Source organism: Neoarius graeffei, chromosome 13 (assembly GCF_027579695.1).
Source record: "Neoarius graeffei isolate fNeoGra1 chromosome 13, fNeoGra1.pri, whole genome shotgun sequence".
Classification (NCBI taxonomy): Eukaryota; Metazoa; Chordata; class Actinopteri; order Siluriformes; family Ariidae; genus Neoarius; species Neoarius graeffei.
The window spans coordinates 43,950,781-44,072,676 of NC_083581.1; the positions used below are offsets into that span (position 1 = coordinate 43,950,781).

The window sequence follows — 121,896 nt, forward strand, 5'->3', positions numbered from 1 at the left end:
ATTGCATTGTTGTTATTTCAAAAGTCTTATTAAAATCATATTATCAGTCCCTTAAAGGGCCCCATGGCAGTGCTGGGCCCCTAGAATTGTTCTAACCTTTCCCCCCCTGGTGGCGCCCATGCTTTGGACTGTGGGAGGAAACCCATGCAGACACAGGAAGGCCCCTGTCGGCCAATGGGTTCAAACCTAGAACCTTCTTGCTGTGAGGCAACAGTGCTAACCACAACACCACTGTGCTGCCCCTTCTTGCAACATTAAAACTCAGTTTTCTCATACCTGACCTCACCATACCTTTGTTGATTTGTGCTGTTTATTTGGTTATTGACCCATTTTATACTTTGATTACTGCTTATTGTCTTTGCCTTTGATATCCTGTTTGTGCCACACCTAACCATGGCCTATTTAATGACTCTGCTTTTGATTACTGATTTGGAATTGTCTGCCAGCTTTGCTGCAATAAACTCTCTACTGCTGTTACATCTGTATGTCACCTGCATACCTGACAACTGGAGCTCGCTCACAATTCGATTCTGCAAGACTTCTAGAAGAATTTGTATCCATTTCACGTGCAGTGATAATCAGTGATAATCTAACAAGAGACTCACAAAAAATGGACTTGACAAGATTGAAATGATGTGTTTTCTACTTCCAAAGTAAAGTTTTAACTGGTATTTGTGGATGTAACTCCATATTGTGGTGCTTGATAAAGGTTTGCCAAAGTAATCCCAAGCCCATGTGGTTATATCAGCGACAGATTGATGCAGTTCTGTCTGAGAGATCAGAGATCATGGGTGTTCAGCTTAGGCTTGTGCCCTTGCCCTTTATGTACCGAAATTCCTCCAGATTCCTTGAATCATTTAATGATATTATGCACCATAGAGGGTGAAATATCCAAATCCCTTGCTATTTTTCTTTGTATAACATTGTGTTTAAACAGTTCAATAATTTTCTTATGCATTTGTTGACAAACTGGAGATCTTTGGCCCATCTTTGCTCCTCAAAGACAAGGCCTTTCCTGGATACTGATTTTGTACCTAATCATGATTACAATCACCTGCTGCCATCACCTGTTTCAAATCATATCATTAGTTAATTGTTTTACCTCATTACTAGCCCTAAAATGCCCCGTCCCAACTTTTTTTTGGAATGTGTTGCAGGGCTGAAATGCAGGAATGGATGTACAATACCAGTCAAAAGTTTGGACACACCTGCTCATTCACAGTTTTTTCCTGTATTTTGACTATTTTCTACATTGTAGAACAACACTGAAGACATCAAAACTATGAAATAACATATGGAACATATATGGAATTATGTGGAAAACAAAAAAAGTGGGTGGCAGTGGTTAGCGCTGTCGCCTCACAGCAAGAAGGTCCGGGTTCAAGCCCCGTGGCCAGTGAGGGCCTTTCTGTGCGGAGTTTGCATGTTCTCCCCGTGTCCGCGTGGGTTTCCTCCGGGTGCTCCGGTTTCCCCCACAGTCCAAAGACATGCAGGTTAGGTTAACTGGTGACTCTAAATTGACCGTAGGTGTGAATGTGAGTGTGAATGGTTGTCTGTGTCTATGTGTCAGCCCTGTGATGACCTGGCCACTTGTCCAGGGTGTACCCCGCCTTTCGCCCGTAGTCAGCTGGGATAGGCTCCAGCTTGCCTGCGACCCTGTAGAACAGGATAAGCGGCTAGAGATAATGAGATGAGATGAGACAAAAAAGTGTTAAATAAACAAAATGTGTTTCATATTTTAGATTCTTCAAAGTATCCAGCGTTTACCTTGATGATGAGTTACACACTATTGGCATTATCTTAACCAGCTTCATCAGGTAGTCACCTTGAATGCTTTTCAGTTTACAGGTATGCCTCGTCAAAAGTTAATTAGTGCAATTTCTTGCCTTCTTAATGCGTGTGAGATCAAACGGTAAATAGTAAATAATAAAAATACAGTAAATAGCCCTATTCCATAACTGTAGTAATCCATATTATGTCAAGAACCGCTCAACTCAGTAAAGAGAAACAATATTCATCATTAGTTTAAGACATGAAGTGACTTTGAATTTATAAAAATAAAGAAAAACCATTGAATTACAAGGTGTGTCCAAACTTTTGACTGGCACTGTATATTAACAAATGAAATGAAGTTAACCAGATAAAACATGAAATATCTTGGGTTCATACTGTCTACAATGAAATACAAGTCAAAGTAAATTTAGAAATCACTGCTTCCTTTTTTGTTTTCATTTTTCATAGTTTTCATTAGCCAGTCGCCCTGGCTAAGGATGTCTGCCAAATGCCATAAATGTAAATTGTCACTGCCTCCTTGGGTCTGTTTGCTTTACTGGACGTCAATGTGCAATGGGGCTACTATATGTAGGTATTATAGTAAAAAAATTAAATAAAATAAATACAGACACTGGTGTATGTATTAAAAAAAAGTACAACAAGAAAACAAGTAAAGTACATATACTGGGAATAAGGCTCTGGATGGTGAGAGTGTATGAACCATATTAAACACTAACCCACTCATAAGTAAAGTGAACACACTCAAGGAGGCAGTGACGATTTCATTGGTCAGCATCATATCTTGCATTCTATTGGTTTTGAAAAGGTTGTTTCAGCAAAATCTGAGAGAGAGAGAGAGAGAGAGAGAGAGAGAGAGAGAGTGCAGAAATTTGTGAGCAGAAGATTTGCAAGCATACAAAAGCAGTTTGGTGAGCAGGTGGTATTTGAGAGAAAGGGCAGTTTTTTGAGCAGGACTAAAGCAAATTTGCATATGAGCTATTTGAGAAAGGAGGTAAATATTGCAAAATCTGAACATGAAATGGATAAATACTGCTCGCAAATTGAAAGACCTCACTCTTGATTAAAGATCGGGGGAAAAAAAACCCTCTAGACATATCTTGTTTTTAGGCTCATTTATAACAGAAACAGATCTCAGAATTGTGTTTATCGTCGTTGTTACTCAGCAACGGCCCTCGTTGCCCATCACTGCTGTGTACGAGAGCTTTGGATAATTTAGCCAGTGCAGTGACTCAGCACTTTTAATCAATTATGGATTCAGACTGCAGCCCGGGCAGAAAGGACCACTCGGAAAAACATTCGGTTATAGAAAAACATTCACCTTCGAGGTTACATTGACCTTTACTTCCATAAAGAGAAATACCTTCATTCAACTGATCGTGTATAACTAAAATTTTCCATTAAACACAGAACAGAAAGACCACCCTCTAGATCAGAAAAAACAATTTCCTGTTGCTCAAGTTGTGCTCAGCTATGTTAGAAAATAATAATAATAATAATAATAATAATAATAATAATAATAATAATTAGGTCTGCTTTATCACTGTGAATAATGAAAAGAGCAGAGCTAGTGAACATCTCATCTCATCTCATTATCTCTAGCCGCTTTATCCTGTTCTATCTACAGGGTCGCAGGCAAGCTGGAGCCTATCCCAGCTGACTACGGGCGAGAGGTGGGGTACACCCTGGACAAGTCGCCAGGTCATCACAGGGCTGACACATAGACACAGACAACCATTCACTCTCACATTCACACCTACGGTCAATTTAGAGTCACCAGTGAACCTAACCTGCATGTCTTTGGACTGTGGGGGAAACCGGAGCACCCGGAGGAAACCCACGCAGACACAGGGAGAACATGCAAACTCCACACAGAAAGGCCCTCGCCGGCCACGGGGCTCGAACCCGGACCTTCTTGCTGTAAGGTGACAGCGCTAACCACTACACCACCATGCCGCCCAGACACAGCTCCAATCCTAAATTAAACATACACTGCCTGGCCAAAAAAAGTCGTTTGGATTTAAATAAGCAAATACTTAAGAGCCTTTGACTGGATAATTACTGCAGTGATTAATAAGTTTCATCTGGCAACAATTTTTTAACCCTAACTGATGCAGTGAGTAGCTTCTATTCATGTTGGAAGACATATCCCATGGTGGTGGAAAAAAATGTCATGTTTCAGAAGGGTCAAATTATCAGCCTGCAAAAAGCAAAAAAAAAAAAAACCTAAGGAAATTGCTGAAATTCCTGGAATTAGGCCAAGAACTGTGCAATGCATCTGGATGGATAGTGATGAACTGTTAACTTCACAGACGAAATGTTGTCAGAAAAAATCTTAACAGGCCTTGATTGGAAATCATTTGAACACTTGAAGTCAAATCACAAATAATTGACAGTAGAACTCACAGCTATGCTTAATAGTGAAGGTAAGAGCATTTCCTCAGACAGAATGTGACAAGAACTCAAAGGATTGGGACTAAACAGCTATGTACCATAAGAAAACCACTTGTTAGTGAGACTAATCGGGGAAAAAAAGGCTTCAATTTGATAGGGAGTATAAAGATTTGACTCTGGAGCAAAGGAAAAAAGTCATGTGGTCTGATGAGCCCAGATCTACCCTATTCCTGAGTGATGGGTGCATCAAGGTAAGAAGGGAAACGCATGAAGTGATGCACCCATCATGCATAGTGCAGTGTTATGATTTTGAGCTATTTCAGTTGATCAGGTTGAGGCTCATGTGGCAATTAAATGAAGTCAGCTGAATACCTGAATGTACTGAATGACCAGGTTTTCCCATCAGTGGATGTTTTCTTCCCTGACGGCATGGGCATATTCCAGAATGACAATGCTAGGATTCACTGGGCTCAACTTGTGAAAAAGTGGTTCAGGAAGCATGAGGAATCATTTTCACACGTGAATCAGCCACCACAGAGTCCTGGCTTAAACTATATTGTAAGTCTTTGGGATGTACTAGAGAAGACTTTATGGATTGGTTCGTCTCTCCCGTCATCAATACAAGATCTCTGTGAAAAAATTCTCCAACTCAGGATACAAATAAATATTGTGATTTTGCATTAGGTTGTTGAAACAATGTCACAGTGAATGTGTGTTGTAAAGAAAGCTAAAGTGTGTGAGATTTTCTTTTTTAAGCGTGTGAGCCTTTTTTTTTGGCGAGGCAGTATATAAAACATATTACTGGAATAGACATGTAGGTTACCACAGAATAAATAATGTACAATAGCAAATATCATGCATATAAATAATGCATGGTGTAAAAAAATTGGCTTTTAGTTGTAGCAACAAAACTGCAAGTACTGTATGACAAAATGTTGCTGCAATTTTCAGCATGGACAGGAAATTTTCAGCACGGACATGCTTTACAAACGGTGCCCCATAGTCAGGAAAGTAATGTAATATCGTACACAGTATAAAATAACACAATCCAGTACATTTGCTCATTTGGTTGATCCTTTAAAAAATAAAAATATAACTGAGCTGAAGATTTAGGATCATGCCCTAAGACCCAACCATGTCTGCTTGAGGCTTTAAACACACAGCCTTCTGATCTGTAACTCGAAGCCTTAACCACTGAGCTGCCATTACTAACTCAACTGATATAGCCACCTCTATGTTACTGGGTCTGAAGTGTACAGGGAAGTTGTGTTTGTAGAAGATCCTCCTGAGTTTCTCAGATAGTCCAGAAATGTAGGGAATGACAATGTTCTTGTGTTTGTTGCTGTTTTCTTCCCTGTCCATTATGTTTCTTTTTCTGGTCTTGATGAAGGCCCAGTTGGGATACCTGTACTTCTTTTTTTTTTTTTAAAGATATTTTTTGGGCTTTTTTCACCTCTATTGGATACGACAGTACAGAGACAGGAAACGAGCGGGAGAGAGAGATGGGGAGGGACCGGGAAACGACCTCGGGTCGGAATCGAACCCGGGTCCCCGGATTCATGGCACGGCGCCCCCACCCGACCCATGACGCCCCCGGGATACCTGTACTTCTGAAGTGCTTCCTTGATGTGTTTTTGCTGCTCCTCTTTTCCCTCTACCATTGTAGAAATGTTCTGAGCCCTGTGCTGTAAGGTCCTAATGACCCCCAATTTGTATTCCAATGGGTGGTGAGAGTCAGGCCCTGTTTACATTATTTCGAATCAGCGGATCATCAGATTAACGTTTTTAAAACGATTCACGTACACACAGCAACGCCAATACACGATTCGCGTGCACACAGCAACGCCAATACACGGATACGCTAATCACATGACTAATTAGACAGCACGTCACATGATCCCAGTGTATATCGGGCATGCGCAAGTCACTCACCACTTGCAAGTGGAAGGATGGCAAGCGAACACCTTCTCCAGCAGATAAACACACCTGGCTGTGATGTTCATGTTTTCACTGAGTTTAAGCGCCTGAAGGAGGTTGAAATGTGTAAATAAACCTCAGTGCAGCTCAGCGCTTCCTCCTGCGCTCCAAATCACTCCGCCCTGAACAGCGAGTGCCCTCTGGAGGGTGCGCACTCCGGCCCTGCGCAGCTCACAGAGCGCGCAAGTGAAGCACACGAGCAGTGATTCGGGACTGAGCCGCTGTGTGTGTGATCCCAACGCCAGCGAATCAGGAAGGTGGATGTCACAGTGACGTTGTCCAATGACGATGTCAGCTAGAGCTCAGCACAGCGTATCCGCGTATTCTCAATGTTTACACAGCACCGGACCAGACACGATCTGGATTGAATACGTGGACCCTGGCGGATTCCCGTTTCCCAGCGTTTCCAGGCATTTTAATGTAAACGGACAGTGCATCCGCGAAGAAAACAAGACAGATACGGTCTAATGTAAACTTGGCCTCAGTGGTGAGAGTCAGACCCAGTAATACTCTGAGGCAGAAATTGGTCCACCCTAAGGACAGGATACTCAGACACAAACAGGATGTCTCGTCTCATCTCATCTCATCTCATCTCATCTCATCTCATCTCATCTCATCTCATTATCTGTAGCCGCTTTATCCTGTTCTACAGGGTTGCAGGCAAGCTGGAGCCTATCCCAGCTGACTACGGGTGAAAGGTGGGGTACACCCTGGACAAGTCGCCAGGTCATCACAGGGCTACAAGACAACATAGTGTATGCAATTCAATGCAGTGAGGAATGCACAGACTTATACATTGGGGAAACAAAACAACTGCTTCACAAGCACATGGCTCAACACAGGAGAGCCAGTTCCTCAGTCTATCTTCATCTCAATAAGAAAGGGCACTCGTTTCAGGACTGCAATGTACGCATTTTAGCCAGAGGCTACATCCACACAACAATGGCAACGAGATGTTATTTAAAAATATATCGCGTCCAAATGGGCAACGATCAGTAAAATATCAGGTCCCTATGGCAACGCAACGCTTGCTGAAAACGATGCAATACACATGCCACACCTCTATGGGTGCTGTAAGACGGTCCCTTCGGAGACACCAGAACAATAGAAGAAGTAAGGACGCATGCGCATAAACTATTATGCGCGAGACTTCATATTAGCCACAAAGTCAGGAAAACCTGTTCGTAAAATTACATTATAATGACCAAATACAATAAAGTATTTTTCCAGTCTCACCTGTGAAAGGTAATCCCATGTGATCTCGTTTGGACGGCAAACCTGTTGGTACAGTTAAACGCAGCTAATCTTTATTCTCCACTTTGACCTATCCAATATGGCGGCGAGGATGACGTATGATTCTACGCGGAAGGCGGCGTCTTTAATGGTCCGGAATAAATTGAATGCTACACGTTGATGGATTAATTTGTTGTTTCTCACCTGTGAAAGGTAATCCCATGTGATCTCGTTTGGACGGTAAACCTGTTGGTACAGTTAAACGCAGCACATGAATCTTTATTCTCCGCTTTGACCTATCCAATATGGTGGCGAGGATGACGTATGATTCTACGCGGAAGGCGGCGTCTTTAATGGTCCGGAATAAATTGAATGCTACACGTTGATGGATTAATTTGTTCTTCTACGCCCTTTTTGAGGAATGTATTGTAGGACTTAAACCAACATATGAAGAGGTGAGATCGCTCCTTTTTTTCCCTATTTTTGCTGGCGGGATTGACTCTGCCCTAAGGGCAGAGTCTCTCTCTCTCTCTCACTTTGCACCATTACACAATAAATATTCACAGTGAAAATATTTTGTAAGCGCGTTTCATGAACCAAGTTATAGGATTTGTTGACAACTCGCATCGAGTTCGTTACACTTCTACCTGGCGTGAAGCACTCACAGTCATGTGGTTGTGACATCATCATAAACAAATCCATTCTACTCATCCAGACGACTTCGCAACGGCAACGTTGCCAGATCTTTCCACTCTGGAACCCGTTCTCAAAAAGATTGCTTTTTGGGCACCCAAAACACCGGTGCCGTGTGGACGCCAGGCCTAAATGATAAGCAATTGTATCGGAGTCACCTGAATCCGTTGCCGTGTGGACAGGGCCAGAGAAGACCGGTGGTTTGAAAGAGGAGTAAAAGAAGCCATCTTCCTCAACCTGGAACAACCATCACTGAACAGAGGAGATGGTCTGAGACACCACTTATCAGCCACCTCCAATGCAGTCCTTGGCACACGTCCCAGAAAACTGAATACACATCCACACCAAGACTCAGCTGACTTCAATGACTCACATGATGGCAGAGAGACCCAATGACCCACAGATCATCCTAACAACTCTCTAGGCTGCTAACACTGCTCACACCTGGGCTCCAGTGACCCTAACACCTACAGGATGACTGAGAAGGTCAACGACCCATGTGACCTCAACAACTCTCCTTAGGGTTGCTTTTGGTCCACTAGAGGATAAATACCTGAAACTAGTCAGACAAAACTGAAGAAGGCTTTTGGATGAGAGGTGAAACATCTTCAAGGATTTCAAGCAAGTCCAGTTGCCTTCTTTTGCACCTACGGTTCACTACAAGGAGCTTGATCATAAGTGCAAGGCAATATATCTCATAAACACTTGACCACCAGACAACAAAATTTATATCTTTATTTACATAAGATAGATGGGTTTTATCCAATAGATATTTTTAAATTGCTTTTTAAAAAATTACATGGGATGATTTACTAACACATTTTATGGATAATATTCATGACAGTTTCATATAAAATTAGTTGAAACAGTTTTATTAGTCCACTAGCTTGTTGGACAGTTGACAGTTTCTGTCATGTAAGGGTGATAGACGGATGAAAGTGAAGAGTTTTAGGAAGAGTTTTATTGAAAGCATGCTAGCCTTCCAAGTAGTGTTCGGGAATCAGACACAGTCTCAGTGTTTAAGTCTAGGCTGAAAACATATCTGTTTAGTCAAGCCTTTTATTAATGGTGTTTATGAGGTAAAGGTGTAGATCTGGAGAGTCCTCAGACATAGAGTGTTTTGGTAAACTGGGATGTATGGATGCTGTTAGTCCCCACTTGCTTGCTCACTCGAGTTTGTTGATGGTGTAGTGGCTGCTGCTTTATGTCCCGGGGCTCCCTCATGCCTGTGTTACCTTCTGGCTCTCCCCTTTTAGTTATGCTGTCATAGTTAGTTGCCGGAGTCCCTGCTTGTACTCGGTGCAATATGTATACTGTTCCTACTTATTCAGGTGACATTGGGCATACCTAACAACCTGTGTTTTCTCTCTCTCTCTCTCCCCCTCCCCCCAAATCTGTCCCTCTGAGTTACATGTTGGTCCTGGGATCGAGATGCTGACGGCTTCTGCTCCTCGGACCTGCTTGATCCATCCTGGTGCCCTGTGTCTGGTTGGAGTCTCATTGCATCGCTCCTGTGGAGGACGGCCCCATGAGGACAGTTGAAAGTCACACTAGGAGGATGCTCTGGATTCTTACAGTAATGCTTTTATGGCTGAGGACTACAGTTGACTTGCTAACTTTAGGACTGCAGTTGTCATGAACAGTTTTGCACTCAAGTTTCCATCAAGGAAGAGTTTATAATATCAACGAAACTGACTTCATGTTAAAACTGTTAATATTATAGTCATGCTGTCTGTTGTTGCCCAAATGAGGATGGGTTCCCTTTTGAGTCTGGTTCTTCTCGAGGTTTCTTCCTCGTGTCGTCTGAGGGAGTTTTTCCTTGCCACCGTCGCCACAGGCTTGCTCATTGGGGATAGATTAGGGATAAAATTAGCTCATGTTTTAAAGGTCCCATGGCATGGTGGTTTGTTGATGCTTTAAACGGGCTCGTGGAGGTTTCCGGATGTTATATCCGCAGCCTTTCTCGAAATCAACCCTCGGCACGTAGATATAGCCTCCTGGGAGAAAGCCCCATTTCAGCGCTTTTCCCAGTGCGTCGTTTTGCTAATGAGAAGCAGGAGGCGGGAAAGGGTAGAGGGTGGGGGCGGGTCTTATCATTAATATTCATGACGTAAACGTGTTACCTCTGATTGGCTAACAGCACTGTGACTCTACCTCCAGTGGGTCAGAACAAGCGGATGTGGGTGTCTTACTATGGCGAGAGAGAAGGAACAAACCGCGAAGGGAAAAATACCGCGCGTTGACGTCATTAAGGTGCGACACGAGGAAATAAAATAAATTCAACAAATGTTTGGGTTTTTACTGAACAAACAAACAAATAAAATGAATGAGTGACTTTAAAAAAAGAACGTGGGTGTCTTTGTAAAAACTGTTTTGATTGGCTATTATAACAGAGCATGCTGCATGCTTTTTGGTTTTGTAGCGCAGATTACCTGGCGGGCGGCACGGTGGTGTAGTGGTTAGCGCTGTCGCCTCACAGCAAGAAGGTCCTGGGTTTGAGCCCCGGGGCTGGCGAGGGCCTTTCTGTGTGGAGTTTGCATGTTCTCCCCGTGTCCGCGTGGGTTTTCTCCGGGTGCTTCGGTTTCCCCCACAGTCCAAAGACATGCAGGTTAGGTTAACTGGTGACTCTAAATTGGCCGTAGGTGTGAATGTGAGTGTGAATGGTTGTCTGTGTCTATGTGTCAGCCCTGTGATGACCTGGCGACTTGTCCAGGGTGTACCCCGCCTCTCGCCCATAGTCAGCTGGGATAGGCTCCAGCTTGCCTGCGACCCTGTAGAAGGATAAAGCGGCTAGAGATAATGAGATGAGATGAGATGAGATTACCTGGCTAACTGCAGGAAGCGGTTAGCTGCACAGCTAATGTAGCCATTGCAAGGCTAACGTGGCACCGATTTTAAAACACGGCAAAACATAAGCTCATAAGTTACAGTCAATTTCCAGACTAAACTCAGTTTAACAGAGCATGCTGCATGCTTTTTGGTTTTGTAGCGCAGAGTACCTGGCTAACTGCAGGAAGTGGTTAGCTGCACAGCTAATGTAGCCATTGCAAGGCTAACGTGGCACCGATTTTAAAACACGGCAAAACGACTTAACAGTTATACACTTACTTGTTCTGTGTTTGTGGCTGATGCGGCAGGGATGCTTGGTACGGACCCAGGCTTCAGTGACAGTTGATGTGCAAAACCTGCCCTGGACTGTCCCAAGTTGTGGAAACATTCATCAGGAAAATGCTTCCGACAAACATACACCGTCTTAGGTAGACTCGACGGCGTATTATTGGAGTAAATAAAATTAAGCCACTGCGTCTTCAGGGGCTCTCCCGTCGGCAGTAAAAACAGACTCCTTTCTGTGTTGTCACATCCATGTACAGCGCAACTTCCATGTTTGGTGGCAACTTTTAAGCTGGGCGGGCAATCCATACAGTGGGTGGGAATCCAGAGGGGGGCGTGAGGATCATCTTCCTTGCTGACGTAGGCAAGGGAAGAGTTTATCAACGTGCTGTTTTGATGCGCCATTCTCAAATGTTGGGCATAGTTTGGTTTACACATTATGAAATTTCTAGCCACTGGGGTGACTTAAGAAGGTCAGAGGAACTCATTTTAACGTTAAAAAACCTCAGAAAGTGAAAATTTCATGCCATGGGACCTTTAAGTCATTCAAATTCTGTAAAGCTGCTTTGCAACAATGTTTATTGTTAAAAGCGCTATACAAATAAACTTGACTTGACTTGGCTAGCAAACAGATCCAAAACAGAGACAAAGGCAGAGTTGAAAACAGGCAGCTAGTGATCCAGTGAGGCAGAGATAGGATATCAGAGGGAATACAATACTCACAGTCCAAAAACACAAACAAGGTCAAAGCCAGAAAAGCGATCCAAAATACAAGGCTTTCGCAAAGTCTCTGTGTTGCTGAGAGTCCTTATATGTATGTGCTGTGAGTGAGCTCTAATCAGGAACAGCTGCATGGTAATTAGTCCTAATGATGTGTGTGTGCTTTGCAGTCTGCAGCTGTGCATTCTGATTGCCAAAAAGTGTGTGGAAGTGACAGATGTAACCAGACAACTGTTTGACATATCAAATTTGACATTCGATCGTAACTATATAGTAATGATGTAAAGTGAAAGTGCTGGTTCACTGCTGTTCACCAGGCACCCAGCAGAGTCACACCATAATAAATGTCGTGATGTTGTTTCCGGCACATCAAAAAAAGGAATAAATATGTGTTCGTAACTGCAATGCATATCTCATTGTTTCACTGTCACAAGACAATGCAGCAATTTACTGATGTGAAATGCACTACAACACACAATTTCATGGTTTATATGTTATAATATTATTATTCTACTCAGGTTGATTTTGTGCCCTTGCAAATATTTTGTTCATACACTCATCAGGAGCTCTGCTTTTAGGCAGTGCCTCAATATATATATATATATATATATATATATATATATATATATATATATATATATATATATATATATATATATATATTATTATATTATTATATTTCACATTCTCATGTGAAACTTTCCCACATGCATCCATACTACTGAAAACTCTCTCTCACACACACACACACTCTCTCTCTCTCTCTCTCTCTCTCTATCACACACACACACACACACACACACACACACACACATATATATATATACAGTGGTGCTTGAAAGTTTGTGAACCCTTTAGAATTTTCTATATTTCTGCATAAATATGACCTAAAACATCATCAGTTTTTCACACAAGTCCTAAAAGTAGATAAAGAGAACCCAGTTAAACAAATGAGACAAAAATATTATACTTGGTCATTTATTTATTAAATGAAAATGATCCAATATTACATATCCATGAGTGGCAAAAGTATGTAAACCTTGCTTTCAGTATCTGATGTGACCCGCTTGTGCAGCAATAACTGCAACTAAACATTTCCAGTAACTGTTGATCAGTCCTGCACACCGGCTTGGAGGAATTTTAACCCATTCCTCCGTACAGAACAGCTTCAACTCTGGGATGTTGGTAGGTTTCCTCTCATGAACTGCTCGCTTCAGGTCCTTCCACAACATTTTGATTGGATTAAGGTCAGGACTTTGACTTGGTCATTCCAAAACATTAACTTTATTCTTCTTTAACCATTCTTTGGTAGAACGACTTGTGTGCTTAGGGTCATTGTCTTGCTGCATGACCCACCTTCTCTTGAGATTCACTTCATGGACAGATGTCTTGACATATTCCTTTAGAATTCACTGGTATAATTCAGAATTCATTGTTCGATCAATGATGGCAAGCTGTCCTGGCACAGATGCAGCAAAACAGGCCCAAACAATGATCCTATCATCACCATGTTTCACAGATGGGATAAGGTTCTTATGCTGGAATGCAGTGTTTTTCTTTTTCCAAACATAACGTTTCTTATTTAAACCAAAAAGTTCTATTTTGGTCTCACCCATCCACAAAACATTTTTCCAATAGCCTTCTGGCTTGTCCACGTGATCTTTAGCAAACTGTAGATGGGCAGCAATGTTCTTTTTGAAGAGCAGTGGCTTTCTCCTTGCAACCCTGCCATGCACACCATTGTTGTTCAGTGTTCTCCTGATGGTGGACTCATGAACATTAACATTAGCCAATGTGAGAGAGGCCTTCAGTTGCTTAGAAGTTACCCTGGGGTCTTTTGTGACTTCGCCAACTATTACACGCCTTGCTCTTGAAGTGATCTTTGTTGGTCGACCACTCCTGGGGAGGGTAACAATGGTCTTGAATTTCCTCCATTTGTACACAATCTGTCTGACTGTGGATTGGTGGAGTCCAAACTCTTCAGAGATGGTTTTGTAACCTTTTCCAGCCTGATAATTAACTGCTAATCCTAGAGGTTCACATACTTTTGCCACTCACAGATATGTAATATTGGATCATTTTCCTCAATAAATAAATGACCAAGTATGATATTTTTGTCTCATTTGTTTAACTGGGTTTTCTTTATCTACCATTAGGACTTGTGTGAAAATCTGATGATGTTTTAGGACATATTTATGCAGAAATATAGAAAATTCTAAAGGGTTCACAAACTTTCAAGCACCACTGTATATGTTTAGTTCCTTGTGTCTAACTTTACTCAGCCTTTGTTATTAAGTTGCTGATTCTGTTTTTTGACTTTGTGTTTTTAGACTTTGCCTTTTGATATTCCTCTGACATCCTGTTTGTGCCTCGCCTGACCATTTCCTGTTTTTTTATTCTGATGTCTGCCTCGCGATTTGGATTTGTCTGCCAGTTTGCCTGAATAAACTCTCTTTCAGCTTTTACAGTGATGCTTGAAAGTCTGTGAACCCTTTAGAATTTTCTATATTTCTGCATAAATATGACCTAAAACATCATCAGATTTTCACACAAATCCTAAAAGTAGGTAAAGAGAACTCAGTTAAACAAATGAGACAAAAATATTATACTTGCTCATTTATTTATTGAGGAAAATGATCCAATATTACATATTTGTGAGTGGCAAAAGTATGTGAACTTTTGCTTTCAGTATCTGGTGTGACCCCCTTGTGCAGCAATAACTGCAACTAAATGTTTCCAGTAACTGTTGATCAGTCCTGCACACTGGCTTGGAGGAATTTTAGCCCATTCCTCCATACAGAACAGCTTCAACTCTGGGATGTTGGTGGGTTTCCTCACATGAACTGCTCGCTTCAGGCCCTTCTACAACATTTCCATTGGATTAAGGTCAGGACTTTGACTTGGCCATTCCAAAACATTAACTTTATTTTTCTTTCACCATTCTTTGGTAGAATGACTTGTGTGCTTAGGGTCATTGTCTTGCTGCATGACCCACCTTCTCTTGAGATTCAGTTCATGGACAGATGTCCTGACATTTTCCTTTAGAATTCGCTGGTATAATTCAGAATTCATTGTTTCATCAATGATGGCAAGCTGTCCTGGCCCAGATGCAGCAAAACAGGCCCAAACCATGATACTCCCACCACCATGTTTCACAGATGGGATAAGGTTCTTATGCTGGAATGCAGTGTTTTCCTTTCGCCAAACATAACACTTCTCACTTCTCACTTCTCCTTGCAACCCTGCCATGCATACCAATGTTATTCAATGTTCTCCTGATGGTGGACTCATAAACATTAACATTAGCCAATGTGAGAGAGGCCTTTAGTTGCTAAGAAGTTACCCTGGGTTCCTTTGTGACCTTGCCGACTATTACACGCCTTGCTCTTGGAGTGATCTTTGTTGGTCGACCACTCCTCGGGAGGGTAACAATGGTCTTGAATTCCCTCCATTTGTACACAATCTGTCTGACTGTGGATTGGTGGAGTCCAAACTCTTTAGAGATGGTTCTGTAACCTTTTCCAGCCTGATGAGCATCAACAATGCTTTTTCTGAGGTCATCAGAAATCTTCTTTGTTTGTGTCATGATACACTTCCACAAACATGTGTTGAGAAGATCAGACTTTGATAGATCCCTGTTCTTTAAATATAACAGGGTGCCCACTCACACCTGATTGTCATCCCATTGATTGAAAACACCTGACTCTAATTTCACCTTCAAATTAACTGCTAATCCTAGAGGTTCACATACTTTTGCTACTCACAGATATGTAATATTGGATCATTTTCCTCAATAAATAAATGACCGAGTATAATATTTTTCTCATTTGCTTAACTGGGTTCTCTTTATCTACTTTGAGGACTTGTGTGAAAATCTGATAATGTTTGAGGCCATATTTATGCAGAAATATAGAAAATTCTAAAGTGTTCACAAACTTTCAAGCACCACTGTATGTGGAAAGCTCACATGTGAAACACACATTTGCATACACATACTTATGAAATGTTCAAACATGTATATATGAAACAGGCATATAGACTTTTATGAAACACACACACACGAAATGTTCATATAGATGCAGGTGGAATGGGTTCACACATACATGAAATGCTCAAACAGACGCATGCGAAACAGATTGTTTTTTAACACTGCACACTCAAATACATGCTTCAACATGAAACTTTGTGTGTGAAAAATTCTTATAGGATGAGTAAAGCTTTTCACACATACAGTATATTGATGTGAGAATGTTTCTTTATATCCACAAAGCACTTCAATTCAAATTCAGTTCCTGTGCACTTTTCACAGCACATCATGGAGGATTTGAACCGGGATTGTGTGATGACTGAGGCTGTCATTTTGAAGCTGTCAAACAAGTCTTAAGGTGTACAATATACAGGGTAGCGGTTGTCATATTTTTCATTTCAAAATCCACCACACATTCTCTACTGGGAACAGAGGGGACCAGCATCCTCTTGTATTGCAGCTATGCCTTTGTAGCGTGTGCAGAATATAGTTTTGCATTGTGTTGTTGAAATATCCCTAGAAAAGTTGTCTCTTGAAGGCAGCATATATTACTCCAAAATCTCAATGTACTTTTTTGCATTGAAAATTGTTTTTTTGAAAAATAGATGCTCATTTTGAATTTAATGCCAGCAACATGTTTTAAAAAAAAAGTTGGGACAGTTGCAACAAAAGACTGGAAAAGTTGTGTAATGTTAACAAAAACAATCTAAATAGATTAATTGACAACAGGTCAGTAACATGATTGGGAATAAAAAGAGAATCCTATGAGAAGTAAAGATGGGGATGGGTTCACCACTCTGTGAAAGACTGTGTGAGCAAATTTAACAATTTAAGAATTACGTTCTTCAATGTAAATTTTTAAAGAATTTGTGGATCACATCATCTATGGTACATAATATCATTACCCCATACGCACAGGTTACATAGCCGACCGCGATATAACTGTTCCTGATCATCCCAGAAGTGCGAACAGCATGTCTGAGCGCTTCTCTGGCAGTTGCACAGTGGTCACTGAGTGCTATACAAGTGTTATGCGAGTAGCACTGGACTGATAATCACACATCTCATAAATGATGTAGTAAACGACACATTTCCTGATTATTTAGCATTATTTGCATGAGTTTCAAGCCTCCAACTTATTTTTTTTATTATTCCTATTTTTTGCAATTATTCATACATATTAGAATCCTATTTAACTGTTATATTTCTGAATTATGAAAGCGCTTATATCACTGTATTTACAGTGGTGCTTGAAAGTTTGTGAACTCTTTAGAATTTTCTATATTTTTGCATAAACAGGACCTAAAACATCATCAGATTTTCACACAAGTACAAAAAGTAGATAAAGAGAAGCCAGTTAAACAAATGAGACAAAAAATATTATATTGGCTCATTTATTTATTGAGGAAAATGATCCAATATTACATATCTGTGAGTGGCAAAAGTATGTGAACCTTTGCTTTCAGTATCTGGTGTGACCCCCTTGTGCAGCAATAACTGCAACTAAACATTTCCGGTAACTGTTGATCAGTCCTGCACACCGGCTTGGAGGAATTTTAGCCCATTGCTCTGTACAGGACAGCTTCAACTCTGGGATGTTGGTGGGTTTCCTCACATGAACTGTTCACTTCAGCTCCTTCCACAACATTTCAATTGGATTAAGGTCAGGACTTTGACTTGGCCATTCCAAAACATTAACTATATTCTTCTTTAATCATTCTTTGGTAGAACCACTTGTGTGCTTAGGGTCATTGTCTTGCTGCATGACCCACCTTCTCTTGAGATTCAGTTCATGGACAGATGTCCTGACATTTTCCTTTAGAATTTGCTGGTATAATTCAGATTTCATTGTTCCATCAATGATGGCAAGCTGTCCTGGCTCAGATGCAGCAAAACAGGCCCAAACCATGATACCACCACCATGTTTCACAGGTGGGATAATGTTCTTATGCTGAAATGCAGTGTTTTCCTTTCTCCAAACATAATGCTTCTCATTTAAACCAAAAAGTTCTATTTTTGTCTCATCTGTCCACAAAACATTTTTCCAATAGCCTTCTGGCTTGTCCACATGATGTTTAGCAAATTGTAGATGAGCAGCAATGTTCTTTTTGAAGAGCAGTGGCTTTCTCCTTGCAACCCTGCCATGCACACCATTGTTGTTCAGTGTTCTCCTGATGGTAGACCCATGAACATTAACATTAGCCAATGTGATAGAGGCCTTCAGTTGCTTAGAAGTTACCCTGGGGTCCTTTGTGACCTCGCTGACTATTGCACGCCTTGCTCTTGGAGTGATCTTTGTTGGTCGACCACTCCTGGGGAGGGTAACAATGGTCTTGAATTTCCCCCATTTGTATAAAATCTGTCTGACTGTGGATTGGTGGGGTCCAAACTCTTTAGAGATGGTTTTGTAACCTTTTCCAGCCTGATGAGCATCAACAACGCTTTTTCTGAGGTCCTCAGAAATCTCCTTTGTTCGTGCCACGATACACTTCCACAAACATGTGTTGTGAAGATCAGACTTTGATAGATCCCTGTTCTTTAAATAAAACAGGGTGCCCACTCACACCTGATTGTCATCCCATTGATTGAAAACACCTGACTCTAATTTCACCTTCAAATTAACTGCTAATCCTAGAGGTTCACATACTTTTGCCACTCACAGATATGTAATATTGGATCATTTTCCTCAATAAATAAATGACCAAGTATAATATTTTTGTCTCATTTGTTTAACTGGGTTCTCTTTATCTACTTTTAGGACTTTTGTGAAAATCTGATGATGTTTTCAGTCATATTTATGCAGAAATATAGAAAATTCTAAAGGGTTCACAAACTTTCAAGCACCACTGTAAATGCATTGTGAAACTGCTTCTGATATAGCACTTGTATAGCACTATATCAGACTTTTTTTTTACTATTTTATTACGTGCAATTTAAAGACCTAATTGTGCATTCATTCTTTTGATATTATCCTACAAAATATTTTTGACCTCAAATATACAATTATTGATTTTCAGTGCAAAATTTACATGAAAATAAAGCGCTCTCATAGCGATTTATAAAAGCACTATCTTAGTGCTATGCCCATGGTATTGACCTCCAACATTTACTTTTCTAAATGTAGCCTATAGGCCTACAAAATACTAATTTACTTGTATGCATGCCTCTACAAATATAACAGTGAGCTTTTATCAGATTCTATATGTGTTGCTCCTTTATAAATATCCACAGTAAGTATAAAACTGCATCCAGAAAGTGCTCAGGAAGTGCTTATGCCAGGCGCTAACTTGTTCCTGGATGCGCTATTGTTCTGCATTTGCATAGCACTTTTACAACTATTTTTGGTAAAGGTAACTTGCGGAGTTATTTCCTTAAAACTGGTGCCCTCATGTCATGAAAATATGCTCGACAAATATTCACCTGACTGAAGCGACTCACTATATTGTGTCCCGGGGTGTTAACAGTACTTAAGAACCGCCTCCTTGTTTAAAGTCATTCATGCCATAAACGTATGTGTGACATGTCGGCGGGCGTGTTGAGTCATTCATCGAGCCATGCCATCCACCCCCGGGGGGAGGGGTTAACCGCGGGGGATTAACGATTCGGCCGATTACACCCAGCCTCATCCTTGAACTCACCATTCATGTTGGTGTTCTTGCATGGTGCAGCAGTGTTCTTGTAGAGCAGCAAAGTGTTCTTGCAGTTGGATGGATTGCCACATAGGGCCAAGCCTAAGCTGAAAACCATCGTTAGGCCTAGGGCCTACACTTCTTGAGGTAAGTAGGCCCATTTACATCCATTTTAATTATTGCAAAGCAGATTAAAGTGAAATCCTCATCCTTAGGTCCTTAGAGGAATAGGTCAGGTGTTAATATCAGTTTGAATTAATTAATGATTTTTAAAAATTAATATCACTTTGAGTTACATCAGGGTTATGCCTTTGGCTTTGCTTTGAAGCATTTGCAAATATGACACTAGGTGGCCGAAATCAGTGATGACCAAGGACTAATGGACGAGATAGTCGATTTAATGTGCAACAAGTCTGGACAAGCTTTTTTTTCTTTTTCCAGAACATCCTAATATCTATTACTTTATTTTCATTATGGCATAAGTGATATGGTTATGGGACAGAAACAGCTGGGCCCATGAGCCAAATTTATTGGCAGTGCTGCCACCTTATGGCGTAATATCATGAGAGGCCAGAGAATGGAGGCATAGGTTCATATTTATTTTATTTAGCTATTATAATCAAATTAAATTTCATGCAAGTCTAAGGAAAACCAGATTCATACAAAAGTCAATGTGTTATAGATTTTGTTCTGTGGCCGTTTAAGGCGCTAATGACTCCAGAAATGCATCCAATCAGAGAGGAGCTTGCTAGCTTGTCCGGATTGAAAACAAAATGGTGATGGCATGCACGTGTCACGTGTGTTATTCTCGGTGGTATTTCAAGGATTTTACATACTTAACAATGAGGCAATGATCGGCAACTAACCAAAATAAAGGTAATACAGATCTTAGAATAGTCCTAGAATTTGAGATGGGAAAACGTAAGGTTGCATCAGCCTGTTAAATTTTTCGTTTTGGGGTAAATCCATTACCTAATGAAGACTTAGTGATTTAACTTTGATAATACAGGTGAGTGTAAAAAAAAAAGATCATACATCACTGTTTAATGTTATCAGACCTTATTTTTCATATTCCTGGAATATGATTTGATGACTTTTTATATGTGTTAAATATTATAAGATGGCAATATTAATCATGGGCACTACTTTTCAGAAGCAGTTAAATTGGCCTTCCCGACGGAGCGGGCCAATTTAGATAAAGTCGTCCACACGGCCATCGTGGACACACTACGTTCAGCTGGAGCAAAAGTGAAGAGGCTCAAGGCGGTGGTTCCTCAGAATGCAACTGCAAAGGCTGATGGCCACATAGAGACAATAAATGATGATGATGATGATGATCAATGACACTGAAGTTTCCTTTTCGGCCATACCACTCAGCCTTTGGAGGATACCTACATACTTGATATTTATTTTGGAAACTGATGTGTTTATCCCAAGGTATTCAGTGTAAACCCCCAAAACTGACGATGCTGTTTTATGAATGGAATGAAAGTTTGGTATGTTTTCTGTTTTGTTGTTAAGAAATAAAGCATTTATAAACTTATTCCATGCCTTTGAGCTCTATTTTATTAAAAGCAGGTGCAATGAAGTATGTATAAATACCATATACAATAGTATGTAAGTGCTACATAAGCGAGATGAGTTATATAAGTGCTATAAAATAGCTACGTAAGCACAATAGAAACACTATAGAAGTGCTACAGAAGTGCTATATTTACTGTGATGAAAGCGCTATATCTGACTGCTACAAAAGCACTACACAATTGCAATGTTTGAGTGCTGAAAGTGGTTACACCTGTAGCTATTCTATAGCGCTATAAAAGCGCTCATGAAAAGCGCTTTTATCTTGAGTTGTAAGTGCTGTTGTGCACATAGGGTAAAAGATTCAGAGAATCTGGAAAAATTTCTATATGCAAGGGACAAGTCCGAAAACCAACACTGGATGCCTGTGATCTTGAGGCCCTCAGGGGACACAGCATTAAAAGCAGACATGTGTCTGTAGTGGAAATCACAGTCTCAGGAACACTTCAGAAAACCATCATCTGTGAAAACAGTTCATTATTGCATCCACAAATGCAAGTTAAAACCAGATATAAACAATATCCAGAAACACTGCCGTCTTCTCTAGGCCTGAGCTCTTTTAGAATGGACTGAAGTGAAGTGGAAAATTGTCCCGAGGTCTGACGAATCACAATTTGAAATTATTTTTTGGAAATCATAGACAGCACGTCCTCTAGGCTAAAGAGGAGAGGGACCATCCGGCTTGTTATCAGCATACAGTTCAAAAGCCAGCATCTGTGATGGTATGAGGGTCCATTAGTGGACATGGCATTGGTAGCTTGCACATCTGGGAAGGTGTTATTAATGCTGGACGATATAAAGTCTACAGGTTTTGGAGCAATATGCTGCCATCCAAATGACATCATTTAAGTGAAGGCTTTGCTTATTTCAGCAAGACAATGTCAAATTGCATTTTGTACGTATTACAAATGTATGGCTCTGTAGTAAAAGAGTCCGGGTGTTAAACTGGCCTGCAGTCCAGACCTGTCTCCCATTGAAACCATTTGGTGTATTATGAAGTGCAAAATATGACAAAGGAGACCCCGAACTGTTGAGCAACTGAAATTGTATATCAGGTAAGAATGGGACATCATTTCACTTTCAAAGCTACAGCAACTGGTCTCCTCAGTTCCCAAAGATTTACAGAGTTTTATTAAAAGTAATGGTGATGCAACACAGTGGTAAACATGCCCCTGTCCCAACTTTTTTGAAATGTGTTGTTGCCATTAAAATCAAAATGAGCATATATTTTCGAAAAACCCAATACATTTCTCACTTTCAATATTTGATACGTTGTCTTTCTACAACCCTGATTCCAAAACACCGCCACCTTCTCTGGGCCCAGGCTCATTGACGATGGACTGAGGCAAAGTGGAAAACTGTCCTATGATCTGACAAATTGAAATTTGAAATTCCTTTTGTAAAATATAAATAAAAACAGAATGTGATGATTTGCAAATCATGGAAACCCTATATTTCACTGAAAATCACAGCTGAGCAATCTTAGCAGAATGAAAGCATGGAGATGTAAGTACACTTTGGTACAGAAAACACAGGGAGAGTGCTGGTCTGATGATAATCTGAGCTAAGAATAGGTTTGTGGGCATTATCAGAAAAATGGAGCCTGTTATGTTTGTGTTTCCAGTAGAATGTTGTTTTATAAGTTGTGCTGTTAGAATTAAATAAGCAGCAATTGTGGCAGTAATGACAATAATAACAGCAGCAAAGGTAGTAGCAATGGCAGTAATATAGGCTGTAGTGCCAATAGTAGTGAAAGAAGTACAGGAAGTAATAATGTCAGTAACAGCAGCAGTATCACTGGATGTAGTAGTTATTGTAATAGTAATCACAGTAGTATTGTCGGGCGGCACGGTGGTGTAGTGGTTAGCACTGTCACCTCACAGCAAGAAGGTCCGGGTTCGAGCCCCGTGGCCGGCGAGGGCCTTTCTGTGCAGAGTTTGCATGTTCTCCCCGTGTCCACGTGGGTTTCCTCCGGGTGCTCCGGTTTCCCCCACAGTCCAAAGACATGCAGGTTAGGTTAACTGGTGACTCTAAATTGACCGTAGGTGTGAATGTGAGTGTGAATGGTTGTCTGTGTCTATGTGTCAGCCCTGTGATGACCTGGCAACTTGTCCAGGGTGTACCCCGCCTTTCGCCCGTAGTCATCTGGGATAGGCTCCAGCTTGCCTGCGACCCTGTAGAACAGAATAAAGCGGCTAGAGATAATGAGATGAGATGAGTAGTATTGTCAATAGAAAAGGAAGTAGTGTTGGAGAATTACTGGATGTAGTGACAGTAGTAGTGGCAGTATTTCTGAATGTAGTGGTAATTGTAATGGCATTTTTAATGGAATTAATGTCAGCAGGAACAGTGGCATCTGCGTTATCACTAGCAGCAGTAGTAATGCCTTATGACCAGATTTAAGCCTCATGGCTCAGCTGTAGTCAGCCTCTTTAATTCTAAAAAACATGGAGAGAAACGCACACTAATCTGCTCCTGACCCAAAAACATCCAGCTGACCTAAAAACATTCAAGTCTGCTACGGTTACATGCACGCAATCTCACAACAACACTTTCACATGCAGACTCTGTTTCATCATCTTTCAGGTATGATCACTGAAATAAAAAATGTTTTTATTTTTCTGTTGCTGAGGAATACGTTCTTCTGTGGAACGATAATAGATAATCCAGGACCGAGCTTTTGTATTCTTTGTGCTGGATACCTTTGACACCTCAACGTCATGTTCTGCAACAAGAAACTGTTTTGTTCATTGACAAGGCAGCTAGTTATCTTGCTAACAAGTTTTAAAGTACACAGTGGGTACATCACAAAGAAAATCACTTCACCCACATTATTCTTGCTGTGAAGGTCAAGTCCACGTTCTTCTCTTTGATCTGTAAGTGGACGTTCAGTATAAAATAAATTATCCAAGCATCTAAGCCATTAGATAAATTCAGTGAATGTGGTGCTGAAACCAGTATCAATGCTTATAAACCCTGACCCAGAAGATTGCTTCCGCCATTTGTTGTCATCGCTGACATCACATTCTACCCCCTCCCAGTCTCTGCGCTCCTTAATCCTGCATTTTTGCAGTGTTTCTTCTCAATCTGGTCTCATCAGGCACAGATTATCAGAGATTAGATGAGCCGCTCATAGCCTGCATGCATGCAGTTAATTCATTAACATTATTAATGTCCAGGTTGATTGAGCTACATATTAGTCCTAAAGCACGTGGCCTAAATATGGCAGCTAGAAGTCAGAAAAGAAAACCATGAGAAATTATGGCATAGAGGTAGAGGGTCATTTTCTTCTGATGAGAAAAGCTTCAATCAAAGTATGGGGTTTTTAGAGCACCAAACCCCAGCATATATGGCATGAATTACAAATCAAATTACAAATTGCAAATTGAATTTAGTTTGAAGTAAGTCAAGATGTAGTGAACTTAAAATCTTGAAGGCATTCCTCAGATGAGTGGAGATTGCTGTGAATGATTTGAGACCTTCATGGTCATGTTCTTCCTGCAATTTTTGACGTGTCTTGCAACTGCAATAGCATCCTGTCATTGATTTTTTTTTTTTTTAGTGATCATATCTTCTTCTATTAAAAAAAAACACGAGGCAGCATGAAAAGTGCCATATTGCACATTACCATCACAAAGTGAGTTGAGTGTTGTTTTTCATCTATTTGCCTCTGACATTTCTACATTATACATTACCCACAATCCCCTCATCCAAAGAGCCTTTCTGGATAATACATGCATCAATTTATAATAATACAACTCTAATAGGATTAATCCAGTCCCCAGCAGCTGTTCTTGTGCTCCTATTGGACAGAGCAAAGTGCCTAGGTATCTATGAGGGTGGTGTGAAGGGGACAGTTGGAAAGAGGGAGGAGCTTTTTAGTTTAACATCACATCAAGGAGTGAGAGAGGACAGAATATTGAGAGAGAAAAATAAGAGATCAACTGGTATTAGACAGAGTGCAGGGAAAGATCTCAGAAACACTGGTACTGGACTGGAGTGTGAGCATTCTGTTTTGTATGGAGGAGTGAATCTCACTGTGGGATGGGGTTATAGTTAGTGTGTTAAGTCAGAGGTGCAGCGATGGCGGTGGCATTGGATGCAGTGTGTGTGCGGGTGAAGGGTGTCTGCAAGCAGAATGGGCTGCTCATCCTCTCTGTGCTGGCCGTCATCATCGGCTGCCTGCTGGGCTTCTTCCTGCGTACTAAACAGCTCTCTGAGCAGGTTAGTGTTAATCTACTGTGCCTGAACACAACCCCAAAAACAACTGTATTAATCCCAACACAGCCATACCTACCCCATCACTCTGTTACCTCCCTAAAGTCTTACTTGCCACTGAAAACTTATTCATCCAAATACCGTCTTAATTTCCCAGTGCAGTCATAGTTTCCCCAACAGTCCTACTTTCCCCAATACAGTTCTGTTTTCCACAACATAGTCCTATGTCCCCCACACAGTCCTACTTTCCCAAACACAGTCCTATTTCCCCTAACACAGACTTTTCTACTCCAGCACAATCCTACTTTCCCCAACAAAGTTCTGTTTTCTCCATCACAATTCTACTTTTCCCAGCACAGTCTTATTTACTCCAAAAGACTCCAACTTTCCACAATCACAGTCCTACTTTTCCCAACACAGTAATATTTTCCACAACACAGTCCTAGGGCGGCACGGTGGTGTAGTGGTTAGCACTGTTGCCTCACAGCAAGAAGGTTCTGGATTTGAGCCCAGTGGCCGACGGGGGCCTTTCTGTGTGGAGTTTGCATGTTGTCCCTGTGTCTGCGTAGGTTTCCTCTGGGTGCTCTGGTTTCCCCCACAGTCCAAAGACATGCAGGTTATGCTAATTGATGGCTCTAAACTGACTGTAAGTGTGAATGGTTGTTTGTCTCTATGTGTCAGCCCTGCGATGATCTGGTGACTTGTCCAGGGTGTACCCCGCCTCTCGCCCATAGTCAGCTGGGATAGGCTCCAACTTGCCCGCGACCCTGCACAGGATAAGCGGTTACGGATAATGGATGGATGAACGGATAACACAGTCCTATTTTCCCCCAAAACAATCTTATCTACTCCAACAGTCCTACTTTCCCCAACACATTCCTTGTTTCCCCAACACAGTCTTACTTTCCCCAAAACCTCTTATCTATAGCAACACAGCCCTAATTTCCTCAGCACAGTCCTACTTCCCCAAACACATTCTTATTTACCCCACCACAGTCTTACTTTCCCCGAATACAGTCTTATCTAATCCAACACAGTCATACTTTCCTCAGCACAGTCTTACTTTCTCAACACAGTTTTACCTACTCAACACAGTCTAACTTTCACCCACAGCCCTACATTCCCCAACAGTCTTATTCCCCTCCAAAGTCAATATGGTCCTACACTTCCCAGCACAGTTCTGTTTTTCTCAACACAGTCCTGCTTTCCCAGACACAATCTTACTTTCCCAACACATTCCTATTTTCCCCAACACAATTTTACTTTCCCAACATAGTCCGATTTTTCCAACACAGGTCAGCTTCTCCCACACAGTCAAACTTTCCCCGAACAGTCTTACTTTCCCCAACACAGTCCTACTTTCAAAAGTGCAATATGGGTTAGAGCAGTTTACAGACAAATGGAAGTATAACAAAAATGAATAGAAATTAGTAAATGACATAGTATATATTCAGCATTGTGGTATGTGGTATAAGTTGGAAAAATCGGACTATGTTGGGAAAGTAAAATTGTCTTATTTCTGCAGCATGGACCACAGTAGAATTTTGTTACGGCCCTAATTGTTATTATTCATGTTTAGTCATTTTTCCCATTTTCTATCATGCACACTCCATGTATTTCTAAATGACCATCTAAGTGCAGCATTAAAAATTTGGTCATTTAGTGCCAGCAAACAAAAGAACAGATAATAATGCAGTCCAGCTCTCAGCATCAGCAGCACAAATAAAGCATGGTGGCTTTCTGTCAAATATGGCACATTAAACTAACTTTATTCTTCTGGCATTTGTCTGAAAAGAAAAAAAAAACATTTTGCACTGGCACTCAAAGATTATGATCTAATCATACAAATGCTTTTATGCATTAAGCAAGAGAGGTGCTTAGCTTCAGGCATGCTAAACACCACATGAGAGGCTGTGTGTCATTTCGGTGAGACTGAAGCACACAGTTAAATTGGAAATCTATTTTTTTAAAGGGTTATGAGATGGCAGTCCAATTCCTGAGTGAACTCAGCAAGGAGGTTTTGGTGTGTAATTGGAAAGTTCTTATCCTCTATTCAGTATTCAGTAGTGATAATAACAAGAACACTCTTTATAGATTGTTATGGACATTACTGCATATAATAGATGTACAAAATAAATATAGTGTGGAATTTTAATTTGCTGATTATTAAACAGGGAATAGTATACCACAACACTTGGAAACCTGTGCAGTGCTCTGATAGACTGGATTATGATTTGAGTGTGCTTTTCTAGGTTGTGTCCTATTTCTTCACAAGCCTCTTCTTCTTTTGCCAGGTCTGATTTAAAAACCATTATTAGAAAAGGAAATAGCTTTCACAAAGACATGATTTCCTTTTCATCAAGGCCAAAAAGTAAACTCTGAATATGGAACTTGGAGAAAGTTCCTTGAGACAGAGAAATGATTAGGAGTTCCATTTAACTAGAACCCTCCTGCTCAGTGTGGTTCTTTAGGCAGGTGAGAACACAGATTTGACTCTGAATCAACTCGACTGCGGGAAATGAATCAAACGTGGTATGTGTTTTGGGTTGCAGCTTTTTTTTTTTTTAATTGTAAAATGCTAAGATGATCCAATGGACAGAGCTGTAGGTAATGTGTTCTGAAGTTTCTGAACTGAAAGTCAAGCAAAAAAAAAAGAAAAGAAATGTAGTTATTAATATAACTATAGAATTGTTATACTGTCATCGTCAATCATCAGTTGTTATATTGATCTCCAACAACATGTCCTCCATGCTTAGTTGACTTTCAATTCAAAGGTTCATTTAATTTTTTCAATCACCATATTTCTGACCTAGGTTATACAAAAATGTTTTCAGTCCTTCACATGCCTCAGACAACCTTATTTTGTTTTGTAGTTTGTTTATTTTCTTGCAGTGTGAAACCAAACTGAACCAAGTATCAGAAGAATCAAGTTCCCTCTGATTCAGACTCATAGGCATGAAAGCAGCGTAAGACCCAAGTATTTTTTTGGTGCTTTCCTTTCTTTTTGTGTTTAATTAATTAGTGCAATTATAATATGGCTATATCAGAGAAGGGGCGGCATGGTGGTGTAGTAGTTAGCACTGTTGCCTCACAGCAAGAAGGTTCTGGGTTTGAGCCCAGTGTCCAACAGGGGCCTTTCTGTGTGGAGTTTGCATGTTCTCCCCGTGTCCGCGTGGGTTTCTTCTGGGTGCTCTGGTTTTCCCAACAGTCCAAAGACATGCAGGTTAGGCTAATTGGTGGCTCTAAATTGACCATAGGTGTGAGTGTGAATGGTTGTTTGTCTCCATGTGTCAGCCCTGCGAGGATCTGGTGACTTGTCCAGGGTGTACCCCGCCTCTCACCCATAGTCAGCTGGGATAGGCTCCAACTTGCCCGCGACCCTGCACAGGATAAGTGGTTATGGATAATGGATGTATGGATGATGTCAGAGAAACTAGGAAGAAAATGCCTGCTTTGTGGTTGTGTTATACTGTCAATAACTTGCTTAATGAAACAACTTGCTGTTTTAACTCATCTATGCTAACACACTTACTAGTTTGTACCAGCTCTGATGATGGTTACCCCAGTTGTTCTTATTACAACTTCCACACAGTTATTTGTTTTTTATTGAAAGTTTTTACCCATTTGAGTTGAATGGGTCACGACACCTGCTGCTATAGTCTTTGTTCATGCTTAGGATGTGTTCATTTTTATGCCATAAACAGAGTGCAGAGATGCCAACACTGACGAATGAAAAAGAGTAGCATCTCTGAGCGCAGCAAGTTTAAGATGAGCAAAGTGAGGCTTCCTATTAGGCTGGGGGTCTGCCGAGGACCCCAGAAACCAAACTTCAGGGAAGCTCAGAGATGCAATCCAGGCCATTTTGAGCTACTTTTTGAGGAAAATAAATGCAGGATTTACTATACAGTATAAGCTCAATTATCTAAACTCTCTGGGGAAAAAGTTTGGCTAACTAAGAGGATGTTCAGATAAAAAAGGGGTTTCGATAACTGAGCTTGTACTGTAATACAGTGTTTCAGTAGTTTCATCATGATAAACAACAAAAGCCAGAGTAAAAGACAAAAGGTTTATGTCTAGGTCTTTCAAGAATAACAAAATTAATACTGTATTTACTTCCTGAACTGTGCACCATTCTAATATTGGACTTAACTTCATAAAGTCAATACCAATGCCCAACAACAAAATTAATTCTGTATTTACTTCCTGAACTGTTAACTTAATAAAGTCAATCCTGAAAGATGACCATCCATACAACATTGAATTAAACTGAGCAGGCTGAAGTTACTTAGAGAATTTGTTGTATGTAGCTGACTTTCTGGTAACCATGAGAGTTTGACTCCCCACTCACATCTGTATTGCTGCATGCCTTGCCAGATGGCAGTAGGCACCATTTTTATGATGGTCTTTGGTATGACCCAACTGTGAGTAGAGCTCCCAATCTCCCGATTGAGAGGCAGATACCCTAACCACTAGGCCACTTGCCAAAGTGGTTACCAGAGGACTAGCCCCCCACTGTAACCCTAGCTATGTCATATACAGTTAGGTCCATAAATATTTGGACAGAGACAACATTTTTCTAATTTTGGTTCTGTACATTACCACAATGAATTTTGAACAAAACAATTCAGATGCAGTTGAAGTTCAGACTTTCAGCTTTAATTCAGTGGGTTGAACAAAATGATTGCATAAAAATGTGAGGAACTAAAGCATTTTTTAAACACAATCCCTTCATTTCAGGGGCTCAGAAGTAATTGGACAAATTAAATAATTGTAAATAAAATGTTCATTTCTGGGCAGCACGGTGGTGTAGTGGTTAGCGCTGTCGCCTCACAGCAAGAAGGTCCGGGTTCGAGCCCCATGGCCGGCGAGGGCCTTTCTGTGCGGAGTTTGCATGTTCTCCGCGTGGGTTTCCTCTGGGTGCTCCAGTTTCCCCCACAGTCCAAAGACATGCAGGTTAGGTTAACTGGTGACTCTAAATTGACCGTAGGTGTGAATGTGAGTGTGAATGGTTGTCTGTGTCTATGTGTCAGCCCTGTGATGACCTGGTGACTTGTCCAGGGTGTACCCCGCCTTTCGCCCATAGTCAGCTGGGATAGGCTCCAGCTTGCCTGCGACCCTGTAGATAGAACAGGATAAAGCGGCTAGAGATAATGAGATGAGATGTTCATTTCTAATACTTGGTTGAAAACCCTTTGTTGGCAATGACTGCCTGAAGTCTTGAACTCATGGACATCACCAGACGCTGTGTTTCCTCCTTTTTAATGCTCTGCCAGGCCTTTACTGCACCGGTTTTCAGTTGTTGTTTGTTTGTGGGCCTTTCTGTCTGAAGTTTTGTCTTTAACAAGTGAAATGCATGCTCAATTGGGTTGAGATCAGGTGACTGACTTGGCCATTCAAGAATATTCCACTTCTTTGCTTTAATAAACTCCTGGGTTGCTTTGGCTTTATGCTTTGGGTCATTGTCCATCTGTATTATGAAACGCCGACCAATCAGTTTGGCTGCATTTGGCTGGATTTGAGCACACAGTATGTCTCTGAATACCTCACAATTCATCCGGCTGCTTCTGTCCTGTGTCACATCATCAATAAACACTAGTGACCCAGTGCCACTAGCAGCCATGCATGCCCAAGCCATCACACTGCCTCCGCCGTGTTTTACAGATGATGTGGTATGCTTTGGATCATGAGCTGTACCACGCCTTCGTCATACTTTTTTCTTTCCATCATTCTGGTAGAGGTTGATCTTGGTTTCATCTGTCCAAAGAATGTTCTTCCAGAACTGTGCTGACTTTTTTAGATGTTTTTTAGCAAAGTCCAATCTAGCCTTTTTATTCTTGAGTCTTATGAGTGGCTTGCACTGTGCAGTGAACCCTCTGTATTTACTTTCATGCAGTCTTCTCTTTATGGTAGATTTGGATATTGATACACCTACCTCCTGGAGAGTGTTGTTCACTTAGTTGGCTGTTGTGAAGGGGTTTCTCTTCACCATGGAAATTATTCTGCGATCATCCACTACTGTTGTCTTCTGTGAGTGTCCAGGTCTTTTTGCATTGATGAGTTCACCAGTGCTTTCTTTCTTTCTCAGGATGTACCAAACTGTAGATTTTGCCACTCCTAATATTGTAGCAATTTCTCGGATGGGTTTTTTCTGTTTTTGCAGCTTAAGGATGGCTTGTTTCACCTGCATGGAGAGCTCCTTTGACCACATGTTTTCTTCACAGCAAAATCTTCCAAATGCAAGCACCACACCTCAAATCAACTCCAGGCCTTTTATCTGCTTAATTGAGAATGACATAACGAAGGAATTGCCCACACCTGCCCATGAAATAGCCTTTGAGTCAATTGTCCAATTACTTTTGGTCCCTTTAAAAACAGGGTGGCACATGTTAAGGAGCTGAAACTCCTAAACCCTTCATCCAATTTTAATGTGGATACCCTCAAATGAAAGCTGAAAGTCTGGACTTTATGTCCATGTCCATTATATAATTATAACTTGAATATGTTTCAGTAAACAGGTAAAAAAACAAAATTTGTGTCAGTGTCCAAATATATATGGACCTAACTGTAGGCGAGAGGCCAAGGGCTACGAAACAGAGATCAGCACCGCCAAACATGCCATGAATGGTACGGGAAGGACTTTGACTTTGAGCTGACTTTGCTTTCTCCAGTGTACTTCTGTTGTATGACTGGGAGTGGTGGCACACTGAACCTTTGGCTGTCATGAATTGCTTGTATGTTACCCAGCTGCTCACTTGGCCGTGTATTCAGCTAGAAATTGCTGTTCACATAGCCTCCTCTTTTTAGCTGGAGACTCCATCATTCACAATCCATGGTTTGTCTTCGCTTCATACCTGACACTAGTTTGTGAGAGTAATCAAAAGTTTCAGTTCTGGAACATGAACAGTGAAGACAGTTTGCTTCCAGGAAGACGACTACGCATCACTACTGCGCGTTTCTGAGCACTGCATTTAACACGCGCTGTGATTGGCCAAGAGCATGAATCAGGTCACCTCTTAGCTATTCACAGCACCGCTAACATAAGGATATGGAAATTCCCAGAATTATCTGAATCCGTGTAAACAATGACACGCAGAACAGTCTGATTGCCAAAAATATGTTTATTCAATCGATACACAGGCAAAACCTCTTGAAAAATTTATTATTTTCAGGTCTATACATAGCACCGTAATTGTGCTTCAAGTCCGTAGCTGCTACACCCAAATCGTGTATGTTGGCATCTCTGGGAATGAACGACCTTGCTGAAGTTATGAGTGAAGAGATCTGAAACACAGATCCCTAGTGAGCAAGCCGGATGTAAAAACTCCCTGAGATGACAAGAAGGAGAACCCTCGATAGGAACCAGACTCAAAAAGAGAACCTATTGTCTTCTGGATGATGCAAAATAGTACAATTATAAATCATTACAGTGTACAAGTTAGATTAACAGCTGAAGTCTTGGTCATGCCATCTGCCTTCCAAAATGCTGGATCCAGTCTCAAGGGGTGATGTAGAATATAAGTCCTTCTGAACCTACACTGATTCTTTGTGAAAGTGGTTTATCAGGTCAGTGCAGCTGACACTAGCTCATACGAGAGCAATAAAGCTTTTCAGTCTATACCATGAGGACATTTGGGGACTTACTTCCATCCTGATCAAGCATAAGTAGACACTTTTTCCTGGCTTTGCTGAAGTTGTTTCACTGAGGTTTTGTAGGCATTTTAATGAATGGATGCAAGATAATGGATTGTTGAGGAAACATGATGGGAAGCAAAGGTGAGCATAGTACTCAAATGAGGAAAGGAAGCAGCTGAAGGAGAAATATTGAGGAGTACAATGAGGTACAGTGAAAGTAGAGAGGGCGAGAACTACAGTGCAATATGAGCTGAAGAGATTATGTGGATTGGAATGGAGGTTGCATAAGACACAGAGAGGAAAGTGGCCTTAGAGTCAGGAATGAAGATTGCGTGCTTATGAAGATCACATATCAAAGCTTACATGAAGTGAACCTCTGGGCTTTGGAGGAGTCCATTATCAAAATGGTGCTTTACACTCAGCGTCTGTCTATGAGATATACTTATCATTTGGTTGAACTTTCAGAGAAATTTGTTTACCCAAAGTGCAGAAATATTCTCTCGTTTAATTTTTTGTTTCTTCCTGATGGCCACTGTATAAATATGAGGACATGATGAAGCATGTCCATGACAAAAGACAGACAACAACAGATTTATACCGAGAGTAGTTTGGTGAAGAACTTCCAGAATGGTCTCATTTTACTTCAATTTTATCTCCTTTTTGGGCCTGAATCATGTCAGTCGTCTTATCACCATCATAAATAAAAACAATAATCTCTGATTGACTGCAGCTCTCATCATCCAGACAATATGCAGTGTTAATTAGAGTAGTTGTTCCACTAGGTGGTGAAATGGTTAGAGGTCTTGAGGAGAAAAAACAATGAACAACAAAGAGAAGTTTTACTCTGACTATACATGCTGATTTCGAAAGCTTGTTGAATTATTTTGAGGCGTATTTGTGATGACTCCCTACAATGTACATGATTTCTTTGTGAGGAAAACTTTCCCATCACGTGTTATCTAGTTGCCAGCATTATTGAATTCTGGATTGGTCAGAAGGTGTTGATTAATTTTCTATAACAGTAGTTCTGACAGTAATGCAGCTGCAAATCACAGGTTTATATTACTACACTTGTTTCTTTTATTGTTATTACAGCAACAGCTCATTCACAGGGACTTGAACGGTAGATGCTCACTATAACTGGATTAAAAATAGGTGTAATCATTGACGTGATGAAATTTCCTGTCATTTATTTCACATGTATGGAAGGAGTATCCAGTGTCAGTGCTTTATAATAGTTAGAGGTAAAGCTGTAACTTTATATTTTCCAACATCTTCAGGACAAAGGAGTTTACACAAAAGCACCTTTTACCCAGATATTCCACAATACTGCCATAAAGAAGACGCCTCATTATGCCGTATTTAGTTGTTTGCACTAAATGGCATCTAGGGTGCCATATAACATACTATGCATCGCAAATATGAATACCCTGAGCATACTGCCGTTGCTTTCAAAACAATAACGGTGGGTGAACTGAGTGTTGAGGTGCTTTTGCTAGACATACCACTCTGGGAAGTAATTTGAGGCAGAAAAACATGCTGAGCTAAGATGCTTTGAATTTGCGCAGGTCTTGGAAAGAAGAATGTCAATGACAGAAACTTCACACAATGCACAACCTTTTAGTGATTCTGGCTGTTACTGTGAATTTTTCCGGCTCAGAGATGGAACAAAATGATTCCCCATTCCACATTCAGACCTTTTACACAGAAAGGCTATGCGGACAAAATGCATAAACTTCCCGCCTTGAACAGAATGTGTAAAAGGGGCTTGAGATGACAAGAGAGGCTGGTGAGGGACTGGCTGTTTATAGCTGCTATAACAAGCAAGAACAGGAAGTAACTTGTTTCACAGAATTAAATATAATTGTAAAGGGATACAAAGTATGATATTGCTATTTAATAAATAAGTCATAATCATTAGTAAATTGCTGTGGTGTAAGAGAAATAAAACACTCAGGGATGTGCAGTTATAGGAAAATAGTCAATTTCAGGATCTTAACAGTAACTCCACTTCATTACACCCCCCTGTTGTTGATTATTTTCCTATAACAGCATACAATGGCCATCGTAGAGATGAGGAATTAGCTGATGCAGAAGCTGAAAATGTTGACGGGGACCTTTTTTTAATCATCACTTTCAAACTGATTCATGTACAAGTTGAGCTCTTGTATAACAAATATAATATAAAAACTGAACAAATGTTGAATAGAAGGATGACAAACATCACTGCTGCTCCCAATTTTTTTTTTCACATGAAAGTGAAAATTAGCGTTGCTGTTATTTTACAAATGTTTCATGCTTTTATGATATTTAATTGCATCAGGTTTGGTGGGAATGGATTTGTTGAGAATCTACTCAAAGAAAAACAGCTCACTTGACAAGTGAATGGTGCTTCACTTTTTCATACAATATGTGCTAAGAGATAAGAGCTGTAATTCAGCACAAATTATTCAGGATTCATTCAAAAATGGCATCTAAAGTGATTCATTAAAACTTCACTCCCAAATATCAGTGCCAAAGTAAACACAAGAGGAAGAATTAGTACAGGAAAAACTCAAAAGGTACACAAAGCCGGAAAAAAAACAACCTTGAATGTAGGATAACACATTTTGCTTAAAACTGTTAAAACTTTTTTTTTCTGAATTGTTTCTTTTTAATTTCTTATATCCTTATATGTATTGTTTATTGTTTTATTCCAGACTACAGTTCCCAACAGCCAACACGATCTCTGTCACATTCGGTCATCGTACTGAACACACACACCTGGACTTAATTCATTACACACTCACAGTATACCATATAAGGACGCAAGCTTCCACAATCAAGTTGTGAAGTGTACGCTCTGTGTGTTTAACTGCATATTATTAACAAGCCTTGTTGTTGTTAGAGCTCATCTGGTTTTTGATCTAGTTCTCTTTTCACATTTGTGCCTTATCCTTGCCTAGTTTATCTTTTTTTGTTGACTGCCTGACCTCTGCCTGAACATTTACCTTGATTCTATTCCACAATTTAGATTTGTCTGGCTGATTTAAATAAACTTTATTTTATTTTAACCGCAGTTGCAGCCAGAGCATCTGCTCAGATATTTTATGTAAAGCACTTTGAGATCTGCATTTATTATTATTATTATCATTATTATAGTGGGCGGCGCGGTGGTGTAGTGGTTAGCGCTGTCACCTCACAGCAAGAAGGTCCGGGTTCGAGCCCCGTGGCTGACGAGGGCCTTTCTGTGTGGAGTTTGCATGTTCTCCCCGTGTCCGCGTGGGTTTCCTCCGGGTGCTCCGGTTTCCCCTGCAGTCCAAAGACATGCAGGTTAGGTTAACTAGTGACTCTAAATTAGGTGTGAATGTGAGTGTGAATTGTTATCTGTATCTATGTGTCAGCCCTGTGATGACCTGGCGACTTGTCCAGGGTGTACCCCGCCTTTCGCCCGTAGTCAGCTGGGATAGGTTCCAGCTTGCCTGCGACCCTGTAGAACAGGATAAAGTGGCTACTGATAATGAGATGAGATGAGATGAGATTATTATAGCTTTGCATTGAAGCTAGGAAGCTCCTGTTGCTAACAAGTAATGAACTTTATCTCATTGAAATTCATCTCTACAAATTTATCTCTTCTAACTCACTGAAATTCTTTTTTTTTTCCTTATTAACCTCAAAAGAAAGTGTTTATAATGAGCTCTGATAATGTTAGTGATAACTTGTTTTGTGTAATTAGAAATGGATAAAGAGTATAATGTGTCATTCTTTAATAAATATGAAAATTCTAATTGTTGGCAAGTGTGTTGTAGTATAAGAGGAAATTTATATATAAAAGGAAAATAAAAAGACAGTTATTTCTCACGTATTACATCATAGCAATATAAAAACTACCTCAACTTGCACTTTTCACCTCCATATTAAAACCTGTAATATACTGTATGTAATTTCTTTACACAGTATTAAATGTTAAATATTCAATTATTCACATTCACACACTCTCAGGGTATAAAGATCACCTTACAAGCATCCACCATGTCCTTCAACAGGTAATAATTGAATCATTCAGTGAATGACTGCATGTACAGTACTCAGCGAAAATGAGTACACCCCCTTTGAAAATTTTAAACAATATCTCAATGAACACAAACAGTTTCCAAAATGTTGACAAAGTTTAATATAACACATGTTTAACTTATAATGTGAAAGTAAGGTTAAGGTTAAAGTAAGGTTTCAGTTTTACTCAAATTAGGGTGGTGCAAAAATGAGTACACCCCACAACAAAAACTACTACATCTAGTACTTTGTATGGCCTCCATGATTTTTAATGACAGCACCAAGTCTTCTAGGCATGGAATGAACAAGTTGGTGACATTTTGCAGCATCAATCTTTTCCCATTCTTCAACAATGACCTCTTTTAGTGACTGGATGCTGGATGGAGAGTGATGCTCAACTTGTCTCTTCAGAATTCCTCAAAGAAAATAATTTCTTTACACCACAAAGGTGAAGGCTACAAGAAGATCAGCAAAGCTTTACTTATCAGTCAGAATACTGTAGCAAAAGTGGTACAAAAAATTTAAGAAAGATGGAACTGCAACCATCTCACAGAGACATCCAGGTCATCTACGGAAGTTAACACCTCGACCGGAGCGTCTTCTGATGAGAAGGGTTGAAGAAAATCGACATGCAAGTTCACTGCAGTTATCTAAAGAAGTAGAAAGCCAAACTGGGGTGACTATTTCCCATGACACAATACGGCGTACACTGCAGAGGAATAGCATGCATGGATGCCGTCCACGAAAGAAGCCTTTCCTAAAGCCCAGGCACAAAAAAGCCTGCCTAGAGTTTGCCAGGGCCCATGCTGACAAAGATGAAAACTACTGGGACTCTATACTCTGGAGTGATGAGACCAAGATAAATGTTTTTGGAACTGATGGCTTCAAAACTGTATGGCATCGCAAAGGTGAGGAATACAAAGAAAAATGCATGGTGCCTACAGTGAAACATGGTGGTGGCAGTGTGCTTATGTGGGGCTGCATGAGTGCTGCTGGTGTCGGGGAGCTGCATTTCACTGATGGCATCATGAATTCACAGATGTATTGTTCTATACCAAAAGAGAAGATGCTACCATCACTCTCTGCCCTTGGTCATCGTGCACTTTTCCAACATGACTAAACACACATCTAAGGCCACTGTTAGATTTCTGAAGAAGAACAGGGTGAAAGTGATTCAATGGCCAAGTATGTCTCCTGATCTGAACCCAGTCAAACACCTATGGGGAATTCTGAAGAGACAAGTTGAGCATCACTCTTCATCCAGCATCCAGTCACTAAAAGAGGTCATTGTTGAAGAATGGGAAAAGATTGATGCTGCAAAATGTCACCAACTTGTTCATTCCATGTCTAGAAGACTTGGTGCTGTCATTAAAAATCATGGAGGCCATACAAAGTACTAGATGTAGTAGTTTTTGTTGTGGGGTGTACTCATTTTTGCACCACCCTAATTTGAGTAAAACTGAAAAACGTGTGATCTAAGTTTATATTATTAACCTTACTTTCCCGTTATAAGTTAAACAGATGTTATATTAAACTTTGTCTTGTCAACATTTTGGAAACTGTTTGTGTTCATTGAGATATTGTTTAAAATGTTACTTTTCAAAGGGGGTGCACTCATTTACACTGAGCACTGTATGTGAATATGAAGCACGTCCACTGAATTACCGACACATTCAGTACGCACACACACTGAAACATCAGTCTCAATATTTTCTGCTGGGCTTTATTCCCCACAGAACATCATAACAGTTCGCCTTCAACAAAATTTACACACATTTACACACCTCATTAGTAGTAAGGAACTGAGTAAGTTTTGAAACCAACCTGTTGCACATCCATGACAAAAGTTGCTCCACCACCTTGGAGCAGCAGCAGATTTCCCATCAGATACAGTCACTTCCATGCTCAAGCTTACCAGACGTCTATTTACACACACTCTTGTTCATGATCACACACATATGCCAGGTGAACTCTTGATTTCAAGCCTTTGTTCCTTGTTTATTTTTTTTCAGGAAGTGAAGTATTTCCAGTTTCCAGGAGAGCTCCTTATGAGGATGCTGAAGATGTTAATTCTGCCTCTTGTTGTTTCCAGGTAAAAGTATTCATCCTAATTCTTCCACAATTATTTCCACATGAAATTATGTCCAAAAGTCAAAGCATGGTCATTATTATTACAGGTTATTTCTGTTTTGTTTGTGAAACATTTTTAATTTTTATGATAATCTCCATGTTTATCAAAGTCATTGATGCACAAGGGTTCTCAAGGTCGGTGTAGAATATAAGTCCTTCTGAATCACTGATCCATTGTGGATATAGTTTATTATGCCCATACAGTTGATACTAGCTCATACAAGAGCTAAATAAGCTTTTCGATCTGTACCATGAGGACATTATGGGGATTTACTTCTATCCTGATTAAACATAAGTGGACACTTTTTTTCCAGGCTTTCTTGGTGTTGTTGCACTGAAGTTTCGTAGGCACATTAATGAAAAGATGCTAGAGGATAGATTATCAAGGACCATGGAAGCGGGGACGAGTGTAGCACTTGAGTGAGGAAAGGAAGCAGCTGAAGGAGGATATTGAAGGGTACAGTGAAGTACTGTGAAAGATTGGAATGAAGGTTGCTTAAAACACAGAGAGAAAAAGACCATAGAGCCAGAAATGAAGACAGTGTGCTAATAAAGAACATATGTCAAAGCTATGGTTTAAATGAAATAGACCTTGGGATTTCGTGGGAGTCCATTATCCAAATGGCACTTCACACTCCGCATCAACCTACGGCGATATGTTCATTTCCGTCTATGAGAAATGCTTACCATCTGGTGCAACCTTCAAAGGAATATTTTATGTGAAGTGCAGAAATGTTCTCTCATTTCATTTTTTTGCTTTGTATGAATTTATTCTCTTTATATTATTATAGTTTTGCAGTGAAGGTAGGTATGTATATTCTATTATTCACATTTCACACACTCAGAGTAAAAGATCACTTTACAAGCATTTTATTTATTTAAAACCATTTTAATTAGTTTCATGGTCAATCTCCATATTTAATAAAGTCATCAAGGCACAAAGACAAAGCCTCATGATAGAGAAATCATTCTAAGTACTGCGACACATACGAGTCCTTCTGAACTTAAAACAGTAAACAAATAAAAGCTACAGGAGAGTTGAACATCCACATCTCTATAGTTACCCTTTTCATCACATCCAAGATTTTTCCCTGCTGTATAATTAATCTGAAAGCAAGCCCACTCAGGGAGTTTCAGATTTTACACCGATATGCTGGATTGTTACATAGGGAGCCTCTTGAAAATGCTTTGGGCCTGAATTCAGACTGATTAGAGTTCATAAGATGGAAGCAATTTGATATGAAAGGGATAAAATGCTTCATTATGGAAAAATCAAATCAACACCTTCTGACCAATCAGAATTCAACATGAACAAACTTCAGCAATAAATCTTATGAGCACAGTAACAATGTAAGATAGTTATTAATGTTTGTTTATGTTTACAATATTTAACATTTATTCCAATCAGGATCAGTAGAATCGCACCATGTTACTAAATCGTAATCAGCTTAGCAAGTAAAAACACTGAGATTTTTCTTTTTCCAATAAATTGAACTTTTAGGAGTTCATAAATGTACTTACTCCAGTACATTTATTATTTAAAAATGTACTTATACTCAGTTGTATTAGATTACACACTTCTCACTGCTTTTATTAATTTATTAAATAATTTTTAGTTACACATGCACAACTTCTACGATGTCGTCTGCTTTGATACATGTTTATGTGACTATGTTTGGCTCACTGTTTTTACTTAAAGCACACTTCTCCACAACTCCTTTTCACAAGATAGCTAAATAATTGGCTCGGAGTCAGATGCAGCAGCAGTAGACCTACATCCCTGGCTTTACAATCAGACACTATTCTCTTTCCAGACCACTAAGACTAATAGTTACATCATGCACTACCTGTATTGTCAGACAAAAAAGTTGGAAATTTCAGTGTTCTGGAACAACACATTCAACCAACAACAACAAAAAAAAACCCACATGTGGCGACGTGCATCCGTCTTGTAATGACAAAAAGCTACTATTAAAAAAAAAAAAAACCTATAAAAAGCTAATTAATGTTATCGATGAACGAGGGAGGATCTCTTTGTTAGTCTGCAGGTCTTCTATTCACTGATCATGACTTGAATGGAAAAACCTTTAGAATCAGCTAATTTTAGAGCACAGTCGTCACTTTACTGAGTGATTTTCTAAGAAGGGACCAATATTCACCTCCACCACACACACAGTGTCAGGCACACACAAATGAACAAACCAAAATAAAGACCAAGGCAGTGATAAGTTTTAAGAAATTAAAAAAAGTGTTGTGACTTTGGTGTTGGTTTCAAAAGATTTATGTTAAGTAAAATAGATGTTGTTCCCTTTAAGCTAGTTTGGAAGATTTATGAAACTAAAATTGACTTAAATTACATAATTTAGTAAATATGCAATTTATTATTTTTATTGTTTTATTAATAATATGATTCAGTTCTTGAATGAGCAGATACCCGTATGTTGTTTTTATTAGACAAGCAATTTATTTTTTATTTGGGGATGATTAATATTCTGATACATTTGAATGTCTCATCTTCCGCTTATCCGGGGCTGGGTTGCAGAGGCAGCAGTCTGAGCATGGAAGCCCAAACTTCCCTTTCCCCAGACACCTCGGCCAGAACAGCGAGGCGTTCCCAGGCCAGCCGAAAGACATAGTCCCTCCAGTGTGTCCTGGGTCTTCCCTGGGGCCTCCTCCCAGGGGGACATGCCTGGAACACCTCCCCAAGGAGGCATCCGAAAGAGATGCCTGAACCACCTCAGCTGATTCCTCTCGATGTGGAGGAGCAGCGGCTCTACTCCGAGCTCCTCCCGAGTGACTGTGCTTCTCACCCTCTCTCTAAGGAAGGTCCTGGTTTGAAGAAGCCAACAGGACATCATCTGCAAAAAGCAGAGATGAAATCCTGTGGCTCCCTGCCTTAGACTGCTGCCCAATCCACACTGCACTGGCTACCTCTGTGGGTGGTTAGGGTTTTAACCCACAGGAGGTCGGGCCCACGTCACTGCTTTGGGCTGAGCCCAGCCGGGCCCCGTGGGCAAAGGCTTGGCCACCAAGTGCTCACATACAAGCCCCAACCCCAGGCCTGGCTCCAGGGTGGGGCCCTGGCTGTACCATACCGGGCGACGTCATGGTCCTTGATTGAGGGAGTGTTATCCATAAGAGGTTTTGGTGAACTGCCCTTGGTCTGGCCCATCACCTAGGACCTGTCTGCCTTGGGAAACCCTAACAGGGGCGTAATGTCCCCGACAACATAACTCCTAGGATTATTCAAGCACACAAACTCCTCCACCACAATAAGGTGGCAGTTCTAGGAGGGGACATTTGAATGTAATACATTATCAAGAAGAAGAAACCTTTGTCACATGCACACTTCAAGCACAGTGAAATTCATCCTCTGCATTTAACCCATCTGAAGCAGTGAACACACGCACTCAGGGCAGTGGGCAGCCACACCAGATTGCAGTCAGGGGTCAGGTACCTTGCTCAAGGGCACCTCAGCCCAAGGCTGCCCCACGTCAACTTAACTGCATGTCTTTGGATTGTGGGGGAAACCGGAGCACCCGGAGGAAACCCGTGCAGATACGGGGAGAACATGCAAACTCCACACGGAAAGGCCCTTGCCGGCCGCTGGGTTCAAACCCGGAACTTTCTTGCCGTGAGGCGACCATGCTAATCACAACACCACTGTGCCGCCCACATAAATATAATCTTCATATGAAGTTAATCACTACTTGAGTAGTCATTTTATAAGCTTCTATTTAGTCATACTCAAGTCATTATTTTGATGAGTACTTTTACTTGAGTCATTACTGCTATAAAGTAACAATACTTTTGCTTGAGTACAGTTTTTGCTTACTCACCTCTGCTTGAGAGGTGATGGCTCCACCTGAACAGTACTAGAGGATTGGAGAGAGAATGGTGCAGTGCATGGTGTGATAAGTGCTTTGAGTTAGATGGGTGATGGTCCATTTTTTACTTTGTAGGTAGTAGTAATAAACAACAACAATGAAAAACTTTAATATGTAGCATTCTGAGTATATTGATGTCAGAGTGCAGGCACTTACAGATGTAAACGCAGAGGAGAGTGGGGAAGCAGACTGTCAACAAAGCCAAAATGATGACACTAATCAAGGTCAGGAAAAAAAAAAAGTGTGGGTCAGTCAATCAGCAAACAATGTGAAGGAGATGAGACAATAGGCGTAAGCGAAGGAAGGCTAGCAAAGGTCAGAAACTGGAGAGGCAGAAAGAGAAATGCAAGGCTTGGTATGAACTGGAAGGATTCAGAACGATACTTCACATTGGATTGGAGAGTGGTTTATTTTGGAGAGGTATTCGGAGCCCCCCCTGAGGCGCTCCCTCTGGGAGCTGAATTCTTCCAAGGGCACCCTCTACTTCATGGTGCTGGTTTGTGTGAATGTTGAGCATGAAATTCTTGCTTAAGAAGAGGGTGTAGGATGTCCTTGGCAGAAACCCAGCTTTGTTCCTCAGGTCCATAGCCCTTCCAATCTACCAGGTACTCGACACGTTCTCTTCTGTGTCTGGAGTCGAGAATCTTATTTACCTGGTAGATGGGTTCTCCCTCTAGAAGGTGTTCTGGATGTTCCTGGACTGGAGTGTTTTTTTTTCTTTGGATAGGACAGTGTAGAGAGACAGGAAATGAGCGGAAGAGAGAGACGGGGAGGGATCGGGAAATGACCTCGGGTCGGAATCAAACCTGGGTCCCCGGATTTATGGTATGGTGCCTTAGCCATCTGAGCCACGACACCCCCCACTGGAGTGCTTTTGGCCAGGGGACCCAGGACCCGCTGGTTTGAGGTTGGACATGTGAAACATGGAAGATAGTCTACTGTGGGGGGGGGGGGGGGGAGTTCCAGGCAGTAGGTGACTTTGTTAATGCGTTGCAAAATCTTGACTGGCCCAGTGTATCATGGCTGAAGTTTTTTGCAGGTGTTAGGCTCCCTCAGATTCTTCGTGGCCACCCATACTCTGTTGCCTAGAGGAGAAAACCCAGATTTCTCCATATGTCTGTCTGCATATTCCTTATACTTTGTGGTGATTCTTTCGAGGCGCTGGTGGACTTCCTCCCATATTGTTTGTGTGTGAACCATTCATCTACTGCCTGTACTTGACTTGGTGCATCGTCCCAGGGGAACAAGGGTGGTTGGTAGCACAGTATGCACTGAAATGGTGTTAGCTGTGTAGCGGAGTGTCTGAGGGTGTTCTGTGAATACTCAGCCCATGGGAGAAAGCATGCCCAGCCCCCCTGTTTGTGCATGGAGAAAATTCTCAGGAAGCAGCCTATCTCCAGGTTGTCTCTCTCAACTTGGCCATTGGACTGAGGGTGGTAGCCTGATGTGAGACTTCCTGCCACCACAACCTCTCCATAAAGCAGGTCCAGAAACGAGAAATGAATTGTGATCCTCTGTCACAGACTATCTTCTGGGATACCATAGTACCTGAACAAGTACTGAAAGAGGAGTCCAGCTGTCTGGGATGCTGTCAAGATGCCTGGTAATGAGATGAGCTTAAGAGCCTTTGAGAAGCGGTCCACAGTCACCATGAAGGTGGTGTTCTCCTCAGAGGGCAGGAAGTCCATGATGAAGTCAATGGCTATATGGGACCAGGATCTCTGAGGAACAGGGAGGGGGCACAATTTGCCAGCAGGAGGGGCTCGAGGAACTTTGGCCTGAGCACAAGTGAACTGGTTCTCTGTTAGCATGTTCTCCCACCAATTCTTATCCTTTAACATAAGGTGAGTGTGGTGGCTACCAGGATGCCCTGTGGCGGGTGATGCATGGGCCCATGTGATGAGTCACCCTCAAAACTGCTTGGGCACATAAAGTAGACCTGGAGGGATGTTATGGGGAAGATTTTGTGGTTGAGCCCTTCTTATTTCTCTGTCCAAGTCCCAGGTGATGGATTGCATGAAACACTGAGTTGGGAGAATAGGATGGGTTACTGGATCTTGGTGCATCGACCCAAAGCTGCGAGATAGGGCATCCGCTTTGGTGTTTTTGGAACTGGGGCGGAATGAAATGGTGAAATTAAACCTGGTGAAAAATAAGGCCCACCTGGCTTGATGAGGGTTTAGGCTCTTGGCTTTCTTGAGATTCCAGGTTCTTATGGTCTGTTAGGATGGCACAAGGGTGAGCGGAACCCTCCAACCAATGCCGCCATTCTTCGAGGGCTAGCTTAATGGCCAGTAGTTCCCTGTTGCCAACATTGTAGTTCCTTTCTGCGAAAAATTTTCTTCAAGAAGGCTATCGGATGTAATTTTTTTGTTTCTCTCCAAACCACTGGGATAGGATGGCCCCTACACCTGTTTCTGAGGCATCACCCTCTACCATAAGTGGTTTGGTGGGGTCTGGATGTTGGAGGATTGGAGCAGATGTGAAGGCTTGCTTGAGACACTGAAAGGCTTCTTTGGCCTCGGAGTTCCACTGGAGGCATTTTGGACCTTTCTTTATTAACGTTGTTAAGGGGTTAGCAACAGTGCTGAAACCCCTGATGAAGTTAGCGAACCCCAAAAAATGTTGAAGTTCTTTCACAGAAATGGGTGTGGGCCAGGAAGTAACTGCGGTGACCTTGGAGGAGTCACCAATAGGCCGTGATAGGCTGAACACCTTCCTGGATGGAAGGGCGGTGAGTCAACAGATGGTCGAGCCGGATGGCCAAATTGATCGAGTCCAGCACGAGTTGTTCATCTCGGCATTCTAGCTCACTGAGAATGGCAGGATGTAGACCCTGACAGAAGGCAGCTCTTCAAAGCAGGCTTGTTCCATCCACTAGCTGCTGCCAGGGTTAGGAAATCGAGAACGTATTCCGCCACACTTCGAGAATCTTGTGAGATGGTAAGCAAACTTTCACCAATTTCAATACCCTCTGGTTCATAGTCAAATACCCTCTTGAACATGGCGAGAAACTGCTCGTATGTTGTGGTTTGTTCTTGGTCTTTACTCCATACTGCACTTGCCCAGCAGAGTGCTTTGCCAGAGAGAGAGAGGAAAAAAAAAAAAAAGGAGTTTAGCGATTTTATGTTTGTTTTATGGTGGCGAAATACATGGAACATTGAAGCAAGAAACTCTTACAAGTGAGGGCGTCTCCAGCAAACTTCTCAGGTGCAGGAAGTTGCAGTGTGGGGTGAGGAAGAGACTCAGGATGTGGTAGGAGGGCCTATGACATCACGGTGGTCAGCTGCATTAAGCGGGTGTTGAGGTCTGCTAGCATCTGTTGATGTTCTTCCAGCAGACAACCCTGCAAAGCAGTCCGCTTCACTTTTTCCATTACATCCATGGAGGCAAGGTATCCTGTCAGAGCACAGGCACTTACGGATGTAAATGCAGAGGACAGCAGGGAAGCAAACTGTCAACGAAGCCTAAACTATAGACAATAATTGAGGTCAGGAAACAAGCGAGGGTCAGTCCATCAGCAAACAACATGAAGGAGACGAGATCTCGTCTCGTCTCGTCTTCTTCCGCTTTATCCGGGACCGGGTCGCGGAGGCAGCAGTCTAAGCAGGGAAGCCCAAACTTCCCTTTCCCCAGACACCTCGGCCAGCTCCTCGGGAAGAACACCGAGGCGTTCCCAGGCCAGCCGAGAGACATAGTCCCTCCAGCGTGTCCTGGGTCTTCCCCGGGGCCTCCTCCCGGGGGGACATGCCTGGAACACCTCCCCAGGGAGGCGTCCAGGAGGCATCCGAAAAAGATGCCCGAGCCACCTCAGCTGATTCCTCTCGATGTGGAGCAGCAGCGGCTCTACTCCGAGCTCCTCCCGAGTGACTGTGCTTCTCACCCTATCTCTAAGGGAGCGCCCAGCCACCCTGCGAAGGAAACTCATTTCGGCCGCTTGTATCCGCGATCTTGTCCTTTCGGTCATTACCCAAAGCTCATGACCATAGGTGAGAGTCGGAACGTAGATCGACCGGTAAATTGAGAGCTTCGCCTTTTGGCTCAGCTCCTTCTTCACCACAACGGACCGGTAAAGCGACCGCATCACTGTGGAGGCTGCACCGATCCGCCTGTCGATCTCACGCTCCATCCTTCCCTCACTCGTGAACAAGATCCCGAGATACTTAAACTCCTCCACTTGAGGCAGAACTTCTCCACCAACCTGGAGAGGGCAAGCCACCCTTTTCCGGTCGAGAACCATGGCCTCGGACTTGGAGGTGCTGATTCTCATCAAAGCCGCTTCACACTCGACTGCAAACCGCCCCAGTGCATGCTGAAGGTCCTGGTTTGAAGAAGCCAACAGGACAACATCATCTGCAAAAAGCAGAGATGAAATCCTGTGGTTCCCAAACAGGATTCCTTCTGGCCCCTGGCTGCGCCTAGAAATTCTGTCCATAAAAATTATGAACAGAACCGGTGACAAAGGGCAGCCCTGCCGGAGTCCAACATGCACTGGGAACAGGTCTGACTTACTGCCGGCAATGCGAACCAGACTCCTGCTCCGTTCGTACAGGGACCGGACAGCCCTTAGCAAAGAGCCCCGAACCCCATACTCCCGAAGCACCCCCCACAGAATACTATGGGGGACACGGTCGAATGCCTTCTCCAGATCCACAAAGCACATGTGGACTGGTTGGGCAAACTCCCATGAACCCTCGAGCACCCTATGAAGGGTATAGAGCTGGTCCAGTGTTCCGCGACCAGGACGAAAACCGCATTGTTCCTCCTGGATCCGAGGTTCGACTATTGGTCGAATTCTCCTCTCCAGTACCCTGGAGTAAACCTTCCCTGGGAGGCTGAGAAGTGTGATTCCCCTATAATTGGGGCACACTCTCCGGTCCCCTTTCTTAAAAAGAGGGACCACCACCCCAGTCTGCCACTCCAGAGGCACTGTCCCTGACCGCCACGCGATGTTGCAGAGGCGTGTCAACCAAGACAGCCCCACAACATCCAGAGACTTGAGATACTCAGGGCGGATCTCATCCACCCCCGGTGCCTTGCCACCGAGGAGCTTGCAAACCACCTCAGTGACTTCGGCTTGGGTAATGGACGAGTCCACCTCTGAGTCATCAGCCTCAGTCTCCTCAGTGGAAGACATGACGGTGGGATTGAGGAGATCCTCAAAGTATTCCTTCCACCGCCCGACAATGTCCCCGGTCGAGGTCAACAGCTCCCCACCCGCACTGTAAACAGTGTTGGCAGAGTACTGCTTCCCCCTCCTGAGGCGTCGGATGGTTTGCCAGAATTTCTTCGAGGCCGACCGATAGTCCTTCTCCATGGCCTCCCCGAACTCCTCCCAGTTCCGAGTTTTTGCCTCCGCAACTGCCCGAGCTGCAGCACGCCTGGCCTGCCGATACCCGTCAGCTGCCTCGGGAGTCCTGGAGGTTAACATGGCCCGATAGGACTCCTTCTTCAGCTTGACGGCATCCCTTACTTCCGGTGTCCACCACCGGGTTCGGGGATTGCCGCCACGACAGGCACCGGAGACCTTGCGGCCACAGCTCTGAACAGCTGCGTCCACAATGGAGGTAGAGAACATGGTCCACTCAGACTCAATGTCCCCCGCCTCCCTCGGAAGCTGGGAAAAGCTCTCCCGGAGGTGGGAGTTAAAGACCTCCCCGACAGAGTGCTCGGCCAGACGTTCCCAGCAGACCCTCACCATACGTTTGGGCCTGCCAGGTCTGTCCAGCTTCCTCCTCCGCCAGCGGATCCAACTCACCACCAGGTGGTGATCAGTTGACAGCTCAGCCCCTCTCTTCACCCGAGTGTCCAAGACATAGGGCCGGAGATCAGATGAAACGACTACAAAGTCTATCATTGACCTCCGACCTAAGGTGTCCTGGTGCCACGTGCACTTATGGACACCCCTATGCTCGAACATGGTGTTCGTTATGGACAAACTGTGACTAGCACAGAAGTCCAATAACAAAACACCACTCGGGTTCAGATCAGGGAGGCCGTTCCTCCCAACCACGCCCCTCCAGGTGTCACTGTCATCTCCCACGTGAGCATTGAAGTCCCCCAGGAACACAATGGAGTCCCCAGTCTGAGCACTCCTCAGTACCTCTCCCAGGGACTCCAAGAAGGCCGGATACTCTATACTGCTATTTGGGCCATAGGCACAAACAACAGCAAGAGCCCTCTCCCCAATCCGAAGGCGCAGCGAGGCGACCCTCTCGTTCACTGGGGTAAACTCCAACACATGGCGGCTGAGCTGGGGAGCTATAAGCAAGCCCACACCAGCCCACCGCCGCTCACCACGGGCGACTCCAGAGAAGTGGAGAGTCCAGCCCCTCTCGAGGAGCTGGGTTCCAGAGCCCAAGCTGTGCGTGGAGGTGAGCCCGACTATCTCTAGCCGGTACCTCTCAACCTCCCGCACAAGCTCAGGCTCTTTCCCCCCCAGCGAAGTGACATTCCATGTCCCAACAGCCAGCCGCTGTGTCCGGGGATCAGGTCGTCGAGGCCCCTGCCTTCGACTGCCACCCAATCCACATTGCACCAGTCCCCTACTGCTACCTCTGTGGGTGGTGAACCCACAGGAGGTCGGGCCCACGTCAGCTCTTCGGGCTGAGCCCGGCCGGGCCCCATGGGCAAAGGCCCGGCCACCAAGCGCTCGCATACGAGCCCCAACCCCGGGCCTGGCTCCAGGGTGGGGCCCCGGCTGCGTCATCCCGGGCGATGTCACGGTCCTCGGATTTTTCTCCATAGGGGTTTTGGTGAACTGCTCTTAGTCTGGCCTGTCACCTAGGACCTGTCTGCCTTGGGAAACCCTGACAGGGGCATAATGCCCCCGACAACATAGCTCCTAGGATCATTCAAGCACACAAACCCCTCCACCACAATAAGGTGGCAGTTCAAGGAGGGGAAGGAGACGAGATAATAGGCATAAATGAAGGAAGGCTAGCAAAGGTCAGAAACTGCAGAGGCAGAAAGAGAAATGCAAGGCTTGGTATGAACTAGGAGAATTCAGAACAATACTTCATGTTGGAGTGGAGAATGAGAGTGGTTTATATAGGAAAGGGGCTAATGAGGAAATGAGTGTCAGCTGTAGTTAATACTCGGGCGACAGAGGGCGCTGTGGGTCTTGGGAATTGTAGTCTTGAGTGTCCATGTTTGTAGTTTGGGTGTCGACAGCAGGGTTACTGACAACTGATAAGTGTAATTATTTGACTCCAAGCTTAAATTAAATCCAGTAGCTTCTAAAAACTTGAGGGTGTTTTACTTAATGTAAAGTAGTATGTGGAATGCAGAAGTGTAATTATTTTCTGAACTCAGAGAAATATGTTGAATGAAATAATAATTTGGGCAGTTTTTTCCATTTCCAGTCAAATTCAAGTTCATCCCATTTATTTTTCATGTCCAGTATCATTGTTTTGCTTCCAAGCTAGAAAGCTGAAAAATCGCTCTATATCTGCGATATGTTTTCCACACCAGTCATGAGAATGGTTTTAGCAGTTGATAATAGAGCAAGTATTCACCATTCTGTCATGGTTTTGAGTTGGATATAATAACCACCACAATGCTTCCTCCATTACTGTTACTACTTGGTCTCTACCATAGCATCCGTGTCCTAAAATCCCCAAATGGCTTGCGTTTCTCACTTCAGCTGACGTCACAATCCTCTATTATCAACCTGCACGCTCTAAAAAACAAGCACTGTGTGCTTGTTTTTTACAGAGAGAGAGAGAGAGAGAGAGAGAGAGAGAGAAAAGTGGTCTAGTAATCACATACTAGCCTACTGCAAGCATTTAGGATAGCTTGTAACACAAAGCTTATTACACACAATGTTTCTGTACGTTGTTTATAACTTATGTGACCATACACTAGAAGACTTTGAAAAGACCCTGAAAAGACTTTTAAAAGACTGAAGTCTGACACCGTCTCACATCTGAAGACAGTCAGTACGTTTACATGCACGTCCAAATCGAGCTGCTGTCGGTAATCGAGCAAAGGGTCCCAGCAGGGGGGCCAGAGAAATCCAATCCTACATGCACAAGTGAAATCGGGCTATTGTGCAAGGTGCATTGTGCACCCGAGCCACACGTGGCGCTACACGCCCCATCGTGTTGGTACACTTCCGGTTGTCGTCATGAAGAAGAGCTTATAGTGTTGCCAGATACTGCTGACGTTTTCCAGCCCAAAAAGTGTTCAATTCCGCTAAAATGCACTTAAAACCCCCAATCTGGCAACACTAGCAGTTCCGTGTTCAAGCTGTTAGGCTTTTTTTTTTTAGACTATGGCTACAAACTGTCCGGCGCAGACCACTGTTTTGTAAGACAACTTATTTTGCACAATAATATTTTTCTAAAGTCCATTTTTTGCTTACAAAAAAATATTTTTTTTTTGCTTACAATTTAACTTATGTCTTAATAAACACACAAAAAGTTCAATTGTTTTGTTTTTATTGACATTCTTCAGATGTTGGACATATAAACACACACAAATACAATGACTTGTTTATGTACACAATTCACAGCTATGCAACAGCTGTACAGATGTATTTGGTGATACAGTAAGTGAGCTAAATTTTAACAGTGCAAACAATGCCACAAAAAGAAAAGATTCATGCCGTTGTCATGATTCGTTGTCATGCCGACCGAGGCTGTTGTGTTTCCTGCTTGTGGTCTCGTCACTCGTCACTTCCGGAAGTAGCTCGACAAGTAGCTCGATAGGGTATACATGCACAAACTAGCTCGGCAGAAATCGCATAAACTAGGTCGTGTAGCTCGATTCCGAGAAATCAAGTTCGGTTCAATTTCAGCCGAATTAAGGTGTATACATGGCATTTTGAACTTCGATTTCAGTCGAGCAACGGCAGAAATTCGATTCTCTCTATGTGCATGTAAACGTAGTGACTGTCATTAGTCACAGAGATATGCAGGCCTTACACTAAACAACTTTTCAAATGATTATCTCAGATTTTGCAAAGACTGGGGAGCTTGCAGTGTCACTATTTGCATGAGGGAAGACTAAAGATAATATTAAACACTGTTGATTTTATCAGAATGTCAAGATTAGAGAAAGACTGGCTTAAGACAGCTATCCTGACCACCTTACACCAGACTATTGAGGTCAGTGGTTAAACTGGCTTTTGTAAGGAGGGGGAGCCCTTCTTCACTCACAGTGGTCAATATCTCTCAAAACAGTTTTATTTATCGCACCATCGGTTTAATACATATTTTGTCAATTTATGGCCTACTTATTTATATCTCACATCAATGCACATATTGGTAACTTATTAAGCCTACGTTTCACCATCAATCTACACTGTAATTTGTAAAACTTATTCACAGTATACACCACCAATTCACATATTAGCAATAGTTATTCACATATCAATCTACACTATTATTTGCATTACTTGTTTACATCTCACACCATCAATTCACATATTAACAATAGTTCTTTACATCTCACACCATAAATCTACATCAATCAAATCAACTGTTTGCTAAACTTACTTACATGTCACAACATCAAACCACATATCAGCAATAGCCAGTCATTACAATTTAATTTACAACTTTCCAAATAGGACTTAGATCAAGTTTCTCCTGCCTTTCCTGTCTCTGTTTACATGCTATATGTAGACAGGTCTGCCGACCTCCGGGTCATAACCCACTTCTTAGCATGTTTGGTTGAATTCCACATGTCTGGACTGATGCTCCAATCTCTCTCTCCCTCGCTCCCCCCGGCTCAGCGTCACTCACTCGCGCTGCCTCTGCCGTTGTTATGGCGGTTTCTCCCACTCGCAAGTGAAATTTGCGAGTGGGAGATGGTGAGATGGGGGGAGAGAGAGAGTGTGAGATCAGTCCCGTGTAGTATTTTTGCAGACGTATACCTTAACAGACGACCTCTATCTCTCTCATCATCAAATAATTTCATCTTTAAAATGATAGCTTCTTTAGCGCGAATGAAAAACAAACGACTTAGGGGAAATGTTATATCACTCGCGGGTGCGCGAGGGCCACTGTCTAAATACGGGAGATTCCCAGAGTGTCCGGGAGACTAGGGATGTCTGAATCATTTAATTGTGTTATTTAGTCTAGTCTTAGTACCCCTCAGCAGCCTCATCACTTTGGCCGACCAAAGCAGCATTGGTTTGGGAGTAGAGCGCGCGAGCCAATGGAAAAGTCCAGGCTGCCAGTTCTCACTATCACGAGGGAGGTTTGCCAGCATTCCATGCGCAAAGACAGGTTAGCAGGCATCCATTAAATTAGCTAACTCAATTTTCCAATATTTACCTAAAAGCTAAAAACACAGAAAACAGCTACAACTTAGTAAATGAAGATAAAGCATGACAGAACTACAGACAAAAAGATCTGAACTTCAGCAAATGGAGGTGTGAATTTTTCGACTAGCATCCTGTCTGTCAGTGTTAGCTAATGTTACTGCTGTCATCTGCTGCGCTAGTATATTTTGCCTGAGAAAATTTCTCAATTAAAGACAAAATAAACAAAAGAACCATGACTTATCGCTGTCTACTTTACTAAAGCATCGTGTTTAGCAGATAGTTACAACTTCGTACGACATAAATCCTCATAAAATATAAAGTATGACGGACTGATAGAAAACAGTGGCGCCAATTTCTCGAGCTGAAGTCCATTAACGTTAACATTAAACGTATGATGATGCTGTGTGATGTCATGCATTCTTGCAGCGCATGCGCATTCAATGATAATTCCACTGAACATGTTTTTTTTTAAAAGGATTGGTGTAATTCACTTTAGCTTATTTTTTTTGTTGTCTAAATCATTATTGATGAACTCTCATATTGATGGTGTTTTTAGAATAGATGAAAATGAATAAAAGCATTATATTATTATAAACACTGAAGCAAAGGGAGCTCAGCTCCTGCTGGCTGTACTGCCGAGGCAAGGAGGCGGAGCTGAGCTCCGGAGGGCTCCGGCCCAATTTAATCTCTGATTGAGGTGATGGGAGTGAGATACAACTCTAGAAAAACTCTCATGATTTTATTCCAACACTGGAAATTTGAAATCGCTTGAAAAGTCTTTTGGTGTAAGGCCATTAGAATGTTGCTATGAATTGCTCTGAGGCTACAGCCAGCTGCTTGACTCAGCCATCAGCTCCCAGCCAGCAAAACCCTTTCATGATTATTTTAAAATATTCAAATGTTATTAGGCAAACATTCTACAATGTGTGAATACACATATTCAAAGAGAGAGAGAACTGCTTGACTACCCACACACAGGATTTGATTATAGTGGTGAAGGCTTGTGTAGGACCAACCACACTTTTTGGAAAGGCTGATAAGAGATAATGGTGCAAAACTGCCACAAATCATCTGAACAGCCCCCCTCAGGCTTGCATAAGTGACAAGGGAGTCAGAATACCCAAAGATATCCCTCTTGAGACGAGGCTTGCATATCACTCCTGTGGTATCCATCGCACTGGGTGGTTGTGCCCTTCCGTTGACTGTGAAGTTCTTCCGCAAGGCCACAATGTTAGGAGGCCATGAAATCATTATGTCGACCAATGCCACTCCAAAACTACTGTTACCCATAGAATAACAGGATTTATTATCGAGGTTAACTCCTCTAGCTCCATTGTGTTCAGCCGCAGGTCCAACCTGCATTACCAGTGTCACCTCGAGGAGGATGTGGCTATTCACCAAACACAACAAGCTTGGCTATGGAGAGGCTAAGTGGTCAGCTCATGAGTGACCATGAGGTACACAGTGCCGAAGCATTGCGAACCACTTACATCACATAGCCCTGGGGCGCATGAGAACCAGTCTAGGAGAGGCACTACCAGTTTGCACCACCTCAACACCATATACAGAGGTGCTTGAAAGTTTGTGAACCCTTTAGAATTTTCTATATTTTTGCATAAACATCATCAGATTTTCACACAAGTCCTAAAAGTAGATAAAGAGAACCCAGTTAAACAAATGAGACAAAAATATTATACTTGGTCGTTTATTTATTGAGGAAAATGATCCAATATTACAGATCTCTGAGTGGCAAAAGTATGTGAATCTCTAGGATTAACAGTTAATTTGAAGGTGAAATTAGAGTCAGGTGTTTTCAATCAATGGGATGACAATCAGGTGTGAGTGGGCACCCTGTTTTATTTAAAGAACAGGGATTTATCAAAGTCTGATCTTCACAACACGTGTTTGAGGAAGTGTATCATGGCACGAACAAAGGAGATTTCTGAGGAGCTCAGAAAAAGTGTTGTTGATGCTCATCAGGCTGGAAAAGGTTACAAAACCATCTCTAAAGAGTTTGGACTCCACCAATCCACAGTCAGACAGATTGTGTACAAATGGAGGAAATTCAAGGCCATTGTTACCCTCCCCAGGAGTGGTCGACCAACAAAGATCACTCCAAGAGCAAGGTGTGTAATAGTCGGAGAGGTCACAAAGGACCCCAGGGTAACTTCTAAGCAACTGAAGGCCTCTCTCACATTGGCTAATGTTAATGGTCATGAATCCACCATCAGGAGAACACTGAACAACAATGGTGTGCATGGCAGGGTTGCAAGGAGAAAGCCACTGCTCTCCAAAAAGAACATTGCTGCTTGTCTGCAGTTTGCTAAAGATCATGTGGACAAGCCAGAAGGCTATTGGAAAAATGTTTTGTGGATGGATGAGACCAAAATAGAACTTTTTGGTTTAAATGAGAAGCATTATGTTTGGAGAAAGGAAAGCACTGCATTCCAGCATAAGAACCTTATCCCATCTGTGAAACATGGTGGTGGTAGTATCATGGTTTGGGCCTGTTTTGCTGCATCTGGGCCAGGACAGCTTGCCATCATTGATGGAACAATGAATCCTGAATTATACCAGCGAATTCTAAAGGAAAATGTCAGGACATCTGTCCATGAACTGAATCACAAGAGAAGGTGGGTCATGCAGCAAGACAACGACCCTAAGCACACAAGTCGTTCTACCAAAGAATGGTTAAAGAAGAATAAAGTTAATGTTTTGGAATGGCCAAGTCAAAGTCCTCATCTTAATCCAATGGAAATGTTGTGGAAGGACCTGAAGCGAGCAGTTCATGTGAGGAAACCCACCAACATCCCAGAGTTGAAGCTGTTCTGTACGGAGGAATGGGCTAAAATTCCTCCAAGCCGGTGTGCAGGACTGATCAACAGTTAACGGAAATGTTTAGTTGCAGTTATTGCTGCACAAGGGGGTCACACCAGATACTGAAAGCAAAGGTTCACATACTTTTGCCACTCACAGATATGTAATCTCATCTCATTATCTCTAGCCGCTTTATCCTGTTCTACAGGGTCGCAGGCAAGCTGGAGCCTATCCCAGCTGACTACGGGCAAAAGGCGGGGTACACCCTGGACAAGTCGCCAGGTCATCACAGGGCTGACACATAGACACAGACAACCATTCACACTCACATTCACACCTACGGTCAATTTAGAGTCACCAGTTAACCTAACCTGCATGTCTTTGGACTGTGGGGGAAACCGGAGCACCCGGAGGAAACCCACGCGGACATGGGGAGAACATGCAAACTCCACACAGAAAGGCCCTCGCCGGCCACGGGGCTCGAACCCGGACCTTCTTGCTGTGAGGTGACAGCGCTAACCACTACACCACCATGCCGCCCCAGATATGTAATATTGGATAATTTTCCTCAATAAATAAATGACCAAGTATAATATTTTTGTCTCATTTGTTTAACTGGGTTCTCTTTATCTACTTTTAGGACTTGTGTGAAAATCTGATGATGTTTTAGGTCATATTTATGAGAAAATTCTAAAGGGTTCACAAACTTTCAGCCACCACTGTATTTGAATATGTGTCTTATTTGAATATATATATATATATATATATATATATATATATATATATATATATATATATATATATACCATCACTTTTTTTCTTGCCTTTTCTTTAGTTTATTACTGTTTATGTCTCTTTATATCTTTTTCAAAAGAAGGCATTAAAGAATGCTTTAAAAAAAATCCATGGACACAGAGGAACCTCAGTGTGTGAAGAAAATTAGAAAGTATGCAAATTCCTGGTGGATGTTTAATGGACAGGAACAGCACAGCACAACCCATTTTAGACCATAATATGCCCATCCATTTTGTTCTGTTTCTAGAAAAAAAAATTTTCTGCACACGGCAAAGTGGAATAAAAAGAGAAAATAAAAAGTCTCCTTTATTTTTAGTTTATTGAGCGTGCTACAGCAGCACTCATCTGTACACACTCTACTCAGGACATTTAGCACTAGACGGGCACTCGGTAGAGTGCATACCTCTGCCAAGATACATATTCATTTTTGCATCAAAATCATATCAGTTGTTCCTCAAAACTCACTACTTTTTGAGTTACAGTGGTGCTTGAAAGTTTGTGAACCCTTTAGAATTTTCTATATTTCTGCATAAATATGACCTAAAACATCATCAGATTTTCACACAAGTCCTAAAAGTAGATAAAGAGAACCCATTTAAACAAATGAGACAAAAATATTATACTTGGTCATTTATTTATTGAGGAAAATGATCCAATATTACATATGTGTGAGTGGCAAAAGTATGTGAACCTCTAGGATTAGCAGTTAATTTGAAGGTGAAATTAGAGTCAGGTGTTTTCAATCAATGGGATGACAATCAGGTGTGAGTGGGCACCCTGTTTTATTTAAAGAACAGGGATCTATCAAAGTCTGATCTTCACAACATGTGTTTGTGGAAGTGTATCATGGCACAAACAAAGGAGATTTCTGAGGACCTCAGAAAAAGCATTGTTGATGCTCATCAGGCTGGAAAAGGTTACAAAACCATCTCTAAAGAGTTTGGACTCCACCAATCCACAGTCAGACATATTGTGTACAAATGGAGGAAATTCAAGACCATTGTTACCCTCCCCAGGAGTGGTCGACCAACAAAGATCACTCCAAGAGCAAGGCGTGTAATAGTCGTCGAGGTCACAAAGGACCCCAGGGTAACTTCTAAGCAACTGAAGGCCTCTCTCACATTGGCTAATGTTAATGTTCATGAGTCCACCATCAGGAGAACACTGAACAACAATGGTGTGCATGGCAGGGTTGCAAGGAGAAAGCCACTGCTCTCCAAAAAGAACATTGCTGCTCATCTGCAGTTTGCTAAAGATCATGTGGACAAGCCAGAAGGCTATTGGAAAAATGTTTTGTGGATGGATGAGACCAAAATAGAACTTTTTGGTTTAAATGAGAAGTGTTATGTTTGGAGAAAGGAAAACACTGCATTCCAGCATAAGGATCTTATCCCATCTGTGAAACATGGTGGTGGTAGTATCATGGTTTGGGCCTGTTTTGCAGCATCTGGGCCAGGACGGCTTGCCATCATTGATGAAACAATGAATTCTGAATTATACCAGTGAATTCTAAAGGAAAATGTCAGGACATCTGTCCATGAACTGAGTCTCAAGAGAAGGTGGGTCATGCAGCAAGACAACAATCCTAAGCACACAAGTCGTTCTACCAAAGAATGGTTAAAGAAGAATAAAGTTAATGTTTTGGAATGGCCAAGCCAAAGTCCTGACCTTAATCCAATGGAAATGTTGTGGAAGGACCTGAAGTGAGCAGTTCATGTGAGGAAACCCACCAACATCCCAGAGTGGAAGTTGTTCTGTACGGAGGAATGGGCTAAAATTCCTCCAAGCCGGTGTGCAGGACTGATCAACAGTTACCACAAACGTTTAGTTGCAGTTATTGCTCCACAAGGGGGTCACACCAGATACTGAAAGCAAAGGTTCACATACTTTTGCCACTCACAGATATGTAATATTGGATCATTTTCCTCAATAAATAAATGACCAAGTATAATATTTTTGTCTCATTTGTTTAACTGGGTTCTGTTTATCTACTTCTAGGACTTATGTGAAAATCTGATGATGTTTTAGGTCATATTTATGCAGAAATATAGAAAATTCTAAAGGGTTCACAAACTTTCAAGCACCACTGTATGTGGGAACAGCCAAAAAAAAAAAATCCTGGATCTGCATACATATACAGATTTGCATCAAAATCTAATCAATAGTTCCTTGGCCATGACCCACCTTTCTTCAAAATTTCATCAAAATCTGTTCACTACTTTTGGGGTTACGTTGGGAAAAATCAAACAAACAGAAGTGAAAACATAACCTCCTCCAACAAAGTTGGCTGAGGTAATAAGTACTCCTTTTATTTTCTACAACTCATATCATCTCTAGCTGCTTTATCCTATTCTACAGGGTTGCAGGCAAGCTGGAGCCTATCCCAGCTGACTACGGGTGAAAGGCGGGGTACACCCTGGACGAGTCGCCAGGTCATCACAGGGCCTTTCTACAACTCACTCAATTAAAATATCCTAACTATCAGAGGAAGTTTAAATTGTTTACAGTCTTTGAGGAAGTCTATGCAGAAGTTTACTTTCATACAGAAGAATTATTTCTGTTGCCTTGGAACTCATCAGTGATGTGGAGAAGTATGCTCTCCTTCCTGAACTATATATTCCACTTTATACAAATAAAATGTAATTATTAATTAGTAAATGTCCTTATTAAATGCGCACCACCTTTACACATCTCTGAGTGTCTGATAAACTGTGCATGTTAAAAATTAATGAGTATTAGCTCAAGGACCATTTGTTTTTTCAACAGCATAGTTTTTTTTTCTCCTCCCCGATTATGATATTTGTGTCATACACACAAATTCACATGTTTATTTGGGATTAATTAATTAAATTCTCATCATCACTATTATCACATTATCAACCAGTATTCATTAGGCACACTCACAGCATAAAAGGATACCATTTTACCATTTACCCAGGTTTTTGTACTACCTTTGTCCAATTATATAATTCCACAATTCTTGGACTTTCATTGTGTTCTTGGACACATTTTGATTATATAGTATTATTAATACAACCCCGATTCCAAAAAAGTTGGGACAAAGTACAAATTGTAAAGAGAAACGGAATGCAATAATTTACAAATCTCAAAAACTGATATTGTATTCACAATAGAACATAGACAACATATCAAATGTCGAAAGTGAGACATTTTGAAATTTCATGCCAAATATTGGCTCATTTGAAATTTCATGACAGCAACACAGCTCAAAAAAGTTGGGACAGGGGCAATAAGAGGCTGGAAAAGTTAAAGGTACAAAAAAGGAACAGCTGGAGGACCAAACTGCAACTCATTAGGTCAATTGGCAATAGGTCATTAACATGACTGGGTATAAAAAGAGCATCTTGGAGTGGCAGCGACTCTCAGGCTACGTTTACATTAGACCGTATCTGTCTCATTTTCTTCGCGGATGCACTGTCCGTTTACATTAAACCGCCTGGAAACGCCGGGAAACGGGAATCCGCCAGCGTCCACGTATTCAATCCAGATCGTGTCAGCTCCGGTGCTGTGTAAACATTCAGAATACGTGGATACGCTGTGCTGAGCTCTAGCTGGCGTCTCATTGGACAACGTCACTGTGACATACACCTTCCTGATTCTCTGGCGTTGGTCATGTGACGCGACTGCTGAAAAACGGCGCGGACTTCCACCTTGTATCACCTTTCATTAAAGAGTATAAAAGTATGAAAATACTGCAAATACTGATGCAAATACTGCCCATTGTGTAGTTATGATTGTCTTTAGGCTTGCCATCCTTCCACTTGCAAGTGGTAAGTGATATGCACTGGGATCACACACACAGCGGCTCAGTCCCGAATCACTGCTTGTTCACTTTACTCGCGTGCTCTGTGAGCTGCGCAAGGCCGGAGTGCGCACCCTCCAGAGGGCACTCGCTGTTCAGGGCGGAGTGATTTGGAGCGCAGGATGCCTGCGGAGCCGAGCGTATCCGTGTATTGGCGTTGCTGTGTGCACGCAAATTGTGTATTGGTGTTGCTGTGTGCACACTAATCGTTTTAAAAACGTTAATCTGATGATCCGCTGATACGGTCTAATGTAAACATGGGCTCAGAAGTAAAGATGGGAAGAGGATCACCAATCCCCCTAATTCTGCGCCAACAAATAGTGGAGCAAGATCAGAAAGGAGTTCGACAGTGTAAAATTGCAAAGAGTTTAAACATATCATCATCTACAGTTCATAATATCATCAAAAGATTCAGAGAATCTGGAAGAATCTCTGTGCGTAAGGGTCAAGGCCGGAAAACCATACTGGGTGTCCGTGATCTTCGGGCCCTTAGACGGCACTGCATCACATACAGGCATGCTTCTGTATTGGAAATCACAAAATGGGCTCAGGAATATTTACAGAGAACATTATCTGTGAACACAATTCACCGTGCCATCCGCCATTGCCAGCTAAAACTCGATAGTTCAAAGAAGAAGCCGTGTCTAAACATGATCCAGAAGCGCAGACGTCTTCTCTGGGCCAAAGCTCATTTAAAATGGACTGTGGCAAAGTGGAAAACTGTTCTGTGGTCAGACGAATCAAAATTTGAAGTTCTTTATGGAAATCAGGGACGCCGTGTCATTCGGACTAAAGAGGAGAAGGACGACCCAAGTTGTTATCAGCGCTCAGTTCAGAAGCCTGCATCTCTGATGGTATGGGGTTGTATTAGTGCGTGTGGCATGGGCAGCTTACACATCTGGAAAGACACCATCAATGCTGAAAGGTATATCCAGGTTCTAGAGCAACATATGCTCCCATCCAGATGACGTCTCTTTCAGGGAAGACCTTGTATTTTCCAACATGACAATGCCAAACCACATACTGCATCAATTACAGCATCATGGCTGCATAGAAGAAGGGTCCGGGTACTGAACTGGCCAGCCTGCAATCCAGATCTTTCACCCATGGAAAACATTTGGTGCATCATAAAACGGAAGATACAACAAAAAAGACCTAAGACAGTTGAGCAACTAGAATCCTACATTAGACAAGAATGGGTTAACATTCCTATCCCTAAACTTGAGCAACTTGTCTCCTCAGTCCCCAGACATTTACAGACTGTTGTAAAGAGAAAAGGGGATGTCTCACAGTGGTAAACATGGCCTTGTCCCAACTTTTTTGAGATGTGTTGTTGTCATGAAATTTAAAATCACCTATTTTTTCTCTTTAAATGATACATTTCCTCAGTTTAAACATTTTATATGTCATCTATGTTCTATTCTGAATAAAATATGGAATTTTGAAACTTCCACATCATTGCATTCCATTTTTATTTACAATTTGTACTTTGTCCCAACTTTTTTGGAATCTGGGTTGTATGTATTTTTACATTTTACATTGTTATTATCTTTTTTTTTGTCTTTTTGTCTATTATACAAGCTTTCTTTCTTTGTTTCTTTCTTTCTTTCTACAATTATTTATTTTACTTTGCACTATAAAGCTGCATTATTATTATTATTATTATTATTATTATTGCACACTCAGTTGTTAGGAGAAAAATACAATGAGCGGTGTGAGTTTTTCAGCCTCTCCAATGACTAGCTTCAGCCTCAATCGTGAATTTCACCACATAACAACCACAAACAAATGGAGCCTCAGAAGGGACATAAAGAAAAACAGCACATGGGGACAAATAAGATATGGACAAAAATGTTCTTTGTAATGACTTTAATGTCAACATTCTGGTTCAGGAACAGACATTTAAGGATGATAATAATAGGTTCCACTTATATAGCGCCTTTCACAAACACAAGGACGCTTTACAGGGGGCCAAGCACTACATAACAACAGAGTTAGACAGACAGATTTATTTGTCACATAGTTCATGACAGGGGAAAATGGGAGGTTTGCGGCAGGAAGTACATCCAGCGTAAAACTATGCTCCAATTAATATAACGTGGATCAGTAGGGTCCACATGGACCCCAACCTGGCAACAGTGCTGGATAAGCAGGAAGAAGAAGAAACCGTGTCTAGCTTTTTCATCACATCCAGAGTAAAAGCATGGCAGCATGTTTCTATAGACAGGGAGGTTACAAATTTAAACCTCAGGAAATCCAGAAAATCCCCTCAACCTTTGAAGCTAAGTGTTATGTGTACTGTATTTATAGACCACAGAGTAATTGAAATTACTTTTAAAATTAGATCTTTATTTCTTTCAGCTAATACTCAGAAAGGTCACACACAGATGATATGTTTGGAAGAGACATTGGAGACTAGTTACAGTGTCTTGCAAAAGTATTCATACCTCTTGAACTTTTTCACATTTTTCCACCTTACAACCATGAACTTAAAAGTTTTTTATTGAGATTTTATGTGATAGACCAACACAGAGTAGCACATAATTGTGAAGTGAAACGAAAATGATAAATGGTCTTCAAAATTTTAAACAAATAAAAATCTGAAAAATGTGGTGTGCATTAGTATTCAGCCCCCTGTACTCTGATACCTCTAAATACAATCCAGTGCAATCAACTGCCTTCAGAAGTCATCTAATTAGTTAATAGAGTCCTACTGTGTGTAATTTACTCTCAGCATAAATACACTTGTTCTGTGAAGGCCTCAGTGGTTTGTTAGAGAACACTGAAGAACAAACAGCATCATGAAGCCCAAAGAACTCACCAGACAGGTCAGGGATAAAGTTCTGGAGAAGTTTAAAGCAGGGTTAGGTTACAAAAAAAATATCCCAAGCTCTGAACATCTCAAGAAGCACTGTTCAATCCATCATTCAAAAATGGAAAAAAGTATGGCACAACTGCAAACCTACCAAGACATGGCCGTCCACCTAAACTGACAGAACGAGCAAGGAGAGGACTGGTCAGAGAAGCAGCTAAGAGGCCCATGATCACTCTGGAGGAGCTGCAGAAATCCACAGCTCAGGTGGGAGAATCTGTGCACAGGACAACTATAAGTCGTACACTCCACAAATCTGGCCTTTTTGGAAGAGTGGCAAGAAGAAAGCCATTGTTGAAAGACAGGCATAAGAAGCCATGTAGGGGACACAGCAAACATGTGGAAGAAGGTGCTTTGGTCAGATGAGACCAAAGTTGAACTTTTTGGCCTAAATGCAAAGCGCTATGTGTGGCGGAAAACTAACATTGCTCATCACCCTGCACACACCATCCCCACTGTGAAACATGGTGGTGGCAGCATCATGCTATGGGGATGCTTTTCTTCAGCAGGGACAGGGAAGGTGGTCAGAGTTGATGGGAAGATGGATGGAGCTAAATACAGGGCAATCCTGGAAGAAAACCTGTTGGAGGCTGCAAAAGACTTGAGACTGGGAAGGAGATTCACCTTCCAGCAAGACAATGACCCTAAACGTACAGCCAGAGCTACAATGGAATGGTTTAGATCAAAGAATATTCATGTGTTAGAATGGCCCAGTCAAAGTCCAGACCTAAATCCCATTGAGCATCTGTGGCAAGACTTGAAAATTGCTGTTCACAGACGCTCTCCATCCAATCTGGCTGAGCTTGAGCTATTTTGCAAAGAAGAATGGGCAAAAATTTCAGTGTCTAGATGTGCAAAGCTGGTAGAGACATACCACAAAAGACTTGCAGCTGTAATTGCAGCAAAAGGCAGCTCTACAAAGTATTGACGCAGGGGGGCTGAATACTAATGCACATCACATTTTTCAGATTTTTATTTGTTTAAAATTTTGAAGACCATTTATCATTTTCGTTTCACTTCACAATTATGTGCTACTCTGTGTTGGTCTATCACATAAAATCTCAATAAAAAACTTTTAAGTTTGTGGTTGTAAGGTGGAAAAATGTAAAAAAGTTCAAGGGGTATGAATACTTTTGCAAGGCACTGTAATTAAATTTCTAGAGGAAAAAAAAACAATTAATGTATTTTAATAAAAGAACGTTGTAAGGAATATAGAAAAAGTGGTGTCACCCACACAGCCCCAGAAGAACATTAAGAAATCATGTTAGAAAAAATATAAAAAACTCTCTATATTAAAAGCAACACTATATTTAGTATTAGTGCTTTGTATTGTGACACCTAACGTTTAGCGTCCAGGTTAGCATTATCATCATGCTAGCGAACATTAGTGAACTACATTTAGTATGTAATTTGAAATTAAAGAAAACATATTGCGGGGGAAGTTTACTTTTCTATTTTAACTTGAGTGAAGAATATAAACTATACTCAATTTTTGCTTGGGTTTTCACTTAGATTAGGAACTGCGTTTTTATGTAAAGAATTTCAAAATTTTACAACCTACAAAATATAACTGCGTAGATGTCAGAAAGGCAGGCAACAGATAGATACACAGTGGTGCTTGAAAGTTTGTGAACCCTTTAGAATTTTCTATATTTCTGCATAAATATGACCTAAAACATCATCCAATTTTCACACAAGTCCTCAAAGTAGATAAAGAGAACCCAGTTAAACAAATGAGACAAAAATATTATACTTGGTCATTTATTTATTGAGGAAAATGATCCAATATTACATATCTGTGAGTGGTAAAAGTATGTGAACCTCTAGGATTAGCAGTTAATTTGAAGGTGAAATTAGAGTCAGGTGTTTTCAATCAATGGGATGACAATCAGGTGTGAGTGGGCACCCTGTTTTATTTAAAGAACAGGGATCTATCAAAGTCTGATCTTCACAACACATGTTTGTGGAAGTGTATCATGACACAAACAAAGAAGATTTCTGATGACCTCAGAAAAAGCGTTGTTGATGCTCATCAGGCTGGAAAAGGTTACAGAACCATCTCTAAAGAGTTTGGACTCCACCAATCCACAGTCAGACAGATTGTGTACAAATGGAGGAAATTCAAGACCATTGTTACCCTCCCCAGGAGTGGTCGACCAACAAAGATCACTCCAAGAGCAAGGCGTGTAATAGTCGGCAAGGTCACAAAGGAACCCAGGGTAACTTCTAAGCAACTGAAGGCCTCTCTCACATTGGCTAATGTTAATGTTCATGAGTCCACCATCAGGAGAACATTGAATAACATTGGTATGCATGGCAGGGTTGCAAGGAGAAGTGAGAAGTGTTATGTTTGGAGAAAGGAAAACACTGCATTCCAGCATAAGAACCTTATCCCATTTGTGAAACATGGTGGTGGGAGTATCATGGTTTGGGTCTGTTTTGCTGCATCTGGGCCAGGACAGCTTGCCATCATTGATGAAACAATGAATTCTGAATTATACCAGTGAATTCTAAAGGAAAATATTAGGACATCTGTCCATGAACTGAATCTCAAGAGAAGGTGGGTCATGCAGCAAGACAATGACCCTAAGCACACAAGTCGTTCTACCAAAGAATGGTGAAAGAAAAATAAAGTTAATGTTTTGGAATGGCCAAGTCAAAGTCCTGACCTTAATCCAATGGAAATGTTGTAGAAGGGCCTGAAGCGAGCAGTTCATGTGAGGAAACCCACCAACATCCCAGAGTTGAAGCTGTTCTGTATGGAGGAATGGGCTAAAATTCCTCCAAGCCAGTGTGCAGGACTGATCAACAGTTACTGGAAACATTTAGTTGCAGTTATTGCTGCACAAGGGAGTCACACCAGATACTGAAAGCAAAAGTTCACATACTTTTGCCACTCACAAATATGTAATATTGGATCATTTTCCTCAATAAATAAATGACCAAGTTTAATATTTTTGTCTCATTTGTTTAACTGAGTTCTCTTTACCTACTTTTAGGATTTGTGTGAAAATCTGATGATGTTTTAGGTCATATTTATGCAGAAATATAGAAAATTCTAAAGGGTTCACAGACTTTCAAGCATCACTGTAAAAGCTGAAAGAGAGTTTATTCAGGCAAACTGGCAGACAAATCCAAATCGCGAGGCAGACATCAGAATAAAAAAACAGGAAATGGTCAGGCGAGGCACAAACAGGATGTCAGAGGAATATCAAAAGGCAAAGTCTAAAAACACAAAGTCAAAAAACAGAATCAGCAACTTAATAACAAAGGCTGAGTAAAGTTAGACACAAGGAACTAAACATATACAGTGGTGCCTGAAAGTTTGTGAACCCTTTAGAATTTTCTATATTTCTGCATAAATATGGCCTAAAACATCATCAGATTTTCACACAAGTCCTAATGGTAGATAAAGAAAACCCAGTTAAACAAATGAGACAAAAATATTATACTTGGTCATTTATTTATTGAGGAAAATGATCCAATATTACATATCTGTGAGTGGCAAAAGTATGTGAACCTCTAGGATTAGCAGTTAATTATCAGGCTGGAAAAGGTTACAAAACCATCTCTGAAGAGTTTGGACTCCACCAATCCACAGTCAGACAGATTGTGTACAAATGGAGGAAATTCAAGACCATTGTTACCCTCCCCAGGAGTGGTCGACCAACAAAAATCACTCCAAGAGCAAGGCGTGTAATAGTCGGCGAGGTCACAAAGGACCCCAGGGTAACTTCTCAGCAACTGAAGGCCTCTCTCACATTGGCTAATGTTAATATTCATGAGTCTACCATCAGGAGAACACTGAAAAACAATGGTGTGCATGGTAGGGTTGCAAGGAGAAAGCCACTGCCCTCCAAGAAGAACATTGCTGCTCGTCTGCAGTTTGGGAAAGATCACGTGGACAAGCCAGAAGGCTATTGGAAAAAAGTTTTGTGGACGGAAGAGACCAAAATAGAACTTTTTGGTTTAAATGAGAAGCGTTATGTTTGGAGAAAGGAAAACACTGCATTACAGCATAAGAACCTTATCCCATCTGTGAAACATGGTGGTGGTAGTATCATGGTTTGGGCCTGTTTTGCTGCATCTGGGCCAGGACGGCTTCCCATCATTGATGGAACCATGAATTCTGAATTATACCAGCGAATTCTAAAGGCAAATCTCCGGACATCTGTCCAATGACCCTAAGCACACAAGTCGTTCTACCAAAGTATGGTTAAAGAAGAATAAAGTTAATGTTTTGGAATGGCCAAGTCAAAGTCCTGACCTTAATCCAGTCGAAATGTTGTGGAAGGGCCTGAAGCGAGCAGTTCATGTGAGGAAACCCACCAACATTCCAGAGCTGAAGCTGTTCTGTACAGAGGAATGGGCTAAAATTCCTCCAAGCCGGTGTGCAGGACTGATCAACAGTTACCGCAAACGTTTAGTTGCAGTTATTGCTGCACAAGGGGGTCACACCAGATACTGAAAGCAAATGTTCGCATACTTTTGCCACTCACAGATATGTAATATTGGATCATTTTCCTCAATAAATAAATGACCAAGTATAATAGTTTTGTCTCATTTTTTAAACTGGGTTCTCTTTATCTACTTTTAGGACTTGTGTGAAAATCTGATGATGTTTTAGGTCATTTTTATGCAGAAATATAGAAAATTCTAAAGGGTTCACAAACTTTCAAGCACCATTGTACTTTGCAAAGACTGAGCGCACCGAATGTCCTTTTCTACTGTGGCAGCAGGACTGTGACGTGATTGAGTACAGGTGTGTGTGATTAGAACTCTGGAGACTGTGAGCAGTGAGGTGTAGGATGGGTGTTGTAGTCCATGGTAGCCATATTTGAAGGCCGCTGTGAATTCTGGGACGTGGAGTCTTGAGTGCAAGTAGGTGCAAACGTGACAATAGAATTCCTTAATTTTAAGGAACAGAGACACAAATCTGAACAAACTACAGCTTCATGTACCAGTATAACAGGTGGCTATGATGAATAGAGTGGGATATAATAAAGTGCAACACTGTAGTTGGTTCCCTTTTTCAGCTGAAAACTCAACTATAGAGTTCAGTGAGTCACAGAAATTAGAAATCTGGCTGAAACATCAAATGATTTTCAGGACACACGGGGCCAAAAACTGACAAAAAAAGGTATTTTGTGTCACTAATAAAAGTGAAAGTTGAAATATCTATGGCTCATAAATGTGATCTGCAGCTACACTGTATATTTCGTGTGAATGTGTATCTAAAAACACATCCACGATGCTCAGTATACTCTAATAGCCCATGAAATCCAACATCCTTGACAACAGAAATAATTTTTCTTCAATAGCTTCCTTCCTATTTAAAGTTTATTTGAAGAATATTTCAGGTGTATACATTAGTAAGAAGAATTACTAGACTTGGTGGTATAGGTTAGTGTTGTTTAGTTATTTATTCTAGAGATAACAAAATATGTACATAATATTGCACAATGACAATAACCTCGGGCGGCATGATGGTGTAGTGGTTAGCACTGTCGCCTCACAGCAAGAAGGTCTGGGTTCGACTATGTTCTACTAAATTGACCGTAGGTGTGAATGTGAGTGTGAATGGTTGTCTGTGTCTGTGTCAGCCCTGTGATGACCTGGCGACTTGTCCAGGGTGTACCCTGCCTTTCGCCTGTAGTCAGCTGGGATAGGCTCCAGCTTGCCTGCGACCCTGTAGAACAGGATAAAGCAGCTACAGATAATGAGATGAGATGAGACAATAACCTCCATTATTTTATTCTTTCTTTTATGTACAGTTAGCAGAAGCGTGCAGCATTTGGCCTAATGGTGATGTGTTTGGACCAATCATTATAACTGTGTTACCAAGTGTTACCATGTCAGTGTTTTATACCAAATCTCTCTCTCTCTCTCTCTCTCTCTCTCTCTCTCTCTCAGTCTCATGTCAGGTCTGGCAGCACTGGAGCCGAAGTGTTCGAGCAGGTTAGGCCTCATTACCATCTCCTACTACCTCTGGACCACATTTTTGGCAGTGGTGGTCGGCATCGTCATGGTTTCGATCATCCACCCAGGGGGTGTGGCCCAGAAAGAGGACTCGGAGGACAGCAGCAAACCCATCATGAGCTCAGCCGATGCCCTGCTCGACCTCATACGGTACACAAACACACACATACACACACAGCTATAATACCATGGTTTATTCTCATTCGCTTTAATCTGCTCTCCATCTGTCACAACACAATTTCACTCTCAGTGCTAATTTAATTTTGTCTCAATTTTTCTTAATCTCAGTCGATAAAAAAGCATTCCAGTAAAATCTCATACTGTTTAATGGTCTCACAAACTCAATTGGTTTTGCTTCAGGACCCACATTTTCTTTTGGACATCAAGTCGCAACCCAACACAACACTAAAGTTGTTTATCATATGGAAGTAAAAGATGAAATGCATATTAGTTTTGTATTATAATATTATTCATACTAATAATTATCCATTGTATAGACCTAATAAAGTTGCATAATAATCAATTACTACCTCATATAACAGGAAATAAAACAGCTTATATGCTGACTTGTTAAGGTTGTACCTCATAAGTATTTACAGTGGAAAATATCAGCTTATTAAAAGCAATGCACATCTTAATCAAGTGCAAAAATAATTGTTCACATGGCATTAATATGAAAATGGTCCACTGTGTAAATGTGTACACATAATTCTGAGTAAGTGCAATTTACCTAACTGAAAAAAAACAAAGACTGAGACAAATATTAAGTCACAAATTGTACACTGATTTGAAAAATGCACAACTATTAAATATATACACCTAATAACAATTAAAAAAAAAACCATAGCTAAAATCATAGCCTGTGCAAATCAATGGAAAACCTGAGAGTGTGATTTGATAAGTGTCTCAAAATCAGGTACATTTTTAAATGATCAGTTTGATCAATTTGATATTTTCTTATGTGAAAAGGGGTAAATAATGATTTAATATTTTACATTCTTTAATGTTGTAATAACATCATTGCCATATGTTGCTATGGGTAAGAGCATCTGCTAAATGCCATTTAATGTAACTTTTTTTAACTTCCTCATCTTTATTGCCAATAATGCAGATAAAAGCCAAATAAATATTTAAAACTAGTGTGCTTTTGGAATTTTTTGCACAGTTGCTCTCTGATCTTAAACCATTCTTTTGGTTCATTCGAAACACACTTTATTTCATAACTTTTCATTCTAAGCAGCACTGGGCATATATTTAGCAGAGAGAAATTTAATTAATTAACCAACACTACACTTTTCATTCAGAAAGAAGCAATTGATCAAAGAGGACTGAAAGAGAATTATTTTAAAGTCCACATACAGGAAGTATGGTTAAACTTGAGGCTCCCATTACAGTGAATGGAATCCTATAATTCTCTACAGCCAATGGACCATTTTCACAAAATTACATAAATGCTGAGTGTGGCAGCGGGGGCATGGTCAAGCGCCGGTCTGTGACAGGAGGGCGGAGTCAGGGAAGGTAAGTGGCAGAATCACTACACCTGACGGCAATTAACTTGTGTTTGTGTGTCTCCCCAGTGACCGCGCCCTATTTAAGGAGAGAGCGCGAGAGCAGAGGGAGCTCTCTCCACAACCAGATGACTGGAATGTGTGTGCGTGAGTGCATGTGTGGCTGAGAGAGAAAGATATTTCCACTGAAAAGTGAAAATAAAAGAGTTTTGAGAACTCAGTCTCTGTCCTGCCGTCCTCTGTGCTCCACCCACACCTAGTGAACCTTACAGTGGTGCCAAAACCCGGGATTCAGAGTGGAGCACCAGCCGATCAGCCCCATGGAGTCCTCCCCGTTCGCCGACCTGGTCCACGCCCTCGCCATGGCCCAGCAAAGCCAGCACCAGGCGCTTGTCACCCTCCGGAAGGAACAGGAGCTCCGCTTCGAAGCCCTGGTGCTGGCCCAGCAGGAAGACCGCGAGGCGTTCCGGCACCTCCTCGCGTTGGCGGGGTCCACCAGCACTCCGGCCGCGGGCCCGTCTCCCCTCACCGTTACCAAGATGGGTCCGCAGGACGACCCCGAGGCTTTCATCACGCTATTCAAACAAGTCGCAGAAGCCTCGGGGTGGCTGATGGAGCAGCGCGCGGCGAGCCTTCTCCCCCTCCTAACGGGAGAGGCGCAGCTGGCCGCGCTACAGCTCCCCGCCGACCGCCGGCTGGCCTATGCGGACCTCCGCTGGGCCGTCCTCCAGCCCGTGGGGTGCATGCCAGAGCAACAGCACCAGCGCTTCTGCGCTTTGCGCTTGGAGGAAGTTGGCCGGCCGTTCGCGTTTGGCCAGCAGCTCCAGGACGCCTGCTGGCGGTGGTTGAGGGCCGACAACCGCGACGCCGAGGGGATCATCGACCAGGTGGTGCTGGAACAATTCGTTGCTCACTTACCAGCAGGAACCGCGGAGTGGGTCCGGTGCCACCACCCGGCGTCGCTGGATCAGGCAGTCGAGCTGGCGGAGGATCATTTGGTGGCTGTTCCGGCGGCAGGACAGCAGACGGTGTCTTCTCTTCTCTCCTCTTCTCTCTCTCTCTCTCCCCCTCCTTCTGTGTCCCATCCCCGCCCCATTCCCCCACCGTGGAGACGGGGGCCGGCGCCACCCCAGCTGGCCCGCCGCACCCACGGTGCCCTCCTGTTTCTCCCTTCTGTGTCTGTCTCTCCCCCACCTCAGGTGAGTGAGCCCCAGAACACCGGTGCAGAGGGAAAGCCCGGGCCGGTTTGCTGGCGCTGCGGGGAGCCAGGCCATCTTCAACAGCAGTGCACGGCAATGGAAGTGGGCGCGGTGGTTCCGATCCCCGACGCACCAGAGGCCGCCCTCGATCGGGCCGGAGCGTATCGCATACTGGTGAGTATCCAAGGGGCTACATATCAGGCGTTGGTGGATTCTGGTTGTAATCAGACCTCAATTTGCCAAAGCCTGGTTCAAAACGAGGCATTGGGGGGAGCACAGGGGGTGAAGGTGTTGTGTGTGCATGGGGATGTTCACAGCTACCCTTTGGTGTCGGTCCACATTTTTTTCAGAGGGGAAAAAGCCATAGTGAAGGCGGCGGTTAATCCTCGCCTTACCCACTCTTTAATTTTGGTGACTGATTGGCTGGGATTTCGGGATTTAATGACACATTTAATAAAGAGTGGGTCCTGCCATTTGACAGGGGGAGGTCCCGGTGTCGCTTTGGCGGGAGCAGCTGTCACAGAGCCGTCTACGTCATCTCCGCGTCAGAGTGAGGAGCCGCTGGCTCCTCCTCTCTCTATTGGGGAATCCCTCACAGATTTCCCATTGGAACAGTCACGAGACGAGACTCTGCGGCATGCGTTTGGCCAAATGAGAGTAATCGATTGTCAAACGCTCCCGCCGAACGCCACCCCGTCCTTCCCCTACTTCGCGATTATGAAGGATAGGTTATACCGAGTGACGCAGGACACTCAAACTAAAGAGCGAGTCATGCAGCTTTTAATTCCGAAGAGCCGCCGGGAATTGGTATTCCAGGCGGCTCACTTTAATCCCATGGCTGGACACTTAGGGCAGGATAAAACACTAGCCCGAATAATGGCCCGGTTCTATTGGCCGGGGATTCGCGGCGATGTCCGTAGGTGGTGTACGGCATGCCGCGAATGCCAGTTAGTAAATCCAGCGGCCATTCCAAAAGCACCTTTGCGCCCTCTACCGTTAATCGAGACCCCGTTCGAAAGAATTGGGATGGATCTTGTCGGGCCATTAGATCGGTCAACACAAGGGTACCGCTTTATATTAGTTCTGGTGGACTGTGCAACGCGATACCCGGAAGCAGTGCCTCTTCGCAATATCTCAGCACGCAGTATTGCGGAGGCGCTCTTCCGCGTTATCTCCCAAGTTGGAATCCCGAAAGAGATTCTGACTGACCAAGGCACCTCGTTTATGTCACGTACACTGAACGAACTGTATGGGTTATTGGGTATTAAGCCGATCCGCACCAGCGTGTATCACCCACAAACGGACGGTTTAGTTGAACGGTTCAACCGCACCTTCAAGAACATAATTAAAAAATTCGTAAGTGAGGACGCACGTAATTGGGATAAATGGCTCGAACCCTTGCTCTTTGCAGTGCGAGAGGTCCCCCAAGCCTCCACGGGGTTCTCCCCGTTCGAATTGTTATACGGGCGTAAGCCGCGCGGCATCCTAGACGTGCTGTGGGAAAATTGGGAGGAGGGACCTTCACCAAGTAAAAACGAAATCCAATACGTTATTGACCTGCGTGCAAAACTCCACACGCTCATGCACCTAACTCAGGAGAATTTGCGGCAGGCCCAAGAACGACAAGCCCGCCTGTACGACAAGGGTACGCACCTTAGGGAGTTCGCACCGGGAGAGAAAGTGCTCGTACTGTTGCCCACATCGAGCTCCAAATTAGTCGCCAAGTGGCAAGGACCCTTTGAGGTCACACGGCGAGTCGGGGACCTTGACTATGAGGTGAGGCGAACGGATAGGGGCGGGGCGCTACAGATTTACCACCTCAACCTACTCAAACTCTGGAACGAGGAGGTCCCTGTGGCATTGGTGTCGGTGGTCCCGGAGAAGGCGGAGCTGGGGCCGGAGGTGCAAAAGGGAACATTGGCATCGCGTACCTCTCCGGTCCCCTGTGGAGACCACCTCTCCCCGACCCAACTCACGGAGGTTGCCCAGTTGCAGACCGAGTTTTCGTACGTGTTCTTGCCCCTGCCCGGCCGCACCGACCTCATAGAGCACCACATTGAGACGCCCCCAGGGGTGGTAGTGCGTAGCCGCCCTTACAGGTTACCCGAGCACAAGAAAAAAGTGGTTCGGGAAGAACTCGAGGCCATGCTCAAAATGGGCATCGTCGAGGAGTCCCACAGTGACTGGAGCAGCCCGGTGGTCTTGGTACCCAAGGCCGACGGGTCGGTCCAGTTCTGTGTGGACTATAGAAAAGTCAACGCGGTGTCTAAATTTGATGCGTACCCAATGCCTCGTATTGATGAGTTGCTCGATCGGCTAGGCACGGCTCGTTTTTACTCGACGCTGGATTTAACAAAGGGTTATTGGCAGATCCCCTTGACTCCATTATCCTGGGAAAAAACAGCCTTTTCCACACCGTTCGGCTTGCACCAATTCGTCACACTTCCGTTTGGGCTGTTTGGGGCGCCTGCTACGTTTCAGCGGCTGATGGACAAGGTCCTCCACCCCCACGCCACCTATGCGGCCGCATACCTCGACGATATCATCATTTATAGTAATGACTGGCAGCAGCACTTACAACACCTGAGGGCCGTCCTTAAGTCGCTGAGGCGAGCGGGTCTCACAGCCAACCCAAAGAAGTGTGCGATTTGGCGGGGGGAAGTACGGTATCTGGGCTTCCACTTGGGCAACGGGCAGGTGTGTCCCTAAATTAACAAGACAGCAGCAATTGCGGCCTGCCCGAGGCCCAAGACCCAAAAGGGGGTGAGACAGTTCCTGAGGCTGGCTGGCTACTATCGTAGGTTTATACCTAATTATTCGGACGTCACCAGCCCGCTGACTGATCTCACTAAAAAGGGGGCACCAGATCCAGTCCAGTGGACGGAGCAATGCCAGCGGGCTTTCTCTGAGGTAAAGGCTGCACTGTGTGGGGGGCCACTATTACACTCCCCTGACTTTTCTCTCCCTTTTATGTTACAGACCGATGCGTCAGACAGAGGGCTGGGGGCGGTTTTGTCCTAGGAGGTGGAGGGGGAGGACCGCCCCGTCCTGTACATTAGCAGGAAGCTGTCAGTGCGTGAGGGGCGCTACAGCACTATCGAGAAAGAGTGTCTGGCGATCAAGTGGGCGGTCCTCGCCCTCCGCTACTACCTGCTGGGGCGCCCTTTCACCCTCTGTTCAGACCACGTGCCCCTCCAGTGGCTCCACCACATGAAGGATGCCAACTCGCGGATCACCTGTTGGTATCTGGCACTCCAACCCTTCAATTTTAAGGTGGTCCACAGGCCGGGGGCGCAGATGGTCATGGCGGACTTCCTCTCCCATCAAGGGGGGGGGAGTTGGCTGCAGGCCGGATGGCCGCCCGGCCTGAGTCGGGCAGTGGGGGTATGTGGCAGCGGGGGCGTGGTCAAGCACCGGTCTGTGACAGGAGGGCGGAGTCAGGGAAGGTAAGTGGCAGAATCACTACACCTGACGGCAATTAACCTGTGTTTGTGTGTCTCCCCAGTGACCGCGCCCTATTTAAGGAGAGAGAGCGAGAGCAGAGGGAGCTCTCTCCACAACCAGATGACTGGAATGTGTGTGCGTGCATGCGTGTGTGGCTGAGAGAGAAAGATATTTCCACTGAAAAGTGAAAATAAAAGAGTTTTGAGAACTCAGTCTCTGTCCTGCCGTCCTCTGTGCTCCACCCACACCTAGTGAACCTTACACTGAGTTAAATTAATTCCGGGAATCTGTACAGCTGACTGTTTACTGATTTTCCCTTCATCTTTGACTACACTGCCAAAACCAGAGCTGCCAGGGTCACTAGTTGTGCATTATGCTTTCACGGTTGTCCGTTTGTGCGTTTGGGATTCTCGTTAGCATGATATCTCAAGAATGAGTGGTTGAATGCTTGTAGGATTTTTACGGAATCATCAATGTAACCAGCAGATGAACTAGATTTTGGAGTTGATCCAAACAGGGTCAAAGTCACAGGAAAGTCAAATATCTGTTTTTCTTCAATAGCTTCCTTCCTGGAATTTCTGTTGTACATATTAGCAACAGGAAGGAAAAGACTTGTTGGTGGAAGATGCATCCCCATCCATGCTGTTCTACTTGTTTTGGTCAAGGCTGTAGGGTTTATTTATTTATTTATTTATTTATTTATTTAGTTAGTTAGTTAGTTAGTTAGTTAGTTAGTTAGTTAGTTTGTTTGTTTGTTTGTTTGTTTTGGTCTAGTGAAAAAATTGTCTGAAGCCACCAAGATCTTGCTTTAATGCAATTAACTGGATTTAAATCTAATCAGTTTCTGCAACCATATTATACAGCAAACAAATGGTGCAGTGGTTAGCGCTGTCACTCTACAGCAAGAAGGTTCTGGGTTTGAATTTCACAGCCGACTGGGGCCATCCTGTGTGGAGTTTGCATGTTCTCCTTGTGTCTGCATGGGTTTCTTCCAGGTGCTCTGGTTTTCTCCCACAGTCCAAAGGCATGTGGATTAGGTCAACTGGCTACTCTAAATGTGCCCATAGGTGTGAATGTGAGTGTGAATAGTTGTTCGTCTCTGTGTTAGCCCTGCGATAAATTGGTGACCTGCCTAGGGTGTACCCCACCTCTCGCCCGAAGTCAGCTGGGATTGGCTCCAGTTTCCCCCACAACCCTGTTGGATAAGCAGTATAGATAATGGATGGATGTCTTTTATAGAGCACTGTTAATTTTGTCAGTGAAAATTTTGATGATAAGTATTTGTTGATAATCTTTTATTTCATGACTAAATTGTAATAACAATAGAAATTATGGTGAAATCACTGTGCATTATGTCCTAATGAATAAAAACAAGATGAAATGACCTGCCCTCTGTTAGCTTACTTCTCAATGGAAATTTTACAGCCAGGAGAAATATCCTTCCGCAGTATCCATTACAGTATGTTACTTTCCCCGTTTCACATTCCTGACTGTAGTAGGGAAGCATGGGAATCCGGTGTTCCGCTGTCTTACACTGCCTTGTCGAAAAAATGCTACCATAGCTCAAATCGATAGCAGAGTCTATTGATTTGCACTGTCCTATCGAAAAATGCTACCTTATGGGTTTTCATTTACAGTATATATTCTGTAAAGGTATAACTCTCACAGTACTATGGCTTGTTCTTTTACTACAAACGGGGTAAGCGTACTGTTAGAGCAGTGGCGGCTGGTAGTCTTTCAAACAGGGGAGGCTGGTCGGTTACGATATTTCCAGATTTTAAAAGAAAAAAGAAAAAACACATAAATTTTGCCCATACTCTTGCCTCTGATCTGGCTGATTGTTGGCAGGGTCACAAACTGTGAAATAACAGGTTCTTTTGGCCCATTAGCCTACTGTCCAATATACATGATGGTGGTGTTGGAGGGGTATATTTTAACATTTTATATTTTAAAATTGTGGCATGTTGTTTAAAAATTGATCATTATTGAAAGCAGCTCTTTGTCAGGAACCTCAGCAATAACAGCAGAGTGTTCTAGAATAGGCACAAGCACTGACCTTGGGGAGCCAAACATAGAGCTGGGTGCCACACATTTCATTCAATGACACTTTCCCTATATTTTACTTATTTTGACTGAGAAATGTTTTATTGACAATTTTGATAACCCTTCACTTTTAATCCAGGTCTGTAGTGTGAAATGTTCTCGGCTGTGTTTTTGTTTAAAAATGTTTTCCAAATTGTAGCTGTGTTTAATTCATATCCAGAAAAACATATATTCCAATATAATATCATTCTCTCTCATTATCTCTAGCCGCTTTATCCTGTACAGGGTCGCAGGCAAGCTGGAGCCTATCCCAGCTGACTACGGGCGAAAGGCGGGGTACACCCTGGACAAGTCGCCAGGTCATCACAGGGCTGCCACATAGACACAGACAACCATTCACACTCACATTCACACCTACGGTCAATTTAGAGTCACCAGTTAACCTAACCTGCATGTCTTTGGACTGTGGGGGAAACCGGAGCACCCGGAGGAAACCCACGCGGACACGGGGAGAACATGCAAACTCCGCACAGAAAGGCCCTCGCCGGCCACGGGGCTCGAACCCGGACCTTCTTGCTGTGAGGCGACAGCGCTAACCGCTACACCACCGTGCCGCCTCCAATATAATATACTCAGCATAAACATTTTAAATAGATTCTATATTTTTGGTCCATCCATGACATGTTACTAAAGTAGCCTATTTCCTGTTGTTGATGTGGGTCACTTGCTGTTAGCCAATTCACTTTCTCGTACCAGGAGAGCTGAAAGGAACGAGTATTATTCCCTACCTTTTTCACCAAGTCAATTTGAGGCGTTGGTCTACCCTGCTCTTTCATTTTAATTTTTTCCTCGAACGGAAGACTGGCAAATGGCTTCGCCAAAATTAAATGCTTGGCCTCCGTGCACAGCTTTCTTGCTAGCTGACTAGCCCCCTCAAGTTCAAGTTCAGTCACTCAAATAAATGAAATTTCTGGAACTAAGATAGCAAACTTGACAACACTATATTTACACTTTATTTACAATGAAAATATATACAAACTAAAAAAGCTGGTAGAAACTGTATGTAATGAATGAAATCGAAATGTAAGCTGATCTCTTACAATACACCACAGCACTTGCGAATCCGCATGGGACTGAACTGAAATTCACCGCTGCCTGTCTATATTTGAAACGAGCTGTCAATCAAAGAAAATATCCGGCCGCTTTCACCAATCACCAGTCTTCTCGTGGAAAGCTTTGCCATGTCCTTCCCACTGTGAGGCTGGGAGTCCGTGAGACTCCGTGGGCGGGCGTTTTCGCAGTATTTGTCCAATAACCGTCTTGCATTTTGATATTGAAAAGCGCAGAGCTCCCAAATGCCATTGAAGTCCACTGAGGCTGGGCTGCATCATGCTGTCACGAGGGGGAAAAACTCACGCACACATTAGGCGAACTGGGGAAAGTTATAACAGAACGATTTCGCACTGTAGTTGGGTTGAGCACATGTATTTCTATGATTCTGGATCTGAAATAGCAATGTTATAAGGTCCGCTATAACATAAGCCTAGTGCAATTCATCCTACACGATGTTCGTCATTTTTAGAGGAGGCTGAGCCTCCCTCGTTGTCTTAGAGCAATCGCCCGTGTGTTAGAGTATGGGGAGCATGTTTAAGTACTTTAATTTCTTAATTTAAGATTTGTGGGCCTGAAGGTTGGAGAAGCAGCCTTAAGTCCAAAGGGTTGCCGGGTCAATTCCTGATACCAGCAGGAAAAATGTGAGGGGAGTTGAATGAACGAACAGCAGTTTCCCCTCTTTCTGTATTTATGACTGAAGTGCCCTTGAGCAAATTACCTAACCCCCATCTATTCCCTGGATGCTGTAGTATAGCTGCCCACTGCTCTGGGTATGTGTGTGTGCTCATTGCTCACTTGTGCGTTTGCTGCTTCAGATGGGTTAAATGCAGAGGAGGAGTTTCACTGTGCTTGAGTGTACATGTGACAGATAAAGGCTTCTTCTTCTTAAGATAGTGTACTTCGATAGACCAGTGTCAAATAATGCTCCCAGTACAAAATCACTTTATATTACACCACTCCATCCATCCATTTTGGCATATCACTACAGTGACGTGGCCACTCTGACGGCTTCAGCCATCAAAATCTCTAGAAAACATTACAATAGTGGTGGTTTCCCATTACCTTATACTGGATTATAACCATTCACACTCACACCAATTAGTTTAACCTGCATGTCTTTGGACTGTGGGGGAAACTGGAGCACCCGGAGGAAACCCATGCAGACACAGGGGCCCTCCACACAGAACGGCCCTCATCAACCACAGGGTTCAAACCCAGAACCTTCTCGCTGTGAGGTAACAGTGCCATACATGTCAACCTTTGGTCAATCAAACCTGTATAACCAACCTCCAAAATCCGTATTTCCCTTATAAAATCCGTATAAGATGCAAATTAAAATAATTTACCTAAAATTTGAATGATAATTAACAATGATATATCCAAGTTACTTTTTATTCAATATTAATAACAATAAACCTTCAGAATGAATACAAAGCTCCAATGTTTGACAAAAACACAAAGTGTTATCAGCATAGTTACGAAGGAAATACTTCGTTGTTTGGAGACAGATTTCACCGAGTGGCTATTATGTGCGAGACTTCATATTAGCCACAAAATCAGAAAAATCTGTTCGAAAAATTACGTTATAATGACCAAATACAATGAAAAGTATTTTTCCAGTCTCACCTGTGAAAGGTAATCCCATGTGATCTCGTTTAGACAGTAAACCTGTTGGTACAGTTAAACGCAGCACATGAATGAGGCATCTTTATTCTCGGCTACTGTCTAGACGCTATACCAGAGACGGTTGAAGAATCTCCACTTTGCCACATCCAATATGACGGCGAGGATGACGTATTATTCTACGCAGAAGGCGGCGTCTATGTTTATATGTCTATGACTTCACGGTTGGCGGGATTCTCGCAATGCGGTGTGCGCATGATCAAAAGTGGAACGAAGTCTCGCTACCACAAGATAACGCGCGATTTCATAAGACTCTTTACTGGCTGTCTGTGGTGTACAGTACGTTTGTAAATGTTATGCGCTCTTTTATCATCGTGGGAATTGATTATAGCTCTAAATAAATATTGAAGTTTTTTAAAGAATCCGTATAACTTTATTTACAGTGATGCTTGAAAGTTTGTGAACCCTTTAGAATTTTCTATATTTCTGCATAAATATGACCTAAAACATCATCAGATTTTCACACAAGTCCTAAAAGTAGATAAAGAGAACCCAGTTAAACAAATGAGACAAAAATATTATACTTGGTCATTTATTTATTGAGGAAAATGATCCAATATTACATATCTGTGAGTGGCAAAAGTATGTGAACCTTTGCTTTCAGTATCTGGTGTGACCCCCTTGTGCAGCAATAACTGCAACTAAACGTTTGCGGTAACTGTTGATCAGTCCTGCACACCGGCTTGGAGGAATTTTAGCCCATTCCTCCATACAGAACAGCTTCAACTCTGGGATGTTGGTGGGTTTCCTCACATGAACTGCTCGCTTCAGGTCCTTCCACAACATTTCAATTGGATTAAGTTCAGGACTTTGACTTGGCCGTTCCAAAACATTAACTTTATTCTTCTTTAACCATTCTTTGGAAGAATGACTTGCGTGCTTAGGGTCGTTGTCTTGCTGCCTGACCCACCTTCTCTTGAGATTCAGTTCATGGACAGATGTCCTGACATTTTCCTTTAGAATTCGCTGGTATAATTCAGAATCCATTGTTCCATCAATGAGGGCAAGCCGTCCTGGCCCAGATGCAGCAAAACAGGCCCAAACCATGATACTACCACCACCATGTTTCACAGATGGGATAAGGTTCTTATGCTGGAATGCAATGTTTTCCTTTCTCCAAACATAACGCTTCTCATTTAAACCAAAAAGTTCTATTTTGGTCTCATCCATCCACAAAACATTCCAATAGCCTTCTGGCTTGTCCACATGATTTTTAGCAAACTGCAGATGAGCAGCAATGTTCTTTTTGGAGAGCAGTGGCTTTCTCCTTGCAACCCTGCCATGCACACCATTGTTGTTCAGTGTTCTCCTGATGGTAGACTCATGAACATTAACATTAGCCAATGTGAGAGAGGCCTTCAGTTGCTTAGAAGTTACCCTGGGGTCCTTTGTGACCTCGCCGACTATTACATGTCTTGCTCTTGGAGTGATCTTTGTTGGTCGACCACTCCTGGGGAGGGGAACAATGGTCTTGAATTTCCTCCATTTGTACACAATATGTCTGACTGTGGATTGGTGGAGTCCAAACTCTTTAGAGATGGTTGTGTAACCTTTTCCAGCCTGATGAGCATCAACAACACTTTTTCTGAGGTCCTCAGAAATCTCCTTTGTTCGTGCCATGATACACTTCCACAAACGTGTTGTGAAGATCAGATTTTGATAGATCCCTGTTCTTGAAATAAAATAGGGTGCCCACTCACACCTGATTGTCATCCCACTGACTGAAAACACCTGACTCTAATATCACCTTCAAATTAACTGCTAATCCTAGAGGTTCACATACTTTTGCCACTCACAGATATGTAATATTGGATCATTTTCCTCAATAAATAAATGACCAAGTATAATATTTTTGTCTCATTTGTTTGACTGAGTTCTCTTTATCTACTTTTAGGACTTGTGTGAAAATCTGATGATGTTTTAGGTCATATTTATGCAGAAATATAGAAAATTCTAAAAGGTTCACAAACTTTCAAGCACCACTGTATACGCCCGTATACTACGTTTATTGAATCAAATCCATATAAAATACGGACATTCCGTATAGGTTGACATGTATGCAGTGCTAACCACTACACCACTACTCACTTCATATACGTATACTGTCTGAGAATGGGGAGCATGTTTTGATATTTTTTTACTTCTGACTCACTAAATTCCTTTCAGTAGTTCAGATTAGACAAAACCTGTCTAATGTTCTTATAAAATTATTTAAAGGAAATTTGTCTCTCAGTAGCAGAACAGCTTTGGAGACTAAAGAAAACAGTTCTGAAACCTGACTTAATCAGGCACAACACCAAGTATTCACACACATTTAGATAAATGTATAAAATGTGTATCAGATAGCTCCCTATACATTATGTTCAGTAGATTCCAAAAGCATGCAATATTTTCTTTAAAACATTCAGAAAACAATTTTCATTAAGCGACTACAAATAAAACTTAATTACACTAAAATTGGTTGGAGAAGTGGCTTTGGGACCAGGGGGTTGCCGGTTCGATTCCCTGGACCAGCACGAATGGCTGAAGTGCCCTTAAGGCACCTAACCCCCAACTGCTCCCCAGGCTGCTATGGATATTTTGTACGTTGCTCTGAATAACAGCATCTGCTAAATGCCATTAACGTAATGTAATGTGTCAAAATGAATACGGTAATTGAGTTATAATGAGGCGCAAGAAATCCTGTCTTAGAACTCAGTGTAGTACACCTCAGAGCTCAAATAATAACTCTCGGTTTCTCTTCCTGTAGATTTATGGCACATACAATATCATGCGGGCGGCACGGTGGTGTAGTGGTTAGCGCTGTCGCCTCACAGCAAGAAGGTCCTGGGTTCGAGCCCCGGGGCCGGCGAGGGCCTTTCTGTGTGGAGTTTGCATGTTCTCTCCGTGTCCGCGTGGGTTTCCTCCGGGTGCTCCGGTTTCCCCCACAGTCCAAAGACATGCAGGTTAGGTTAACTGGTGACTCTAAATTGACCGTAGGTGTGAATGTGAGTGTGAATGGTTGTCTGTGTCTATGTGTCAGCCCTGTGATGACCTGGCGACTTGTCCAGGGTGTACCCCGCCTTTCGCCCGTAGTCAGCTGGTATGGGCTCCAGCTTGCCTGCGACCCTGTAGAAGGATAGAGCGGCTAGAGATAATGAGATGAGACAATATCATGCACAGCCATTTCACGAATCACTGAATCGTTGATGAGAATGAGGTTCATTCAACAGGATGTGTGTGTTAATGCTGTGTGAAGGTTAGAGAGACAGTCATAAATTACCTTGATCAAATGCTGCCAAAACCTGGGTAAAACACAATATATTCCTTATTTCTGTTCAGCTCAAGGCTCTTGATTTCCATTCATATTACTGTAAAGAAAAAAAAAAAAAGGATGCGTTGACTAACCCAGTCAAGGAATCTTGCTTTGATTGAGTTATCAAAGTATAGTATCAAGCTAGTACACTTATGTCAGGTACGCGAGGGAGATGGATGGAAGTGCAGAAGTAATCAGTTTAATAATACAGTGCAGTGTATATGTACAGTGAATTAATATACACAAAGGCAAACAATCCAAAACGGCAGGCTAGATCAAAAACGTGAAAACAGGCAAAAGGGTTGGGCAAGGCTCAAACAGGATATTAGAGGCAAATCGAGAATGAGAAACAGGCACAAGAATCATCCATCCATCCATTATCTGTAGCCGCTTATCCTGTTCTACAGGGTCACAGGCAAGCTGGAGCCTATCCCAGCTGACTACGGGCGAAAGGCGGGGTACACCCTGGACAAGTCGCCAGGTCATCACAGGGCTGACACAGAGACAAACAGCCATTCACACTCACACCTACAGTCAATTTGGAGCCACCAGTTAACCTAACCTGCATGTGTTTGGACTGTGGGGGAAACCGGAGCACCCGGAGGAAACCCACGCAGACACGGAGAGAACATACAAACTCCGCACAGAAAGGCCCTCGCCGGCCACTGGGCTCGAACCCGGACCTTCTTGCTGTGAGGCGACAGTGCTAACCACTACACCACCGTGCCGCCCAATACCAACCAATATTATTTAATTAGAAAATACTATTTAAGAGAACTGAAAAAGATATTGTTTATATTTAGTACCGCCAGGTGTACTGCTTCTGCTGCTCGCATCAACCAGCAGCCCAGGACCCCTTCTTGTTCAGGTTGGGAGGATCAGGAATTGCTCCTTAAGGGGGGAAGGGGATTCTGTCAGTGGCATCAAGTTGTCATGCTCTTGTTTCACTGATGTTTCAAGCCCAGTGTTTTGATTTCCTTGATTCTTTTGATTATTAAAAGGGTTTTGCATTTGCATCCACCTCCAGCATGCATACATGACACCAATATTTCCACTTCATCCAAGCATTGAAGCATTTTTTGCTGTTTTTCATAATTTTTAATTTGGTGTTTTCCATTCAGGTTTTTTTTAAATTAGTATTTATAAAATGTGCATAAAAATTTTACCCAAGTAATAAGTAGTTGATTAAATGGTGTCTGTGAAGATTTTCAGTCATCCAGGCCATAGTAACTGTGGGTGGTAAAAGAGAGCAACTGGACTTGTTTGAAGATTCTTGAAGACGTTTCACCTCTCATCCGAAAGGCTTCGTCAGTTCTGTCTGACTAATAGGGAGTATCAGGTATTTATCCTCTCATGGATGAAACGCAATCCTAAGGTGTCATACGATCATCCTGTTGGTGTGGGTCACTGGGGGCTGGGTGTGAACGGCCTTTTACCACCCACAGTTGATTGAATGGTGAATTCTATTTTTGTTTACTTTTTCCTCATTGTATTATTATTATTATTATTATTATTATTATGGGCGGCACGGTGGTGTAGTGGTTAGCGCTGTCGCCTCACAGCAAAAAGGTTCCGGGTTCGAGCCCCGTGGCCGGCGAGGGCCTTTCTGTGTGGAGTTTGCATGTTGTCCGCATGGGTTTCCTCCGGGTGCTCCGGTTTCCCCCACAGTCCAAAGACATGCAGGTTAGGTTAACTGGTGACTCTAAATTGACCGTAGGTGTGAGTGTGAATGGTTGTCTGTGTCTATGTGTCAGCCCTGTGATGACCTGGCGACTTGTCCAGGGTGTACCCCGCCTTTTGCCCGTAGTCAGCTGGGATAGGCTCCAGCTTGCCTGCGACCCTGTAGAAGGATAAAGCGGCTAGAGATAATGAGATGAGATTATTATTATTATTATTATTATTATTATTATTATTAATACAAAAGGTTTGCATAGGGATTTTTAAACATAGTGTTACACAGACATTCATTAAAGCCTTGCTCTTGGCATTTGTTTCACACTAGCTGCTTTAGAGATGCTACTTTTACGGTCATGGCTGAACGAGCTCTCATAATGAACAACCTTTTAAAATCACTCCTCTCTGCTCTATGCATTACGTGAACAACTTAATTCACCTTTGAGGACAATCAGATTCTCCAAGAAGTCATGTGAGTAACTTGGCCTAATGTACAGACACAGATTCCAGAGACTCAGGTTAATTTATACTACAAGTGCATCTCTAATCATGCACTTTTAGTGCTGTAGGGAACATGACTATGTTGTAGTGTACTATTAATACCAGCATGATGTCTTAAAATGACTGAACATCAAATATCTTTAATGAACAGTCAGATGGTCAGTGGGCTGGTGTTAATGATGATGCTGTTCTCTGCTTCTTAACTCCTGGACAAGGTCGTGTCAGGAGGAAAAATCTTAATGTGGAGTTAATGTTAAATAATCGAGGCTGAGCTGGGTTAAGACCTGTTGAAGGTCTTTCTTATAAAAAAAAACAACAACGGAACATCACATGTATGCAGCAATTGACCATTGCCTCCAAACTTATAAATCTGCCAAAATATTACTTTATAAATAATAAGCATAAGTGGTCCACCACTTACTGGCTTCATGTAACAATTACAGTCTTATAAATCAAATCATGTCATGTATTCCTCAAGTGTTCTTCTCAAATTATAAGTGGTTCTTAATTTCCTTCAAGGATTCAAACAGCTAATAAATACACTCACATATCCATAAACCCTCAACTATAATATACATTAAAGCTAGACTGTCTTTCAAATTTTTCAAGTGTAGGTCATAAAAAGAATTTTCCCTGACACCCAGTTATTTTTGTTTAGTGGACCGAAAGCTATTGAATTTGAATCACAGACTTCCAATTTTATTATTATTATTTTTTTAAAATATAACAATTAATGAATTTAGGGCCACTTGGCCCTAAATTCTCCACTATTTTTTCTTGCTTCACTATGATACAATATAAGATACTACATCATGCATCACGCGGTGGGCTTTCCCCGTTCGCGCAAGGCATTGTGGGATACAAATTTGAAACAGGAGAGAAAAATGGAGGACGTGAGTGTGCAAATGAAACGTGAAAGACCGACTACAGTAACAGAAAGTGAGAAGAAAAGACGTTATGTTGTGAAGGAAAGGAAACGCAGGACCAAACTAATAAATATCGGTGGTCAGCGAGCACCTCGGTGTGATCAGCTGTTCGTTTAGCAACAGAATGATGGAACTGTCAGTGCAATGTCAAGGTAAACCTGTAGAGGGCAGTAATGCAACACTGGATGCCAGCTGCCGTAAAACCCAAAAGATGAAAAAAAAGAAGAAGAAGACAACAACGAAGTTAAGCGTACGCATGTGCACACAGACTTCCTTTGTCTGCTTGACTGCACGAAGCGAGCGATTTCATGCACATTATTTGCTAGGGAATCCCCTCAAATTAAATAACTTCCAAGCCACAGAATGGCCTGGGTTTTTTTTTAGATATTACAGAAATAAACATATATCCATCCATCTATCTATCTATCTATTATCTGTAGCCGCTTATCCTGTGCAGGGTCGTGGGTAAGCTGGAGTCTATCCCACCTGACTATGGGTGAGACGCGGGGTACACCCTGGACAAGTCACCAGATCATCGCAGGGCTGACACATAGAGACAAAGAACCATTCACACTCACATTCACACCTACGGTCAATTTAGAGCCACCAATTAGCCTAACCTGCATGTCTTTGGACTGTGGGGGAAACCGGAGCACCCAGAGGAAACCCACGCAGACACGGGGAGAACATGCAAACTCCACACAGAAAGGCCTTTGTCAGCCACTGGGCTCAAACCCAGAACCTTCTTGCTGTGAGACAACAGTTCTAAGGACTACACCACCATGCCACCTTTATAAACATATATCACAATGACTATTATACTTTCTTACTGCTCTAGCTAAGAAAGAAAACCGCATGGCAGCTTGGTTAAGTCCACAAGAACCGTGTGTTTTTAATCCGATTCCTCACTTTACTTTTTACTTCACTCATGCATACCGCCACCTAGTGGCAGCTCCATAAATGCAGGATACAACATCCCTCCACTCTTAGAAACGTTACAACCTCCCCAAGAAAACCCCTTAAACAAAAACATCAACATAACATCAATACCACTAACTCAGAGTGGGGGTAGACTGCCCCAGCTCTGGTGGACTCAGAACGGGGATTATTCTGCCCCAACAGCTCTGGCCACTCTAACTACAAATTCAGTTTCTCAGGAGCCTTCCTTGCCCTGCATGAATGACGAGGGCACTCTTCTTCTTCCCTAACAGCCGGCTCTGCTACAGGAGGAAGAGGAGCCTGCTCTGCTGAACTCATGTCCCCCTCCAAGGTAGCACAGGGCCTCTGTTCATGTTCCTCAGGCTCAGTATCTGGTAGCCTGACTGGCTGCTCAGGTCCCATGGCATCAGCATCCCAATCTGCCCTGGTCTCTGGTTTCGGGTACTCGTTCAGCTGGTGTATGAGCTCATAGATGCCCATGATTGGCTAGCCTTGCTGTAACTGACATGGTGAGAGAGTATGCCACCTCTCCCTCCCTGAGACCACAGGTCAACTTTGCTCTCTTGGGCTCCCAACCATAGATGACTGTGACATCATTGGGATTCGAACTAGCACAGATACAGCAAATACTTTTCTGTTGCACCACTCAAGAGCCCTACACTGTTCTTAATCATTATGTGACAATGGGCATACCTAAAAATCTGTTTCTCTCTCTCTCTCTCTCTCTCTCTCTCAAGCTACACATGCCACTCCTAAGATACCAGTGATGCTGACCTCTCCTTCTCTCCAGACCTGCCTGATCCATTCTGATGCCCTACATCTTGCTGGAGTTCTCATCACTTTGCTCCTGCAAGGATGGCCTCACATGTACAGCCCCTGATCGATCCTGATGCCCTACTTCTGGCTGGAGTTCTCATCGTTTTGCTCCCATGGAGGATAGCCCCATATGGACAGCCTAAAGATATACTTATAAGATAGCTTATGATAGTTATTACAAACAGTTTTGCAACAAAGGCTTAGGACTAGAATTGCCATGATAACTTTAGGACTGCAGCTGCCATGAACAGTTTTGCACTCAAGTATACATCAGTAAATAATTGATAACTTCAACAAAATAGATTTCATGTCAAAACTATAATGAATTTCTTGGTTACACAACTACACTTTTTCGCCCATAGTCAGCTGGGATAGGCTCCAGCTTGCCTGCGACCCTGTAGAACAGGATAAAGAGGCTAGAGATAATGAGATGAGCAGTGGCGATTCTAGGGTCTAGTGGGGCCCCAATCAGAAATTCATTGGGGGGCCCCACCACCGCCCGCCCACAACAAAAAAAAACAACACAAATAAAGTATGGTCATGCTAGCGCGAGTGAAACAAGACTAGCACCATTTGCACTACATCATTCATTATCAACGGTAGGGAAAAATACTATTGTCTCTGTTCATTATTATTGCTACTGACTTACCACCATCTTGCTTTCTTCTCCCCTCGTCTTCTTTTTTCTTCTTTCTTTTTTCACTCCCGGATGGATAGTTTCTCTTCATAATAATTTAGCCATGGAGGTCTACCAACACGCAATATGTGCACGTTAATAGCCTACAGGGTTTCCGATTTGTGCAAACATGTGGTTGCACGCGCAGGAAGGGATCCCTCTGCAGACTGCAAGCACTGATTGCTTGAAGACTTTTGTCACTCAAAAATGTGGTCACACAATTGGCTGCTTAGCATTTTGTTCCTCCCAACAGCTTATTGTAAACGGGAAACCCGTGAGAGTCAGACTCAGCGAATGACTTTTCAAAACGCAAATTTCGATTCTTCTTCACTCTCGACTCGCAAATTTCTCTATCAACTGCTGTGCAAATTTCGACTCTCTGTCGCCACCTGGTGGGGGCCCCAAGCAGCTGATTGGCTTGCCTGGTGAGAAAAATCGCCTCTGGAGATGAGATGAGATGAGATGAGATGAGATGAGACAACTACACTTTTTGACCATACAGGATACATGAGGATGGGTTCACTTTTGACTATGGCTCCTCTCAAAGTTTCTTCCTCATGTCATATCAGGGAGTTTTTCCTTGTCACCATCATGTCAGGATTGTTCATCAGGGATACATTTATAAATTCATATGTTTAAAATGTATATCCATAATTTAAGTACTTCTGTGAAACTGCTTTGTAACAATGTCTATGTTAAAAATGAAATACAAATAAAATTGAATTGAACTGCTGTCCATTACTGCCCAGTAGAAACCACTGCTGTCCAGTACTGTCCACTACAGGCCATTACTACCTATTACTGCCCACCTTTACCCACTGCTGCCCACTACTGCACACTGCTGCCCACTACTGCACACTACTGTCTACTAATGCTCAGTTCTGTTCATTACTGCCCACTGCTGCCTATTACTGCCCACTGCTGTCCACTAATGCTCAGTGCTGTTCATTACTGCCCACTGCTGCCTATTACTGCCCACTATTACTGCTCATTACTGCCCACTGCTGCCTATTACTGCCCACTATTACTGCCCACTGCTGCCTGTTACTGCCCACATCTGTTTCTTTCTCTCCCACACAACTGTCCCAATAAAGAGGTTTCTGAATGAATAAGTATGCTGTCTTTGTTGTCTTTTGTTTGTATTCCATCATTCTCTTTCCTCTTCAAATGATTTTTGATTTCTGCATAAAGTCATGCTTTTAGGACTGAATCCACAGGAGAATAAAATTAGTATAAAACAGACAGCTCCAATTCCTGTAAAAGATGCTCCAAACATGGGTTTAATTCAAGCTATGTGTCAAATGTGCCGTTCTGTTGCTTCCCAATATTACCCATTATGTTGCTACAGCTTGTATGTTTTTAAGAATAACAGGGTTTTTGTTCTAGTCTACATTTGTAATGAAGCAGCCTGAACAGTGATGACCTTCAAACTGAAATTATTTCAAAATAATTCTATCCATTCATCTCATTTTGGCTTTCAAAAATGCTTTCATATTGTTGATTTATTAATAATTGAGTGTAGGTGAGCATACGAGCATGTCAAGTTTAATTATGTTCTCAACATCAGTGCAGTAAAGCACAGTTTATTTTGCTTGTACCATCGATAATTTGTCTTTTTTGGTTAATATAGAACCAAACACACCATAATGGTGTGATGGTCAGACAGCAGTTCCTTTCTTGGGGCTCCTCAAAAAACCATGGCTGTTTGGTGTGCATGTTGAATAGTATGTGAGTTACGTGACTCTGAGATATGAATTATTTGAATTTTTCACAAGTTGAGTCCATAATTCTTTTCTTTTTTTTTTCTTCAAACAGAAACATGTTTCCTGCTAATTTGGTTCAAGCTACATTTCAGCAGGTAAGAACATTTCACTGTTTCACTGAGAGTTTATTATTAAAGCCAACATTTATGTAATTAGACCTTTCAGAGTTTCTACTCCTGTGTAGATAAGATTTTATACAGCCACTGAGCATGAAGCCTACAATAGCTGTGATCACATTTGAATTCCATTCCAAACTATGTTAAACCACCAAAACATTTAAAAAATTCCTTGTTTAAAGTCAAACAAAACCAAAAAATAAACAAATAAATAAAATAAATATAATAATGCCGCACATCCATCCATCCATTATCTGTAGCCGCTTATTCTGTTCTACAGGGTCGCAGGCAAGCTGGAGCCTATCCCAGCTGACTATGGGTGAGAGGCAGGGTACACCCTGGACAAGTCGCCAGGTCATCACAGGGCTGACACATAGAGACAAACAACCATTCACACTCACATTCACACCTACGGTCAATTTAGAGTCACCAATTAACCTAACCTGCATGTCTTTGGACTGTGGGGGAAACCGGAGCACCTGGAGGAAACCCATGCAGACACGGGGAGAACATGCAAACTCCACATAGAAAGACCCTCGCTGGCTGCTGGGCTCGAACCCAGACCTTCTTGCTGTGAGGCAACAGTGCTAACCACTACACCACCGTGCTGCCCTAATGCGACACATTTAAATAAAAAATAAAACGTTATCACAACAATTTATCCATTTTATGTTATGATATTGCTAAAAATAAGCTTACCTGGCCACAGCCATTTGCACTGAAACTGGCTATCCGCTTGTGATGTAACCAGCACACTAGAATGCCATTTCCCATTGTAACACAGGGCCACCAAATAAAGGCTTCTAATTCTAAAAAAAAAAAAAAACCTCCCACAGTGCCACTGCTCTCTCTCTCTCTCTCTCTCTCTCTCTCTCTCTCTCTCTCTCTCTGTGTTTCCTGCTTCAGATGGGTTAAATGCAGAGAAAGAATTTCACTGTGCTGTAATGTATATGTAACAAATAAGGGCTTCCAATTCTAAAAATTTAATCAGAAATTTTCATGTGATTTTTACTACTAACAAAATCCACCAATCAACAGACTTCACTTTTGTGAAGTTTAAATCTCACTCGGTTCGATAACGCATACGCAGTACTAACACAGATACTAGTAAGCAATGTCTAGCATTGTGTGTGTGTGTGTGTGTGTGTGTGTGTGTGTGTGTGTGTGTGTGTGTGTGTGTTTGCTGCTTCAGTGATTGGGCTTATTTTTACAGCCAAATGCTTGATATTTGGGCATCTTTAGGGTTGTTTACAACAATTAAAAAAAAATTTATATATATATATATATATATATATATATATATATATATATATATATATATATATATATATATATATACACAGTGGTGCTTGAAAGTTTGTGAACCCTTTAGAATTTTCTATATTTCTGCATAAATATGAACTAAAACATCATCAGATTTTCACACAAGTCCTAAAAGCAGATAAAGAGAACCCAGTTAAACAAATGAGACAAAAATATTATACTTGGTCATTTATTTATTGAGGAAAATGATCCAATATTACATATCTGTGAGTGGCAACAGTATGTGAACCTCTAGGATTAGCAGTTAATTTGAAGGTGAAATTAGAGTCAGGTGTTTTCAATCAATGGGATGACAATCGGGTGTGAGTGGGCACCCTGTTTTATTTAAAGAACAGGGATCTATCAAAGTCTGATCTTCACAACACATGTTTGTGGAAGTGATTCATGGCACGAACAAAGGAGATTTCTGAGGACCTCAGAAAAAACGCTGTTGATGCTCATCAGGCTGGAAAAGGTTACAAAACCATCTCTAAAGAGTTTGGACTCCACCAATCCACAGTCAGACAGATTGTGTACAATTGGAGGAAATTCAAGACCATTGTTACTCTCCCCAGGAGTGATCGACCAACAAAGATCACTCCAAGAGCAAGGCGTGTGATAGTCGGCGAGGTCACAAAGGACCCCAGGGTAACTTCTAAGCAACTGAAGGCCTCTCTCACATTGGCTAATGTTAATGTTCATGAGTCTACCATCAGGAGAACACTGAACAACAATGGTGTGCATGGCAGGGTTGCAAGGAGAAAGCCACTGCTCTCCAAAAAGAACACTGCTGCTCATCTGCAGTTTGCTAAAGATCATGTGGACAAGCCAGAAGGCTATTGGAAAAATGTTTTGTGGACGGATGAGACCAAAATAGAACTTTTTGGTTTAAATGAGAAGCGTTATGTTTGGAGAAAGGAAAACACTGCATTCCAGCATAAGAACCTTATACCATCTGTGAAACATGGTGGTGGTAGTATCATGGTTTGGGCCTGTTTTGCTGCATCTGAGCCAGGACGGCTTGCCATCATTGATGGAACAATGAATTCTGAATTATACCAGCAAATTCTAAAGGAAACTGTCAGGACATCTGTCCATGAACTGAATCTCAAGAGAAGGTGGGTCATGCAGCAAGACAACGACCCTAAGCACACAAGTCATTCTACCAAAGAATGGTTAAAGAAGAATAAAGTTAATGTTTTGGAATGGCCAAGTCAAAGTCCTGACCTTAATCCAATCGAAATGTTGTGGAAGGACCTGAAGCGAGCAGTTCATGTGAGGAAACCCACCAACATCCCAGAGTTGAAGCTGTTCTGTACAGAGGAATAGGCTAAAATTCCTCCAAGCCGGTGTGCAGGACTGATCAACAGTTACTGGAAACGTTTAGTTGCAGTTATTGCTGCACAAGGGGGTCACACCAGATACTGAAAGCAAAGGTTCACATACTTTTGCCACTCACAGATATGTAATATTGGATCATTTTCCTCAATAAATAAATGACCAAGTATAATATTTTTGTCTCATTTGTTTAACTGGCTTCTCTTTATCTACTTTTAGGACTTGTGTGAAAATCTGATGATGTTTTAGGTCATATTTATGCAGAAATATAGAAAATTCCAAAGGGTTCACAAACTTTCAAGCACCACTGTGTATATATATATATATATATACACACACTGTACATACACACTAGATCTCAGCCTCAGAAAGTTGTATGGCATGTAAGCGACATCACAATCTTGGATTCTCTCAAGTAATTTGTACTCACAGCATGATATTTGAACTTGGGAGAGAGTAAGATGTCAGCACCCAGGGACATTGTTTTTCTTTTAAAATAAAATCTGTACACAGTATACAGGTACAAATATGGACAAGTGAACACTCAAACCTGTCGTATGGATATTAGCTCTCAGTATAAAGGAGTTTATTTTTTGGGTTTTGTTTGCCTTTAGCATGTCATGTTCAGGTGGAGTAAGTGTAAACTGATGTTTAAAAAAAAACTTCTGAAGAAAGCTAAAAATGATCGCTCATCTCGTCCTCCATTCCTGCGAATGAGCCTTTAATCAAGGAGACAGCTTGATTGCCTCACCAAGTTTCCAAATGAGAGCTCATGCTGATCTTCTTTTTCTTCACGTCCACACTTAAGGAAGTCTTAACATGCAATAACATTCAATCATAGTTTTGACTTTTCACTTATAGATACCGTATATGGATGTTTTTTGAATCAGATAAATAAGAAGTTACAAAGACAAAAGTTCAGGATTGTTCTGTCTTTTGTATTTTTCTACTTATGTAGATCTCAGAGATTGAGATTTGGGACAGTTGATTATGTTGAAAGGCCAGCTTTTGGACAGTTTCTTACACTTAACTGAATCATTTTTGGGCTGTTTCACAATTAGGGTATATTTTTCGGGTTCACAATAGTCCAAAAATCAAACCTCAGATTTTTCTGTTTCTCTGCTGCTAAAATGACCTTTTGAGATGGAAATTAATTGCAGTGAATTTCAGAGCTACAGGTTGTATACTGGGCATGTTATTGGTGGTGAGATGTGGTGTATTTCTAAAACTGACCCACTTTCTTATCATCCACAAGAGTAAGATATACAATGTGAAAAACTGATGAATGTGTGTAATTTGAAGTACAAATTTTCAAGTACTGTGCAGCGATGTTTGTACATGCTGGTAACTGTAATAACAACTGAAGTGGTGACAATCGTTGTGGTTTTCTGGAGAGGACACTTTTTGACTGACTCACATTTCACCCACATGTGAAGCTCTGCTGCAAAAGTGTCTCACATCTGTTTCAATTTTTCTTAAAAAAATAATTTACAACCTCATCATATGGGGAGTGATTTCTGGAGAGAACGGACGGACAAAGGATACTATCAGAGGCACTTAGTTTGCAAAAAAAAGTAACTTCCACTTAAATATCTTTCTAATATGAAAAGTATATGTCCCAAAATAAAATATAGTTGCTAAAAACCTAATTGCTAAAAATGCAATTCTGAATTTAACCAGTAAAATATAAGTGTAATAATGAAAGTAGAATTAAATGAAATGACCACACGGTCAAAACTGAGCCGACATTTGACGCTTACAAACATATTTATAAGAACTTATAAGAGACATTACTGCTGTATGTAGGACTGGTGTGTTCCTGTAAAATAAGGTATAAGAAACTGCAGCATATTTACACTGGACCTAGTTGCAGGAGTTAGATGGTGTTATTCAAAAAGACAACCATGTTTATGAAACAGCCCTTTTAGAGATTTCATTGAGCTTAGCAGGACGATGTTTGGATGGTGTTTGGACAGTTTATTGATTTAGCTGTTTTGGCAACAACTGAATTGAGCCAAAACCTTTTGGTGTTTTTGGGCAGGTTACAAAACAGGTCTGAACAGGTTTAGGTTAGTTTTTAGGCAGTTTATTGAATTGAGCTGGGCACTTTTCAGTTTTTGGTCAGTGTTTGCACAGATAATTGACTTGAGTCAGTTTGGGACAGTTTATTTGTGTGACAGTTTGGGAGACTTTATCCAATTATGTTGTGTTATTTAAAAAAAATTGTAAGTGTAGTGAATTTTCGATTGTATTCCTTGTGTGTTTCAGTATCGTACTAACAGTGTACCCGTCATGAAGACACTGAGGACAACAGAGAGCTCGAGTGTGACACGTCGCACACTCATCTACAATCTCCAAGATGACACCGGTAACAGTGAAAATGGCAGCGATGTCCGCAACTTCCAGCTGGACCTGACGCCTCCACCTGATGTGGTGATGCGCACCAAGCCTGGAACGAGCGATGGCATGAATGTGCTGGGCATTGTCATCTTCTCTGCTACTATGGGCAAGAACACATGCACAAATACACACTTAAAACACCAACATGCTAAATACACATCAACACACTCAGAATACACAAGTACACTGTCAGAAATAGGGGTACAGTAAGAGTCCATTTCTGCCCCAAGCATTCTGTTCCCAAGCAGTATATAAAGGGTACAAATAAGTACCTTAGAGGGTATCGCCACAGTGACAAGCCATTGTACCCCTAAAGATACAATAATGTATTTTATTACTCTCAGCTAAGGGTAATAAGCAGGCCAACTTTTGATCTCTAAGGTAGAAACAATTTAAATGCACCCTTAAAGATAGAAAGTGTTTCTTAAGGTCTACCAGATTGTCTAAATATTTACCCCTGAGGGTACCATTCCTGTGACAGTTTGTACCCTGATTACTGTTTGTAACTGGCAAGCTACTCCTAATGTACCCTGTTCGTGCCTTGAAGCATATTATCTATTACTTGTGTGTACTCTGAAAAGTACCAATAAAGGTACCCTTTATGTACCCTGAAATATACCCGGATTAGGTACAGTTTATACCCTGGCATTGTCCTTAAATGTGCCCTGTTTGTAACATGACACTTATGCCGCTTTTCCACTACAAACGCGGCTGAGTCGGGCTGAGCCGTGCCGTGCTGAGTTGGGCTGAGTCGGGCTGAGCCGTGCCGTGCTGAGTTGGGCTGAGTGGGGCTGTTGGAGTTGCATTTCGACTACAACCGCGCTGAACCGTGCTGGCTGGAAGTGGATGGACACATTGGGTAGAGTTAGCAAAAGTGGGTGGACGTCACGTGATGTCGTTACGCAGCGCAAACAGTGACATCAGTGAGCTTTTAAGCGGTAATCTCACGACCCGAATAGTAAACAATAAACATGGAGGACATGGAGTTGTTAGTGTTGCTGGTCTTGGTTCTGTGGCTTGTTGTCACCGACAACACCAACAGATACTGGCAAGAGCGTATAGATGAGGCGAGGCGCATAAGGCTTCAGAAATTCTCGTAATTCTTCTCCTTCCGGGTTTACGGTGTTTACAGATCCCAGCGTGCTCGCGGGGCGTGTGAGGACACTCCTCCTCACCAATCAGTGCACAGGGAAGTGTCTGCTCACGCCCCCAGCCTCACTCGGCTCGGTTTGGCTCGCTTCAGCCCCACTCCAAAACCGTGCGAGTTTTAGGGGCTAAGCAGGGCTGAAGCGAGCTGAGTCGTGCCGTTCTTTGGTAGTCGAAACGCGAGCCATGTCGGGCTGAAGTGAGCTGAAGTGAGCTGAAAAAGAGTAGTGGAAAAGGGCCATTAGTTTAAGTCCTGTTTTCACCATGAAAGATATCCATTGTGGGCGGCATGGTGGTGTAGTGGTTAGCGCTGTCGCCTCACAGCAAGAAGGTCCGGGTTCGAGCCCCGTGGCTGGCGAGGGCCTTTCTGTGTGGAGTTTGCATGTTCTCCCCGTGTCCGCGTGGGTTTCCTCCGGGTGCTCCAGTTTCCCCCACAGTCCAAAGACATGCAGGTTAGGTTAACTGGTGACTCTAAATTGACCGTAGGTGTGAGTGTGAATGGTTGTCTGTGTCTATGTGTCAGCCCTGTGATGACCTGGCGACTTGTCCAGGGTGTACCCCGCCTTTCGCCCGTAGTCAGCTGGGATAGGCTCCAGCTTGCCTGCGACCCTGTAGAACAGGATAAAGCGGCTAGAGATAATGAGATGAGATATCCATTGTACCCTGCAAGGTACCCAGTTATATACTGTTTGTACTCTGAAAGTTACACTTTGTGTACCCTGAAAGGTATCCAGTTTAGGGACCCTGTGGCTATATATTACAACATTATCAACTTAAATTTAAAAGTGTGATTCGAATCCATTAGGCATGTCAGAGTGGTCTGTCTAACACTTATATATTTTGTTTCCAGGCATCATGTTGGGCAGGATGGGTCCTAATGGCAGTGCACTTGTTAACTTCTGCCAAAGTCTTAATGAGGCTGTGCTCAAAATTGTAGCTATTGTTATCTGGTGAGTCTCAAGTATATCTCATTACAGCTTGACCTTCAGTTTTGATAATGCTAGGACAACCTTTCTAAAACTTCCAAAACTGTTTGTGTATTCCCAGGTACTTTCCATTCGGGATCGTATTTCTGGTGGCTGGAAAAATCCTGGAGATGAGCGATCCATCAGATATGGGTAAGAAACTGGGATTTTACGCCATTACAGTGGTGATGGGTCTGGTCCTGCATGGTCTCTTCATCCTGCCCAGCATGTACTTCTTTATCACTAAGAAAAGTCCCATTGTTTACATCCGGGGAATCCTACAAGCTCTGCTCATCTCACTAGCCACCTCATCCAGGTACCTCTCACACACACCCACCCAAACACTACTTGATTTTCAAGTTATCAGATTGCTGTACTGTTCACACCGGACAACTTTTCTTGCAATCAGGAATCTTGAAAGCATTGTGGTTTGCATATTACATGAATGATCAGCCACAGGGAGTCACAAATTACAGGATTTTTCACCAGGAAGACTTTCCAATGTGTCTGTCTATTCTCCAAATTACATTTTGTCATGAAAATGTTTGGAGTGGTGAGGTCCCAGTGTGGGATTTGAACCGTGGTCATAGTGTCATAAGCGCAATCCTTTTACCCATTAGACCATGAGGACAGTTCAGAGCCAATTGCAGAGACTCCCAGGAGGCACAAGCATAGAGAAAACATCTTTACGGAAGGTAAACAGAGTCCTTAGAAGTACGGTAGAAAAATAGTCTAGAGAGAAAAATGTAAAAAAAAATCCAAAGTTCAAACAAAACAGAAGCAACAAAAATCCCAAAAGAAAAACAACAGCTAAACAGTCCAACTCCAGACTTCCAGGTATCAAACTAACAAGGAACTAAGGCTATCAAAACACACACATGCACCAGGAGAAAAGCCTGATAACTGAGCAAAGAGACCAGTTCAGGGAGGGCTTACATACAGGGGCTGACAAGGAACAGGTTCAAACAATGATCACAGGATATGGGGACAGGAAGCAGGGAGTAACACAAGTCCTAGAGGAATAATGGCTCCACCTAGGGCTCAGGAGGAGAAAAAGTCTCAGATCCTGACTGATCCAGAACAGCAATAGCAGAAATACAAGGTTTGGTAATGGCTGGTAACTATGACCCAGAGCATATACATTGTATGTGTTTGTGAGGGGTCCTAAAGTACTGTGAGCTGCATGGTTAGAAGTCTGGTGACTGTGAATGTGTCAATGAGGGTGGTGTATGGGGTGTTGTAGTCCATGGTGGCCATGTTCATAGGCCGTGGTGCGTTCTGAGAACCAGAGTCCAGAATTGACTCCAGTGCTGACATGACAAAAACATTTATTCAGAAAACACTGTATTAATGTGTGACATGGTCTCTGTAACCTAAACATCCTTTTAATCGTGATAGCTGAATCTCATCCACTCAACCTTTCATTAAGTACACATGGTGCTGTTGGTGTATGTCTGTATTCCAGCTCTGCCACGTTGCCCATCACTTTTAAGTGCCTACTGGAGAACAACCACATTGACCGGCGCATCATTCGCTTCGTGTTGCCTGTTGGCGCCACCATAAATATGGATGGCACGGCACTGTACGAGGCTGTGGCAGCCATTTTCATTGCTCAAGTCAACAACTATGAGCTGGACTTTGGCCAGATCATCACCATCAGGTAAAAAGGATGCAGGACACATTCTCACACTGGAGACTCATCTCATCTCATTATCTCTAGCCACTTTATCCTTCTACAGGGTCGCAGGCAAGCTGGAGCCTATCCCAGCTGCCTACAGGCGAAAGGCAGGGTACACCCTGGACAAGTCGCCAGGTCATCACAGGGCTGACACATAGACACAGACAACCATTCACTCTCACACCTATGGTCAATTTAGAGTCACCAGTTAACCTAACCTGCATGTCTTTGGACTGTGGGGGAAACTGGAGCACCCGGAGGAAACCCACATGGACACAACATGCAAACTCCACACAGAAAGGCCCTCACTGGCCACGGGGCTCGAACCCAGGACCTTCTTGCTGTGAGGCGACAGAGCTAACCACTACACCACCGTGCTGCCACACTGGAGACTCATCTCATCTCATCATCTCTAGCCGCTTTATCCTTCTACAGGGTCGCAGGCAAGCTGGAGCCTATCCCAGCTGACTATGGGCGAAAGGCGGGGTACACCCTGGACAAGTCGCCAGGTCATCACAGGGCTGACACATAGACACAGACAACCATTCACACTCACATTCACACCTACGGTCAATTTAGAGTCACCAGTTAACCTAACCTGCATGTCTTTGGACTGTGGGGGAAACCGGAGCAAACCCACATGGACACAACATGCAAACTCCACACAGAAAGGCCCTCACTGGCCACGGGGCTCGAACCCAGGACCTTCTTGCTGTGAGGCGACAGAGCTAACCACTACACCACCGTGCTGCCACACTGGAGACTCATCTCATCTCATCTCATTATCTCTAGCCGCTTTATCCTTCTACAGGGTCGCAGGCAAGCTGGAGCCTATCCCAGCTGACTATGGGCGAAAGGCGGGGTACACCCTGGACAAGTCGCCAGGTCATCACAGGGCTGACACATAGACACAGACAACCATTCACACTCACATTCACACCTACGGTCAATTTAGAGTCACCAGTTAACCTAACCTGCATGTCTTTGGACTGTGGGGGAAACCGGAGCACCCGGAGGAAACCCACGCGGACACGGGGAGAACATGCAAACTCCGCACAGAAAGGCCCTCGCCAGCCCTGGGGCTCGAACCCAGGACCTTCTTGCTGTGAGGCGACAGCGCTAACCACTACACCACCGTGCCGCCCCCACTGGAGACTCCTTCCATAAATGTTCAAAGTCTCTTTACAGAATTTCAGCATATCAACAATTTTTTTTTTTAATTTATCATTAGTGCAGACTTCACTTTAGAAGTCCTCATGAATGAGCTGTGACTACAGCAAGCATAACTTATTAGAATGAGCACATTATAGAAAATTAAGAGAGAAAACACGGTTATAGAAAATTAATCAACACTTTCTGACCAATCGGAAATAATGAATGAAGTAGTTTTTCTTATTTTCTTAAATTTGGATATGTGAAGGACTTCATTGCAACTTATTATGATTTCTCATAGTGAAAACTGTTATAGTCATGTTTGCCCTGAAAAACAGATGAGCCAGTGTCAGTGTTTAATACCGAGATTGCTAAGTCAAAAAATAAGAAGTATTGTTGGCCTTTATATTATAATCCAACATCATCCATGACCCAACCCACCCTGCCCACCACCCCTTCAAACTATTCCCCTCTGGCAGGTGATACAGGGCAATACATGCATGTACTACAAGGCTGAAAAACAGCATCTTCCCCAAAGTTGGGAAATTGTTGAACATGGCCTGACACCCCCCTCCCACACATACACATGCATACATGTACCACCACCAAGCTCCCCCCATGACTAAACTTGCCACCACTGTGCAATATATCCACATACAATATTTTTTTTTGCTTGATTACAATATGGCGGCACGGTGGTGTAGTGGTTAGCACTGTCGCCTCACAGCAAGAAAGTTCTGGGTTTGAGCCCAGTGGCTGACGGGGGCCTTTCTGTGTGGAGTTTGCATGTTCTCCCCGTGTCTGCGTAGGTTTCCTCCGGGTGCTCCGGTTTCCCCCACAGTCCAAAGACATGCGGGTTAGGCTAATTGGTGGCTCTAAATTGATCGGAGGTGTGAATGGTTGTTTGTCTCTTTGGTGGGGTTTACATTAGACCGTATCAGCGGATCATCAGATTAACGTTTTTAAAACGATTAGTGTGCACACAGCAACACCAATACACGATTCGCGTGCACACAGCAACACCAATACACGGATACGCTCGGCTCCGCAGGCATCCTGCGCTCCAAATCACTCCGCCCTGAACAGCGAGTGCCCTCTGGAGGGTGCGCACTCCGGCCCTGCGCAGCTCACAGAGCGCGCGAGTGAAGTGAACAAGCTGTGATTCGGGACTGAGCCGCTGTGTGTGTGATCCCAGCGCATATCACTTACCACTTGCAAGTGGAAGGATGGCAAGCCTAAAGACAATCATAACTACACAATGGGCAGTATTTGCATCAGTATTTGCAGTATTTTCATACTTTTATACTCTTTAATGAAAGGTGATACAAGGCGGAAGTCCGCGCCGTTTTTCAGCAGTCGCGTCACATGACCAAAGCCAGCGAATCAGGAAGGTGGATGTTACAGTGACGTTGTCCAATGACGACGCCAGCTAGAGCTCAGCACAGCGTATCCGCGTATTCTCAATGTTTACACAGCACCGGAGCTGACACGATCTGGATTGAATACGTGGACCCTGGCGGATTCCCGTTTCCCGGCGTTTCCAGGCATTTTAATGTAAACGGACAGTGCATCCGCGAAGAAAACGAGACAGATACGGTCTAATGTAAACTTGGCCTTTGTGTCTGTCCTGAGATGATCTGGTGACTTGTCCAGGGTGTACCCATAGTCTTGCCCATAGTCAGCTGGGATAGGCTCCAACTTGCCCACAATCCTGCACAGGATAAGTAGTTATGGATGGATGGATGGATGGATGGATGGATGGATGGATGGATGGATGGATGGATGGATGGATGGATCAGCTAATCAATATGGCATTTAATTTAGCTTGTGTCCTATCTAGTTATTATGGAATATCTATGGCTGTGCAGTACAAGAAAAACTAAAACTAAATAAAAACTAAACTAAAACTAGCCAATTAATCAAAATAAAAAAGTACAAATAAAAATACTTATGCACTTGTAAAACTAAAACTAAACTGAAATTTAAAAAAACTGAAAGACTAAATAAAAATAAAAACTTTATTTCAATTTCAAAAGTATTATTCTGACTTGATTACACTCTCTTGCATTGCTGCTAAATGTATGATGCTAATTGTTTATTGTTCATTTCACACCAGACTGCACTTTGAGTACTGCTCTTTTTGTTAATATTTGTTTCTATTCAGTGAGTGCCAGTGTAAGTTCAGTGTGTTGTTGTTTTGCACAGCAGTATAGTGACAAAGTTTTTTATGTCTTACATCCACCATTATATTCCCGGCATAAAAGCTTCTCATGTCTTGTGTGATAAATTGCAACACTCAGTTGCGACACTCAGTCTTTTAAATAAATGGCCTTGAATTACTCATGCTGAAAGAACACCTCTAATAAAAATGTTCCACATGGGTTCTTTGGATCAATCGCTTCTCTGATTGTGAAACACAGCTGTATGGTTTTTGGACGCTCCAGAAGTTTCTTCAAGGTTGCATGGGAGAAGAAAAAAGGTTGATATTTTAAATTAAGACTGGTAAGACTTGTGAATAACTTATTAGTGAGGTGAATAAGGTTTTGAATATTTTTGACATAAAAATGCTTTCCTTTTTTGTGTGGGGTGTTATTTAACACACAGTGGGATCGAGAATCCATGGCCTCACATAATTACTAAAAACTAGTGCTGTCAAGCGATTAAAATATTTAATCGCGATTAATGTCGCGACTGTCATAGTTAACTCGCGATTAATCGCAGTTTAATCGCACATTTTTGTCACATGAAAAACCATTGTAATTCTCTTATCAGCATAAAAAAGTGAATGGGCTTGCTCACCGTTCGAACTACGGGGGTACTCGGGGGATCCGAGATCCCCTGAAACAGACATGAGATCCCTTGAAAACATGATTTGGGAAATGTTGGGGGGGGTCTCTAAAATATTGGCAAAATGATGTTTATTGACATAGCAATCGTGTGTAACGGGAAGCATCTGCATATCCGAAGTGAGCGCGCGATCGGAGATCCGCGCTCTGAGACAAGCGCAAGCACCCCCCCCCCCCAAAGGGAAAATAAGGGACCCCCCGAAAATATCGGCATAGTTCGAACACTGGTTGTACCAATGTTTTTTTTTTTTTTTATTGCAGAGCATAACGCGTCTTGTCACAGCCACTGCAAAGTGGGGCTGGAGCCGCCGATGGGAAAACGAAAAACTTAAGCCGAGCACCGTGGCTCTTCGGGGGAGGGCAGAGGACTCTGGCTGTGCGGGGCGTGGCATCATGTCACAGAGCGTTAATCTCGCGATAAAAAAAAATTATCGCCGTTAAAATTGAGTCAAGTTAACGCGTTAATAACGCGACATTTTTGACAGCACTACTAAAAACACAAAAAGCAGAATGTTTCCTGAGCATTCTTCTGAGTGTAATTTTTTTTAACCTTTTCATAACTTTCTGATTTGGGTTCAATTATGGTTGCATGACAACTGACAAGGAATATTCACTAAAGGCATTACTGGTTTTGTTTGTTTGTTTGTTTTACTGAATAACTACAAATTAACCCTCAGAAACATTCCGGTAATGCTCCTGTGACATTCCTATAACATTTCTGTAGCATTCATGAGACATTCCTGTAACATATGTTACATTCATGTTGTAACATGTGACATTCTTGTAACATTATTGTAATGTTCCTGTACAGTTCATGTAGCATCCCTGTAATGTATCTACCACATTTTTGTAATGTTGCTCTAACATTCCTGTAATACTTCTGTAACATTCCTGTAACATTCCTGGAATGTTCTATTTTGGGTAACAGTCAGTGCTGTTCCTGAAATGGTCTGTGGACGTTCTCTTATGGTTATATGACAACTGACAAGGACTATTCAGCAAAGGTTTGTTTTTTCAGGCATTGCTGAATTTTTTACTGAATAACTACAAACTAACCCCCCTCCCCCTGTAATGTCCCTGTAATGTTTATGTAACATTCCTGCAACATTCATGAAACATTCCAGAAACATTCTTCGAACATTCCTCTGATATTCCTGTAACATTCCTGGAATGGTTCTGTAATTTTCTTGAATGGTCTCATAATGTATGGTGTTAGAGTAAATAACATGGACTTGTTGGGGATGGAAAGGTTGTTTTGTGGCTGTTTTGACTTTTGTTACTGTTGCTGTGTTTGAAGAGCAACACACTGGAAAAAAGTGACCAAAAATCATAGTAAAATCCTATCACTTTATCCGGCAACTGTTTCTCTCTTGACTACATGGATTAAAATACGCTGTAGAGTCAAAAGCTCTGACTCAAATCTTGTGAAAATAATAAGTGCAGTAGTACAGAAATTCAAAGCTATAGTGTGTGTGTGTGTGTGTGTGTGTGTGTGTGTGTGTGTGTGTGTGTGCTGATTAAACTGAAATCACTGAAAACCAATACCAAAGTAAACAAAAAAAATAAATAGATACCCTATGGGTACATGTGGCAACTGCTTATAAATAAAATTGTTTTCTGATATCATGTCCATACAGTAAATATAGCATATATACATGTTATCAATTCTACTCGCCTCATCTCTTGCAAGCATCACCAAGCTGTGAGCAGCATCAGGGCTTGGAGTATTTTGGTTTACTGTGTTTTGTTCAAAATACAGTGCTGTGAACTAGATCTATTTTCAAAATAGTAAGAAAGCACTTGTTCATGAATTGTCTTAGAAGCATTATTTAGTACTAATGAGCACACTTTGTTTCACAAGTGTAGTGTAAAGACTCTAAAATGAAAAATAAAATAAAAAAATTAAAGCGAATAGCAGAAGTTTGATATTGGCTTCTCAATATATCTGCCAAAAAGCTAAAAAAAAAAAAACCTTACAACACCTTTCATTTGACCTTTCAGAAGGACCAAACAAAAGCTGTGATAATCAAAAGGTACATTTTTTTAAAATAAAAACCACTTACTTGATATCGAATCAGTAGCCTCGGCGAACCACGAGGTGAATTTCGTTTATCTTTTTATCTGCTGATTATCTTCCGATACTACAGAGTTATAACGAGGTTACTCTTATTTCGTTTCTGGTTCTGATTGGTTCTGAAGTTTATCAAGAAGTGGAACAGGTAATCAAACTTGATCAGGATAAGTGCTGATTGGTTACGAAGTTTCGCTATTGTTCCACTCATTCTTACAGCCTTACAACACAATGACATAGTGGCTTTACCACTTGTTCTTGTGTAACTTTGATAACGTGAGATCAACTGTTTGTATCGCGAGATCACGATTCGCCATTCTGGTGATTGTAATACTTATGCGTATACAAAGTGCACTATTGTTACACTCATTCTTACATTCTTACAACATGATGACACAGTGGTTACTGCCTCGCTTTGCCTCTATGAGGCAGTAGCCACAAAAACTGTTTAATATATTAAAACCTAACACAGCCCTGATTTATATTTGTCCATTTGTGTGTTCACATTCTGTCTATCAAAGAAGTTGACATTTTGTATGTATGTATATTTGTGTGTGTGTGTGTGTGTGTGTGTGTGTGTGTGTGTGTGTGTGCGCATGCTGTTAATACCAGGATGTAGAGGTGAGGCATTGTGACAAAAATATCACATCACCATTCTCAAAGGCATTTCTACCAGATGCACGGTATATATATCATGATATATACATTTGGGCGGCACGGTGGTGTAGTGGTTAGCGCTGTCGCCTCACAGCAAGAAGGTCCGGGTTCGAGCCTCGTGGCCCGCAAGGGCCTTTCTGTGCGGAGTTTGCATGTTCTCCCCGTGTCCGCGTGGGTTTTCTCCGGGTGCTCCGGTTTCCCCCGCAGTCCAAAGACATGCAGGTTAGGCTAACTGGTGACTCTAAATTGACTGTAGGTGTGAATGTGAGTGTGAATGGTTGTCTGTGTCTATGTGTCAGCCCTGTGATGACCTGGCGACTTGTCCAGGGTGTACCCCGCCTTTCACCTGCAGTCAGCTGGGATAGGCTCCAGCTTGCCTGCGACCCTGTAGAGCAGGATGAAGCGGCTAGAGATAATGAGATGAGATGAGATATATACATTTGCTCACCTGTTTGCAAAACTGCTTGACAATTATATATTGATTATAATGTTTTGTGTGTGTGTGTATATATATATATATATATATATATATATATATATATATATATATATATATGATTATGAAGAAATATTTAAAATGAAAAGATGAAACATAAACATTAAATTTTAATATTTTGTCATTTTAAAGGTTAAGTACAAAATTTAACAACAAATCAGCTTCTTCTGGTCAGTTTGTAATCAGAAAAGTGTATTGTGACATAATTTTCTCAGTAAGTCTTATTAGCCCCGCCCATTTTACACTTTACACATTATGATCACAAGAAAAAACACAAAAATCTCGTTTGAAATTATTTTCATTTTCATGAAAATCTGGTGTGACCCCCTTGTGCAGCAATAACTGCAACTAAACATTTGCGGTAACTGTTGATCAGTCCTGCACACCAGCTTGGAGGAATTTTAGCCCATTCCCCCGTACAGAACAGCTTCAACTCTGGGATGTTGGTGGGTTTCCTCACATGAACTGCTCGCTTCAGGTCCTTCCACAACATTTCGATTGGATTAAGGTCAGGACTTTGACTTGGCCATTCCAAAACATTAACTTTATTCTTCTTTAACCATTCTTTGGTAGAACGACTTGTGTGCTTAGGGTCATTGTCTTGCTGCATAACCCACCTTCTCTTGAGATTCAGTTCATGGACAGATGAATTCAGGTGAATCTGATAAAATTGTTTATCGTTTCGGCCTGGCGTCCACATGGCACCGGCGTTTTGGGTGCCCCAAAACGATATTTTTTGAGAACGGGTTCCAGAGTGGAAAAATCTGGCAACGGTGCCGTTGCGAAGTCGTCTGGATGAGTAGAATGGATTTGTTTACGATGACGTCACAACCACATGACTAGAACAAGCAGCACTCTCACTGTTTTGTATGAACCACTGCATTGCATTCACTTAGCTTTTCTTTTAAATAAACAAGTAACTGAACCATTTCTTGAATTTCTTTTTTTTATTGGATAAGACTGCTTTTCAAAATGTTCACACACAATATAAAAAATTATATAAATTATATAAAAATGCTTTTCAAAATGTTCACACACAATAAGAAAATTAAGTTATATAAAACTATGCACACTAATAAAACTAATTTGTACACACAGAAGGCACGATTTCCTCGCGTAGTCGCAGCCATCATCATCTTCTTGTTGTGTGTTCCTGTGAGTGCTTCACGCCGGGTAGAAGAAGGGGTTTATGCACATGCGTCCTACTTTTTCTATTGTTCTGGTGTCTCCAATGGGACCGTCTTACAGCGCACGTAGAAGTGTGGCATGTGTATTGCATCGTTTTCAGCAAGCGTTGCATTGCCATATGTACCTGATATTTTACTGATCCGTTGACCATGTGGACGCGATATTTTTTTAAATAAAATCTCGTTGCCATTGTCGTGTGGATGTAGCCTCAGTTCATGGACAGATGTCCTGACATTTTCTTTTAGAATTTGCTGGTATAATTCAGAATTCATTGTTCCGTCAATGATGGCAAGCCATCCTGGCCTAGATGCAGCAAAACAGGCCCAAAGCATGATACTCCCACCACCATGTTTCACAGATGGGATAAGGTTCTTATGTTGGAATGCAATGTTTTCCTTTCTCCTAACATAACGCTTCTCATTTAAAGCAAAAAGTTCTATTTTGGTCTCATCCATCCACAAAACATTTTTCCAATAGACTTCTGGCTTGTCCACATGATCTTTTGCAAACTGCAGACGAGCAGCAATGTTCTTTTTGGAGAGCAGTGGCTTTCTCCTTGCAACCCTGCCATGCACACCATTGTTGTTCAGTGTTCTCCTGATGGTGGACTCATGAACATTAACATTAGCCAATGTGAGAGAGGCCTTCAGTTGCTTAGAACTTCATAAGTTGCTTATGAAGTATAATATTTTTTATTTTTAGGCCTTCAGTTGCTTACCCTGGGGTCCTTTGTGACCTTGCCGACTATTACACGCCTTGCTCTTGGAGTGATCTTTGTTGGTCGACCACTCCTGGGGAGGGTAACAATGGTCTTGAATTTCCTCCATTTGTACACAATCTGTCTGACTGTGGATTGGTGGAGTCCAAACTCTTCAGAGATGGTTTTGTAACCTTTTCCAGCCTGGTGAGCATCAACAACACTTTTTCTGAGGTCCTCAGAAATCTCCTTTGTTCGTGCCATGATACACTTCCACAAACATGTGTTGTGAAGATCAGACTTTGATAGATCCCTGTTCTTTAAATAAAACAGGGTGCCCACTCACACCTGATTGTCATCCCACTGATTGAAAACACCTGATTCTAATTTCACCTTCAAACTAACTGCTGATCCTAGAGGTTCACATACTTTTGCCACTCACAGATATGTAATATTGGATCATTTTCCTCAATAAATAAATGATGAAGTATAATATTTTTGTCTCATTTGTTTAATTGGGTTCTCTTTATTTTTAGGACTTGTGTGAAAATCTGATGGTGTTTTCGGTCATATTTATACAGAAATATAGAAAATTCTAAAGAGTTCACAAACTTTCAAGCACCACTGTATATTGATTCAGATATATATTGTTTCATATTTTGATATGAAAAATTTCCTCATTTGTTTCACAGCATCACAGCCACAGCAGCAAGTATTGGTGCAGCAGGCATCCCGCAAGCTGGCCTGGTTACCATGGTAATAGTGTTGACCTCCGTTGGCCTGCCAACCGATGACATCACACTTATCATTGCTGTGGACTGGGCTCTGTGAGTAAAATCCTTCTACCAGGTTTATCAGGCTCAGCTCCCATAAAGATAATACTTAATGAGTGTAGAAATATGTTTCTCTGCACAAAGTATTGGCACCTCTCATCCAGCATTATTAAAGAGGCTGTTGAATTATGGTGTTGATTATGTAGAGATTAACAATACAACGTCATGTTATTACAGGAAAATAATTACCAAAGCAGAGTTACTGTCACCACACAGTTGATAACTTTCCTATAACAGCAGGTCCCCAAGTGTCCCCAAGTCCTCTTATACCACAATCCATCCATTCATCCATCCATTATCTGTAGCCGCTTATCCTGTTCTACAGGGTCGCAGGCAAGCTGGAGCCTATCCCAGCTGACTATGGGTGAGAGGCGGGGTACACCCTGGACAAGTCACCAAAGCATCACAGGGCTGACACATAGAGACACACAACCATTCACACTCACATTCACACCTACGGTCAATTTAGAGCCACCAGTTAGCCTAACCTGCATGTCTTTGGACTGTGAGGGAAACTGGAGCACCTGGAGGAAACCCACGCAGACACGGGGAGAACATGCAAACTCCACACAGATAAGCCCCCGTCGACCACTGGGCTCGAACCCAGAACCTTCTTGCTGTGAGGCGACAGTGCTAACCACTACACCACCATGCCGCCCCACACACACACTACCAGTAAAATTCTGGGTTGTTCATCACAGATGTGACATTTCTTTTCTGCTATATTCAGCATCTGATCTTTGCCCTTTGCTCTGTGTTAATAGAGACCGGTTTCGCACTATGGTCAACGTGATGGGAGATGCGCTTGCTACAGGAATTATGGCACACATCTGCAGGAAGGACTTCATGCAAGAAGGAGATGGAGTAAGTCATGTTTTGTTCTGTTTTTAGATTAAGCTCCTGAAGTCGTGGTTGTGACACGTGATTCACTTAATGACAAAAAAAAAATAACACTGAAATGGGGAAAAAGAACACTGTTCCCAGCCAAGTGCTAATGCAAACATGGGTAAAAACTTTTTGGAACCTTGTGTCATTTCACAAGTCATGATATAAATGTGCCATGTCATTAACATATCATGCCAGAAGTCATGTTATAAATGTGTCATTTCAGGTGTCATGTCATAATGTGTCACTCAGTGTCATTTCATAAACATATCATTCCCTAAGATGTCATGTCAAACAAATTTATGTCCAGTTGTATAACAGTCATGTTTACATTACTGCCAGTCATCATGACAGCTGCCATATTGTTTCCCATGCTGTCAGAGAGTTAGCACACAAGTGAGACCTTTATGTGGAATTATATATACAGTAACAGGAAAAAGTTTGGACACACCTTCTAATTCAATTGTTTTTCTTTATTTTTATTAATTAAAAGTCACTTCATGTCTTAAAGTAATGATGGATGTCGTTTCTCTTTACTTAATTGAGCAGTTCTTGACATAATATGGATTACTACAGTTGTGGAGTAGGGCTATTTACTATATTTTTATTATTTACTATTTACTGTTTTAGTCCTGGGTATGACTTTAACTGCAACCTGTGGTGAGTCTCAGGTCCAGCAGGACTTGAGTATTGGGGAAAGTGGAGTTACCCCTTAATGACCATTGCTCCCAGGTCCACTCTGACCCAGAGTGGTAGCACCTGCCTGGGTTCCAGCTATGGGTTAAATAGTACATCACCAATAAGGCACTGGCAGCAGGGCACTTTTTGGTACAATGTGGCAGATGAACCCAACAGGGTCAATGGCACACCACCTGATGGCATATGGAAGAGCCATGCAAATGGCCAATGGATGGCATCACTCAGCAAGTCAGTTGTCACTGTGGGGCAAGTTCCATACCCATCAGGTCTTTTTTTTGTGCACCACATGGCATCAGGTCTGGAGGTCCAGAGAGACAACACAATGGGGGCACGACATCGTTTGTCTTACCTTGCTGTGCAAAGCACTTCATTAGGAGAGGAGCGCCATCTGCATTTCAGCGTATCCTAATGAAGCAGTCATCATCACTCGTGATGGACAGCCGCCGCCACCGACGAAGATTTACTGTTTGATCTCAAACACATTAAGAAGGAAAGAAATTGCACTAACTTTTGACGAGGCACACCTGTTAATTGAAAAACGTTCCAGGTGACTACCTCATGAAGCTGGTTAAGATAATGCCAATAGTGTGCAAAGCATCATCAAGATAAACGGTGGATACTTTGAAGAATCTAAAATACGAAACATATTTTATTTGATTTAACACTTTTTTGTTTACCACATAATATGTTCCATATATTATTTTATAGTTTTGATGTCTTCAGTATTGTTTTACAGTGTAGAAAATAGTCAAAATACGTTAAAAAAAACTATGCACAGGTAGGTGTCCAAACTTTTGACTAGTACTGTATGTTCTTTTCTAAGAAATGTAAAATATTGGAAGTTACTGAGAGGAAAAAAAAGTGTATATCAGACAAACAGAGTACAATGTTGCCTAATAATTTGGATAATAAAGCAGATATGAAGCCAGGTAATAAATACGGTGTCTTGAGTAAAGATCATTTTTCATTCCGAGGCAAACATCTATTTCGTTCCTCTCAGGGGAAGAGGATTTACATGCTGCAGTGATGGAGGAAGTTCACACAGTTAATAAAGTGATTAATCAACAGAAACTTCACTGAGCATTACCATAAGGTGCTGGATTGCTTTTCAATAGACATCAGCTTTATTTACGAGGAGTTTTAAGAGCAGCAGACCTTAGTGGTAAACACTTACCTTCATTCTTCATACGCCAATTTATCAACTTGCTCACAAACACAGCACACTAGATGAAAGGAATAATTAAAAATATTGCCGCAAATAGTGACGTAGGGCCTCGCATTTCTGGTGCTATCACCAGATTAACACAGCACAACAATTAAGAGTTCAGTTTTTAGGACGCATGCAAAATGCCTCCTGAGATCAGTGAATTAACAACATCACTAACGTGTTCTAACCACATAAACCTATATGGCGACCCTGTCTGGAGTGGGGTTCAACTCCCTGCTGTTCCCTTGCTTATAAAAGTGTATTATGTAAAATTTCTTAACATTTCCCAGCTACGCCACACATCATGTCCAAATCAGTAGCTGAGGTATTACAATCTCATCTCATCTCATTATCTCTAGCCGCTTTATCCTGTTCTACAGGGTCACAGGCAAGCTGGAGCCTATCCCAGCTGACTACGGGCGAAAGGCGGGGTACACCCTGGACAAGTCGCCAGGTCATCACAGGGCTGACACATAGACACAGACAACCATTCACACTCACATTCACACCTACGCTCAATTTAGAGTCACCAGTTAGCCTAACCTGCATGTCTTTGGACTGTGGGGGAAACCGGAGCACCCGGAGGAAACCCACGCGGACACGGGGAGAACATGCAAACTCCGGACAGAAAGGCCCTCGCCGGCCACGGGGCTCGAACCCGGACCTTCTTGCTGTGAGGCGACAGCGCTAACCACTACACCACCGTGCCGCCAGTATTACAATCATAATCACAAATATTACTGTTAAATTCATGTTTGTGTGCATCTTTAGACAATATAGACATCAGTGTCATGATTCAAAATAAAACTACAAGAGAAAGGAGAACCTTCTAACATATAAATCTCATTATGCTCAATGACTGACACCTAATCTTTACACTTCACCTGTTCAAGGAACCTGCAATAGTACCATAACCCCTTTTATGTGGTGTGTAAATGTGCATCTGACAATTTTTCTTTACTTCCATGTATAATGGTAAATTGCATGTAATATCTCATTTTCAGATATTGCCTTTACTTTACATGTGTGTGCAAAAAAGTCAAGAGTTTTAAACATCGCAGGTATCAGTTTTTGTGTATCAGCTGCAAGGACACAGTTTAGGTGCAAATCATATTGCTCAAATTCGAAACATTTTGTGCAATTTAACCTTCATAAGTGAATGTATAATAAACTAATATCCTTCTTGTGTGCCACATCACACTACATTGATTATATCGTTTCATATATCAAAAATTTAGAGTCTCAACCACGCTTACATTTATGAAACTAACCGGAGGAAAATTGCCTTAATTTATGTTATTTTTTTATATATTTATCTATTTATAATATGCATACACAATTTAGTCTGTATGTTATAAATTAAATAGCTAAATATGTACCAAATGACATAAATTAAGGCAATTTTCCTCTGGTTAGTTTCATAAATCTTCCAGGACAAAGAGGGGAGAGACAAGAGGGAGGGAGGGTGAGAGAGCTGAGCAACACAGAGCCGTGTGTGTGTGTGTGTGTGTGTGTGTGCTGAATAAGTTATAATCGCTGAAACACACACCCTTTTTTTCAACCAGTACCAAAGTCACAAAACTGTTTCATCCTTTAACTCATAACACAGTCCTGGTCTTTCTTTATGTTTGTCCATTTGTGTGTTCAAACTCTGTCTATTAAAGAAGTTGATGTTGTAGAAGCTGTGCACGTGTGAATAAAAATAATTTAATAAATTAAAGTAGCGAGCTGTGTGAAGTGTAAAGGAGTATAAATACATTTTTAAATCATAAATGTACTCAAGTAAGAGTGAAAAGTATTATGCATTAAAACCACTCCAAACAGACCAATTTATTGGAAAAAGTTACTTAAGTACATGAAACGGAGTAAATATATGTTATTTACCAGCTGGAAGGTCCGTATCGCTATCCATGCTGTAAAATTAATGCTATTCTCCTGAGAAATGCTGGCAAAAATTTATAAGATTTTTGATAATCTTATAAATAAATCTTTTTAAAAAAAGATAAATGTTGACAAAAAATGCTACTATGTTTGTTGTTGTTGTGAACGAGCGAGTTGCCAGAGGTCCGTAACTGGGGTCCGTACCGTAGGATACGGACCCGCTCGCCAGCCAATCAGAGCGCAGGATTTGATGGAAACCGGACCACAAAAAAAAAAATATGTTATTTACCAGCTGGGAGGTCTGTATCGTGAAATACCATGACCGAGGTCTTGAAAGTACTGACTGAGGCCCTCTGGGCCGAGGTCAGTATTCAAGGCCGAGATCACGGTATTTCACCATACGGACTGACCTTAAGCTGGTAAATAATATCTTTATTTTTTCTTTGCCAAGTTCTAACAGCAAACGAGAGCGCCCGAAAGGGAAAACCGAGCCGAGCTGAGTCGCCATTTTCAATCCTCATTCACGGCTGTAATGCAAATGGCTTCCTCCTCAGTATACAAGTGCACTTCCATGGCAGGAAAAAAAACTACATTTTGCCGCCTATGTAGTCCCCTATTTATACAAAATTGAGTCATTCAGGATTCAGCCATGTTTTTGCTCGGCGTTAGCAACAGTTACAGGTTTTTAGCTTTCTCCTGAAATGTTTTCTTTTATTTCTTCTTCCTCAGGGTAGTAAAACTCGCTTTTGCTGTGAAGACTGTCATTATCACTATCCATGCTGTAAAATTAATGCTATTCTCCTGAGAAATGCTGGCAAAAATTTATAAGATTTTTGATAATTTTATAAATAAATCTTATAAACAAAATAATAAATGTTGACAAAAAATGCTACTATGATGTTGTAGTTGTTGTGAATGAGCAAGTCGCCAAAGGTCCATAACCAGGGCCCGTAACTGGAGTCTGTATTGTAGGATACGGACCCGCTCGCCAGCCAATTAGAGTACAGGATTTGATGGAAACCGTACCGTGAAAAAAATAAAACATATTACTACCCACCTCTGGTCAACCTTCTTCCCTGACAATCACTAAATTAGCACCACAATTAACCAAGGTAGCAAAATACAATGCCTGCTTCTCTTACCCTCTTAAGTGTAAGCCGTCTTTTCCTAATATGGTCTTTTCCCACATTGTCTCCTTGGGAAATGGGAAATGTGTCTGAGTTCAGAGCTGCCACAATAATTTTATGAATTAAAAATCACTTCATGGCTTAAAGTTATGATGGATGTTGTTTCTCTTTACTGAGTTGAGCGGTTCTTGACATAATATGGATTACTACAGTTGTGGAATAGGGCTATTTACTGTATTTTTATTATTTACTTTTCACTGTTTGATCTCAAACACATTAAGAAGGCAAGAAATTGCACTAATTAACTTTTGATGAGTCACCTGTTAATTGAAAAGGATTCCAGGTGACTACCTCATGAAGTTGGTTAAGATAATGCCAATAGTGTGTAATGCATCATCAAGGTAAACAGGGGCTACGCTGAAGAAAGAAAGCACAACTTTATTCATCACACACTTGTGAAATTTTCTCTCTGCATTTAACCCATCTGAAGCAGTGAACACACACATACCCAGAGCAGTGGGCAGCCATGCTAACAGCGCCCAGGGAGCAGTCGGGAGTTCAATGCCTCGCTCAAGGGCACCTCAGCCCAAGGTTGTCCCATATTAACCTAACCACATATCTTTGGGGGAAACCGGAGCACCCGGAGGAAACCCACGCGGAGAACATGCAAACGCCACACAGAAAGGCCCTCGCCGGCCGCTGGGTTCAGACCCAGAACCTTCTTGCTGTGAGGCGACAGTGCTAACCACTTACACCACCGTGCAGCCCTAAAAATCTAAAAATGAAACATATTTTAGTATGTTTTCGTATTTTAGATTCACTGGGGCAGCACAGTGGTGTCGTGGTTAGCATCGTCACCTCACAGCAAGAAGGTTCTGGGTTCAAGCGTGGTGGCCACCGGAGGCCTTTCTGTGTAGAGTTTGCATGTTCTCCCCGTGCCTGCGTGGGTTTCCTCCGGGTGCTCCGGTTTCCCCCACAGTCCAAAGACATGCAGGTTAGGCTAATTGGTGGCTCTAAATTGACCGTAGGTGTGAATGTGAGTGTGAATGGATGGTTGTTTCTATGTGTCAGTCCTGCGATGATCTGGCGACTTGTCCAGGGTGTACCCCGCCTCTCGCCCATAGTCAGCTGGGATAGGCTCCAGCTTGCCCTCGACCCTGCACAGGATAAGAGGTTATGGATAATGGATGGATGGATGGATCATCATGGAACCAATAGAGTCCTGGTAGCTGCAGGGCCCGGGCCCTAGGTATACATAAATTTTCCCCTCACCTGAAGAATAATAAATCAGCCAAGAAACATTTTGTACTGAAACTATGAGGCTAATTTACTCATTAGCTACAAAAGCCTGAACACTCCAGTGGAAAACTAAACAAATAAACTTCAGATACAAACCTGTCTGGACAGTCTGACCACCTTTAAGAATATGTGAAATTTATCTAACAAATTTTGCTTGAACAATTCCTTTTTAGACTCTGTGGCTTAGGTTAAAGGTTCAGTCTGTGCAGAATCAGTTTTTTAATGGACACCATGTGTGCAGGACTATCCCATTATCAGTTATCTGCCAAAATATGTGGGCGCACTGCCTCTGGATAGATTAAGTACACTTCATTTTCCCTATTTTTCCAAAAAAGTCGACTAGTGGAGAAAGAACGGGGCTGATGTGTGCTACTTTGGTAGTCTGGTTTCTATACAGTGTTTATTTGCAGATATGAATCTGTACATTTTGAATTAAAAATGATAAACATGGGAGGGTTTCAGCTTGTTGGAGGTTTTAAGAGAAGAGAACAAAAAACAATAGAAACACAATTTTGGAATGATGTATGGCGTGTGTATTTAGCTGTTTGATGAGGTCATCATTGGTGTTTTCTCTTGAAGGTGCACTCAGGCTCTAAAATTTGAGCTCTAGTAGTTAAAGGGTCAACTAAGAAAACATTGGTTTTGTTTTGTTTTTCCACTCTGTGACCCCACCTTTCATCCACACCACACACAAAGCTCCGTCTCCCAGAATCTACAGTGTTTAGTGGACTTTATGAAATTGTAAACATTTAGCAAACTAAGTATACTATAACACTGTGAAATGCAGACATGTTAAATAACTTGAAAATTATTTGTTAATGCGAGGATGATCCAGAGAGCAGGTTTGGAACTTTACTCCTACAGCAACATTTCATGACACTGATGAACCTGGGCCCCACTTCCAGCCCAGATTACAATTACGTTAGCTTTACCGCTGTAATTACAAGGTTAGATATCTAATTCATTAGCCAATGTAACTAGTTAGTTTACAAGCATTATTCATCTTAATGTACTTGGCTAGATATGAAATATGAAAAATGGCAATTTATTTGTACTAATTTATAACATTAATGATGTCATTTTCTGTCCAGGAGAAATGTAGCTAATTTAGTGTCCAACTTCATCTCCTTTGCAGTAGCAGGATTCTCCAGCTTGGAAAAACGTATGGGGTGCCAAGTGTCACCGGGCCCATTTCGTGGACGAAATGCATTTCATCCATCACAGAATTCTTATCGTCATCACAAAATGCATTTCGTCCATCACGAAATGCATTTCGTCCCACGAAATGCATTTCATCCATCACAGAATGCATTTCGTCATCACAAAATGCTGTGATGGATGAAATGCATTTCGTGATGGACTAAATGCATTTCGTCTGATGAAATGCATTTTGTGATGACGAAATGCATTCTGTGATGGACAAAATGCATTTCGTGGGACGAAATGCATTCTGTGATGGACGAAATGCATTTTGTGGGACGAAATGCATTTCGTGATGGACGAAATGCATTTTGTGATGATGAAATGCATTCTGTGATGGACAAAATGCATTTCGTGGGACGAAATGCATTTCGTCCAACGAAATGCATTCTGTGATGGACGAAATGCATTTCGTCCACGAAATGGGCCCGGTGACACTTGGCACCCCATAAAAACGTACCTAGATTTACTCCTTTCTTTCTTTGCACTATTTTTAGAGTAAATCAACTTTTTCCCAACATGCTTAGACTTAGACAACCTTTATTGTCATTCAGTATGCAACAAGTGTACACAGAACGAAATTTCGTTGCAATCTGGCTCCACACAGAATTAAATATGAAAGTGTATTAAATTATGCAACTGTCATGAACCCATGCAGCCGCAACTGAACAGGGCGCTGCCATTTTGGAAAATAACACTGATGAACCTGGTAAATGGCAGAATGTTTTCCCAACATGCTGCCATTTAGAACTGAAATCCACCATTTCTGAACAGTGAAGATGGGGGTGGGATTAAGGGCCTTAGGGAAGTGGCTATAACATGACTGACAGAAGGGATGTAAAGACAACCGCAGAGAATGAAATTGTTCTGTTCACTGTACTTTAAATTTAGAATATTTTTCTAAAACATATCCACTGTTGAGCCAGTGTATAAATGAATTATCTCCCCCAGTTTAATTGATTCTCCTTCTTGCTTCAGGTTCCTCTCATTTGTGAGACAAAACCTGTCCACATCCAGCAGCTGATGAACTGCCAGCAAAATAACAGCAGCTTCCAGCCACTTCCAGCAGGAAGCAAACCTGAGTTCATATCCCCAGATGTCTCTCGCCTTATGCAGTTAGAGGAAGGAGTGCGACCCCTATCTCCCGAGCGGAAAATACCCCCAGTGCCCCCACGTCACCTTAAACACAAGGACAAGGAGCACTGCTCCATCGACATGAACGGCCTCGAGACCAATGTATAGTGGCCATGTTGGACAATCTGGATATTAAGGATATACAAGGATTAATGGATTAGTTTCTTCCTGTAATTTCATTCAGGCTTCTATTTCATTTTGTGTTTTAGGTTGAGGGGATGGAACAGCATTCATAGGTTTCTTTTTTGTTTTTGTGAAACCCGACTTACACAAAATCAGACTGAATTTTGGGAAAATGTAACATTACTACTAACTTGAATACGTTCTACGTTCCTCCATACAAAGCTAACAAGCTAACTCATGTTCAAACTTTGCAACTCTTCATCCACACCAGCTTGTGTCACTTGTAGTTTTCTCTTGTGGGTGTGGCCTGGCCAGTATTTTTTTTGTTCCTGTGCGAAACAATATTAGTCAAAAAGTTAAACAGTAAATGGGAATGAACTTCAGGTAGGAATTAAAGTTGTGAGTGAGGAAGTGGAGAAACATCAGACCCCATTTGCTGTAGGATTGGTCTGAGGAAATATTCATACCAATCTTTTCATTTGTGGCATAAAAATGTCAAATCTAAAATTCACAGAATTAAGAAAATCTCCATTCAAATTCAGGATCGCTGAAATTGCAGCTCTATTTTGTGCACATACTTAGAAAAAGATCCAACACTTTGCCACTTGCTTGTGTGAAGGTAGGGTGATGCACCTCAGGTGTCTGTGCTGGGTTTGGAGATGAAGAACCTTGCTCAGAAATCAAGAACTGTGATCCTGTGAGGACAAATCAGATTAAATCAAAGCTTTTGGCCCAAAGTCAGCCTGAACATTTTAAACTTTTCTGTCACTTAAAGGACCCATGGCATGGTGGTTTGTTGATGCTTTAAACGGGCTCGTGGAGGTTTCTGGATGTTATATCCGCAGCCTTTTTCGAAATGAACCCTCAGCACGTAGCTATAGCCTCCTGGGAGAAAGCCCCATTTCAGCCCTTTTCCCAGTGCATCGTTTTGCTAATGAGAAGCATGGAGGCGGGGAAGGGTAGAGGGTGGGGGCGGGCCATGGGGGGAGGGGCTTGACCAAGCTGCGGGCATGCTACCTGTGTGTGAACAGTAGCAATGGCAGGTCAAGCAACAGTCCAGAGAACAGAGAGTGAGAGTGTTCGGAGTGGTAGTTTACGAACGTATAATACCCTAGGCTTGAACATGCACTCCATAACCAAAGAGGATAGAAGCAGCAACTACAGCAACATATCGCTTATCCAACAGAAGACATGCATTGCAGAGCAACAGTCAAACATAAGCTCATAAGTTACAGTCAATTTCCAGACTAAACTCAGTTTAACAGAGCATGCTGCATGCTTTTTGGTTTTGTAGCGCAGAGTACCTGGCTAACTGCAGGAAGCGGTTAGCTGCACAGCTAATGTAGCCATTGCAAGGCTAACGCACCGATTTTAAAACACGGCAAAACAACTTAACAGTTATACACTTACTTGTTCGGTGTTTGTGGCTGATGCGGCAGGGATGCTTGGTACGGACCCAGGCTTCAGTGACAGTTGATGTGCAAAACCTGCCCTGTACTGTCCCAAGTTGTGGAAACATTCCTCAGGAAAATGCTTCCGACAAACATACACTGTCTTAGGTAGACTCGACGGCGTATTATTGGAGTAAATAAAATTAAGGCACTGCGTCTTCAGGGGCTCTCCCGTCGGCAGTAAAAACAGACTCTTTTCTGTGTTGTCACATCCATGTACAGCGCAATTTCCATGTTTCGCTCGCTTAGGTGGTGCCATGTTGTTGTGTCCTCTATGGTCTCCTCACTACAAAATTGAAGTGACGTATCTATGGTGGCAACTTTTGAGCTGGGCGGGCAATCCATACAGTGGGTGGGAATCCAGAGGGGGGGCGTGGGGATCATCTCCCTTGCTGACGTAGTAAAGGGAAGAGCCTATCAACGTGCCATTTTGACGCGCCATTCTCAAATGTTGACAAAGGGTGGGCATAGTTTGGTTTACACATTATGACATTTCTAGCCACTGGGGTGACTTAAGAAGGTCAGAGAAACTCATTTTAATGTTAAAAAACCTCAGAAAGTGAAAATTTCATGCCATGGGACCTTTAAGAGGTCCTGGGTCTGTCAGACACTCTGTGGCAGTCTGATAAACCTTAACATTTTTAAGTATTTCATCTAACTAAAAACATCCATGCAAAAGTGACACACATGGTTATATTCTGGACACCCTCAGCAATAATAATATGAGAGTAAAGTGAATGTAATGAAATTTGTTTTTATTTAAATTAAGTGCAGACACAACCTTACAAAAAACTATTTTCAGAGTCTTCAA

The 121,896-nt window shown here is 42.2% G+C and overlaps 1 protein-coding gene across 1 annotated transcript; it reads left to right on the forward strand.

The window, feature by feature from the left end:
- The first annotated feature begins 25,239 nt into the window (after nt 1-25,239).
- slc1a7b (solute carrier family 1 member 7b) lies at nt 25,240-119,619 on the forward strand. Its single transcript, XM_060936835.1, has 11 exons — nt 25,240-25,380; nt 39,051-39,130; nt 69,549-69,764; nt 91,247-91,289; nt 96,219-96,456; nt 98,347-98,446; nt 98,544-98,777; nt 99,927-100,121; nt 109,939-110,073; nt 110,844-110,943; nt 119,356-119,619. The coding sequence occupies exons 1-11, from the start codon at nt 25,240-25,242 to the stop codon at nt 119,617-119,619; spliced, it is 1,746 nt and encodes a 581-aa protein (XP_060792818.1).
- Nucleotides 119,620-121,896: the final 2,277 nt, after the last annotated feature.

Excerpts from the sequence above, each read along its gene's own strand:
- slc1a7b (XM_060936835.1), top strand. The coding sequence starts at position 25,240 with ATGGCGGTGGCATTGGATGCAGTGTGTGTGCGGGTGAAGGGTGTCTGC. Across the intron at positions 98,778-99,926 it reads TCACTAGCCACCTCATCCAG|CTCTGCCACGTTGCCCATCA; the intron begins GTACCTCTCACA and ends TCTGTATTCCAG. Across the intron at positions 110,074-110,843 it reads ATTGCTGTGGACTGGGCTCT|AGACCGGTTTCGCACTATGG; the intron begins GTGAGTAAAATC and ends CTGTGTTAATAG.